Source organism: Anser anser (assembly GCF_964211835.1).
Source record: "Anser anser genome assembly, chromosome: 2".
Lineage (NCBI taxonomy): Eukaryota > Metazoa > Chordata > Aves > Anseriformes > Anatidae > Anser > Anser anser.
Window position 1 is genome coordinate 114,944,409 of NC_139721.1, and position 144,179 is coordinate 115,088,587.

General features: G+C 38.5%; 3 protein-coding genes across 8 annotated transcripts in view; all 3 read right to left on the reverse strand.

Moving 5' to 3' along the window:
• Positions 1-847: 847 nt before the first annotated feature.
• Positions 848-60,891, reverse strand: RECK (reversion inducing cysteine rich protein with kazal motifs). 3 transcript variants are annotated; one of them, XM_083825872.1, is made up of 23 exons: positions 60,636-60,687; positions 57,475-57,533; positions 56,945-57,089; positions 50,671-50,745; positions 47,738-47,774; positions 41,875-41,960; positions 36,240-36,287; positions 35,175-35,216; positions 27,956-27,989; positions 26,870-27,067; positions 24,070-24,337; positions 22,461-22,640; positions 21,293-21,505; positions 20,392-20,528; positions 18,626-18,766; positions 17,557-17,745; positions 15,638-15,760; positions 14,967-15,138; positions 12,728-12,920; positions 10,387-10,597; positions 8,943-9,016; positions 4,382-4,537; positions 848-2,126 (listed from the first exon to the last, which is right to left on the reverse strand). In XM_083825872.1, the coding sequence occupies exons 4-23, from the start codon at positions 50,671-50,673 to the stop codon at positions 1,911-1,913; spliced, it is 2,721 nt and encodes a 906-aa protein (XP_083681998.1). In that variant the 5' UTR covers positions 50,674-50,745; positions 56,945-57,089; positions 57,475-57,533; positions 60,636-60,687; the 3' UTR covers positions 848-1,910. The 3 variants fall into 3 exon arrangements, with proteins under 3 accessions (XP_083681998.1, XP_083681996.1, XP_083681997.1); XM_083825870.1 differs by lacking the exon at positions 56,945-57,089 and having other exon boundaries at positions 60,636-60,891; XM_083825871.1 differs by lacking the exons at positions 35,175-35,216; positions 56,945-57,089 and having other exon boundaries at positions 60,636-60,891.
• Positions 60,892-77,061: 16,170 nt separating this feature from the next.
• Positions 77,062-113,328, reverse strand: TGFBR1 (transforming growth factor beta receptor 1). 4 transcript variants are annotated; one of them, XM_083825873.1, is made up of 9 exons: positions 113,111-113,328; positions 106,879-107,130; positions 106,242-106,484; positions 100,997-101,227; positions 94,285-94,452; positions 93,112-93,268; positions 86,603-86,727; positions 85,826-85,956; positions 77,062-83,503 (listed from the first exon to the last, which is right to left on the reverse strand). In XM_083825873.1, exons 1-9 carry the CDS (start codon positions 113,187-113,189, stop codon positions 83,378-83,380), a joined length of 1,512 nt encoding a protein of 503 aa, XP_083681999.1. In that variant the 5' UTR covers positions 113,190-113,328; the 3' UTR covers positions 77,062-83,377. The 4 variants fall into 4 exon arrangements, with proteins under 4 accessions (XP_083681999.1, XP_083682002.1, XP_083682001.1 ...); XM_083825876.1 differs by lacking the exon at positions 113,111-113,328 and adding an exon at positions 112,657-112,946; XM_083825875.1 differs by lacking the exon at positions 113,111-113,328 and adding an exon at positions 112,653-112,946.
• Positions 113,329-124,351: 11,023 nt separating this feature from the next.
• The window catches only part of COL15A1 (collagen type XV alpha 1 chain), a 126,838-nt gene continuing 107,010 nt past the window's right edge, over positions 124,352-144,179 (reverse strand). Inside the window, exons 28-37 of the mRNA XM_083825865.1 lie at positions 140,835-140,884; positions 138,738-138,848; positions 138,076-138,220; positions 134,381-134,445; positions 132,230-132,358; positions 131,995-132,054; positions 130,601-130,660; positions 129,514-129,699; positions 126,302-126,417; positions 124,352-125,953 (exon numbers count right to left, since the gene is read on the reverse strand). Coding sequence (XP_083681991.1) covers positions 125,737-125,953; positions 126,302-126,417; positions 129,514-129,699; positions 130,601-130,660; positions 131,995-132,054; positions 132,230-132,358; positions 134,381-134,445; positions 138,076-138,220; positions 138,738-138,848; positions 140,835-140,884 — 1,139 coding nt within the window. The 3' untranslated portion in view covers positions 124,352-125,736. The remainder of the gene's footprint in view (positions 125,954-126,301; positions 126,418-129,513; positions 129,700-130,600; positions 130,661-131,994; positions 132,055-132,229; positions 132,359-134,380; positions 134,446-138,075; positions 138,221-138,737; positions 138,849-140,834; positions 140,885-144,179) is intronic.

Below are 144,179 nucleotides of genomic sequence, written 5' to 3' on the forward strand. Positions count from 1 at the left end.
GAATTCAATAAATCTGAATTGCTTGCAGTTTCTGGTGAGATCATCTCAGCCACTCCAGTTAGAAAAAAAAAATAATCTCTTCAAATGTATTCATTACACTTGTGTCCAATTTTTTCATACACAAAAGAATCTTAGAAGCAGGTGAAGATACTCGACAAGTTCTTTCTGTCAGGACTGATGATTATGTGCATCAGTCTTCCTGGAGATACTTGGTGAGAACAGTTCCCAAGAACAGCTGCATTTGTACTAACCTATTGTAAGAATTCAGAAACTATAGAGAGAGCGCAACAGCACTTAAAATATAAAACTACTCTCCACTTATTCACAGACCACAACAACAACAGATAATACATAGACAAGTAGTTGATGGAGGTTTCAAATAAATTCTCTCTGTGGACTTGCAAGAATTCACATCTAGTCACCAGACTAGTTTGCTTTGGAGGAGGTTGAGCCTTAAAGTTTAGGTACAAATAAGGTATTAATTATGTCCTTAATATTTGTGCAGATTTCCAGCTGCACGGGGTGAGGGAAGTGTCTTCCAAATCAAAACTGGATGACAATAACTGTACAAAGAGGGCCCCATAAACATATTTATATATGTCTTCTGTCATCAGTCAAGTCTGACACTCATTGCATTGATTTGCATGCATGTGACATTACAAAGAAACGTGGTAAGAAAAAAAAACACAAGAAACAAAGACTTGAAATTTACTTCCTTTGGAAAGATTAAGCTATGTAAGACAAATGTATGTAATTGCAGTTAGTTCTAAGCATTGATTTGAGAAAGAAGAAAAGAAAGAAGCACTGTAATGCAGACTTCTATAAAATTACATGCTTTCACATATAAGGACACACAACAGTTTTATTAAAATAAAAAAGCTTTAATACTTTTGTGTTTAAAAGATTTAGCAGAAAATAATTGATACAGACATGCTACAGTAACATACATGTTTGAAAAGTTTTCAGTGCTTTCTTTCGACGTTCAGCATTTTGGCAAAAATAAGTTTTTCTGTATATACTTCAAAAGTTGGCTATCATAATACTGATATAAAATACTTCATGTAGACTAAGGTCATGTGCATAAAATAAGTAATAAAACATACTGTTTGTATAATCATTTAAACATATTTAAAGTATAAATTTCATTAGATAACATGCAAATACTGCAATATTTTAAATGGCACTTAAATATAGATACTGAGATTCTTTATAATTTTGCATCCAATATGAGATTCTGAAATGTACAAAATTATAAAAAGAACATATTTCTTCATTGAAGTCAGGTACTAGTATAGAGCTTGATTGTCATTTCACAAGCATTGAGCCCAATGTCCTGCAAATCTTCACTAGTCCAAGCAAAGATGTCTGTTGAAATAGGCCCAGGGCTAGTTTTCTTCATAATAAAATATGAAAGTGTATTTACATGAGAATAAACTCTCATATTTTTGGTAAGGTAATTAAGTAGCAGCATTTTTTTTTCTTCCAAAAATGATGTTTAGAATAGGTGCATACTTTTTGTTGTCACTGGTATTCATCTTAATAATATAAAATTAAAATTTTTCAATAAACTCAAAACACTATTTGTTCATTTCTGAAAAAAACCACCTGTAAGATCCCTTCTTTCAAAAATCATAAATCTATAATGTCAGAACCTTCCAGAGTACTTTTATGATTGCAAAATCAGTGGAAAATGATCTAATTGTGCTGAAACAAACATCTGACTAGTAATGAATAAAAGAATCATGTTTCACATTCCAAATTTCATATTCCAAATATTCTTCATTCTTCAGTGAAAAATATTAGTACACCAAGTGTTCTGGAATTTTTGTTTTCTGGTTCAGTGATCAACAATTCTCAATGTCCTTCACAATACAAAACACCCTCAATACTCATGCATATTTTCTAAGCAGCTATATATAACACGTTAATGTTAACAAAGTAAATAAAAGGCTTACGAACAGGGAGTGCAGAACAGACAACACTTTAACAGAAGTAGAAGAAATGCTAAACGATACTTGTACTTGGGATGCAATTAGAGCTGACAGCGGCACATGTGATGCTAATGTTGGACTGTCTGAATTTATCAGTGATTCTATCTTTTCTGCTTCTTTATTGCAGGCTTCAATCTAGGAAGAAAAGTGTTATTATTTCTCTTCTTGTCACGTAAAATGCCAATGCAAAACTATTTCTAGATAGCAAAATTTAGAAAGAAAAATCTGAATTATTCCAATCGACATGTAAAATTTACATTGATGATTTGGAGTAGTCATTAAACAACCTATTGGAGCTCATAGACTTTGGTACTAGGAAAACTTCTGCAGAAGCCCTGCAGAAGCCCTGAGTAGCAGCAACAGAGAAATAAGGAAGCTCGATACAATGGATGATGTTTCTGAATGTTGACTCCAAAAAGCTCACAGTAAATTATTAGTTAATACCTATAAATTGAGGAGTTCCTTTCTGATCAACCAAGATATAGTACCTTGAAGTCTGCAACAGTGGAAAATTGGGATTTTCTAGTTACTGGGCTTTTGCTTTCCAATCAGGGAAATCTGATTTCTTTTATGGGAAAGGAATAGAAGAATGGAAATAATAGGAAAACCTGAGAAAATCAAGATAACGTCATTCACTTTTCATTCTCCCACTGACATAATGATAATCATAAATTTATTTATAAAATCAATTTTTTCCACCTTAGCTTCTAATGTATCCCAGGAATAAATCTAGTATTAAGCCTCTTTAGCAGCTTCGGAAGCTGTTGCTGATAAAGTTTTAACTTGACAAACTTAACATCTGAGGTCCCAAAGCTTTGAAAGTTGAGGATCTTCTAGCTCAGTAACGTGTCAGCAGTGAGCAGAGCAGCTATTCCCTGGTTTCAGACTGCCCTCCTCTCCCCAAGGGTCTGACAGCATCTGCTGCAGACTGGGTGAGAGCTGATCAGATTGGTTAAGGCTCAAGACCTTGTTTCCTAAGTTCTGGCAAAATTCTGAGCTATTTCTGTTCAAGGAATAATATTCCTGTTAAAAGTTGAGCAGACTTGGACGTAACAGGTTTGCTCCAGTAGCAAAGTAACAACTGCCCTATTTGATACTGCAGCTTGCAAAATTTTTGCCAGCAAATCTACCCACTCACACTATACCTGAACTTTAGCCCATCCCAGAAGCAATACCGAAAATGCAAAATTAGACCATAGAAATAAAAGGGAAATGGAAGCAGACATGAATATAAAACAAACAGCAAAGAAGCGAACCCGCCTAAACTGTAAAAGATGAGATTGTTTTCCCGTCTCTTTTTTGTTCTCAAAGCTAAATCTTCCATTTTAAAGTAGTGCACATCAATGTATAAGGTGACAGAATGAACCAGTCAGAGCACCCCAAAGGGACTTCATTATAATGTGCTGTCAGCAGGGCCAAGCAAGACTATTAGAAACAACTATAAGAAGGCATTAAAAATGGCATTAAAATGTTGCTTTTAATAGGAAGAAGATATCCTCACTGGTCTTGCACAGGTTAATGATCAGAAAGTAAAAATGAAGCGAGAGCTCCAAGACAATAAAAATGCAATATATAGCCAAAGCCCTACTTCTACTGTTCTAAAGCATTCCTAAGAAAATACCGTAAGAATGTTGACCTGCATTTGTTGGTTTACATTTAGAATTTAGTACTGTGAGCTTTTGGTGCTTATTTGCTAGCATGAATTAGTTATGACACGGCATGCTGGACAACTTATTGGACTTGCATTTCCCTTTTAAGATCGTAACAGGATTTTGGGATCTCTCTGAACTTTTTACCTTGAGTTGGAAAGGATTATCAAAACCGGGCTGGTCTCAGAATATAGGGTTAGCAGATTCCCTTTGGAATGAACTGCTGCTTAACATCAAGACAAACACAATGTAGCAATATGTATGATGTGCTTCAGTCTAATATCCCATGTACTTCAACCTACTTTTAAGCCTAATACTAGAGACAGAAGAGCCCCATTTCATACACAAGTATCCATTTATTTTACAATTAATATAATTTATGATATTCAGTAATGAATATATTTTCATCAGTTTATATTTTCTACTATTTTAGCCGTAAAATGTTGGAGGTTCTGCATGTATTCATTTTAAAATAAAAAATATGTAACTCCATCATTCACCTTGCCCCTTTAATTACCCATACTCAAAAGCCTCTTACCAAGACAGCAGGATTCTCAAGACACCTTTTACCATTAATAAGACTTACTATTTGGATTCAAGTAATTAGAAAAATCCCCATGTATTCAGCACACAAGAAAATGAACAACTTTAAAACTGCTATATTGAAAGTAATAAAGTGTATACATTAAAAAAAAAAAAAAGTAAATCCATACAGGTAAACAAAATAAGAATATAGCCTACCTGCAATGGTTTGGGGTTCTGATCCACAGGAATGATGAGAATCACAATTTCAGATTCTATGCTTAAGTATCCAAACACATCACACTGTGGCACAGAGACATGCAGGCGGATTTTTTCAAGTATGTCAAGTACAGTTATAGGCTTTTTATTTGTTACCTGGAAGAAAACAAAGAACTTCCTGGATGATGTGATATTATGCAAAATTACATTTCTACTTTTCAGTTTTAAAAAACTTGATATCATGCTAGAAAATCTTTTAGCCATTAAACTACTCAGCACTAATCTATAGCAAAAAGGGTAAGAAAAGGGGCTGGGAATAAATGACTTCTTAAATTAACCATGGTTTTGATATACGTTGTCCTCCACCTTCATAGTTGGTATGTCTGTGTATCACATCCCTCAAAATAACATAAACAGTCATCTGTCACAGTTGCTTGTACTCAAAACAACAGGCAGAGAAGACCTATCAACTGGCACTCCTTTACCCATCACAGAATCTAGGTGTTCCAAGAGCCACCAGAAATGAGGAGAACGATGATGGGAATTTCTCTGCAAGATGGAACAGATTGCTTTGGGAGATCTAAACAGACTAATACCAAGGTGTCACAAGAGGGATGTGATCTGTTTGTCCAAGCTGCATTTGCAATCATCTGAAAATAAAAACTGACTTTGCTTCCGAAAGGCTGAGTGGGACTGGCAAGGATGAATAGAATCATAGAATATCCCGAGTTGGAAGGGACCCATAAGGATCATCGAGTCCAACTCCTGGCACTGCACAGGTCTACCCAAAAATTCAGACCATGTGACTAAGTGGACAGTCCAAACGCTTCTTAAACTCTGACAGGCTTGGTGCCGTGACTACTTCCCTGGGGAGCCTGTTCCAGTGTGCGACCACCCTCTCAGTGAAGAACCTCTTCCTGATATCCAGCCTGAATCTCCCCTGCTGCAGCTTGACTCCATTCCTTCAGGTCCTATCGCTGGTCACTAAAAAGAATAGATTGGTGCCTGCCCCTCTGCTCCCCCTCGTGAGGAAACTGTAGGCCGTGATGAGGTTTTCCCTCAGCCTTCTCTTTTCCAGGCTGAACAGGCCCAGTGACCTCAGCCGCTTCTCATACGTCTTCCCCTCTAGGCCCTTCACCATCTTAGTAGCCCTTCTCTGGACACTCTCCAATAGTTTCATGTCCTTTTTGTACTGTGGTGCCCAGAACGGCACACAGTTCACACTTGAGGTGAGGCTGCAGCAGCGCAGAGTAGAGCGGGACAATCACTTCCCTCGACCGACTAGCAATGCCGTGCTTGATGCATCCCAGGGTACGGTTGGCCCTCCTGGCTGCCAAGGCACACTGCTGGCTCATATTCAACTTGCTGTCAACCACAACCCCCAGATCCCTCTCTGTGGGGCTGCTCTCCAGCGTCTCATCGCCCAGTCTGTACGTATAGCCAGGGTTGCCCTGTCCCAGGTGCAAGACCCGGCACTTGCTCTTGTTAGACTTCATGCGGTTGGTGATCGCCCAGCTCTCCAATCTGTCCAGATCTCTGTGCAAGGCCTTTCCACCTTCATCAGAGTCCACAACTCCTCCAAGTTCTGTGTCATCAGCAAATTTGCTCAAAACACCTTCTAGTCCTACATCCAAATCATTTATAAAGACATTGAAGAGGACTGTCCCTAAAATGGAGCCTTGAGGGACCCCACTAGTGACCATCTGCCAGCCAGGTGTGGCCCCATTTACCACAAACCTTTGAACCCTGCCTGTCAGCCAATTGCTCACCCATCGTATGATGTTTTTGTCCATCTGTACGCTGGACATTTTGTCCAGTAGGATCCTATGGGAAACTGTGTCAAAAGCTTTACTGAAATCCAGAAAGATCACATCAGCTGGTTTCCCTTGATCGACTAGATGGGTGATCTTATCATAAAAGGAAATCAAATTTGTTAGGCAGGACCTACCCCTCATGAACCCATGTTGGCTGGGACCAATGACTGCGTTGTCCCCCAGGTGTGCTTCAATAACTTCAGGGATAATCTTCTCCATAATTTTACCAGGCACTGATGTGAGACTGACAGGCCTGTAGTTATCAGAGTTTTCTTTCCTGCCCTTCTTGAAAATTGGTACAACATTTGCCAGCTGCCAGTCTACTAGGACCTCTCCAGATTCCCAGGACCATTGAAAAATAATTGAGAGAGATCCTGCGATGATGTCAGCCAGCTCTCTGAGCACCCTGGGATAAACCCCATCTGGTTCCATGGAATTGTATGGATCCAGGTGGATCAGCAAATCCCACACATGTTCAGGATCGGTTGGGAGTTTATCATTCCCACCATCACAGTCCCCCAGCTCAGGGCACCCAGGGTCCCGAAGCCCATCAGCAGCGTTGAAGACAGGCAAAATAGGCATAAACATCTCTGCTTTACCTATGTCCCTGTTTGTGAGGAGACCATCCCCATCAAGTAGTGGACCTATGTTTTCTCTGGTCCTCCATTTTCTATTCACATATATAAAAAGGCCCTTTTTATTGTCTGCCACAGACCTGGCCAGCTTCAACTCTAATTGGGCTTTGGCCACATGAATTTTCTCCCTACAAAAGCGAACAGCACCCTCGTAGTCCTTCCACGTTGCCTGACCCTGCTTCCAGCAGCCATACACTTTCTTTGTATGCCTAAACTCCAGAAGAAGATCCCTGGTCAGCCCTGCCCTGCCTGCTTGAGTTCCAATATTTTGGAATTGCCTGATCCTGTGCTTTTAGGAGGCAGTGCTTAAAGACTGACAAGCACTGATGGACGCCAATGCCTTCAAAAGCAGTTTCCCAGGGGACCTTGCTAACTAGTTCCCTGAGCAGCCTGAAGTCTGCTCTCCCCATACCCAGGGCTGAAGTTCTGGTGGCAGTTTTCCTCCTGTCACCAAAAATTTTAAACTCAACTGCTTCATGGTCACTATGACCAAGACAGCTGCCAATTGCCACGTCCCCCACAATACCCTTTCTGTTTTCCAGTAACAGATCTAGGGGGCACCTTTCCTTGTTGGCTACCTTAGCACCTGCACCAAGAGGTTATCATTGAGGTACTTTAGGAAGCTCCTAAAAAAGAAAAAAGCAACTAATATATATCCTAAATCCAGGTATTCTTTAAATGAGAGGAGATTAGTTATCACCAACTACTTGAATAACTACTTAGTAAGTCCAGTAACTTTCTCTAACTAAAAAGACAGTAATTCTTTTTCATATCCACATCATAAGGTAGGAACAAAGAAGCTGCAGTGGTCACCATGTTCCCACTAGTGTTAAGACAACTACAAGGTATTCCAGGATGCAGTCATGACCTAACGGACACTGTTACTCAACAAAAACACCCAACATGCAAGCACACAAACATAATCTTAGAGAAAATCATTAGTACAACATGAATTGGCAGCGCACCCTTGAGATGAAGGCCAACCACATAACTGGGCTGCAAACGCAAGAACAGAGCCAGTGGGAAGGGATCACCTCCCCATACTTAAATCCCCCAAGGCCATTCTGATGAACTGGAGAGAGTCCAGTGGAGTTCAGCTTGTGGAATCTCCATTCCTGTAAGTTTTCAAAACTCAACTGGCCAAACTAATCTAGCTGGAGTTAACTTTCCATTGAGAAGGAGATTGGACTAGACAATCTCCAGAGGTCCTGTTCAATCTAAATTTTTTTCTGTGTTTTTATAATAGCTAACTATCTCTACATCTAAGTGTTTAAATAGTCTAATGAACTTTTGTAACGTTTGAGGAAATTCTTTCTTCTTGATTTTTTAAATGAAAGTCACATGTAGATGCAAACATTAATTATTTTGCTTCAATATGCATGACTGTCATAAACTCTATTTTGTTGCAACGTAGTGCTGAAAATCAAGTGTTGTGCTCTGTTCCATTTACCAAAGCATGAAAGCAAGGACCAACAGAGAAGTGTAATCCTTTTACACACCCCACAGTGGGGTTGGGTGTAGAATGTTTTGTTCAGTAATGAACAATCAACATCGTAAGATTCAGACTAAACTGGAGGTTTTCAAATAGCAGCAATGAAGAATGTATCTACTTTGCAGAGATGTTAAATTTAAAACCAACATTGTAGCTGAAGAGCAGCAAAATCAGTGGTAACTATCTAGCTGATCCTGAAGAATGTAAAAACAATCCAATATAAACATCAGACAATGTCAGAACTAAGTTGCTTATATTAGTAAATAGTGAGCCAGCAGAATAATCTTAACGAAAAGGCCATAAATAACAAATATACACTGTATTGCTACCATGAAATAGATGCAGTTCCCTTAGCATGTCTTTACTGTAACAAATCACTTACACAGCAAGGTTAAAAGGCTTGTTTGTGTCTACACTGATTTTATTTTGCTTTGCATTGTCATTCAATTTCTGTATCTGAATGTTAAGAAATAAAGGGAAGTATAAACAGTGTAAAGAAAACAACAAATCAAATACTATCTACTGAAAGGTAATTGATTGTATAATGCATTATACAGAAAAGTATAAAGTAACTTGACTTTTCCGTGTACCATTTAACATAAGGAATGATTGAACTTTACCCTTGCAAAATTGTCCAGCTTGTCTTTGTCATATAATATTCTCAGCATTCCAGCACACAGTGGACAGCAGGCTCCTGTGTGATAAAAAACAAATAAACTACAAAACAAAACAAAACCCCCACACCATAAAATCGCAGAAATAAAAGCAAACTGTCTTTTCACTTTACAGTGGGTAGAGCTCAAAAATTGAATACTGACAATAAAAATATCAAAACTACCAAAGCAAAGCAAGTCTTTCAACTTGATAGCAAAATTGCACTTTTTTTTTTAAATATTGAAAACATTTGCAATGCAAAACCAGTCACTTTTCAACACAGACACTTACTACTACTAAAGTGAAGCAGCAAGATTAACTTTTATTTGTTTAAATACGATATTGTATGCTAAAAACACAGGTACATTAAGTATTGCAAGCCAAGGTTCTGTATGGATACATGCATGCATATGCAACTATAGCAGTGATGAATTTCAAAAGCTGAAATAGCTAGGATATAACAGAAGCGAAACTGCACATTGCAAACATCAATTTATGTGGTTGTACCATATTAGAACTCAGAATCTTTATATAGCAAGGGGGAAAGAAAACCCAGCTTTTCTATCAGATCTGTGTTTAACATGCAAGCATGTCATATTTCCCTTACTACTTTCCCTCACTATCTTAGAAACAAAAGGGCTAATACTTCAGCTTTCCGCCTACCCATAGTTTTATGTTTAATTCATACCCTCGACTACATAATTCACATTCCTAGAATGACTTTCACAATATTAGAATAATACTAAAAGCACATAGTCCCTTTTTCAAACAACTGATTGAGAAAAAAACACATGAAACTTTTTGAAAACTGACCTTTCCTTGCTGTGTGATCAGTTACTGACCGTTTTGTTGAGAAGTATTTGTAAAGACAATGAAAAAAACATTTCAAAATAGCAAAACTGCAAAAACTATTCCTACTGTCTTCCTTTTTCACAGTACTGTAAATACAACTATATCTTACTCTGTCTTCTAATTAAATAAAAGTTTTTTTATTCTGGGAACTTTACTTTGAAGACAATTTGGCTTTCCAATGTGGTATCTGCACTGCCAATTCTGAAAAATTACTCATCCAATTCCCGCTGACATTCTACCCTAGACACCACAGACCTCATTCATTTCTCCAAAACAGGTCCTATGAGGACAGCTGCACACATTTCTAAAGACTGAAGGAGAGTGATTCCTAAAACCAAAAGCCTTTCCACTTTGGAATTACTCTGCTGAGTCCTGACACTGCCTTGTTCTAGCCTTAACTAAAGACCTCCACTTCATCCTTTCTCTTAGATGTCTCAAGGACGTAATGGAATACAGTATTTTACAGCATAAGTTTAGTTCCAAATATACACCTATTAATACATGTAGCCTGGAGACTCTCTCCTATCTGCAGTAAACTTCAACAATGAATTAACATACCTGGTGCAATGACTGGTTTGCAGGCAGTAGCAGAAAGCTGGGGACACTTCACAAAGGCACACTCTGTATGAAAGCTATAGTCTGAGAGCACACCTACAGCCTGACAATGTCCATGGTAGTCAACAGCCACACGGTCAGAATAGGCAGCACAGACACTGCTGTAGGTTTCCCCATTATGTCCACATACAGGTTCTACCAATTTGCAAAATGGCTGAAACACACAGAAATGTTTTAAAGATCAGTTTGTTCATGCTACAAGCAAAAATAAAGAGCATTTTATAACATTAGGAAGAACAACGTTCATGGCAAAGTTCATTTGCTGATAATACTGTTAGTAAATCTGGAGTAAATTAACTGCCAGTTTATGTACAAGTAATAAATACAGAGAATAAATACTTAAAGAATAATCTAAGCTGGAATCTGAGAAATGTACAGTAAGACATGTTTTGGGGAAGACAAATTGTAGGTCTGTTCTAATGCTTAAATAATACAACTAATTTCATTTAACTTATTAAATTATTTATTCATCTCAATGTGTTCTTGGAATTTAGTGTGTGCGCATGCATTTCTTACACATTATTTGAGAAGCTACATGTCTACATTTATTTCAAAAGAATAGAATTTATTACTAGATACCTCTGGCAAAAGTATTTATTATTGAGACCTTTACAACTATAAAAATACATTTATTTATTGTATCCATTTTCTTTCCCAAAAGCATATCTAGTGTGCCATTTGATTCAAATACACATAAAAATCATAGAAAAATGTATTTTTCTTCCTATCTTGCCTATACAGATATATTTGTCCAACACATTCAAGAAGTCAAATGCCAACGAACTTATGCTTCTGAACATAGACAGAAGTAAATGGAACTGATGATTCTTCACAGACAAGGTATGAATATACTTTTGTTCAATTATTGTGAAATTACACAGTTCATTCCATAATTTCTTGCTAATATCTAAATATTTTATTAAACTAACGTTTCAAGCAAATCACCATACCTCTATCATCACTGTGCATGCTCTAAAGTAGCAAGACAATTACAGTTTCTATGTTACATGCTGAAGTTAATAACAGAAATAATAGAAGACAAGTAAATGTGAACACCACAAGCAGTTTCATGTCTTGCAGTCTACTTCCCCATTAAAGGAAAATTGTAAGAGCAAAAACTTAAAGCTACCAGTGTTAAAGACTTTTTGAGCACAGATGCAACTGGACATGTAAGTGCTGTAGAAAAAAAAACAGCTGTGCAATATCCTTCAGTTCTTACTGTTCAAGAGCAGTATCTCGTGAGGTATCTGATATGCTATGAGAAGAATTATATGTACGTAATGAGGTTGCTGAAAAAGGGCAAAAAAAAAAAAAGATGACAGAAAGGCAGAAACCTGAAGTGGATAAAAAGAGCATTTATTACACAGAAAAACCCTCAACAAGGGTTCTGTATTTCTACAAACATTCATCAGTTGAGACCAAGAAAATGTCTCAAATTCATCTTCATCATTTGAGAAAAATCTGGAAATGACCAGCCTATCAATGGTAAAGCCAGTGACTTTGAAAACAGTAGCTCCTAGCTTGTCTGTAGAGTGACAGAAACAGCCTGTCTACCAATACTGTAGGGAATGGTGGGATGGAAGAACTAACCTAATCCTAATACTTCTGAGGGATTAATATGAAGACCAATTCAATCCAGACTACCTAAAGAAAATACTACAGTCTGCTTAGTCTCAAAAAAGCTTAGGAGTATTGTGAACAATGAAATTGCTAAAGGAAGAACGCAATCAAACAAAATGCTAAAGACTTGCTAGAGAAAGCCTATTGCTGCCAAGACAGCAGTGACTCCGAGCCTCTAACTCCACTATTTAAGCAGATAAAAGGGGAATTTAACATGCAAGTCAAATTGTCCTGACATTTTCTGAATAAATTAGATTTACTGTAATGGAGAAATAAACAAGCATTAATTTTCATTTACAGAAAGTTCAAATTGATGAAAATTGGTGTTACTAGCCAAGGAACTGCTTTAATTAAAGCTTACATTGAGGTATGCTTGCAGTAGTAGTGAAAAATATAGGAAGACTTAATACAAATATCAGAGTATTTCCCCCAAGAAAGCAGAAGCAAAGGTTTTGTTTGATTTTGAGACATTTGTTAACTAAAGGAAAGAAACAGTTGACAAAATCCTGAAAACCATTTTGTGCAGAGTATTTTTTATTCTAGTTGAAATTACAGTTCTAAAGGACTACAATCTATGAATATTTTTGGTAAACTATAAAAACAGAATATTGCAAAGTGGAACACTGAAGAACAAAGATTTAATATTGCTAGAACCACTTCCTACCTGGCACGGTCCTCGATATGCTAAATTTTTTCCTTTTTGGTACAAAGTACACAAGTTACTGTATTCCACGTTGTCTGTGTCGCAAACAGGATCCCGTGTCTGGTCACAATTTAATTGCCTTGGCACACATTCATGCTGGCTACATTTGAACTTTCCAAAACTAGTCAAGCAAACTTGTTTCTTTGGTATGCACCTGCATAAAGTCATAATAATTTCATGTCATCATAAAAAAAAACACAACCAACCAACCAACCAACCAACCAAAAAACCCTCTCAAAATAGTCAGAAAAAAAAAAACCAACAGTGAAATCTTTTCCAGTGCTTTATAGAGCACTGGTTCAGCAGAACTGAAGGAAATGCATGTGACAAAACATTTTGATTAGACAATTTAGACAATTACAAGTTCATTACAAACCTAGAACTTGTTCACACCACATTTAGTCAATGTATGTGCACACAGCTATAGGTTCCATAAAAATTAATCTTTTACCAAGTATTTTACTGAGTATGGATTTCTCAGAAAGTCTTGAATAAACTTCTTACCTACTCCCAAGCTTCACTTTTAAAATGTGTATTTAAGGAAAACTAGATAAAACACCAAAACTTGCAATGAATTGCAAGTGAAAATGATTACATTATAGAGGTATAGCCCAACCCCCTCTTGAGAGGGTAATGAAAACAAGACTTAAAAGATTATGAGGATTCAATTACAAATATCTAATTGTATTTTAGCTTTGTAGGTTCAGTACATTATATCACATCTGATCTTGGGGATGACTTAAAAGAAACAGAAAAATCCAGTACTAATATAGTTTCCTTTTTGGCCTGTCACCTCTCTCAAGCATTCATAGAAGTGAAGATAAAAACCATCAGATCTTTATATCAAATGTGTACTTCCCATGGTGTTATCTCCAAAACGTTTGCCGTATGTCCTGCAAGACATCCCTCTACTAAAGAGATGACAGCCAACAGAATTTGAAGAATAGACTGATGAAAGGTCAGATGACTTTCTAACAATCTCTTTTTTTCCTACAAATTACAATAATCATGTAAAATATGTCCTTAATCTGAGTGTTGCTGTTTTATGCATTACACATTTTCATTTTATATGAGGAAAGACTCAGAAATTCTGAGATTTAAATGCTTTAAAAATAGAAGTGGAATGTAAGATTTTAAACATATTCTAAGCACTTCAATTTTAAAATGAGCTTTTACACATTTAGTTTATGTTACAATATCAAACTGACCCAGAATACATGTACAGTCTTTAATGAAACAAGTTGAGGTTCTAAGCATAACGATTATTCCGTAAATCTGGAAAACCTTTCAATACTTTCAAAATTAAAAATATAGAAGTCAAAGAATGTATACCAACAATGCAGCTTTAAAATTGATAGTTTTCAATGCCTCAGCTACAATTACAGCTGCAGAATTATTTTGTTTTCTCTGCAGTTTTCTGCATCAAGGCATTTAAATGGGCAGGAAAAAAAAAACAAAATACTGTAATTAGTTTTCAGGAAAGCACAGTATTACACAATTTCTTACGGTGGCTTTCTTTCCAAACAGAACATGTACAAATTCAAAGAGACTGAAAGATTACACAACACTAAGAAAACTGAAAACAGAGACCAATATTAAAAGCCGCAGACACTGATTTCTGTAAGAAAGGTCTGACTTTCTTGTGTCAGTAGTATAAACCAAAGTTTTGTTTTAATGTTTCACTGTACAGACATGGCTTTAACAAGATATCAATATAATTACGTAAGAGAAACTTAAGTCTTCCACAGTGCTAAATATTTTCCCATTTCAGAAATAAAAAGCACAGATTACTGACAGAATAAGCAAGAATGAATCCAAATATTCAATTCAAGTGATTTTGTTTTTTTGGTAAATACTGGAAGAAAAGTATGAAACAAAGTAGTAAAATGTCCAATTATTTATTGCTTTTTCAACAAAATTTGATTCTCCCATTTTTGAAATTATACATCATTTCTGTTTTCTTGCTAGAACTGAGATCTGCATAATGAACTTAAATGATATAGTGCTACATAAACAGAACCAAAAATTGGCAGTTATTACAGTCCATTACTGTGACAAATAAAAAGTAGCTACTTCAAACAGTTCTTCTTATTGGAGTATTCAAAGGTACAATGGACTATACAATATATTCACCAAGAAAAAGGTATATTTGCTTTATGAGTAAATGTCAAAGAAAAGCTTAAAAACATTCTGCTTTTACCTTTGATTTTTATTACAAGGATTAGGGTTACAAGGATCCTTGGAAATACATGATCCAAATTCAAATTGATTGTCTTGGAGACCAACGCATCGAGCTATACATGCACTTGGATATGTGCGCCCATTTTGACCACATACTGGTACAAACTGATCTACACAGTTACATGGTAAACCTGCAAAAGTAACACATAAAACAGGAATTTGGTGCACACTTATTTTCTCTGACAGAAGATAAACAAAAGGTCACTAAGCCATCTTAGTCATCCAGCAAATGTGAAGATATACCATATCTTGAACCTGGTACCTCCCTCCTGTAAATAAGCAATACTGTAGCACATAAACATTTATAGGTAGTAGGAAGGGAAGTCTGTGCCCTGCCTCCTTGCTGATTCTACTCAGCTGTTTTTTTTTTTTTTTTTTTCCCCCAAACTCCTTGTCTCTCATTCCCAGTGGCATTACCTTTTCTCTACTTATTTCCACGGATTACCTGAGGTTTAATTTTCCAGTACTGATTTTTTTCAAAGGCATGCAATTTTTCTTACGTGCAGGATGAACATTAGAAAAGAACATCTTCACAACAAATTATTTCCATGAATACTGTAGAAAGAATTTAGAAGCTAAACTTCACTCTAAGAATAATAACCTTACAGTTTTTGTAGTTTGGAAAGTTACCTGTAAACTTCCGACGTTCATCTTCTGAACTATGCTCAGTTAGGCACTGACGAGTAGAACATATCAGATTTCCAGCAAAACATGAACAGACATTACAATCTATATTAAAGGATGTTCCATGACCTTAAAATAAATAAGTAAACATGTACAGTTACTACAAATATACCGGAAGACTACATAGTCTTCTGTATAATACATACTCAGATGTATTATACAAATACTACCATTTTCATTATTGTTCCCTTAATTTCCCTTATTCTATCTTTTGTGTGTACTTCTATCCTTGGTGTGTACTTTCTGTCAAGAAGTAGAAAGTGTTAATGCTTCATTATTTTTGTCATTCATTACGTCTTTGTTGTTTTGCAAATGTCCATTACAGCCTTAATTTCAGTCTCAGCAAACAGTTTAAGTTTTAGTTTAGTTCAAGTTTAAGCTTTGTCCAAAGCATGGAACAAGAAAGGTTCTAGCAAAGCCAAACAGAAACCCAGTAGAAGCATTCAGTACAAGAATACAAAAATACAGAGGTGTATGCTGACCCACTGGCTTTCAGAAAGGAGCCTTTAACAATGCAACTAACACCATCACAGCTGCTTTTTAAGGATAGAGCACTCTGCCTGATTTCTGCATCTTTAGAAAAAATAAGTGCATCTTTTAAGTCACTAACTTTCTAACGTCTGAATCTGAGAATCAAACACTAAATGTAGGGATTTTTTCTTCAGTTTAGAAATTCCAGTTTGGTTTTGTGAACTCTACATATGGCTGCCCTTCACTGCATCGTTTGTCTTATATAAAATCAATTCATATTAATGACTGCCAGTTTATCCATAACTAGGTCAGTTATTAAAGACTACTAGCAAACACACAGCTCTTCAGGAAAGCACAAAAGTAACCGTGCCCTACAAAATAAGACATTTTGCTCTAATCTCTACACTGAAGGTTCAGTTGAAGGATTATATATGGCAATCTGTATATATGTATCTGGTGGATGATATGTGGTTAATTATGAAATCACTTGCTGTGACCTCTTTGTGAAGCTGGGAAACTCCAAACATTTGTTTCAATAAATAATCTCTTCAGAAGTTCCAAAGAAGCAATTCAGCTGACTTACTAGTTTAGTAGGGTGATGGTTGGACCAGATGATCTTGAAGGTCTTTTCCAACCTTAATGTTTCTATGATTCTGTGATTAGAATTTTTGTAAAATACTAAAGGGACACAAGTAAAATCCTCAGCATTGAGCAATGTGGAAGAGGTACTCCCAGACAAATGGCAGCTGACCAAATGAGGATGGAAGAGGAAAGCCTCTGTAGCACAAAAAGCTGTTTAAATCACAGAACTACCCAAGAAAGAAGGAATTTGTCAGCAGTTTGCAAAAAAAGTTTCCAAGATATTTTTCAGTTGATTTACACACAAAATACCACTGATTTTGCAACTGAGGAGCGACTTACACTGTGCTTAAATCTCAGAAATACAGCACGTTTAGAATAAACACTGTTGTTTCACTGTTCTTGCTTCATCCCAAATGCCTACTGGCTCCCCTCAAACCTTTGTCTTCCTCAGTCCCCAGAGTTCTCAAAAGTTAACTTCTGCTCTCAGAAAAGAAGCTAGGTATTATCAAATACCATAAAACACAGGGCATGTGAGGCAAGTCAGTGACCTTTTTGTTGAAAAATGGCATAATAAGAACAAGCTTTACAAAGGACTTTCATTGGTTTAGACAGACGTTGTTAGGTATTGATTTAAATAATGCAACCCTCCAGCATATAAAAGAATTAAGCAAGTATTATAGGGATGCAGACATTAACTTTTGTATTTTCTGATAAACTCTGCATTCAGATTCTCTGGATCATCGTATGCACCCCAGATTTCATTGCTTAAAGAACAAGACCTGTATAGATATAATCATTGTTCTGAAACTTACTTTTTCTTTGTCCTCCAACAATGCACGATTTTTGGAGGTCAACACAATGCATTTCCATGCAGTTTTCTAGCAATCCACTGTGTCCACAGGTGCAAATCTTGTAACAACCAGCATCACCAGCTGACGATGGAACCTGAATAAGCGTACCTTGACGGACAATAAAATCCGAGGCTTCTCCCAGTTTGCAGCCTACGTACAAAGAGAAATTTAAGTTCATATTTAGTAAATATTTCGTCAAGTGCCACTTGAAAAAAGGAGAGGCAGTTATAAATTATATGCCATGTCACTTGCTTCTCAAGCCCTGAGCCTGGGCATTCCGAATCCAGTGAAGTAAGAGGTTGTAGTAACAGTGAAGAGCTCATAATAGAAAGTTTGGGTGTTAATTTATTTAGTTACTGAATTGGTTACTTGTGAGCTACCAGACAGAGTTTGAGAAGTCGTTCTGGCCTATGAAGAGTGATTTGGAACAACTGCACCTACGAAACCATATCCTGAACTTTTAATACAATACCAGAATTGCTGCCAATGCAAACACACATCCTTGATCTCCCTGTGTTTGATCAGACTCTCAGAGCTCTCAGAATGTCCTCCCAAGACTGACATCCTAATTTTCATTAATTTCAAGGCAGGCAATTCAGGGAGATTGTGTCCATTATTTTCACCAATAAGAAAAATTATGCAGATATGGCTAATAAGATGTGGAAATACAGGGCAATACATGCCACTGTGCTCTGAGAAGCAGCAAGCTGCACTGTGTTTTCAGTACTTCATGCCTGTAATTTTAAATAGCAGGTAGGATGCTTAGAGACCTTGTCTGGACATTTATTTCTTCTGAAGTAAAATAAGTAATATATCTTCCAATGAGACATTATGTTTCAGTCAACAATAAAAATAAGAACATATGAATAAATGAAAGGAGCTACAAGGCAGGCTACAGGTTTTGAAAAGACAAGATAATATTGATAATAGCTTTTTGGGAATATCGGCAATTTATTCTAAAGCTTTCATCAAAATTTCAGTAACATTTTTATTACCAAAATTCAGGCAAACAGAAATTCAAATCCCTTACCTGGTACACACAGATATGGAAGACACAATTCTCCAGACTGACATCCTTTTCTGTTTACTTCACATAACTGGTTAGCTGCACATGGATTTGGATTACATGGATGTGTAACATCTTCTACAACGTTTCCTAAGGAACTTGGGCCTGAAAACAGAATATACAATATATATGATTTAAATGAGGTTTGTTTCTCCTCAGGAAAGCAAGGCATTTTTTATGTTCAGTAAAATCCTATTTTTGAAAACTCTGTGAAATCTTTTTTATTTTTAATTATACTTTTAAAAACTTGACAGGACAAGTTAGTTTGTAGACTTACTTTAAAAGCTTAGTACTCAATCCTGGAAACACTGACCCAAGTGTTTCTTCATAAGAAAAATTTATTTCCCTATCTTGTTTTCCCAAGAAATTTTTATACATGACAAAAATACAAACTGACAATGACCCGTAATCTAACAAGAAAAGTGTTACAGTCAATAATCAAGAAATTGTAGGTCTGAAGTAGACTTGATGTTTAACCAACTTTGGTATCATTGACAGAGTTTGGTTCTGTTTTCCCTTTAACTCAGTAGCAATATTCTCCTGTTACAAGATTAAAGAAAGGAAAGACAACATGGAAATGAAGCAGCTAAATGGAAAGAACCACCCAAAACTTTAATACATTGTCTCTCTGGGAACAATATGCACATGTTGAGGCACACTTTCAGTTGAAGCTTTAAACAAAATTTTATTATTTTAAAAGTTTGTGGGATTCTAAGACGGAAATAACAAAATTTAATTTGGAAGGTCTAAAACTGATAGATACTGTAACAATAAAAAAGTTTAAGTCCTACAGATATAAGTATGTAATATGAATCAGTAAAAGGGAAGAGCAGATTTGGAAAAGAATGTAAAAAAGATGCATTTAATAAAATCTAGAACTAAGATAAAATTTTACTAATACATTTGTATTCCACATTGAGGGCTAACATGCCTACTAAGCTCACATTCTATTACCCCAGTAGCTAATATATTTTTTGGTTATTCTAATTGCACAGTTAAAGAACATTAACACAGTTTATATATCAGAAAGAAAAAGCATCATTTTGTACATCAACAATTTATGTTCAAAATTCTGCTATTGTGTAAGTGATATTTATTTGATATCAGTCCTCCCAAGCATTGTCCACCTTTTCTTCTGTAAATAAATTGTGCTGGTGGTTTTATTATTGCTCAGTACCTTTTTGTCAGGCGAGATCATAGAATGGCTTGGGTTGGACAGGACCTTAAATATCATCCAGTTCCAACTCCCTCGCCATAGGCAGAGACGCCACCCACTAGATCGGGTTGCCCTGGGCCCCATCCAACCTGGTCTTGAACACCTCCAGGGATGGAGCATCCACAGCTTCTCTGGGCAACCTGTGCCAGTGCCTCACCACCTTCTGAGTGAAGAATTTCCACCTAACATCTAACCTAAATCTCCCCTCTTTTAGTTTAAGCTTTGTTTTGCGCCAGCTGTGGCTGGCACAGAGCAGTCCCTGACTTCCTCACATGCAGCCCCTGCAGCCTCCACTGCTACTAAAAACCTCGCCGCATATATCCAGTACAAGAAGGAATAAATGTAATGAGCTATGGCAATTTGAACAACACAATTTTCTCTAATATACTAAATAAACAATGTTTCACATTTAATACAATTTTATTTGAAATATAACAAAAATTATTAAAACTAACAATAAGTGTTCAACGTATCTTGGTTTCTAGTTTTGTTGCCTACGTATGTTGATACTTACTCAGGTATGTATCCAAAGGGATACAGTTCTCCAAGTCATCTGTTGGAGATAAGAGCTCACAAATACTTTCAGCTGAGTGGCCTTCAGGGAATTTATTATGATCTCCACATTTCTTCAGTATTTCCACGCAATCTGATCTTCAGATAAATAAACAAACAGAACTTCATGAACATCACTTGAAAAAAAAAAAGGTCTTGTATTAATATTCTTCCCTTTCTCAAATCCACACCTTTCCTCTACTGCCTCATAAGACATGGATATATATATATATATATATGCACGTATATGTGTATATATAAAAATCACACACATATCCATGCATGTAAAGAGTAGCAGAGGTAGGAACAAAATTGCAATACAAAGACAGGAACTATTTATTATACTAAACTTTACTTACTTTGGGTTTGGTGATTTTTGTTTCTATGGCTTCTTATGCATGTATCTTTCAAGCATTTCCTTGATTTAACATTTAATACAGATTAAACGCGTATCTCTCTACCCGTACCTATTAACTGGTCTCTTTTCTATCCAATCATCTATTTCAAAAATTATTTTTTCTTTAAAGCAAACTTTGTGATTTTCAGAGCCTTCTGTCAGTTAAAATCACTGATGGGTCCAAAAGCCGAAAAAGAAAAGAGAGTTTTATAGACAACACAGAGTCAAAAAATATAAAAATAAACTTCACAATGGAAGCGCATACATCCATGTCATTAGCAGGCAAGCATCTTCCCTTTACAGTGATGGAAATTCAAGCAACAGCAACTATGCAAGCTCACGTTCTTCCCACGCTTGCTTTGCCATGTCTTCCTAATATAAGTCATACACAGTCCTACAGCAGCTTTTCAGTTCTCGTTAAAATCCTTAGCAGAACCTCTCAACTGCTTTTTTCCATGGTACTTACTTGCAGATAATACTTCCTCTAGATTTGCTGTGGCAAGGTTTAATCTGAAGTGAGCAGGCAATTGCCTTCCACATTTCTGGTTGGCATTTTTTAATATCAAGAACAGGAATATTTATAAATGGCATCTTAATACTCCCTTTTTCCCAAAGCTTCATGTCATTCATGGCTCCCTGGTCTGACTGTGTATTGCAGCTCCTAAAAAGTTCTGTTGGTCTTAAAACAAGAAGTTAAAATATAGCATGTATATAAGAGGAAAAAAAACCAAACAAACAACACATATTTTAGCTTTCACCATATGAATTCTACAACCTTGATATGGCTTCCCTTTTGTGTCAAAAAAGACATGAATCCCTTCCACAGTTAAGCATGACCAAAATCTGTTTCAATTTTATCTTTAAGGAAAGTAAGCTCTTTAAGGCTCAAGGCTGAAATACCATTTTCAACTCTCTCTTAGATCAAATATCATTTAAGCTTTTCATACCTGAAGGAAGTTGACTTAAAAGCAAGTATTTTGAACGTTCTGAAAATCTGTATGAATGTTTCTCGGTGAATCACTAATGCAAGTTGATTTGTCATTTATTTTTGCCCAGGCTGCATCTATCACACATATACTTTACTATTGAGAATACAGTGGCATGTCTGTTAGGTATTTCAAAGAAATCCAGAGATCCCTAAAAGCTAACTGATAAAATACTAAATGTACTTTTGAAACTCAAACACTATTTAGCTCGTAACCTTGCAATTACAAATTCAGACAACACTTTTAAATTACGCATTTTCCCCCAGAGTATAGGAAAACAAAAGGAAGACATATGAACCCTCTTAGGAAAATGTTAGCAAGTAACATGTAAATTCAACAAGCATTTTTACCTTATTTATAATATATAATATTGCAGCAATTATGACTTATTAATATGTTAAGACAGAGGAATGTACTAGTAATATATGACATTTTACAATTTCATGAGTTAGCTTTTATTCTAATAAGTTCTGTAATGTTGACTAACTATAATTCCAAAAGTTTATTCTAAAGAAAAATGATTTATTTTGTAAATTATCTGAAAAAATATCAGAAAGACAGCTATATACAATCTCAAAACAAGACTGAAAAATTTTTAATTGAAGCACAGAAATTCCTTTTATAAAATATTCAGTGTCTCTCTCTTACCTGTTATTAAAATTGGTGCAGTAAGTAAGATTTCTACATCCCAGCTGGCAAGGTTCACGTACATCTGCTAAACAGGTCAGCATGGAAACTTCAACTGCGTTATACTCGCAAAAGCGATCAAATTCTTGCCAACTCTGTGAATTGCCCCAACTTGTGCTATAAAGTTTTGTGCAGAGCTCTCTGAAAAAAATATATAAGAAAAAAATCAAATGAAAAAAGCAGTTGTTGTTCAGCTATAGCAGAGACTATAGTCTCTTTCAGATCCCAACAGTCTACACTCACTGTAGAAACATGTTAGCGCCCACACAGTCTGCAGGAGTATCCAAATGTTGTGCTCAAAGTAAGTAACTACTCTCCACTGTTTTCTAAATTTTCCAGTTTTGCTTAAGAATGCTAGCAAATCTTTGAACTAGTAAGACTGAAAGACTTCTGAATATAAAACTGTAATACCCAACATAAATATGCTGCTGCAGTTTTCAGAAAACCTGAACTAATGCCGTATAATAAATCACGTTGACACAACAACGAACAGCTAATCCCATCCTTCAACTTCAGATCACACCTAATCCTGCTACAAAAAAGACTGACAAGCAAAACACTTCTTCCTTTGCCCTGATATTTGAATAAGGCGTACTGTTTGTTTGAGATGTTTTCTGGTGTCAACAATACCCAGGTCCACTTTGTTCACAGCAATAACCCACAAACTACAATTGTCCCCAACCCAACTGAAGTTGTGGAACCTCATTGTATTATTAAAATTAATTGCATATTGAAAACGTGAGGGAAGGAACAATTAAAAAAAGATGATCAATATAAGCAAAAGATACTGTATCAACTGTCTGATGCTACAATGTTCTATGTAATATAATTCTAGAGCTCTACAACGAAGCTGACTGTAAGATCCTGTTGCAGTCCGGTCTGCTGCTTTGTTAATGAAAACTTCAATACAAACAGTAGTAACTGCTCAAAAAAATCAATGTTAAATTGATGAATTTAAAATGTGATAATCATCTTTTTAAAGCAGACAGATGACCACTCTAAACTAAAAAGGCCCCAATAACACTTATTTGCAAGTATATACCTATTTTCTTCTTTTTTTTTTTTTAAATGTAGGAATAGTTACTTTCATTACTTAATTAACAGATACCCTGCGTTATCTTTTATTGATAAAAATCTAAACAGTATATAGTACAGAATACTACTAGGGTTATAACATGCTGTGAACAGAAGACAGTTTGTACTGTTCATTGTCCCCTTGGCTCTCATTAGCATTTGGTTAAGGCTTCTTCAGCTTGTTGCAATATTGGATATTACCAGGAGTAAGATAAGGTACAGGTTTTATTAAACTTAGTGTGTCTGCTAAATTAAACCAGTTCTAAAAACGAGAAAAGTGTGATTCCTCTGATAGAACAGTATTTTTTTTTTTAGACAAGTAGTAAGTATTGGACATAATGTTACACCCATTGGATTACCTAAACCTGCTTCCTTTCTAAGAATTCACATAACTCATTTCACACATACTCACACAGTAGGATTTGGGTAAAGGACTGACATGAAACAACTTCAGAAGCATTTTCACAATTGGAAAGAAAGGTAGAGAGATACTGACCTACATGTCGAAGAGTTTGCTTTAGAACAGCAATGGAGCTTAGCTCCATCAAGACCTGTTGAAGGTGGAGGGTGCACAGTGACTCCTGGGTGAACAGATCTTGAACTCTCAAGAAAACATTGCCAAAGTGGATCCTGAGGAAGAGGCATTGTTTTGCAGCCTTCTATAAGTCCATCAACAATTTCAAGCTCTGTTTTCATTGACATTAGAATTCTTTTACAAGCCGTCTGACAAGCGTAGTCTTCTGCTCTATCACAGCAATACAAACCTGTTGAAGAATTAAAAACTGTTATTTCTCGAGCATATAAAAACCACCAGGATATGCTATATAATAGCCTTCAGAGAAAAATGTTATAGGACTTTTTTTCCTTTCTTTTTAAATAATTAAGTTTTTGGTGAAATAAGGAAAATGGTCAGCAGAGTTCTTAGCCCGGATTTTAAGAGAGCAAACTTCAAACCACTCAGAAAGTTAGGTAGCAGGGTCCCCTGGGAACCTGCTTCTCAGGGCTTAGGGGAGAGACCATGAGAGCTGGTCACTTTCTAAGAACCACCTTCTAAAAACGCAGGAGCAGGCAATTCCAGTGCATTGCAAGTGAAGCAAGTGGGGCATTAGACAAGCTGAACGGGGAACTCATAGAACTTGAGCAGAAAAAGAATATGACCTTTCTAAGCAAGGTCAGGCCACACAGGAAGGTTACAAAGCTGCAGTTCACACTTGCAGGAAGAAAACACAAACAAACAAAGCTCAACTAGAGTTAAAATTGGCCAGTGATATTTCAGATAACAAAAAAGGCTGTTTAAGTATGCTAATAGCAAGAGGTTGTCTATGGAAAACACTGGACCATTACTCGATGAAGATACTCACTTGACAAATAGGGATGATGAAAAAGCAGGGGCATTTAATGCCTTCTTTGCTTCAGTCTTTAATATTAATGATAGGCCCTTGGGTTGCCCAGTCCTCTGAGTTGGAAGACTGTAACTGAGGGAGCATAAACTTTCCATTTGTGGACACCAAAATTGTAAGGAACCAGTTGTACCAGTTGAATATTTTTAAGTCCACTGGGCCTAATGGGATTCATCCTGTAGTACTGAGGAAGTTAGTGGATGTTATAGCTGGACCCCTCTCAACAATTTACCAAAGGTCTTGGGATTCTGAAGAAGTCCTCACTGACTGGAAAATAGCCAACCTTATCCCAGTTTACAAGAAGGGCTTGAGAAAAGATCCTGGAAATTATAGACCTGTTAGTTTGACTTCAGTACCTGGAAAAGTTATGGAGAAGATTATCCTGGGCGTCACTGAAAAGTACTTAAAGGATAGATAACGGAATCAGCAGGCCCAGTCAACATGAACAGAAAGTTCTGCCTCACTAATTTGTTATTCTTCAATAATAAGATCATCCACACAGTAGACAAAGGTAAGATGGTAGATAATAATTTTAGTAGGGCTTTTGATATTGTCCCTCACCGTATCCTTCTGGAGGAATCGTCCAATTGTGAGATCAACAGGCTCATGCTACACTGGGTGATGAACTGGCTGAATGGTAGAGCTCAGACTGAATGGGGCTGTATCTGGTTGGCAGCCAGTCACTAGTGGTGTTCCCAAGGGTCAGTCTTGGGGCCAGTTCTGTTCAGTGCTTTCTATCAATCATATAGATGCAGGAGTTGAATTTTTGCTGGTGATACTAAACTGGGAGGTGCTGTTGAAACTCTTGAGGGAGGAGAGGCTTTGCAAAGGCACCTAGATAGATTGGAGCAATGTCATGAAATTTAACAAGAACAAATGTCAGATTCCGCAGCCGGGACAGAGTAATGCCAGACACGGGTACAGACTGGGAGATGAGTGGCTGGATAGCAGCCACGTACAAATGGATCATGGAGTGCTGGTTGACAGTAAGCTCGAAATGAGTCGGCAGTGTGTTCTGGCAGCCAAGAGGGCAAACTGCATTTTGGGGTGCATTAAACACAGCACAGCCAGCTGGTCAAAACAGGTGATCTGTATTTAGCATTGGTGTGGCTTCACCCTGTATACTGTGTGCAGTTCTGAGCTCCACAATATAAAAGCGTATCAAGGTACTTTAAAGTGGCCAGAGAAGGGCAAAAAGCTGGTAAAAGAGCTGGAAGGCATGTCCTATGAAGAGCGTCTGAGGACACTGGGTTTAAGCTTGGAGAAAAGTAGGTTGGGGGTGACCTCACTGCTCTCTACACCTTCCTGAGGAGGGGAAATAGAAAGGGAGGTGCTTATCTTTTCTCCCTGGTATCGAGTGACAAAATCTGTGGTAATGGCTCAACTCTGCAGCTTGAGAGGTTCAGACTACACATTAGGAAAAACTTATTTACTGAGAGGGTAGTCAGACACTGACACTGGAACAGGCTTCCTACAGAAATGTTTGATGACCTCTGCCTGTCCGTGTTGAAGAGGCATTTAGAGAATGCTCATAATGGTAGTCTTCAATTTTGGGTCAGCCCCACAGTAGTCTAATGATCTTTGTAGGTGCCTTTGAACTGAAACTATTTTATATTCTATTCTATTTCAAATAACATCACTTCTTTGAAATGCAAACAGAATCAACTCTGAATGGAACTGACATGTAGAATTAAAAAAAAAACAAAAATGAAACAGAAAAATTAGTAATGTACCTAAAAACAAAAGTTATTGCATACATTTATATATTTACATTACATAGAAATGTATCAATACAGTTTATATAATAAACTTATACAATAACAATTTATATAAAAATTATACAATCCTCAAACTTTTAAAGAAAATTTTCAGAAAAGAAAAAAAATTTATACTTACTATCTGTAGGATTTCTCATTGGATATGACTGGGTATAGTTGTTCACACAGTGTATTAGCTGAGGGCTAATAGTTGCACAATAATTTTCAACTGCTTTTATTTGTGAAGGACCAGGAGATGAGTCTGTCCGAAAAATTGCTTGACAATATTCCCGACAGTTTGTATGATGACCTGCATAACTGCAACAGACTGACCCCACTGGGGAAACAAACAAACAAACAAAAATCTATGGTTTCCTACACAGAGGAATAAATTAGTGAGCATGTCTGTAACCCACACAATGATGCTCAAGATATTACTGGAGGAGAAAACAAACAAAAAAAAAACAAAACACAAAAGACCAAACTCTCCTAAACTCCATTAAAATAATCTGCCTACAGAATGAGTGGAAATATCTGTAACTAGCCAAAGCATCTTTTTCTGGTTTAGCTGGAGAAAAAAGTCCCTAAATACATCTCGAATTCAAGTTCAAGTCACAAACAAGACAGCTGAATTTTATCTTCAGATGTTTTTTTTTCTTATTTAAAGTAACTAGTTTTGTCTTATAATTGAATTAGTAGACAAATACCAATGGTAAGCAAATAAATATGAAAGCAATATCCCAAAATTTGTTTCAAGAAAAAAAAAGAGATTAAATCATTGTGATTCATATATTTTTTCCCTGTTATTAAATACACTGTTCTTGAGAAATACTACTACTGAAATTAATTCTGAGACACTGAGTTCTTTATGTCCTGCTATTTCATTTTCTGTAGACAGACATCAGGCAACAGGACACTTGTATGGTGCAAGATTTCACCTATATCTAACTCAATTTTGTTACTTAACAGTCATCAAGTGAATAAAGCAGGAGAAATGATCTTCTAAGCAATCTTCAAAATACGACAGAAAAAACAAATACAGATACATAAATTAAAAATTTACAGCAATTATATAAACAGTCCTATCCTCTTATCACTTGAACAAAAATAATTATGCATGTGGCTAGCCGTTCTATGGAACCGAATCCATGTGATTTGTTATATGTACACCTCCAGAAGTTCTTACATTTTAAAGAAAAAAAGAAACTATTCATTACATACTTACTTTCATTTCTGTTAATACAACTAAAGAGAGCATTCTGAAATCAAAACAAAAATAGCATTACAAGCCTGAAAACTTCAAATAAACATTTAGGTGCCCAGTTATTTCTTATCATGAACTAACATTTATTTTTTGTTCATCTAATACAATTTAATTGGAACAAATAACACTATACAGAAACACTAAATGAAAGAAAAGATCAGGTGTCACCTAAGTACTGTGTACACTGTTACTGAAATATATTCAAGTAATAGGAAGATTCTGCTAGATCACCTTAGAAAAAACAGAACTGGATGTAACAAAATGTTTTTGTATGATAATTTTAAAGGATCTATGTGGAGAAAAAAGAACTCTGCACATGCACACATGCAAACAGAAAATCTCAAAAAACTAAACAGCAATTAAAATCTAATGCATGCTATCAACACCCAAACTAGACCCAAACACAAACTATAGCACCCAAATGGTACAGTTGGGAGTTATACAAAATGTTAAAATACAGAAGGGGGAAGACATATACCCAATCGCTTGGTTTCAGAAGACTGTAATGCACAGGACAATAAACTGAAAAACTACATATCGAACTCCTGCCCAGAACAACCATCATCTTCCCCACATGAAAAACTGATCTCTTCTTGAGAAAACAGGTAGCACTTATACACTTTCTGGAACTCAGTGGAAAGATGAAGCCATGAGGCTGAAATTCTAAAATTGCATCTACCAGTTATGAAATATTTTAAAATTACATGATTGTGAAAAAGAGAAATTTGAAACACTCTCCACGCTTGTTCAAACATGATTATCAACTGATCAAACCCATTAACATAGTGACAAAACACAATCCACATCTTCATAAAGTTCCTGATCACCTTCGTTTCCCCTGTCACCAATATTATATAAATTTGTATTTTACACATCTAGACAATAAAACAAACACTGTAATATTGATCCTCACACAGTGTGGGATTAAAATCTGATGTTTTGCTGTACTAAACCAAGATGTGCTACAATCTTTAAAGAAAAGACCTCAAAATGCAGACCTAACATCAGCTTGGTAGCTCACCAGCTAGCAAAAACACCCAGCCTCACTCAAGTCTGAAAACAAAATGGTTGTCTCAAGCTGAACAGCTTGTAGAACTTGATCTTACAAAAGTACCAGATATTTTGCTTCACTTGAAACAAGTTAAACACTGCTACTTAAGTATAATAAAATATTCAAAGAGTTCATCAGATTAATACTGAAAAAAGTGTAGGTCTAAAATAAGAAAGGAAAAGTGAACAGTATTTTTATTATGAGAAACCGTCATGAAAATTCTCGAGAATTTTCATCTGTGTTAGTTACTTATATTTACTACATTGCTGGGAAGTGGGTTATCCCCAATAATCTTCGTGATATTTTTGTGAAAATTTGTATTGCTACAAACAGATGGACATGTTAAATTTTTTAAAGTGAAGATGTATTAAGAATCATATTTCCTATTTTTCGTTTTTTTTTTTTCTTTCCCTCCCCCCCAATTCAAATTCTTTATTTGCATTGTTTTTGGAGATCATCTGGGTCAATCTGATTTGGCAGCATCCTTATTTTCTCCCCTGAAGTCTAATCTAGGTAGGATTACTAGGTAGGATTACAGAGCAAAGCAAAGTCAATATCAAAGTAATCTCCCCATGGCTAACTCATTTTTATGAGTTAACCATAACCAGTAATTGCAACATCTGAATGCTGAGGACTTCCTTTGAAGCAGCTTGCTCGTATTTGGTTACACTGAGCTGGGAACTCACGTAAACACAACACGTTTCCTTTCACGGAGGGTTAGAACTAGGTGATCTTTATGGTTCCTTCCAACTCAAACCATTTTATGATTGTGTGTACACAAAATCATCATCCTACATCTGTAAAGAACTGATGTATACTATTGCCTACAGGGTCATGTCATTTTTATAGCACCGTACTTTCTTCTTTGGGACCTTTGGTGTATTAAAGAAGAAAAAAACTGTCAAGATAGGAACTGCTGCCACACACCACATCAGTCTGATCCAAGACTGACTGTCCTCAGAAGCTTCTGAAATTAGATTCCGCACCCATCCTGTACCAAGCACTGGAACACGGTGAACAAAACAGCCTGGCAGAAAGCAACACTAACTGTGTATGAATTAATGCACAAAAACAGTAGAGGCTGCTGAAAAGATATAACCATGACAGACAGACCTCAGCCTAAGTACTGAACATACTATCATTTAGCACTAACAATGTGTAGAATGACGATGTAAAGTTGCTATAAACTCAGGTAAGATTTGTCACATTATTAAAAGTAGAATATTATAAAATAAGTTATTAAAAAGCTGTTTGGAATAACAGGATCACTGACCCTTTTTTGCTCAGCTTATAACCACAGACAAAAATAGAGAAGAATGTTGAGAAGATTATGGAGTACCAGTATTTCTCTTATGAAAAAGGGCTCAAGTTGAGACAAAATTATCCTCTTCTACCTATTTTAAAAACCTTTCTGTTCTTCTAAGACAGACACGATCCCCATACCAGGTAATCAATCCTCCTTCTGTACTTGGAAACTGCCATTCCACAGACTGCTGAATCACTGTAATAATACTAATACTGCAATTAAAAGGAGGTTGTCTTACTTCCCTTTTCCATTTTGTTTTCAACTCTTCTCTCCATGCTTCTGGTTGTATAATTTGTGTATGCCTTCACACCAGCTCTGACTCTACTCTTCTTTTCATGACCTGATTTTTCCCAGTAACCCTGCAGAAAGCATTTTTCTCTTGTGCTAGCAATTTAAATAATCTTCTAGAACGACCTGCAAGATGCCAGATTCAGAATAAGGTACGCAAAAGTGTATTCGTATAACTAGAACTTCAGCTGCACTGAGTTGTTGAAGCAACTCACCATATTGTGAAACTGTAACCTGTAGCCACCACAGGTTACAGTGATAATTAAGATGCTGAATTTGCTCTTCATGTAGCTCTGGACAACTGTTCAGTTTCCCAGAAAATACAGGTACATGTGCGAGAAGCATAGCTATACAGACATGAGAAAATCTTAGAAAAATTAATGTATATATGTATATATGTCCTCTGTTTGTAAATAAAACTAATAACAGCTTTAGACCATCATAGTCTGTCTTGAGTTACTAACTGTAACTTCATTATAGAATACAGGGTTAATCCCCATCTCTTTTATAAAACAGCAATCATATTTAAGATATCAGCAACTTTTCTGCCCATTCAAGCTTCCTTCTGAATTGCCTACCAAAATCTCTTGAAACAGTGAACTGTGAGAAAAGACAGAGAAAAAACGAGCAAAAGATAAAACAAAGACATATTTAAAGTCAAACAAACAAACAAACAAACAAACTAACTAACTAACAAACAAAAAGAGCAGAAAAGGATATTTGCCTTAAAGGAAAAACTACGTCACCAAGATCTGTGAAAATGAGGATAAAAAGCCAATAGTATAATCTCTCTACCCCCAAAACTCCATTTTCAACTCATGAATAAAATATTAAGTGAACAAAGATGGTAATATTGAAATTTAAAGAACAAATGCAGAATTATTTATTCTACTTGTAAAATGATCTCATCTGAGAAGTCTTAAAGATACTTCAGTTGGTTGTTCAAAAAAAAAACACACAACTGCTGAAATTGGTCATCAAAACAAATGAGACTAAAGACAGAAGGAATGGAAAGTAACAGGCAGACTCAGCCAACACAAGTGTGTATGCCTTAAGAAAACAGTTGCATTATGGAAATTGAAAAAGGCAATTTAAGTTTATCTAGCAGAGAACACTTTCCAGTCTTCCTCACCATAGCCAGTACTGCAGGACCTAACTGGTTTCGCTCTTTTTGGAGCTCATCAGCTGCAGGTAACGGCTCAAAAACCAAAACACACAAATACAAATAGAGCTAAAAAGAAAGAATTCTTTTGCATCATAAGGCATGCTTTCATATCACATGCCCATTTTTTCCAAATGTCTGCCTCTTGAATGAAAAATAACAGTGAAGCTGTTCTTTTGCACAAGAAAATATAGAGAATTCCCCCAGCAGCCTCCCCACAACAATTATTATTTTTCTTCCTGAAAATCATAATGGTATCTGTATTCTATTAACTCTGGTGGACATATACATTTAGTACTGTTGTTTTGGGAAAACTAACCACATTAAGTATCTCAATACAGATCGTATTCAAATAAGGACATCTTAATTTAGAAATATTACTTTCAGTTAAAAATATAGCAGGAAACTCATTGCTACTCTCACACAGCAAAGCACTTTAAATTCTGTTAATCTTTTCTCAACTTCATTTAAACTTAGAATTTATCAATACAAGTTAAAGTCAGAAGCTAACATACTAAGGTTTAGTGGATGCAGCTGAAGTTTCAGATGATGGTGGACATCTGTTTAGATTTTTTTTAAAACCTGCAAAAATTAACAATTAAGGCTAAGATTTTCCTCGATTATGTTAAACAGTAAAAAAATGAAAACACTAGCACGGTAAATTTGAACTTAATCACTGGAACTTCATTTTTGGCAAGATCATTGTTTTTAATCAACTTTCTTTGAACTGTACGGAACAGAAACAAAATGCAATAGAAGATCACAATATTATTAGCTATAATGTGTGGTATACAGAGTCAAAGTCTGCCCAGAATTCCTAAGCAGTACTTCCAGAAGCCACAAATAAGCTGTGTGCTTTAGGGGTTCATTAAAACCATTTTGGAACCTTTCACCGAACTATGTTCTAAACAGAACCTTGAGTTATAATCTGTTGTCTGTGAGTAATCCCTACAATTATATAAGGGTTAAAAACTTCTCGCAGCATATTTTCAGAAGGGCTAATCGGTAGCCAAAATTCACTAAAACCTCAGCATAAAGCAGGATCATATGATCCTGGAGGATTAAACCTGCCAGTAGTGTAGCACAATTAATACATTTCTGAATACTTACTGCAGCAACTGAAGCTGCAGGCTTTGCATTTGAAGTTTCTGTATTTAAAAATTGTTGGAAAACCACAAGCCAAATTAAACTAAACACTGCTCAAATCTGTGAGAGCAAAAATACCTTTTTACAGTCCAGGGACATCAAAAGTGTTCACCACTGTGTCCAAAAAAAAAAAAAAAAGGCTTGAAGAAGAGAAGTGAAATAACATAGAACATTTGAATAATGCCTTATTTAAGACAAAAAAAGAAAAGTAAGAACTGAAGTCCTTAATGTGCAGAGAGGAGAACTCAGGGGAACTTGGTATGCAGTGTAAAGACTCAAGAGTTGCAATCTAATAAAAATTTTAGCTTTCCTGTTTCCATGCACAATAGAAATAAATGTGATTTTAAACTCAGTAATAAACTTATCACAGTTTATTTCAAGCATTATGAATTATTTTCAGTTACTCCTCCAAGTGCATACTCTGTTTGTTTTATTCAAAAAAGAACCTTAACTTTACACAAAACTTTTAAAAGTGAAAAATCAGAAAATCCTACATACAATCCGTACAGCTTCCACTTCTTTCTTCTTCTTTGACTATTACCTACCTTCTTTTTAGAGCAAGATAGTAGAAAGCTGGAAGAAGTAGTGAAAGATAAAGGTGATGAGATGCACAGAACTAGAGAGAAAAGGAACATGACAAAAATGAGTATCTGAGAAGCAGAAGATGGGAAAAAGAATAACAGGATAACATCTTTCAAAGGAAGCTAAATAATGTCTAATAACATCCAAAAAATACTCAAGGATGTTGTGCTGTTTTTTAAAAATTTCTGTATGCAGTGCTACTTGAAATTAAAAGACACTTAATAGGGCTTGCTTAAAATCCTCAATGTACTGATCAAAAATGAACAGATAATTACACCATGATCCATTTCTAAAATGTGTAAAATCTCCAAATGACAAGAATCACAAGCTACATTAACATTTACAGTAAAAGTAATCCAGAAAATTATGATCAGCAGAAAAAGCATATTTAATTAATCTTGTGAAAAGCTGGCACATCAGCGTTCAAGTGATTCTGTTATTGCACAGTCTGAGACACTGCTTAGCAACTTCTTTGTGACAACTATCTGGAGGTTTGTGGTTTTCTTCCTTCACTGCTCTGAACCCTGTGCCTTACCCTTGAAGACTTACCACATTCTTTGTTCTCACTGACTTAGTGGGAAGCTAAAGTGTATGTCATGAAGTTGCTTCCCTGATCTCTAAAGACCACGGAAAAGTACTATGGACAGTTCAGTCAACTATTGCAAGAAGATTTTGTAAATTCTCTGTGAAATCCTTAAGTGATTGTATAAGATTAAAGAGTTAGTATGCTATCACAGTGTTTGCAAAAAGCGATTTACACCTTTATATTTCTTAATTCAGCTAGCTTTTACTTACAAGTTATATCTTTATTATATTCAATACCTCAATAATTTATTAATAAACTAATTCTCAAATTGGATCCTCATGTTAAGTGACTCAAATATGGATTCTTAAGCAAAAGGCAACGCAGCATGTATAACATTGCATTTATGTGATTCACAAGCAGTTTCTGATCTTATTTGTCATTTAGTGTTTTAACTTGGCACTCCCTTCCCAGTTCTTCATTTTTTCCCTAACCAACCCAACTGAAAACAAAGTATGGCACTAGTCACAGATATAGAAGCTACTCAGAAGACTACATAAGGAGCAGGCCACATTCACCAAGACATCAACTAAAAAAAAAAAAAAAAAAAAAGGAGGAAAAATGAAAAATGGCTAGGATGCAAAAAAAAGTGCAGATTCCTTCCAGAAGCAGCTTTTCAAATCTCATACCTTCGGCAAAACTTCCCTGAATTTTATACTTGCAATAGGTATCTTCAGAGCATAGCAAGTACTATTTTTTATGTGTACCTATAAGCCTAGATACATAGGAAGTTCTATTTTTGTACAAAAATATATAATAACTGAAGATCTACCATTGCACATACTTCATTTCTCTCCTTAACACAGAATCGGTATCTACTGCTCCTAGTGCTCATTTAAAAAGTTCTCTTTGTTTCTTCACCAATCGGAAAACTGATATCTACTTCCATAATTTTTCTGCCTTTCCTTCTTCTGGTGTTGCACAGGTAGAAAGAGCTAAGGTCTTCTGTGCAATAACAGCAAGATCCCACTTTCCAAAATTCCAGATAAAAAACTGGAAAAAGGCCTAGGAAAGTAAATAAGATGACTATCACCATTTTGTAGGTGTTCTTTAATCTCTTACCTTTCCTTTCCCGTTCTCCTTCAACACATATTGGCCAACCTCCTACAGCAATGCAGAAATCCAGAAAAAAAAGAAGGAAACAGACCAGCATAATAGAGGAGAAGTTTACAGATGTTGACAGTATAGCATATCACAGCATGAGAGAAGACAGAACTACTTAAAATTCATTTTTAAGAGAACAAACTATACTAATTTCAACAGTGAAGAATCTAGGAAAATACTCTCTAGATTTAGACAGAAATATGAAAGGGAAAAAAAAAAACACGGAATTTATTGTTTCTTGGAAAACAGGAAAACTGCTGTATTTCTGCCCAAATCAAGAAAACAGAGAATTGTCTGATAACCTGGACTGTTTATTAAGAGCTGAATTTACATAGGACTAACTAATTCAGGGCAGTAGGCAGGAGGAAAGGGGATGGATGAGTGTGCAGGAGGAGGAGGAATCTGGCTTTTAATTAAGAAATATTGAAAGTGAAAAAGTCCTAGCAAAATAACTTTTCTACAAAATGTGTTAAAAAGAATACAGATGAAGGCAGAGTTCTGAAAATATCCTAACAATTATTTTTAAGAGTAAAACAATAGAAATAACTGCTACCATTTGCAGTTTCACTGATGTTAACAAAAATTATTCATTTTGAATTATATATATTAGGATAGACTACTTAAAGGATTACTCTTTCCTGCGTTTATTTCTTTAAGGTCGTTTTTAAGCTGAATCTCCCATTACAGAACTCAAAATGTTCCTGACAATGAATGCTACTTTCATCAGAACTCCTATTAAACAAAGTATTTAGAATCCATGTCTCCCTTTTGAAAGCTACATCTTTATCAATCAAATTAAGATATATGCAAGTCTAAAAAAAAGGCAAGCCCCTTTTCACAGAAAGTGATTGTACTTCACAAAAAATGCAGAGAGGCAATTTACATCTGGTTGAAAGTGAGTATATACAGACATACTACTACATGAGAAGACTAGACTTTCCCTCTTCTACATGACACTTGTCACAGAATTTATAAAACAGATGACTTTTAATAAGATATATGCACACACACACACATACATACCTCATATTCCTTTCTGCAGACTTTTAAAACATCATTCTTTGAAGAAGCCTGAAAAACAGAAAATTTCCCCATTTCAGGCAGAAAATAATAAAAACATGTTGCAAAATAAAAATTGTTCTACCCTTATGTTAACTATGGTAATCATGGATCCATGATCTATCTAAATGTTCCTTCTTAAGAACCTAAAGAATCCGTTTAAAGTTTCAAGAAAAAAAGCAGAAACCACAACTTTGTCAATACTACATATAATTAAAGACCCAATTTTCTTATTTTTGCACCAAGTTTGTTGGTACTGGATGCACACACAAAGCAAGTTAGTTATCATCAAATGTTTACCGGATAAGGTGGAATATTAGAAACATTTAGGAAATGGAAGACCTTGAGCACTAAGTTTCACCATTTTCCATGCTCAATGGCATTTGTGTCTTGTTCCCTTCTAAAACATGCAGTCCTACAGTTCCTATTGTAAAAATAATTTGCAGAAATTCTCCTTTCAAAGTGCACATCACTTTCTTCTGTAGAATAACTCCTGCTCCTTTTTCATGTCAGATATTAAAAATTACTATTATTACTTACATTAGACATCTCCCCCTCCAGTAATTTAAAATACCATGGTAAAATCTGACCTCGGACCTATAATAGCACCTTCTTCAAAATGCCTGTAAAACTCCCTCAAGTTTCAAGAATCAAAATTAGTATCCAAGCATTTCCCTATTATCCTTAATGTTTTGCCAAAGTATGTATTTTTTTTAGTCTAAATCAAAAACATGTGAAATGTATTAACCAGACTGCACTCAAGAACAAAATCCAGCCAAGATTCCAAGACAGCATAGTCTACAATCAACAATACAGCATTTGATTTTGAGAATAAAGAGAAATGATACAGCAATCATAAGATTAAATTAACAGAATTTCATAGGACATGATAAACGGAAGTGTTTTTTTTTTTTTTTTTTTTAAATCAGATCTGGAAAAGACGTAAATGTTAGGATAAATTTGAAAATTTTACTAACAAATACATTTGGAGTGATATATGCACATTCTTTCCAGAAGAACGAAAATATTTTTTGAACCACATTTATATTTCTGTCCCCATTTTTCCATTTATTTACTCCTCACCTTTTTTTCACACTACTGTTTGTGTACTCACTGCTCATCTCTTATCAAACAGGTTAAACTAACTATATGCTCTTTGATGGAGGTAGTCTTTTTTTTTTGTATTTTGACAACAATTTGCAGTAGGCTGCTGGTTCGAGACTAAGTTTACACAGGTAATGTGCAAGATACTATAGTGAATGCATCTTAATACATCTGTGCTCCAGAACTGAGTTATAAGAATGACAACAAAGAGCTGCACACTTTTTGTTTCTGAAAATATATTTATAGTCCTATATAGTCATAAGCATATGCTGAAAAATATAAAATCAGAAAATGCTTCCCAGATTTTTGTTGAAAAGGTAATTGCTAATTTATGTGTTATGCTTAAAAGTGTCACCCGACCAAAACAGTGATATAGTAACACCAAAGACTGAGTAAACATACTTTATTCCATCTGATAAATTAAAATCTCTTTGAAGAAGCACAAAAATCTATTTGGGGCTGTAACTCCAATGTTGCATCACTAAATACAGCACTGCAAAAAAAAAAAAAAGAGAACTTTGAAAAAGTCACATTGCCTTCCAGTAGCATGGTTTTAGAATAAGAACTTTCATGCAGATTGTAAATATATGTATATATATATATCAAGAAATTATGTTTATCATTGTAGTGGATTTACGTGGCAAGGTTTTGGTAGCAGGGGGCCATAGGGGTGGCTTCTGTGAGAAGAATCTAGAAGCTGCCCCATGTTAGGTAAGGGCCCCACTGCCGACCAGAGCCGAGCCAATAAGTGATGTTGTTTGCTTCTCTGTAAGAGCATATTTAAGATGGAAAAAACCGCTGCACCACCCAGCAGCTGGGCGAGTGAGAGGAGTGAGAAACAGCCTTGCAGGCGCCAAGGTCAGTGAAGAAGGAGGGGAAGAGGTGCTCCAGGTGCCAGAGCAGAAGTCCCCTGGGGCCTGTGGTGAGGACCATGGTGAAGCAGGCTGTCCCCCTGCAGCCCATGGAGTACCACGGTGGAGCAGGGTTCCACGCCGCAGCCCGTGGAGAGGAGCCCACGCAGGAGCAGGTGACCTGGCAGGAGCTGCTGCATGTGAGGGACCCGTGCTGGAGCAGTTTGCTCCTGGGGGATGGACCCCGTGGTACGGACCCATATCTGGAGCAGTTCTTGAAGAGCTGCTGCCTGTGGGCAGCCCACGCCGGATCAGTTCAGCAAGGACTGCATCCCATGGGAGGGACCCCACAGCACAGGGGACGAGAGTGACCGAGAAGGAGTGGCAGAGAAGCGCTATAGACTGATCATAACCCCCGTTCCCCCGTGCCACTCTTGGGGAGGAGGTGGAAGAGGGTGGATGGGGGGGAAGGTGCATTTAGTTTCTTTCCTTTGTTTCTCGCTTCTCTAGCTTGTTAGTAATAGGTAATAAATCTTACTGTCTCCCTGTGCTGAGTCTGTTTTGCCCATCACCATAATTACTGCACGATCTCCCTGTCCTTATCTCAACCCTCGAGCCCTTTTCATCGTATTTTCTCCCCATTCCTCTCTGAGGAGGGGAAGTGAGAGAGCAGTTGTGGTGGAGCTCAGCCGCCCACCCGAGTAAAACCACCACAATCATAACCAAAGCAAAGATACCTTTGGAACCGCTATAGATGTAGTTAATAAATTACTACTACAAAGCAACAAAATAGAGCATAGCAGCAGCAATCACACACCAAATGTTTGCAAACCAAAACTAGAGTGGATTAGCTCCATTTCCCAAGTGACATGTTAGGACATGGCTGGAATAGTGTTGCACCCAAAGTTCAGGACACATTTGAAGAAATGGCAGCCTCCAGGGCTGCCAGGAGGGCCATGGCAGCCAGGAGGGCCAACCGTACCCTGGGGTGCATCAAGCACGGCATTGCTAGTCAGTCGAAGGAAGTGATTGTCCCACTCTACACTGCGCTGGTGCGGCCTCACCTCAAGTACTGTGTGCAGTTCTGGGCACCACAGTACAAAAAGGATGTAAAGCTGCTGGAGAGCGTCCAGAGGAGGGCTACAAAGAAGGTGAAGGGCCTAGAGAGGAAGACACATGAGGAGCGGCTGAGGTCACTGGGCCTGTTCAGCCTGAAAAAGAGAAGGCTGAGGGGAGACCTCATCATGGTCTACAGTTTCCTCATGAGGGGGAGTAGAGGGGCAGGCACCAATCTATTCTCTTTAGTGACCAGCGATAGGACCTGAGGGAATGGAGTCAAGCTGTGGCAGGGGAGGTTTAGGCTAGACATCAGGAAGAGGTTCTTCACTGAGAGGGTTGTCGCACACTGGAACAGGCTCCCCAGGGATGTAGTCACAGCACCAAGCCTGTCAGAGTTTAAGAAGCGTTTGGACTGTGCTCTTAGTCACATGGTCTAAAATTCTGGGTAGACCTGTGTGGTGCCAGGAGTTGGACTCGATGATCCTTATGGGTCCCTTCCAACTCGGGATATTCTATGATTCTATGACTCAAGTACATAATTGGCACCAACTCGGAAGGACATACAGTTCTCTCCCTGGTAGAACAATAGAACCGTATCTGAAATGTTTTATGAACAGATAGGCCAAACCTATTGTGTTTAGTTAAATAGATGGAAGTTTAGAAACTTTGTAAATCTGGTGCTACCTTACTCACTTATTAATTAGCCTTATCTGTAAGACCATACATAATTGCATCCCAGGACATGGAAGAAGGGCAAGATAACCCAGGCTTGGTTTCTGAAAAGAACAGGTGAGAAACTCATGGTATGCCCATGTCCTTGGACATGTAAATGACTTTTCTTAGTATGCATGTCTAAGTTGAAATAATAAGATAAGAAAGAAGCAGATGACCTGAGCATGTGCAAGAATTGAGTCCAACCAGCAAACATAGCGAGGAAGGCTACCGACAACCACCAGAAACCCCCGAAAGACCAGTGGAAACAAACACACACACATCAGGGACATTTACATACTTTTATGAGTTCCAGGAAATAGTATGAATATACTGATTATTTATCAGATATCTAATAAATACGTATAATAAATATGTATGTTTTGATTGTATGTTACTCCTGTAGCTTGAATAATTCAGTGCACACACTGGGTGAAGTGATCCCCTGTGCGTCCGGTGCTGCAATTAAAGAATGCCTGCTTTCTAAAACTCCAAATTGAGTCTTAGAGAGTTTCTTTGACTGACTTTTACAGTAACATACTAACACAGGACAGGTCAGACAGAAGCTTCCTTAAGTATTCTAATAGTGAGAGAGTGTTCGGGCAGCATCTTCCCCTCTAATCCCTCGCTCTCTGCCAAGCGATTGCAGAGCACTGACTAAGAGGTGAGGAAAAAACACTAATGTTAACAAAGCCAGGTGTCTACCCAAACAATCATTTATGTTTTCATAGAATACCCAAGCTGGAAGGGTCCCACAAGGATCATCAAGTCCAACCCCTGGGTCCACCAAAAAAAAATAATCTGCCAGATCAGATGTCTGAGAGCATCATCCAAACGTGTCTTGAACTCCGCCAGGCTCAGTGCTGAGACCACTGCCCTGGGGAGCCTGTCCGTGTGCCTGACAACACTCTCAGTGAAGAACCTTTTCCTGATACCCAGCCTGAACCTTATGTTTATAAGGTCAAGTACCCTTGGATGGTTGGACTCCAGACAACCATTTGAATGTCAACAAAGTAAGTACCCATGCTCGTAAGAGAGACTGACTCCTTCATTAGCTTGTTAACTGCCATGTTTGGCACTATGGAGAGATTGCTCTTGGTGGAGTCTAGGAACATCACATACAGCATTATCTAAGCTCAGAAGCAGGGGGTTCGAAACAATCACAGACTGTGCTTTTAGTCAAAAGGCACGTTCTTTTAGTTAGGATGAACTTCCTAGTCATACCTCCCAAATCTTAAATGTTAATTTTACCACCACACGGCAGCATCACAGTTGGTAACGTTTACAAGGTTCTAATGTTTAGTATTTTACACTAATAGAGAGCCAGTCAAATCTGCTGACCCTGATGAAATCTCACTGGAGTAGAAAGACACTCAAGAATCTCATGTGCTTCTTACATATCTGAAGTAAAAACCAGGCAGACTCTATTTGACTTCAGTACTCTTACAGAACAGGAATCACATTTAATTACATTAAGCTTTTCCCCCTACTTCTATTGCTTTGTTCGGGCTTTTCTTTGTACCCTGGCTTGCCCATCTTGTAAAAGTTTTTCAGTATTTTCAGGATGGCTAAAACCTCCTTTGTGGAGCTACAGTAGACTTCAGCTTTTACTTTTTTTATTGAAAACTGACTCTAACCATGTAAATTCTCTTTTGGTTCTTGAAACTTTGTGGCTGACATCTATCACCAGTAGTACTTCCTGGGAAGTTTCTTGTATTTTGCAATTTTAAAAAAAGAGTTTGTGTGATAATCTAATTTTGAAAGAGTTTGTGTGATAATCTAATTTTGATGTTAAAAATGCCTGAAGATCACACACAGGGTGAATTCAGAGTTATTTGACATTAACCATGGAGAAAACAATTAGAAAGCCTTACCTGTTTACATGCTTGCCGACATTCCACAGCAATAGCTAGCTCACAGCAACCTAAACCAACCCAACCATCAGACTTCTTCAGAACTCCTTTAAAAATAAAATTACAGTACATATTACAGTAGTAAAAGATCCTGTGCCATCATTTTTCCTTCCCTATCCATGACTATGTTACTTTTCAAATATGATACTCATGTTCTTGTTTAAAAAGCCAAGTTATATATTACATTTTATTAGAATTTATTAAGTCATTACAAACCAACTTTAAGCAAGACAAGAAAAATAAGTCCGTGCCTTAATAAATGTAGAACTTGACAATTAAGTACCTTCTATACACCGAATTTAAAGGTGTTTTATCCAAACCATTTTATATGCTCACTGAAAATATCACAGTTTGATAATTTTACTTATGCAATGTGAAGTGTAAGCTAACAGAAACCAATAGGAAAAAAAAAGTTAAAAACAACATTGTCTCAGACACATCCTTTTACTGGCTTCAATAGCACTATAGTTTTTATTAATAAACATAACATGACACACATACATTGTATCCTTTATGTAGAAATAAGAAGTAGGAGGTAAAAGAATCAGCTGCTTAATTAAAAAAAAAAAAGTTCCTAAGCCCAGTAGAAATGCCTTCTTAGAAAAGTCAAATGGGATGTCCAGCTTTGAAAAGAAGAGACAGAGCTGGGTGTAATAAACCATTGAGCTTAAATTTAAATGCTAAGAAAATATTGGGAAAAGGAGTCATCAAAAATCATTGCAAGCAATGGAAAACAATCACCAGTAGGTATGTATTGTGAACAAAATTGCTTTAACAAAAAACACGGCTGGCTCTGCAAACACAGCTGGCATAGAAATGGATTTGTCTTTTGCTTTACCAGTATCAGTCTCATGACATTCTGATAAATTAAGAAAATACATTAATATTAAATTTATAAAGAAGCAGCAAAATCCTCAGCTAAATGAGCATATTTTCCAGCAAATTGAAATATCAACTTTTTTAAAATGCAAATTAACACATTAATGCTTGACATAGTAGGTGGAAGGTACAGAGAGGCAAAGGTGAAGAACAACTTTTGGATGAAGCCTGCTTGAAGTGCAGCTTGACTACAGTCAGCCTGAAGTAGCGCTGTATCATCTGAATAGGCCAGACCTTCTGGAAGCACTGTAGACCAGTGACACAATGATCTTTTTGAAGATTGTCCAAATCCTCTTTACCTCTGCTCAGAGTCTTGGCTCACCTTTCCAATTCAACCTAGTTGAAAGCAGCAGGGAAGGCCATTAACAACCGCAAATTCAGCTCACCTTCCACTTCCACAAGCAGGGTAAGGAATTTGTTTTTCAGAGATCGAGCATCTTTCTGAAAGTGTTTAAAAACTGTTGTTGTAGATACATCAACAGCTTGTAAACAAAGCTAAAAAATTCTGAGTTGATGAACTGTTTTAAACTAATTCCAAGTCACACAAATATATTTAACTACACATCTACAGGTAATTGCCAAAACAGGTACTCACTACGTTCTATTTTAGGCCTAAAAATTGCACTTGTTTCTGCACAACTTTTGTAAGTCGAGCTACACATAAACTCCGTTTGGTGAAAACTGTAATAGTCAGTAGCATATTTATTAGTAATATTGACATTTTAAGTTTATTTCTAAAGATTCTTTTAAGGTAAAAGAAAACTAAGAAACGTTAAATATCATGTGCAATCAATATGAGAACAAGATTTCCAGAAATCTGTTCCAATAACCAGCTATATCCAGGTGAAACATGATATCCATCTGTATAGCTTTATTGAAGCCTCCACAAGGGTACTGAAGTCAGAAACAGTTGAAGAAGGCTGCACAAAAGTGACAAATTGGAATGCAATCTCTGATATACATTTTGTAATGAGATAATCAAGAAACAGGATCACAGTGGTCCCCAAGAAACAGAAAAGGAGAACAAAAGAGCTGGAAAAAGAAGAAACCGAGGAACAAGTATGCTTATTTGCATGTGTCAAGAAGTGTACAAGAAAGCCCAAGTCAGAATTTTGATTCCTCTGATGAAGTCTTCTACAGTCTGCTTACAGAAAGTGATAAAACTTAAAAGCAGAACACAGTTAACATCTAGAATTATAGGTTCCTGGTCTCCCCCCACCCTCTCAACTGGAGCCTCTCAATCACCCTTTCTAAGTAGCTTCTTCAATAACATAATGTGTGCATGGTGGCAAAGAACCTTTCATTTCCTAGACAAGTTCCAAAAAATAATTCACATAGTGTAGGCCTACTAGTTTTAATAAACAAACATCGACAGACTCGTGGTTTTTAAAAAGAATTTCTCCATTAAATCACTGATTAGTATTCACCTTCTTTTTGTATCACAGAATACTTAAATTCCTTAATATCTAATCTTAAGTATTTAGAGATTTATAGGAGGCTTATAGCACAGCATTGACGAGGACAATAAAACATGACTTAACAATACTGTTTTGTGAGGATGAGCCATACAAGAAAGTTTATAAACCACTATCACAATCAGTTTAAGGATGCAGGAAAAAAAAATGTGAAAAGGAATGATAGCTCAAGTGGTAGCTGTAAGAATATTAACATTTTAAGGTAACTATCACGATGAAGTTTCTGGTAAATCATACAATTTCAAAATGTTAACAGAAATCAGTAACATCAAGCAGAAAAGAACGGGAAGAGGAGAAAAGACAATCTATGAGAATACACTAAGGGTATCTCAAGCAGCAAATTATAAGGCAGAGTCCCAAACTATCTATATACTGTGGTATGACAGGATGCCGTTTAAACCCATATGTAAAACAGGTTTTCATCTACATTGTTAGCTAAACAGCTAAGCATTTCATACAGAAAGAAAATAACTATTGAAGTCATTCGTTTATCTGGTCAATTTTCCACAATTGTGTGGTAACAGCAACATTGAGATAGCTGTATCATCACTGTGCATGTGCATGCATCTGTGCGTAAAAACATATTGTGGATGCTGTATTATGAAATAATCAGAGATGACGATCCAGTCAAAACTCAGTTCGTGGCTGTGCTGTAAACTTTATCATGAAATATTTTCTGTATTGAAAGTAGTCAAACAGCAGAAAAATCATAGAGAAAACCACAGAATTATTGAGGTTGGAAGGGATCTCTGACGATTGCTTAGTCTAACTACCTTGCTAATAGCAAGCTCAGTAAGAGCAAACTGCCCAAGACCATGTCCAATAAGGTTTTGAATACCTCCACAGCTGGAGACTCTACAACCTCTCTGGGCATCCTCTTCCACTGTTTAATCTTCCTTACAGCAAAGTTTTTTCTTATGTTTATTTGGAAGTTACCATTGTTCAATCTGTCCTCACTGACTCTTGTCCTGTCACTGAGATACCTGGTAACAGTGAGATGAGTAGATTTCCACCTTCTTTACACCCTACGATCCGGTAATTGTACATATTGATAAGATCTGCCCTCAACTTACTCTTCTCGAGAAGGATAAACAATCCCAGCTCTCAGCCTGTCCTCGTATCATGTTCCAATCCCAGTAATGTTCCAGTCCTTTAATCATCTTACATGGACACCTTGAAGGAGCTTTTTGCTGGACTTGTTCCAGTCTATTCTTGTCTTTCTTGTATGAAGATGCCCAGAACGGGACACAGAATTCCCAGTGTGGTCTCATCAATACTGAAAAGGGGACAAGAAATCACTTTCTTTCATCTGTTGGCAACGTTCTTCCTAATGCAGCCCAGGTGCTGTTGGTCTTCTTTGCTACAAGAGCAGATCACTGGCGCGTGTTCTACCTGTTGTCCACTATGACCCCGAGGCACTTTTCTACAAAGCTGCTTTCTACCTGGTCAGCTCCCAGTGTGCTGTGGAGCATGGGGGTCTTCCCCAGCTGCAGGACTTCACACTTTTTCCCCCATGATGTTCCTGTTTGCCAGCTTTCTCTGGTTTGTCAACATCTCTCTGAATGACAGCATAAATAACTGGCTTATCAACCACTCCTCCCAGTTTTGTATCATCTGCAAACATGTGCAGGTTGCATTCTGTCCCACCATTAGTGAAAACATTAATAATAGGACTAGAACCAGCACTGACCCCTAGGGTACTGGCCTCCAACTGGACTTGGTGCCACTGATCACAAACCTTTGAGCCCAGCAGTTCAGCCAGTTTTCAATCTACCTCCACTGTCCACTTACCTAGTACATGCCTCAACAGTTTGCCTATGAAAACGTTATAAAAAAAAAAAAAAAAGATTTACATCACCATTGAAGTAGTTTTCTTTCATAAATGAGAAGATAATAAAATCCTACCACAAAGACACTGAGAGGCCTCACACCAATTCAGAAAGCTCAGGAAGACAATTTGGGAGTGGTTCATTAACAAAGACTCCCAATGCTTTTTTGCTTGCTTACACAAACCTAAATTTCAAACCAAAATGTGCATTGCTCAGTTACAGTAAATCCATTACCACTCATTTGTGTGTGGCTATTAAGCTTCAGTGAAGAATGGGTTTTATAGAAGCACAGAATCATCGAATATCCTGAGTTGGAAGGGACCCACGAGGATCACTGAGCCCAACTCCTGGCTCCACTCAGGACCACCCAAAAAATCAGACCATATGTCTGAAAGCATTGGCCGAACACTTCTTGAACTCTGTCAGACTCGGTGCTGTGACCACTACCCTGGGGAGCCTGTCCCAGTGCCTGACCACCCTCTCAGTGAAGAACCTTTTCTCAATATCCAGTCTGAGCTTCCCGTCACAACTTCATGCTGTTCTCTTGGGTCCTATTGCTGGTCACCAGGAAGAAGAGATGAGTGCCTGCCCCTCTACTCCCCTCATGAGGAAGATGTAGGCCATAATGAGGTCTTTCCTCATCTTTCTCTAAGCTGAACAAACCAAGTGATTTCAGCCACTCCTCATACATCTTTCCCTCTAGATCCTTCACCGTCTTTGTTGCCCTTCTTTGGGCACTCTGTAATAGTTTTATATCCTTCTTGTATCGTGGTGCCCAAAACTCCAAGTACTCAAGGTAAGGCCACAGCAGCAGCAGCTCAAAATTTATCTGATTTTAGGTGAGATAAAATTACCATAACTCCAAAAGATATTACAGATTTTACTAGTTTTACTTACACCTAAGAAAGCAAATGTCTCTTAATGCAGTAGAATCAAGTTTGCCTTTGAAATAGTGGCAGAAATCTGAGTAGATGTAAAATTACTACATTCTCCTCTTTACTCACTGCCACTTCAACCCATAGCATGCTCATTTCACTCAGTCTTCTAGAAATGACACATGATACAAGAATACTAGTTAAGACCAAGTTCATCTGGTTTTGGTCTCTCCTTTTAACATAACAGTCCTGTCTCAAAACTTATTCTTTAACCTTATAAATCTGCCTGCACCAAGCATTCTGGTTCTTGTTCTTAGCCTCCACATTTCTTAAATTATGTTTGTCTGGTTTTCACTTTTTCTCCCCATTACTCAGTTTTTTTCTACATGATACCGCAGCTAGAACAAAGTTGCAACAATCCATGATTTTATAAATCAGGTTAAGGTATACTGAAACTAAAAATAATAAAAAGCCTTTAAAGGAAAGAAACTCTGATATTTCTTGGATACATCACAGAAACACACACATTTAATCATACAAAACATATTCAATGTTTTCTAACTAGGAAAAGAAAAGAAGTGTTAGAACAAAAAGATGCAGAGGTAACCCAGTGTACATTAGAAGAAACTAGAACCAAAATACAGTTTATAATGGAAACATAATGAAAGTTAAATTATCATAACATCTATGGATGCAGGTGGTAGACACTGAAACATACATTTGGTGAAAAAACAACACAATCCAATGGTAAACTAGTATTTCTTACCTGGCAGTGAAGAATTTATACAACCCCACACTTCTCCCTGAAAAGTGAAATGCAAATAAACAAAAGTAAGTCTACAAAATAAAAAAGTTTCTAACTGACAAAAAAAAAATAGTATTTTCAGTTTTAAGAGTTCTTCCAACCTACGTACCATTTGCTTTGACAAGAAGATTGCCATGTCCAGAACATATAATCAATAGCAGCATTTTTGTAGGTGTAGACCATACTGTGCTTACCTCACCTATGCTAGGTAGTCAACTTTTTCCACCAGTATTCCAGTATTTACAGTATCAAGTAGCAACTGTTTAGACAAAGAGAAAGATTTATCTTGAACCAAGACCTGTTGAGAAGCTTGTTACCCTATCACTCCTTTCCACCATTTATTTTAAACAACAAGACCAAGCCATACGCAAAATTAAACAAAGAGGTTTTAAGGTTCCCCAGAGATAGACAGCTTCAGGGAAAGTTGGATCTGCTGGGTTTCTCCTCACCCCGAAGCATTTCTGGTCCTGCTAAATGACCTAAGTGGCTGATGGTATCAAGCATAAGAATTATGTAAATACATATTTTTTTTTTGGTGGGGTGGGGAGAGGGCAGGAAAAAATCAGATGGTGAAGAGCTTACCAAAGAGTTCTTGCCCCATCTCCCTCATTACTGGTATTACCAAGACTACTCAGCTAAAATAATGACTGTGGGGGATTATTTTTATTTTATTTTTTTTTTTACAGTGGGGTTAGTATAAAGAACTCAGGTCAGATGCTGGTGTGCCACAGGTTGTTCTGTTATCTACCCAATAAAACTTAAAAATGTCCTGGAAGATGGAGGTTTAGGCAGCAGAGGAAGGATTCAATCCAAGTTAAGAATTTTAGTTCCCATGTCAAAAACAACTACGTGTTACAATGGGTGTGCTGTGTTAGAAGGCTGACAGAACTAAAAGCTATGTTAGATGGTCAGTGTCCTATAACTGGAGTCTTACAACATGATTGTTAATATCGTAGTTAAAAAAGATGAGTACAAACAACTCTTCAAGGATTACATGTATTTCAGTATAGTCTAACTGAATTCAACTTTTTTGAGCAAGCACTTGGAGAACCTTAATTAGACGAAATTAGAGGAAAATTATTCAGTCAAAGAAGACAAGAGACAGGTCTTAAGGGGCTTTAAATGAACTAATGTTAAACATGTTCTTCAAGAGAAAAGGAAAAATTCAATTCAACCATACGAACAGCAAGCTCTGTTGTCACGCAATGACTCTGTCACCACAGGAATCACTGACTTTCCAAAGTTAAAATTGATCTGTATCTAATCACCTAAAACTGTCCTCCTCTGTATTTCTGGGAGCTTCCCACCTAAGAGTAGAGTCAAAGTCAGCTCAAAAGAAGAAGGTAACGATCTGCCACTTCTACTAGTTATACTCTATTGGTTCAATTGATTTCCTTTATTTCATGAGAAGATGGTCTTCTCTTGTTTTGGCAATCAGTGCGCTACTTAATACCCGGCAAAACCCCTTCTATCATATTAACTGAAAGAACAATGTCAATGCTCTATAAAACAGACCAACTGATTAAATTCATAGCCTATCCACTCTTCGGTGGATTGTCACTACAACACCCTTCCAAAAAAGTGGGGTGGTATCTGAAAAGAGCAAACTGTTAACTTAATGTAATATTTAACTATTTTATATCTAGATGTTTTTAAAAATGTTAAAAAATATTATCAGTGCAGCAATATGAAGATACACACTAAACAGCAAACTTGCCATTTATAAAGACGGTATTGTTAGTTGAAAAAAATTGTATCAATCATTTTCCCCCTTTCAGATACTCTCCAGTGCTGTCTCCTAAAAATCTATTAAACAGATAAATCCTACTCTTCCTATCAGGGGATAAACAATGAAGAAAAACAGTACCAAAACAAATTCTATACACTACTTTAATATGCTTTCCTGCCACAAGTTTTACTCATACCGTCAGCTGTCTATAACTTACCAAGACCTTACAGCTGATGATCCACAGAAAGCAAACCTTTAAAAAAATACTTTTGACACACAGGAGGAAAGGATCTATAAGCAAACATTCTTGCAAAGTAGCCTGCAAAATGCTACGCACAGATTTACTACTACACATTGCCCAGTTGGGCTGGGTATATGCTTCTAACTAGATGGATTTTTCTCACAGTCAACAATCTATCCATCTGATCTTTTTTAGAAAGGTCTGATTTCTTTCTTGCAATTTTTGTTACTTCCAAACAAAAACAAACACGTTGACACGTTTAAGTTACCAAGAGGGAAGAATTAAGAATTAACTATTCCAGAATTAAGAATATAAATGCTAGTGTTTGTCTAATCCTCAATTAGATCATCACCAATATAGGGAACAAATTATTTTTCATTCCTTTTTTGGGAATATATTAGGATATATATCACTTCTACGAAACTGTAATCTTCCTTATTCAACAAGAGCATTACTTCAGCTTGTCAAAAATGCCCATAAACCATTCAGAGCAGCTATAAAGGTATTCCATGCGTTAGTCCACCTGCCAGCTTTGTCTCATACGCAAGCTGGAACACACAATCCAATTTAAGTAACTACTATTAACTTCCAAGTGACAGTCACTCAGCACAAATTTTTACACTATAAATCAGATTTTCACTGGATTTCACAGCTTACATGACCACCAAGTAGTGTAACATTTAAGAGCTTTATAAAGAAATCCTACTTTGAGGATATAACTGCAGTTCAAGAAAATTTCTAGCCCTTAAAACAAGGAAGAAAACATTTGAAGACACACACACAGGCTATATCAGCTCAAAACTCAGAAAGTAACAAAATAACTCTACAAGTTAAATTCGAAATTTAGCTTTTGTAATCAAAACTTTGTTAATATAAGATTAATGTTTTGTTTGTTGTTTTAAATTAAAAACTAGCAAGCCTTACCATTGATTCTGGACAATACTCAGGTGCTCGCTGCAGTAAATGCTTCAAACGGGAATCACTCTTAGAAGATAATATCTGTTAGAAAAAACACATAGAAAGATATAATCACATATTGAACAGTTATTTCAATTGACTTCTTCCTTTTTAGTTTCATTACTGTCTACTTGTTGACAACTTCTGCTAACAGTTAACAAATAAACAATGTAAAGTGAAGATTTTTTATTTATATATATATTTATAGTCTTCCAAATATGTTGCACTTTTTGCAAAGGAAGGACTTTTATTTTTTGGAAGTGATTGAGAATTTTGTCCTCAAACTCTTCTCTCCAGAAGTTTCTATTGAATAGGCAGTGTGAAAAACAACTTCTGTTCCACGTATCAAAATATTACACAGCTCTATTTACTTAACTAATCTTCTGCTAAATACTATATGACCTCAGGCAATTAAACTCCTTCCAGGAAAAAATAAATTGTTATGGAATACAAAAAGTAAAATTAACAGGAGGAATGAATAGTTGAGCAAGATCAAGTTAAGCAGCACTTAAGCAAATGGATCATCTAGAAGTTCATGGAACTGGACGAGATGCCAATGAAGATGCTGAAAAGCTGGCCACTATAATTGCAAAGCAGCCTGCTATCATTTTTGAACAATTGTGGTGGTTGGACAAGGCTCACAATTATTGAAAAAAGGCGAACGATGTATCCATTAGAAAAGTAAGGGCAATCCAGGGAATTACAGACTGCTAGCCTATCCCCACCTCTCAAGACGACTACGGAACAAATTCTCCTGAAAGCCATGTCAGAGCACCTGAAGAACAAGAAGGTGACTGAGAATAGTCAGCAAAGGCACACCAAGTGCAAATTTAGCCTGAGAGCTTCCTCTAAGAAAAAGATTGAATCAGTAGGAAAAAAAAAAAGTGGAGAACAATGAATGTTGTTTACCCTGACATTAACAAGGCTTTTGCGTGGTCTCCCATAGTATTTTTAGAGCCAAATTAGCGAAACATGGATGAGATAGGTGAACTATAAGGTGGGCGGCAAACTGTCTGCACAATAGGTCTCAAAGATTGGCGGTCTGCTGTTCAACACCTAAGTGAACTCTTTATACCACTTTCAAGTGGTAATAAAACAGGATTCACACCAATACTGTTTAATAGCTTTACCAGTGTCAGAAAGAATCCTCAGCAAGTACACAAATAGTCCTGAACTGGGAACTGTCAACTGCAGGGTGGAGCTGCTACTGAGATGGGCTGATAAGAAACACAAGCATCTTTCCTTGCTGAATTTCATAGAGTTCCTGCTGGTCAATTCCTTCCACCAGTCCAGGTCACACTGGATATTAGGTAGTACTGCCTTTGAGATCATCAGTTCTTCTTCCCAGTTTGGTATAACCTGAAAACTCAACAAGAGTCAATCTGTCGCTTCCTCCAGGTCATTAATAAAGATGTTAAACAGGACAAGTCCTAGCATAGACCCCCTTTGGTCTTATTGGCCTGCAGGTAAAATATGACCCATTTAAACTTCTATCATCTTAGCCCAATCATCTAAACAATTTTTTACTCAACTACCTTTTCATCATCAAAGCCATCATATCCAAAAACGGATGGAAATATACTGAGGGAGAAAGTGTTGAAAGCCTGAAAGTCATTGTAAATGACATCCACTTCTTTCCTCTCATCCAGAAATCCAGCTATTTTATTATCAATAGCAAGCAAGTTTGACAGGCATGACTTACCCTTCACATGCCCAAAAATGGGTTTCAGGAGGACTCTGTCCATGATCTTCCCAGAGATTTAAGAGAAGATTACTAGTTTCCTGGACTGCAAACAGTCCTTTGGCTTTTTCTTTTTCCTTTTTTTCCTTCCATATTTTTTTTCCTTCTGGAGTGAGGGCAGTGGAGAAGATGGGAACATTGTTTGCCTTTCTCCAGTCACCAGGGTCATCTCCTGTTCCACAACCTTTCAAATATGATAGAGTGTACATAACCTTGCTGTGACACCAGCCAGCTCTCATGACACTCTCAGATGTAATCCATCTTGTCCCACGGACTAGTATGGGTCAAATTTTCCCTCAAGCAATTCCTGATTCAACCCTTACTCAATCCTGGCAGTACTCCACCTTGAATCCCCTCCCTAACGCATAGGGGACTCAGATCTTATTGACAAACTCAGGAAAGATGACATTCAGTACTTCTGCCTTACCTGTGTTTGCTGACACTAAATTGCCCTAAATAAGCTGTATTCAATAAGTCACATTTTACTTTGTTCAGCCTTTAACTACTGCCATAGCAGGTAGGACTTTTCTTGCACTTGGTATCTTTTGCAAATCTCAATTCCAACTGAGCTTTCCTAATATCGCCCTGACGTGCCTGGGCAAAGTTTCTCAGTTCCTCCTTTATAACCTTTCCCTGCTTCCACATTACTTCTACATTTTGTATACTACCTTTCTGTATTGCAGCTCTGTCTTGACTTTACTGTTTAGCCAAGCCAGCCTCCTGAAACATTTATTTGTTTTCCTGAGGACTGAGATGGACTGCTCTTATGCCTGAAGGAGGATAAAACCTCTGGACTGGTACATAGATGAATGCTGCCAGGAACTGTATCATCATGAAACTTCCCAGAAATAAGCTTAGGAAAAAAAGTTAATTAAATAAAGACAGGCCCACTTATTCCTTGATACAACATCCAAAAGACTGAATCAAATAATCACCAAATGAAGGGATACTAAAACTAAGTTTTTAATAATATTTTTCAAGAATTTAATATATTTTTTTAAGAATTGAAAAAATACATGTTTGAATCATGTTAGTTTTAGAAAAGTCAAGCAAATCTGTAACCGCCATAATGAGAAAAATGCTTACAGAAAATGTCTGCTAAAACACTCACAGAAGAAAATGCCTGCCAGTCTGGGAACTGCTAGCTTGGGAACAAGGCATGTAAATCAAGAACGTTCTTAAGAAACACAGGTGGCCTCTTTGAAGTACAGCTGGGTACCTAAAAACTTGAAACATCCTGAAGATATCTACAATCAATAAGGGCAAAGACAAGGAACTGTAATGACAACTTATTTGGAAAGGAGAAAAACAGTCCAGAAAACTACAAAAAAATAAGTAGGAATTAGCAACAGTTATTGACTTTGTTAGCTGAAGGAACCGAAAAATTGCCTGGGAAAAGTTAAATTTTGTCTGAGAGGAAAGGAAACATCATCTCAGGTGAAGACCTGAAATTAGCAGCATCTCTTGGCTGCTCTAAGTGGCATCATCCTACTCCCTCGTAGGTCTCTGAGATATAGAAGTGACTTGCTTCCAACTGAAAACAAAGCTTGTCTTTGACAACTTCCTGCGCATGAACTTTTACTACAGGACTTAGACAGATTTCTCCTTTGCTGGAGACACTTGGCTGACTCCAAACTCAGTGACACTGACCATTTCTGAAGCAAAACTTGTCCATTTTCAATTGGCTCCACTTTTGGGAATGGTCTGACAAATGCTTGGTACAGGTAACATAACACAAAATAGTATACATAATTGCATATACCATATATATATATATACACATACTTATATGCATATTTGCTACTTTACTAGTGATAAGTTTGTAGTAGCTTGTAATATTAAAATGTATTTGCTGCTACTAACAATTACTGCTACTACTGAATATAAAACACGCTTTCTGGTAACAATTTTGTAATAACTTGATATATACTTGCTTTATTAATCATAAGGATACTTGCTATTGATGATTTGTAGCAATGATCCGTAATGAAGTAATGAAATTTAGGAAATAGTCTCCATGTCCTTGTGTATTACGGAATCCTGTGAACCCACTATTACCTCTTACACGCCCACAGGCAAGGTAACCTTTTAGGCTGTGACACTCAAAGCAGTTGAACTAGTAGTAGTTCGCAGGATTCCTTAGTCTTACCCAAGTCTTTTTTCTTAGCAGGCAGGAAAGTGTCTGTAGTTGCCCTTTATCCACGTGAGGCCTCTCTCAATAGTACCACTGGCATCCATGCAAACAAACATCCAACGGATAACAGCCCAAGGACCAAACAAACCTGGAAGTTTTTTCCCTTAAAAACAAACCTCCTGCGACAGCATGCCTAGTCAGGGGATGATTGCCTCTATCCCCTGCAGAAGGGAGTCTTTCTCTTAATGGCACTGTTATCAACCAGTGGGTTAGGCCCAGATGGCTCCCTGATGGAGCTTGTTCCTTCTCACACATACCAAGGCCTCATATCTATTCTCTAAGCACAAATCCAAAGCCAGGCAAAGAAACTTCTTCCTGTCAGTAGCCACAAACTTTCAGTATCCAATAAGCATACCCTCTGGCCATCTTTCTTTCCATTCAATGCATGATTCGGGCTATTGCTCTTGCAGGGTCTCTATGAAGAGCTTGTTTTACTCACATTTATCCACTTTGAGGCAATGCTTTTATCCTCAGCTCCTTCACCTGACAGTTCAGGAAGCGGACCAGAGGATGACTTCGACAGCTTAAGTGCTGTAGACTCAAAGCAAGCCACCGGACTTTCCCTGTAGTCCAAGGCTTGCACAGCCACGTTCCTCCTCAAGAGTTCCATCTGTGTCAAGGCCTCTAACACGTCTCGAGTGTTTGGTCCACACAGTACCAGAGATTGTACTGCTGGACATAACCGATACACAGTCTCAAGCGTTACAACTGAACCTCCAGCCGGACCTTCTCCACAAGAAATGTATTAACTCCCAGACTCCTGTCACTGCACCTATAGTTGCTGGCATTTCCTAAGCATTAGTTAAAAATAAAAGTAATGAATACAGGCCTGCCCTGCCCTCCCTGGCAAGCAACTTCAGTATTTTATGACTCAAACTCTCAAACTAGCATGTCCAAGAGGAAAGCTTTTTTTTTTTTTTTTTAAATGCATTATCATGTAATGGTGGTACAGTGCAGTGGCACACAAAGTGCAACAACTCCATAAAAATATTTTAGAAAAGGGGTTTGGATGGATGAAAGTAAGGCAAATCACTCAGCCAACCCTGTACCTTTAGAGTCACCACCCCATGTACATAAGCCTTCATCCCACAAATTTTATGTTTAAGACAAGCAAGTAAGTATCAAACCGTAGAATGGTTTGGGGTGAAAGGGACCTTAAAGATCATCTAGTTCCAACGCCCCAGCCATGGGCCGGGACACTTCCCACTAGAACAGGTTGCTCAAAGCCCCATCCAACCTGGCCTTAAACACTTCCAGGGATGGGGCATCCACAACTTCTCTGGGCAACCTGTTCCAAATAACACATTCCAAGATTGATTCAACAAAGACAAAATAGATAAAAGTTACAGAACATGAAAAACATCAGAAAAATAGTAGACAGCCCCTTCAGCTAGTTTGTTAGCCTACATCAAAGGGTCGTTCAGAGTAAGCATACCACCAACCTGATCTAAGACAGCTCTTTATGGAATGAGGGGATGACCCTGCTTTAGACTTGTTATAGGCCTCTCATCACAAAGACTCTGAACATGGTGATCATCTGCATAGACAGATACCATCTGGATAAGCCAAAATCAGAATAACTTAGAAACAATAAAACAAAACAAACAAACAACCACAAAGAAAACCCTACATACTAATTAGAACTGTTATAGCAGAATTGGGATGAAATTTGACAGTGAAAAACTCAAGGCCTTTCATGAAGAGCTAACAGGAATTCACGTGATAAACTGGGAACTTAAGTCAGTGGAACAAAAAAAGAATTCGACAGATTATTCCAAATGCTTTCTCAATGCAGCTGCTAAACCTGCCAACTGGAAACAGCTGCAAGAAGAGTGTTAAACATGTGATAGGCTTTTGCTTATGATACCATCTACAGTTTTGTTTACCTGTATTCAAAGAAAGAAATTTATTCCTGAAGGGCTGCAAGAATAATTACAGGACTTGAGAGTATATTTTATGCAAAGAGACTCAAGACCCCCTTGTTTGGCCTAGATGGTTTTACTCTATAAATATATCAGGAAGAAAGAAGAGCAATGTAACCTAAAAGTTTTGTTAATATCATCACAAATAAATAGCATCTTAACCATAATCAGGTTCAGTGCTTGAATAGCCTCAAAACATGTAATTAAGAAAGGGGGGCAGGTACAATGCAATGGCACAATTTTAATATAAAAAATATTTATGTATGTTATTTATGTAATATTTATGTATAAAAATATGTATATGTATGCTTTATTTATAGAAAATGTCTATGTACACAAATATATACGCATACGCACACAAAGTTGTATAACATATATTTATACCTTTGGATAATAAGTCGTGGAAAAATACTTCCCAAGCTTGGATTTAACATAAATGGCTCTTTGTTATTACCATACGAACAGAGTATGAATAGTTTTTTGTGGATTCACAAAGCCTTATATCATAATGAATATCTCAGATGGTTAGCTAAAAAACAACAAGGAAGAAGAAAGAGCAGTACCAACATTTTGTTCTTCATTTTCAATTCTCCAAAACTTGGAAACACACATGATCCAGAAATTTAGTACCTACACCCCTCTCATTTCATAACGTGCTTATCCATTCTTGACAAAATCCTGACCTCAAATTTGTATCTGTCTCCTCAACTTCAACAGAACTTGCTGAAGAACACATGACAAAAAGGAAGAGGACTATAGTATTAAACACTTATGCTCTCATTTAAATAACAATAATGTTACATTTCATAATCCACACATAGATAATCATTCACTTAAAATGCTAATCTTGCTACAGAATTGGCTAAAGGCATGATTTTAACTCTGAGATAAAACAAATTTTAAAAGAAGCTTACCTGTTCACAAACATCACGGCACATTAGGTTGTCCTTTGCATGGTAACAACAAGACAATCCTGTGGAAAAGTAGGGAAGGGAATAAGGTGTTTAAAAGATTTGAAGCACTTAACTATCACTTCTGAACAGAATTACCCAGTTGATGGCCTATCGGGTCAATGTATCTGATCCAAAGATAATATGAGGAATTTTCCTTAAAAATAACAAACAAACCAAGCAAACAAACAAACAGCCATGAGAAATTTTTGTTCCCAAGTTGACATTCATTAGCAGGTTTCACCATGTTTAAACTTCGCTTACTGTTTCACTGAAGTGAAAAGCTTTGGTTTACACTTTCATATTCCTGTTACAAAGTCATGGTGTTAGAAACATATGACTAGCATACAACAACTGGATTGCAAGCACATTAACAAAGTGATGGAGAAAACATCTTAGACTCATAATGAAAAAATATCCAGCAAATGAATTGTCAAAAAAAAAAATCCAGAACACCTAACCAGATGTACATAAATGAAAGCTGTACTTAAAAACAGAAATAATGGTCAAAATACTCAATCAAGTTCGTGCTGCTTTGTTTCACTATACATCTCAGAAAATTTTCATCACATAAATTCACCTTGAGAGTAAATGCTACATCAAAGAACTAAGAATTCAGTTTCCAATCTATGAAGAGAATTCACGTTGGCTTAGGTGCCAACGAATATATTCAACTGTATGTGCCAGTATGATTTGAGTTCATGAATATCCTGGACAACATTCAATTATTTAGTATTTTCTGACCTTTTATCCATTAGTTTGTGGTGGCTGGTAACCCTTCCATTATGAATTAACATACATTAAGGCTAGTCCTTCTGAATCACTTCCACTGCTGAGTTTCAAGTCTTATCAATTATACCAAAGAGCATCACAATGAAATATCAGTATACTAAACCTTATGATCATTTAATTCCTTTTATACAACCCTAATCATGTATACATAGAATCATAGAATGGCTTGGGTTAGAAGGGACCTTAAAGATCATCCAGTTCCAACCCCCCTGCCATGGGCAGGGACACCTCCCACCAGACCAGGCTGCCCAGGGCCTCGTCCAACTTGGTCTTGAACACTTCCAGGGATGGGGCATCCACAATTTCTCTGGGCAACCTGTGCCACTGCCTCACCACCCTCTGAGTGAAGAATTTCCCCCTAACTTCTAATCTAAACCTCCCCTCTTTTAGATTAAAACCATTCCCCCTTGTCCTGTCATTATCTGACAGAGCAAAGAGTTGTTCTCAGTCTTTTTATAAGCCCCCTTTAAGTACTGAAAAGCCACAGTGAGGTCACCCTGGAGCCACCTCTTCTCCAGGCTGAACATCCCCAGCTCTCTCAGCCCTTCATAGCAGAGGTGCTCCAGCCCTCTGAGCATCTTTGCGGCCTTCCTCTGGACCCGCTCTAACAGCTCCACGTCCTTCTTGTGCTGGAAGCCCCAGACCTAGACACAGTACTCAAAGTGGGAGGGCAGACTAGAGGGAAACAATCACCACCCTCAGCCTGCTGGCCACCCCTCTGTTCATGCATCCCAGCACGCAGTTGGCCTTCTGGACTGCAAGTGTGCACTGATGGCTCCTGTCGAGCTTTTGTCCACCAGAACTCCCAAGTCCTTCTCTGCAGGGCTGCTTTCAGTGAGCTCTTCTCCCATTCTGTACTCCTGTTTGGCACTGCCCCAACCCAGGTGCAGCACCTTGCACTTGGACTCCGTTGAACCTCATTAGGTTCACGTGGGCCCACTTCTCAAGCTTGTCCAGGTCCCTTTGGATGGCATCCCTTCCTTCTGGTGTATCAGCTGCACGACTCAGCTTGGTATCATCTGGAAAGCTGAAGGGGGTGCCCTCCATCTCACTGTCTATGTTGTTGATAAAGATATTAAGCAGTACGGGTCCCAGGACAGACCCCTGAGGGATGCCATTCATCATGGGCCTCCACCTGGACATAGAGCCATTGACCACTATTCTCCGAGTGCAACCTTCAAGACAATTCCTTATCCATTGAATGGCCCACCCATCAAATCCATATCTCTCTAATTTGGAGAGCACGATGTCTTGTGGGACTGTGTCAAAGGCCTTACAGAAGTCCAGATAGATGACATTGGTCGGTCTTCCCTTGTCAACTAACGCAGTCACTCCATCATAGAAGGCCACTAGATTGGCCAGGCGCAATTTGCCCTTGGTGAAGCCATGCTGGCTGTCTTGGATCATCTAATCAAGCAACGGTATCTTAAATAAGTAGTAAATTTAACTGGCTAAAAGTGATGTGCTTAAGTCAGAAATTTAAGTTATGAGCAATACTAATTCCAAACACAATTCCTGAGCTCTGTCTTTCTGCCTCTAGTTAATCTCTTCTGAAATATCTTACAACTTCTCTCTCTCAGTCAGCCTTTTTCTGTCTCATTCCAACTTTCCCCGATTTTACTAAAAAATCCCCAAGGTTTAAATTCAAGATTTTATTCACATCCAACTACCGTGAACATGAATACACCTCTTTCTTTGATAACTCTGCTACCTCAGCCATCTGAGCAGGTCCATCAAGGAAAAGTTGACTTTTTTCCTAAGAGCGGAAATCGAACCTATAGAGCAACGATACGATACACCCACAAATGCCTTGGCAATTGCGGTTTTCTGCATTCGGCTATTACATTTTTCATATTTTCCACTGGTGTGACAGCACTGCCAATGTGATCTATTTATTAAAATAGATCTATATATGAGTATATATGCTTGTGCTGCCTTATTAATTCCTCTTTTTTTTCGGTGATACTAGTTTTAGTACAAGGAACTATTTTTTTTACCGCTATCCTTCGCCATATCCGATGCCTTTTAAAAACATGTAGTACTTCGCTCAACACCACGCTTTCACTCGGCGAGGAGAGAGAGGGCCGACACCGCGGAGGCGGCGCTGCCCCTTCCTGCCGACCCTCGCCCACCTGCTGCTGCTCCACGCCCGCCGGCGACAGCGGGCACCGGCGATGCCACCCCCCCCCCCTCGCCCGGGGCTCCCGGCAGCCCAACCCCGGCGGCGACCCCGCCGTGCCTGCCCCGCCGCACAGCCTCGCCCCTGCGCCATGTTGTCGAACGGGGTCCCGCGGAGCCGCCTCCCTCCCCGCCCTCCGCGCCTCGGTACTCACCGGCCGCCCCGGGGGCGAGCAGCGGTGCCGCCGCCAGGCAGAGCAAGGCCCAGGGCCACGGGGCAGCGGCCGCCGCCTCCATGGCCCGGCCGCGAACGCGCCCCGCAGCGACGCGCCGAGCTCCCGCCCGCTCGGCTCTGACGCCGGCAGCTCCCCCTTCCCCCCGCGCCCGCTGCCGGCCTCCATTGGCTGCGGCTCCCCCGGCCGACCCCGCCCCGCTCCGCCCGGCCGCCACGGACATTCCGGCGGGCGAGGGCCGCCGCCGCCGCCGCGGGGAGATGCGTCCTGCCCCGCCCCGTGAGGCGGCCGGCTGCTGAGGGAGCGGCTCCTTGGTGCCCCTGTCGTCCCTCGCCGTGCAGCTATTCGAATTGTTGATACGTTTCTGCACGTGATTTTAAAATTACTGATTGTAAGCCTACCGCATAACATTACGCACCTATACCACGTAGCCGTAGGTACTTGAAATTATCACAGGTATCCAGTTACCTGGTGGGAGAAGTGAAACGAGCAGCACAAAACACGTCACCCAACACGAGAAGAAACAAACTGAGAGGACATCCCGCTCACAGCCCACCACAAACTGACAGGTTAGGGCATTGTTGCTCGAACCGGCTGACCCATAATCAATCTGCTTCTGACCACCCGCTCTATGCCAGGCGTCTGCTCCGAGTCAAGCCAAAAGCACTCAGGCCGGTGTTTGCACAGCTCAAACCCGCTGCTGGCTGAGGGTGGCTCATGCCCGGGTGAACAGTCACAGACAGGCGAGTTCCCTCAGCCAGCCCAGTGGGCAGCCAGCCTTCCCGCTACCCACGCAGCAGCCACACACCTCTCTTCAGATTGTCGCATACTATAGATTTCACTTTGGGAAAAGAACCTGAAGCGCTCTGTTGGACTGCATTTTTTTTCCCCTCTTCTTTTTATCCTTTCATTCAGACTGTGTTGCTCATCAGTATGTGCTGCAGCCCAAAGTCCAGTATACCTCAGTTGTGAGAAGCTCCTATACCTGGCAGCAGGAAGGCAGTATAACCCGCTGAGATTCAGTCCTCAGTGGAGACAAGTTGGAAGCAAGGCTTTGCAACTGTATTTTCTTTTCTACAGAGATCACATTAACCCATTTTTTTTTAGAATTCAAGAGAAATTAAATCTCTTATGCAATGAATTGAAAGCAGATTTAAATTACTGCTCATTTCATAGCTGGAAACTATTTTTGCCTCAAAGAAAACTGACCATTTCAAAGCAAATGGGCCAACTTCTGACAGTTCAGACTTTTTGGCTAAGTACCTTATCCATCCCATTATCAGATTCTCTGCCAATAGTAATACAGGAAAAATTAACTCCTTCCTCTGAAGACAGTCTGAACAGTCACCAACCTACTAATGTCTCCATGTTTTTTTTACAGCCTGGAGAATCTGTAGTAACTGAGTGCTCTTTAGTTCCAGTATCAAATTCATAAGAGGTACAGAAAACAAAACAAAACAAAATAACAAAATAAAACAAAACAAAAACAACAACAAGATAATAGTGGAGAACACTACAATGAAAGAAGAAGTTTTGTATCTTATCCATCTTCTTATACACCAGTATAGAATAAGTAAATCATACTACATTATGGAACAAAGCCATAAGAAATAAAACCACACTTAACTGTATTTTAATTTGAAGTTAAAGTTGTTGCTGTAGATGTCAATTCAAGAAACTGAAAAGCAGCCAATATAATCTGATTATAAAAAATAATGGTCTTTTTCTAACGTTGATGTATAAGTGGGCCTACATGTATGTTAAACAGGTAGGATTTTCCCCGTAAACCCATATGCCAAACCTAAGGCATATTCTGCTAGTTTTCAGCTGCGTTATTTGAGCTCTTATAATTCACCATAGGGCCACTAGATGGCAGCAGATCCAATACCAGAAAACAAAACAAAACAAAACAAAACAAAACAAAACAAAACAACAACAAAAAAACTCGGCCATTGCACACTGGTTTAGTTTCACTGAATTACAAGGAGGTCTGAACGAGTTAGATGATTTTTCCCCAGTTATGCTAAATGGTTTTATTGGGCTCAGCTTCAGATGTGGGGGATTGCTGTGCATTCTGTTTCCTCTGAATGCTTTTTAAGTGCAAAATTATCATCAGTAATAATAATTAACTATTCCACAATCAAACAGGCAGAGGAAAGACATGCTGCTATGTCTGGTAATTTAAAGGCTCTGGATTTTCACACCAAGACACATCTGCAGGTCCAGAAGAAGTAACTGAGACCACTGAAAGTATTACTTCTCTTTAAAAAAGCATACTGAACTTTGAAATAATACAAGATTTTATAATTTGGATTTCAGTTATGGCAGCACAAGTTCTTCTTAAAACGGGTTATTGTTTAACCCAGTTGTTCCAGAAAGCAAGAACTTTTGTTCCTTGGAGCTTGGATATTAATCTACAGACTACTGTTTTCCAGTTAAACTATGCATATGGACCTTATTAAAATAGAACACATTTCAAAATAATTCCTACCCAATGTCTAACAGTGAAAAGTGGAATCTTGGGGCTTGAAATAAATGCCTTTGTGTAAACCAGCTTGTTAGAATTATATTGACAGCATACTTGCATACTTTCTAAGTCTAGTGATAAGACAAACCCTGCTCATTCAGCTACTTTTTTCTGTAGTATCTTGGTTAGATCATTATATTTTGTTCTATGTAGTGTTTAATCATGCTTTGTTATCCTAAAAAAATTACTGAAAAATTTAGAACTTTGAATGTCAAATTTTATATTGAAGCCTCCATCAGCACTAAGTGAAGATTCTGATGCGGTCATGATCTGAATTACTAGTCAAAACATACATTTTTATTGTAAAATATTTGACCTGATCAGGATCACCTCAAAAAGTAAAGTGATGCCACATTTTTCTTATATCCCGAGAGAGATCATACTGTCAATAAGGCATATCATATATCAATACATTTCAGCAGAGCACTCTTTGTACTGGAAATATACTGTTCTATATTTTAATTTAACATATCTACTTTGGGAAGATACACAAATTGGCTTCCAAACCTTTTAAGAACTTCAGAGCCACCCCTCTCAAGACAGTACTTTACCAGATGAAATTTATTTTCACCTTGGATTCCTTCTGTTTCTCTTTTTAATCTCATTACTAGAAGACAGTAGCATTTTTACTCGTGATAATTTTTAAAACCATTGTATTTTAGCTATGAATATTTTAAAAAATTGCTTTGCTGTAATTCTTAGGATAGCTGCACCTTAAAATTGGAAAGGTGCTTGCAACATTTGTAGACTTATCCTAGTTAGCATTAATTTGCCTAATCTATGTATCAACAACTAGATAGCTGCACAATAGCGCAGAGCCAGAGTTTTATCACTTGTTAAATGCCTTTCCTATACTAAAGCTTGTTCTGTACCATCTGTCTGTTGGAACTAGGTAGGACTATAGAGCTACCTCAGATGTATCCATGCACAAACTGCCATTGTTACGAGTTGTGGGACCAGCATAACCAAGACAATCTGTAACAATGCTCTCTAGCTGGTAAAGGAGGATGTTGTCTGTTTTTTTTTGTTTGTTTGTTTTTTTTTTTTTTGTTTGTTTTTTTTTTTTTTTCAGGCTAGGTTCAAATTGCAATAGCAAAGACTCTTTCAGAGAGATTTTGTTCTCAAACAGGTAAACCTTTTTGTTCAGGCAAACCTTAGCTACTTTATTATTTTTTCTCTTTTAATTCTCAGTCAGCATTTAATAGTTGGCTTTCCAAATAATGGATAAGAACGTTCAGTTTATTTTCAAATTACCTTTTTTTTTTTTCTTTCATAGTAATTATATTAAAATAAAAACACAAAAATTGCAAAATACAAAAGCAAAGTTTGGTGACTGGTATCACACACATCACATGAATTGCTGTTACACTGATAAAGTTGCGTATTTGAAATTAAACCCAACAAAGATGTATATTAATGCTAAATAAAATGTCTGCAATTAATCTTAAGCAAGTTAAGCATGTGGTGCATGTCGGAGTTCACGAAGTCTTGCTATAGACAAATAATGTTGCATACATCAAGTATATCCCTGGAAGGACAGACAATTTAAAGTTATAAAATAAGTGTGGAGTATATAGTTAATTACAATTTACTCTGATAGTAATAAAGAAGTAAATAAGATTATCTCAATCAGTGCGTATAAGGAAATAAACTACTCTAAGTTTTGAAAAGGAATTTGAAATAAATGTCATGTTTATTGAAGAAGGTAGTTTTGATGTTCATAGAAGGTACCATCAAAAATCTGTCTGCTTTATATTGTGAAGTTTTCTCAACAGAGAAAGTGATCTGAAACTAAAGTCATCTGACGGTTTAAATTTTAAAACCTTGAAATCAGTAATGGAGTTAGAGACGTATCTGCTTTTCTACAAATAAGAATGCTGAGGGAAGAAAAATGCACTTCTTGGTAAGAGAGTTTATGAAATGGATAATTTAAAAAACAGATTGTGGACTGATGAAGGCATCAACAGTATTCATTCTCTTTGATGTAGAAAAACTGCATCAGTAAAGCCTGATTACCATGTCAAAGAAGGTGATACGAAAAATAATGCCTAAAAAATGTCACCAAGATACATTTACATTCATGTTATGTGGTCAGATGCTTTTTATTCTCTGTATCACTTTGTACACTGTATAGAGTGTAAAGGGTATAATGGAGTTATGTATTAATGTAACTATATCAATTTGATACCTTCAGGACTGCTACATGTAGGTCAGGGTTGCTAGCGATGGTTTATATGTAGGTACCTACACATAAATGGCTTCTCTAATGGGATGGAATTTTAATTTGATTTCTCGAATAACATTCAGGCATTGATTTAAAAAAAAAAAAAGTCAGTTTGAGAGACTGGAAATGAGGGAAACTATACCGGACGACTAAAGTTTAGGGAGCAGAAAACTGACCCCTTCAAAATGTCAAAAAAATATTTTAAATGGAATTCTGTTCAGTCCAACCTAATCCTTCAACCATTCTAATTGTCTAAATCTGAATCTAAACTCAAGTTTCTAAATATAAAGTCTGGTACAGCAGTGAGGCCAATACTCATGTCAACAGAAATCTATCTTTATGGCCCTGAATTACTATGCAAGAGGACAAATGACAGATGTGTTACCACTTGCTAAATGCTACGTCCTTGAATATAAATAAAATGAATATTCATTTTTCTTTTGGACTCAGTCTTCAGGATCAGCAGTGCATATGCCAGCGTATTATAATCGTGGTTTGGAGACAGAAAAGGATGTTGAAGAACATTTTGGATGCCATATGGAAATTCTTCTGTGGATTATACCAGTAAGTCATCTAGTCATATACAGGATTAGTTACTTCTCCATATGGTGTTTAAGGACAAAATTGTTGCTGGAATATTTTCCAAGAGCTATTTTTATGTCTTGTTGTACTATGCAACTGTGGTATAATCACATCATGACCTGCATCTACAGTGTGATATTTTAATGCATCCGTAGAGCATTATACAATTTCCTCCATATTTTAGCAACTGCAATACTCTCATTTAGTCATCTCTGAAGAACCATATGTAATCCATTCACTGCTATACATACATTTCTGTATTAACACAGTCTGTAAGACTGCAAAAATGGGTGTGGGTGGTATGAAATCACTTATGCTGCTAATTGACAACTATCCAGTTGCTTCCAGTTGTAAGCAGAAAAAGTCAACATGGAGTGGCAGATTAAAATAAAATAAAGGGGAAGGCATAAAATTATATTTTTTTCAGCCTGTTTGTTTAATGCTATTTTAAATTAGTTTTAGTTGAAAAAGTTAAAATATTTAGCTACAATAAGATTATTTTATTCTTTCTGTTCCATACATTAGCTAGCAAACTCTGTCAAGATGGCATAATTGTAAGAATTACAGACCAATGCCTATTCCCATTTGCACCAACACTTGAGTAAGCTAGGGTAGAAATTTTTTAGTGTGCATTAATCTCCAATATTTCTCAAAATACCTTTATAAAATAACAATACAAAACAAAACTTTATTCTAATTCTGTAACTTTCTGTAATAAAATTACATATGCGTAGTTTACATATTAAGCTTAGTAGTGAATGAGATTACTAGAGAACTCTGATTTCTATACTAGGAAAGGAAAAGATACGTCTGAGAAATGGAGAGGGAGTCTCAGATCACATCTGCCATGAGAATGAGTTCAGATATGACAACACCAACACGTATTAAGTTATCAATATTCCCATTTCACAGCTGTACTCTTAGTGGAGAGATCTTTTTCCACAGTAGCATAGTAATTATAAAGCAGTGATGCAGAAAATACCTATCTTGGTTCAAGTACTTCCTCAGCCCTGCAGCTTTCAAGCTTTCAGGGTAAAAGTGAATTAACCAATATGTTGTAGGCTACTGAAGAGGTGTGAAGCCATGGGGTACTTTTCCACCCATGCCGTGAAACTGAGTTAATGCATGCTGTGGATGACAAGAACGGACAGAGGGAAGATGGAAAACCAGTGCTGAAGTGTAGGGGTTTAGGCCCTTTCCAAGGGGAAAGGGAGTCCTATTTTGAGTCATTCTTCTCTAAGTTGCTTATATCTTTCACTGTCCTAGGTGTAGAGGGCTTGTTCATTTGTCTGGTGCAGTGAGGCCCTCTTTATGAGAGAGGACATGCCCACAAGGGTGCAATGCTAGGCTCTGCTCCACTTGGGAATCTGGGCTGGCATGTAAGCTTTGGCAAAATTTTAATACTAAAAGAGAAAAGTTTCTGCAGTTTTGCACTGGCTACCTCCTGGCAATGCTCATTTGGCCGTTACCGACCATCTCAGGCTCCACTGTCCTTCCCTTTTCCAGTGGAAGAAGGGACAGACAACTTGGGGAGAGTACAAGGAAGTTGCCAGCATATGCAGAGAAAAAATCAGGAAGGCTAAAGCCCAACACGAGCTCAGCCTGGCCACTATAGTTAAGGATAACAAAAAATGTTAATATTAACAGCAAGAGGAGGGCCAAGCAGAATCTCCATCTTTTATTGGATGCAGGGGGGAACATGACTACTGAGAGTAAAGAAAAGGCTGAGGTCCTTTATGCCTTTACATCTGTCTTTACTAGTCAGACCATTTATCCTTGGGGTACTCAGTCTCATGACATGGAAGTCTGGGATGGAGAGAAGATGAAATCCCCCACAGTTCAGGTGGAAACAGTTAAGAGACCTGCTGCTCCACTTGTCACAAGTCCATGGGGCCAGATGGGATCCACCCAAGGGTGCTGAGGGAGTTAGTGAATGTGATTGATGGGCCGCTTTCCATCATCTATTAGTGGTCATGGTCATCCGGAGAGGTGCCAGATGACTTGAGACTTGCTAAAGTGATGCCCATCTATAAGGAAGGTCATAAGGAGGATGTGGGGAACTACAGGCCTGTCAGCCTGATCTTGGTGCTGGGAAAGGTGATGGAACAGGTCAAAACTGAAAAAAAACACAAAAAATGGAAAAAATACCAGCTGAAAAGAGATCATGTTTAGAGCTACTACAGTACTGCAGAAATTTTACATTCCTTGCCCTTCCTCTTACATTCCCTGAATTTTTCCTGGAGGATCATATTATCATCATTCATGTATCCATGTAAATCATGCTGCAGCTTCTGAATACCTTACATATTGGCAAAACATGTCATTTTAAACAACAACTTGCAATTCTAAAAGTATCTTTTCTACAAAATACCTAATGGCTCCATCTTGCTCCTAAAAAGATGGTATGCAACTAAGAGATTTTTTTTTCTTTTTCCCTCTAGAAAACATTGAGGGCATGTTTCCAAATGCAATGCAGGCAACTGAAAAGAGCATTCTGGCATATTGATTTTCTAGCTGGCTCAGTTAATTTGTGTGTGTGCATGTTTATTGTTGCTACAGAACAGATTTTATGCTAGTAATACAATTCTAATATTAACTAGCCCCTATAAAAACTAATTAATTGACACAAGATCCCTAATTCTACTTAAAGGACTAGAAAAACTCCATTTAAAAGTTTTCTTTTTCTTTTGTTTCTTTTGCTTCTTTTAGGATTTAACATTTTCAATGTTCTTTTTGTTATCGTCCATAAAACAAGATCAAATGCCCACATGCCAATATGCTAATAGACAAAGTCAACAACAAAAATTGAGTCATCAAGAAGTTCTAGTGGCAGGTACTGTGTTGTGCCAACTCCAGGACTGTTTCCAACATCTGATGAGTTGTTTGTCAGGGAATGTGTTACTGCAAGGCCTAAATTTAACATAAAAAGTACTTCAAAATGGAAGTTTAATTCATACAGATTTGAAGTTAACATTATCACATTTAATTAATATTATCTTTTTAATATCAAATCAACTATGTAGAATGGCTGAAGTGCTACAGCAAATCAGAAATGCTCTAACAGGAAGCATCACATTATTTCATCTATGCTAATTAAACACTGAGATTATCGAAAGCTGCTAGCTAGCTGATTCTATCCTTTAGTGACAGAAAGTGAGAACAGGTCAGATTAGTGTTAGATTGCCTTCAAATTTGTTCAAGGTGATTTGCTCATTACAGGATTTTAAGGAAATAGCTGAAGCAATGTTGGGACTTGCTATTATTTTGACAGGTTGTGAAGGTTTGGGAATGTACCAAAAAGTTGGGGTAGGAAAAATGCAATGATTCATTTTTAAGGACAAAGGAAAGAGACAAGAAATTATGTATTGGTCAACTTTGTCTTGATTCTTTAAAAAAGAACTAGAATGAGTCATTTGACATATTATTTTTGAGTACCACCAAGGCACCAGGCAAGAGTCAACATGTATTTTGTCACAAGCTTTGGCAACATATCTTTTTCCCTTCACAACAACTGAAGCAAGGAAAATTCAGCTTGGACATCAAAAAAATCTTTCTAAAGATAAGGGTGGTGAAATAATGAAATGTATTGCGTAGGAAAGTTGTAGCATATCCACCAATGGAGACTTTCAGAAGTAGTCTAGGCAAATATTTGCCAAGAACATGGTTGATCTTACTTTGGATGAGTGTGAGAGGTTTGATGATTTCTGGAATCTTGCAGATCAGATCAAATTCTTAATAAGCAGCACACAATACAATAGTCAAACCTAGACTCAGACTTAAAATAAAATGGAATCACTCAGTCCTCATAGGAAGCTGTCGTGGTTTTGGCTGTAATAGAGTTATTTTCTGTGTAGAGCTCATATGAAGCTGTGTTTTGGATTTTTAATGCAAATAGTGGTGATAACACACCAATGTTTTTAGCTGTTGCAGAGCAATGCTTACACAGAGCCAAAGACTTTTCTACTTCTTGTGCTGCCCTGCCAGTGGGAGTGCACAAGAAGCTGGAAGGGGACACAGCCAGGACAGAGGACAGCAGTCACAAACTGACCAATTATATAAGACCCATACTTACTAGAATTTTGTGGTAAAATGGCAGTGCTGAGTCACTTCCTGAGGTGCAAGAATAATCAAGAAAATCACGAATATGCAAGAGATTGTTTTGTTTTGTTTTAAACAAAGAATCATTGAAATAAACATTATCAAGTAGGTATATTCCAGGATTTCCCTGAAATTCAGGAATTAGAAGCAGCGGAAAATTGAAAGAATCCAGATACTCTCTTGTCATAGTGAAACACCATAATTAGGTATTGAAGATAGCTTCAGTAGCAAACTTGAATACATTAAGAAGGCAAGAACAAAAATGTGCAAGAAGTATGAGGCATGCCTGCAGCTGAACCTAGGTGACTGAGTAAAACAAAACAGTTTCTGAAAAATAAACAAACTTCCATTTCTCAATGTGTCATCATTCCTGGACTCTTTGAAAAATATGAGAGTACTGTGCTGTAAACCTTGTGCAAATAGTAGTAGCCGTGGAACTTTTGGTGGTAAAAGGTCCTGTTCCCAAGAGATCCAAGGGTAGCTTTGTGGATGGCTGCAGCATGACATGAACGCACATGCACAGAGACACGCACGACTGGAAAACCTACATTTTCCAATGAGAAATGTACAACCACTGGAGGTTTTGAAGCTCCTCACCCCAGACAGTATCTATGAAAATCAAACTGCTTTGGGGTAAGACGGTCAACAGTGGGCTCTAGCATGGTAAAGATGGCATTAAGAAATGTTATTACACATTATAAGGCTGTTAATCAGATACCTACACCTTCTCAGTCAATAAAGACTATAACTGCACTGCTCTGCAAATATGGGATTAGTTTAAACTGTTATGAAACTGAGATTCCTTTTTTTGTACCTCCTAAGCCAAACTTGCAAGCTGATAGACCACAGAAAGACTTGGTGATAAACTTGTCTCTGACATTTGTGACAAGCATGCCACTGTTACTGTGGTGCAGTCTGGAAACATTATCAGTGCTGGAATTTTCCTGACTGTAATCACTGTCCTACTTTCAGACATGGTCTTCACATTTCCTGATATGCTACTTGTCAATGGCTTTGCAATACATGTATTGATAACGGTCCTTTTCTGAGTAACTGCACGGTGAATCAGAGCATGCAGTGGGAAACTAAAACATGGACTGCATCTGTTAACAGAAAGGTTAGAACTGTCATGTAGTACTTGCTACAGGATAAAGCTATCAGTTACTTTTCTGTGAAAGCAAGGAAGCGTCATCATCACAGCCTTGGAAGCCAAAGCTCACCACTTCTTCTGGCTTCCTTAAGCCAACAGCAACATGTCCTTTGCAGAATGGAATAATCAAGGAAAACTTGTCCCCTACATTCACAATAGAAACATAATTTATTACATCAGTATTTTCCAGTTTGTTTTATGTTCTTTTACTATACTGGAGATGGCTGATATACAAAAAGACTCGTGGTTTTCCTCCTACCTAGAAAGTGTGTTTTCCTTAGGTGGTTATAATTTCATGCCTCTTTTCTGTTCTGAGGAGCTGTGTTTTCTTACTCTCTTGGTGTTCTAGCTAGATTACACAATCCATGTCTTGGGGTCACTTTTTTTTTTTTTTTTCCAAAGTGCATTTGAAAACAAACTAATCGTTTGTTGAAATTCTGTATAAAAGAACAAAAATAACAATGCAGACAACGCTTGCATTATCTTCACCACCACCTTCAAAACAGGATGCATCAGCAAAATTCTGTCTAGCGCCTCATCGTATGCACAGATGGCATGAAAACTGCTAGTAAAACAGCTTGGTTTCTTTCTTTCTCACTTTCCTATCCTTGATTTTTCATTCTTGATTTAATTTATCGTTTTCAAATCTTTTGAATTTTTATTACATCAGATCATTTTTGTAGCCTTGCACAGACATTTCTTTACTGAGAGCTTAAAAGATAGCTGCATTATGTTCCTTGCAATAATGCTTTTCTTTTTATAATTATTTCTAGCTTGACAGATGACTCTGAAGCCTTCCTCAAGGAAGATGACTTCGTTTCTCAGTGTGTGTGTCACTGTTGCAGTGCTGTTTTGAATACAGTACTGGAGATATTTGTCTGGGTAAAAAGCCATCAATCTATACTAAGTTGTGCCTAAGCAACACCCAGCGCCCTCCCTTTTCCCAATTGAGCGAAACACTTTTTCTAAGAAAGCTTCACTCAGCTGTTTTCAAGCCCATTCGTCCCTCTCAGCCCCAGCGGGCTCCCAGTGAGCTCCGCCAGGACCCTGCAAAGGGACTCTGCAGAGTGTACCCCTGCAAAATCTGCTTACACTTGTGAGATTTCAGACCATTAATACCAATTAAAACATCACAGCTCAATAGGTAAAGAAAACTAGAAAGAACGTTGAATAAAACCTTTGATTTTTTCATTTCCTGGTAACCATTTGTATTTTCTACCAGGACCACAGTTACTTTATAATTTCCTGTTACATTACTGTATATCAGTTACCTATTTAATAAAACTTGATAAAAAGAAAATCACAATATGTATTTGGAACTACATGCTTCATCTATAAACTCTTTATTCACGCTGCACCTACATAAAATATTCATTACTTCAGTGCAGTGGTTATTAGAAAGAAGCTGTTTCAACTGCCCCACACTGTTAAAAAACAAACAAACAAGCAAACAAACAAAAAAAGGCAGGAATTTATGTAAAGCACAAAACCAAAACCCAGCCTGAAAATTTGCCACTTTTTAGGCTGACATGTAACTTTTAAAGTATTTATCCATCTGAAATCTCATATGAAATCACTCATAAATAGATAAAAAGGCATTCCTAGTGTGTTTTTATCTTCCAAATTTCTAATTTTAACATTTGCTAGACAAAATGCATAAATGAATGCAGGCCTTTAGAGATGCATGAGGTAGCACATGCTCCCCCTTCCTGGTGTTCGTCAGTATCACACAGGGAGAGAATTTATACAAGCAGATCATCAAGCCTGTAGTTGGATGAGACTGTTGAATAAAAGGTCCTTTACCTGTAAAAAGAGCCACAAAATAGTGCCCGTTGGGTGTCTCTACTGCGTTTTTATACCTGGCTGAATTAAAGACATTCAGTAGCATTATTTTCTTACTCATGAGTGGGGCACTGGCTCCCAAAGAACACAGAGGCCTAAGTTACAGCCATATGTAATGTAGGGTGTGTGAAAGCAGACTCCGTCCTGTTTTCCTCTTCTTCCAAGCCTTTTCATTATGATTTAACCCAGTGACCACTCTTCACTGCTAACATATGAACAAGAATACTGTGCAAGCGGTTTGTGTTGGCCAACATCATACTTTCACTCCCTGCCTCAATATTAACTTTTTAATTGCTCTAGCAACAATTAAGACCAACAGCATCAACAATCAATACCATACGAGCTTGCTTTTTGTACGACCTATGTGAGAGGGACCTTTACAGAAGGTGCTTTGTCCCTACTAATACCAGAGTGGAGCAGAATGATGGTCAAGATCTCATCTTTGCCTTTGTGGGTGGGAAAGGAAGCTCGTATTTATTTAGACTACTGCATTTATTTAGATTAGAATACTGAACCATAACTGTAAGGATAAAACCTATATGTTAACCTAAGTGTAAGGTTCCTCTGCTTTAAGAAAGGAGTTTTTTTTTTTTTTCCCAAGAGAAGGTCTTAACTGGCAACAAACACAAGGGAGACAAATATTCAATTCCCTGGGACATAAATTGCTAAAATAAGTACTTACTGATATATAACAAAAGCTCTTCTACGACAAATCAGTGTGCAAGGAGTAGAGCAGTCCTTGGCTGGTGTTTGGACAGGTTAGGCACAAAAGCTACATCTAGCAGTGAGCTTGCACCTGGTATCCATTATGGTCCATTTAAACCCATGCTAAATCCCATGTAAACGTGGGTTTACGTGGCAAGGTTTTGGTAGTAGGGGGCTGCAGGGTGGCCTCTGTGAGTAGAGTCCAGAAGCTGCCCCATGGCAGATAAGGGCCAGTTTGTCAGCTCCAAAGGGACCCACCAGTGGCCAGAGCTGAGGCAATGAGCAATACTGTTTGTGCCTCTGTGAGGGCAAATTTAAGAAAGGGAAACTGCTATGCTGCAGCAGCTGGGAGAGCAAGGAGTGAGAAGCAGCCCTGCGTCCCCCAGGTCAGTGCAGCAGGAGGGCAGGACGTGCTCCAGGCAGGCAGCAGCAGTTCCCCTGCGGCCTGTGGAGAGGCCCCTGGTGGAGCAGGCTGTCCCCCTGCAGCCCACGGGTCCCACACGGAGCAGATCTCCACGCTGCAGCCCGTGGAGGAGCCCCCGGTGGAGCAGGTGGATGTGGCCTGGAGGAGGCTGCGGCCCATGGAGAGCCCCCGCAGGAGCAGGCCCCGGGCCGGAGCTGCAGCCCGTGGAGAGGAGCCCACGCAGGAGCAGGGGGTCTGGGGGGAGCTGCCGCCCGTGGGGGACCCGTGCTGGAGCAGTTTGCTCCTGGGGGATGGACCCCGTGGTACGGAGCCGTGTGGGAGCAGGTCTTGAAGAGCTGCTGCCTGTGGGCAGCCCCCGCAGGCTCAGTTCGGGCAGGACGGCATCCCGTGGGAGGGACCCCGCGTGGAGCAGGGGCAGGGAGTGACCGTGAGGGAGCGGCAGAGACGAAGCGTTAGGGACTGACCGCAGCCCCCATTCCCCGTTCCCCTGTGCCACTTGGGGGAGGTAGAAGAGGGTGGATGGGGGGAAGGCGGTTTTAGTTTTAGTTTCTCACTGCTATAACTTATTAGTAATAGGTAATAAATTACATTAATCTCCCTGTGCTGAGTCTGTTTTACCCATGGTGATAATTACTGAGTGATCTCTCTGTCCTCATCTCAACCCTTGCACCATTTTCATTATTTTCTCCTTTTCCTTTGAGGAGGTGAGGTGAGAGAGCAGTTGTAGTGGAACCCAGCTGCCCTGCTGAGTAAAACCACAACCCTGTGCAGGCGTTACTATGTTATACGTATCATGGTGTGTATAGCCTGCTGTGGACAGACATGTTATGCTAGCCGCCTTCTGTTCCTAGCCGATGTCTGGTAACACACACAAACATCTCTTTCATGAAGTCATATATCAAGCAGATGTTCCCGATGAGCATCTAATATGATAAAAAGCTAGTTTTTATATGACCATATTACATAGTTCTTGCAGCTAGCAATTTAGCAATCCAAGAATAAAATTGTGGACTGAGATCAAGAAAGGAACATGCTTAGAAAAACTCAAAGATTCTGTGATACCTGTACCATTTTCATGTTTTTTATACATAAGAGGGCTGGTAGACGTCAGAGCTCTTCCCTTTCCTAAAATAACATTATTTATTATGAGATTCACAACACTAGTTTGGTTTTTAAGTTACATCTCCATTGCCTTCAGCTCTTGTACTTTTTCATGAATGTAGATTTTCCATGTAGCATGACAGCATTTTGAGAGATTTATGGTATTTGCCTTCTTTAGGCAAGTATCTTATGGATTTCTCCTAAAGGAATTTAAATCCATGACATCCCTTTCTGATTTCATCATTTTTTTAGTTTTCAAAATAGCTGTTCAAGCTCTGCAGCTAGTGCCCAGGTAATATGAATAGAAACACAGAATAACAAGCAGCTTTCGCCACATCTGTGCCTTGAAATCTTTCACTATCCTAAATTGAACAAATTTATGGAAGAATTGACAACTTTCTTACTGTTTTTGACTAAGCTAGTCCTTTGAGGGGGAACTGCCTGCACATCTTAAACAGCCACAAACCACCAAAGGCATTAAAAGCTAACGGTATCCTGAGAAACACGTTAATACTTCAACTAAAGAAGCTCAGGTCTGCTGGGCAAGCTAGAATAAAAATGAAAAGGTTTGAAATCTCTGCCCTCATCCAGCATATTTTTTGAAGCTTTCTGAGTGGTGCTGGGTCTGGCTGGGACGGAGTTAACTTTCCCTGCAGCAGCCCATACAGTGCTGTGCTCTGCACGTGTAGCTAGAACAGCAGTGGTATCACACCAGTGTTGTGTCTATAGCTGAGCAGTGCTGGCACCGCATCAGGACTCCCTCCAGACCCACCAAGAGCCAGCAGGCTGGGGGCGGGCAAGAGGTGAGGAAGGAACATCACCAGGGCAGCTGACCTAAACCGACCAAAGGGATATTCCATGCCATGGGGTGTCACACTCAGCATAAAAGGTGGAAAAAGGAAAGAGAGGAGAGGGGTGGGCTCTTGTTATGAAAAACGCCTGTCCTCCTAAACAACGGGGCTAAGCGTATTGAGGCTCTGCTTCAAGGATGTGGTCAAGCATCGTTAGTTGGTGGCAAGTAATTTCTTTCCCCTCTCTCTCTGTGCTTTAACACAGCCTTTGCTTTTTATTCCCCCCTTCTTCCCCCCTTTCCTCTTCACCTTTAAATTATTTAATTTTCCCTTAATATTTTTCCCTTAATAATTATTTTTCCTTTAATTAAATTATCCTTATTTCAACCTGTGAGTTTTTTTTTCCTTTTCTTCTTCTCCTTTTCTGACGAAGAGGAGCGAGAGAGCACTTGTGTTCAGCTGCCTAGCAAGGTAAAACCTTTTTTTTTTTTTTTTCCCTATCACACCTCTTCCTGCCTCCTGCTCCCCCATTTTGCAGGCCCTGACTATGTCTGTCCTTTTCTGCCTACTCCCCTTTGCACTCCAGAACCTTCACAGACGAGTGTGCTCCCCAGTAAAGTGTCAGTTCCAGCTTACTTCTTTTTCAGTGGTTTGGACCCATCAGGACTGGACTGACAGCCACAACTCCTTTAAACAAAATGTAACATACACTAGCAGGCAATGATCCACAATTACCACCTGTCAACATTTTATCTGGCCACATAATGCATTCTATAGCATAGAAAATAATAATAAATATATATTTTTTTCAGTTAAGAAAAAGTTGTCTGTAACATGGCTTGCTCTTTATGGATTTTCTAAGCCTTCACTTTTCTTAGCTAGTAGTAGGCATTTATCTTGGGTCCTACATGTTTTATTTTGCTATAGAAGTTTCTTTGCAGTAAGTATTAGACCATATATAAGATTTTTGAGGGAGGTAAGTTTATTGACTCTTCCAAAGAAGTGTGAAAAATTACAATAAAAATACTAGCTTTAAAACAAAGGATGAGGCTTTTTTTTTTAAAAAAAAAAAAAGAAAAAACTTTTGGGATCTTTACCACAGTGATTAAAATGACACCCTGCACCTAGCCTGCATTAATCAAGTAAGTAACTTTCTCTGCTGGGCTCATCAGTTTGATTCATTTTGAAATGCTGGGAACTTTATTTGTTTAGGATAAGATGACCATAAAGAGGTAGAAATGTCTGATTTGCAGCATTTCTAATAGTGTAATTTCACATTTTTTGGGCCTCTCAGTGAATAAATCTGTAACAAAACAGTAAAGGAACTAAAGTTCACAATTTCATTATACTACCTTGCCGTAGAAGGGTGGTGGGAGGTTTTGATTTTTAAAGCAGAAAATACACCTTGGTTTTCCTGAGACACTTTCTCCTTGAACAGCTCGAATTTTGATAGCAAACACAAATTATGCTGAATGAACAGTGTAAGGTAGCATGCAAACCCTGAATTCAGCAGCTCTTCTAAAATAATCTATGATTCTAAAACTGCAAAACAGTCTCACTTATAAGTAACTTGGTTAAGTGTTTGATATTTTCAAACCGCAGATTTTCAGCTTTTAGGTTTTTAATTAGGCACACCTCAGAGCAAGTCACATGAAAGATGACCACATACACTTTGTCAACTCCTTGTAGCAATGTAAAAATATCATGCAAGACTGTATTGCACCCAGATCAAAAACCACCTGACAAGAACATCTGATTGCTATCAGATGTATTTTAGTAACCTAACTCCAACCTGAATCTTATCCTGAAAGCATGAAACAGAAATCCACATTCAATAGAAATTAAGCTTGATAGATGTCAATACTACTATGCTATTTTGAGGCCATACATTTTCTCTGACAGATTTACAAAAGGAACATAGGATTTGATTTTACTGAATTTTTTACTGAATTTTACTGATCTTTTTGTGGTTTGTAGTGTTGTGGGAGGCCTTTCTTTAGTCACTCATGGGAGAAGCACGAGCATGTTTTCAGCCAAATAATCATACCTTCTGTGAAAGATGAACACATTTTGATACAGCTTTTGGCTTTCTCTGGATACCTTAAGGATTCCCAGTTTGGAGAGTTTACTAGAAGCTATGCTGGTGATTTCTGAATGCCCTGACAGCTAAGAGGACAAACCATATTTTGGGATGCATTAAACGCAGAACAGCCACCTGGTCAAAAGAGGTGATTAGAGGTGCCATTGTGCACAGGAATAGCACAAAGCTGAGGCAGGGGAGGTTTACATTAGATATCTGGAAAGATTTCTTCATTGCAACAGGCATCCTAGCAAGGTAGTTGAAGCCCCATGCCTGTCAGTGTTCTAGGAGCATCCTGGACAATGCCCTTAATAATATGCTCTAACTTTTGCTTAGCCCTGAAGTGGTCAGGGAGTTGGACTTGATGATCTTTTGTAGGTCTATCCCAACTGAACTATTCTAATTTGAATTAAAATGGGTGCACATAAGGCCAAGACATCTTATTTTTGTTGCTGTGTCTGTATCTCAATTATTTCAGAAATATAACATCAGTTTATAACTGAGTTTTGCACAGAAGCGATCCAGTTCAACACAAGCAGACTTTACTTGCTGTTCTGCAACACACTGAGGTCAGCTGCTGAAGTCTTTTGAAATTCTCACTAGTTCTTATAAGTAAATGTAAGTGGTAGCTCTTACTTCTATATAAATGTATATAAACGTAAAACAGAAAGAAGACTTTCTAGCCTGTCATTAATTATCATAGACACCAGCAATGTACCTATCCTATTCAAACATTATAGGACACAAGGAAGATCAGGCACATTATTATTATTTGTATTGCATACATGAGATGGATTGCCTCAGCATTAGCAAACCCCTTTATCATTTTTACGGTGGCAGAAATTCCTTCAGCGGGAAGAAATTCACAGGTACCTCACTGTAAATCCGCATTTTGCCAGTTAAGAACATCACGTCCAGAACATACCTGTAACTTCTTCCTCTGAAGGACAACTCATGTATTTTGGAAAGGAAAAAAAAAAAGTAATTTATTTTCACTGCTTTAATCTCTCTACTGTAGTGTTACCACTTATGCATAAGCATCCACTCTTCTACTGTCCTGTTTACAATCCACTGAGGTGTATACTCTACAAATACAATACATATTTTCAGAAATTTAAGGGGAAATGCACAATTTTTTAAGGGGAAATGCACAATTTTGTGAGGTTTAAAGAAGTGACACTCATCTGTACAGGATCCTCAAATTTATCGTCTAAAAAGTAAAATTTACAAGGCAGTATACACACAGCTACATAAAGGGCAGGTGTTACATTGACAAAGCAGCAAACTTGCTAATACAATACAGAAAATGAAAGTGTTTGGGGGCATGAGATAATACATTTAGTACCGCTGAATTTACTGTTGTAAATTTAGTAACACCCATATTTCTAGAAATATGTAACTGCAAATCTGGAGAATATTCTGAAAAATATTAAGCATTATATACACATGAGGTAAATGTACCTTGATCTTTTAAGAGGTATTTTGAGTTTAAAGCAACTGATATAGTGATATATATATATTTTTTAATGTAAAATGATTAACACCTTGCAATCATTTCAATGGAATGATACAAACAAGGAACCAACTAAACAGTGAATTTCATGGCAGTCACACTCAGAACCATTACTGAAAACTATAATATAGCCTCTTAATCATTTGACACCTTCATGTCCCGATACAGTCAAACCCAATGTCTTTACCCTATATACAAAAGTCTTTCTCAGGATTACAAGTGAAACCATTGGAGGGTGACAGGGTGACATGCTTGGAAAGTCAGCTTGAGAAACAATCCAGAAATCCAGCTTTTAAAGTTGGAAGGTCGCTGAAGAATTCCAGCATTCCAAAAGCAACTTTTCAGGCTTTTCAGCATCAGACCATTTCCAATGCTCCTTATTCTCCATGTCCTTATGTGTCCACTTAGTCACTGAGGCTTCAATGCTACTAAAATATCAAATTGACTGAAGTGATTAAACTTAAGTGAATGTTTAATGTACAATAAACATTTGTATCAATATTCATCAAAATGTTTTGGCATATACTTGAAATTATACAAAATTAGTATTTTGAATGCTAAAATATTTTGGTCCCCCTGGATTTCCAAGAGCAGATCTAGTGATATTACAATCTTAATTTAAAAAATACTTATGTGTACCTGTGTCCATATATATAAGATATGATCTTACACAGGTAACATTTAAAGTTACATAATATATACAGACACAGCCTTTGTAAAAGGTGTTCAGTTTATATAACGTAAAAAACAACAAAACAAAACAAAACCACAGGTTGAAGTTGTGGTATCAGAACTGAGGATACATACAACTCTATTCAGAATTTTCCTGTTCTGCATTCCAATGTGAATAATATGGTTGGTTGTTCAAAATAATGTTCATAAGGTCACACACTGCATCAAGTGTCCTTCCTGTGCTTTGTTTTTGCAAGCTTCTATTACAAAGTTGAAAATTAGAACAACACAGGAATCGCTAAGCAATTCAGGAGAATGAAGAATAGTAGGTGGTTAGATGAGTACAACTGATTGAATAATCTGCATGCCATTACGCTCTTTAGGCACCACATATTCTCTTTTAAGTGCTATAGAACTGCTCCTTACATTTTAGGAAACTAAATGTTACAGTGACAGGATTTTGTATGTGGTAATTCCCACCTCTCTCCTCCCCAAATTAAGTTATCTGATGAATTAGACTGGAAACTCTCACACAATACCATCAAGATTATTACAAAGATCAGAAGCATGCTGGTAGCTTGATGTTTCGGAAGTATGAGCTATACCATTTGTATCTAAATGTATTTGGTAAAGAACCAGGTAAAAAAAGGTATGGCAAACTAAAATTAAAAAAAGTGTTTAAATAGGAAGCCTTTGAAATAAGTACGGAGCTAATAGTAAGTCCTCCTTCAATGCTGACCTGTTTCTTTAAATATATGTTTAGATATATAGAACTTGTTAGGGAAGCATGCCAAGTAGGTAGAATGGGGAGTTTAGTTATTCATTTTTTTTAAACAGTCATAATTGGAAAACTCTGTGGTGCACAGCTGACCATTTGCATAGAAGCAGAATTTATTTAAAATCCTTACGTGAAGTCACTTTTTATTCAACTTTGCTTGATATAGGCCAGAAAGCACGACTGGGAGGTTAATGCCAAAAAAACTAAGTGTGGCAGTTGTATATACGTTTAAACACTGTTGTTTTCTGCTAAGAACTTCCCTTTTATTTTTTCCCTGTTCTCCCAGATGAGTGAACTCATCCATAACGGTGGCCGAAGAAAGTATTTCATTGTTTGCAGTTCAACCTCTGCATTTTTTGTAATTCCCACATCAATTAAGCTAGCTCCTCTCCAAACAAGAATTTGGAAATACACGAGTTAATGAAGTGCTAATGCTAGGCAAAGTCTTTTGCTACCTACATAGCCTCTTTTTACTGCTTTAACTATCACAGACAAAGGAAAACAATCTCAACTGTGCTTTTTGCAACCACCTTGCCGAATAAAAAGGCAGCAGAATTAAGGGTTCCCTGTATATGTTGCATACCAAGGATATCAATGCGCTCTGGAGGATAAGAGGTTAACTGTTAGGTTGCATACTGATTACCAGGCACATTTATATACAGAAATCCTGACAGACATTAATGATACCAAAGGTCAGCCAGATTCTTCCTAATATTGCAATTAAAATGATATCCTGGAGACAATAGTTTTAAAGGTTTCTACATGGATTCCCCCCTCATTCCCCTCCAGAAGTTATAAATTTGGGTAGAGAAAACAATTCAATTTCTAAAGAAGTTTGTCAAAATCTTGTGATATCCTTACAATTTCAGGCAAAACTTGACTAAAGCCATGCATACCATTCTGTCTTCTTATGATGACACAAGCCATCATCAACATTGTTCCTGTAACTATGAAGACAACTGATGGAGCCCCCTGGTATTTGTACCCAGAGACCTTCAGCTCATCACTTCCTGTGTACACGGCACACACAAAAAATACGTACGTAGAATGTGTAAGGAGCTTTTAACTTTCTTGTTCAAAAGCCCAGATAAATTCTCCACAGTTAAAGGTGCACTTAATCCTCATTTAATTGAAAATGGTGTTGGTTTTTTTTAGCCTAAAGACTGTAGAACTGCACAGCAAGCAGGCTGTTCTTATTTAATTTAAAGGACGAAAATCTCCCTTAAAAACATCTTAGTCCTCTTCCTACTTTTCTTAAGTAGATGGGTACTTCAAGCATTTTAAAAGTACCACTTGATAGAAAAAAAAATTAACATGTAATTATGACTTATGACTTGATAATTACAAAATATGACAGTGAATTATTAGCTTACACAGTGACTAGCTTACATGGTTTGAAACTCCTACAGTGGTTTAAAGAGTCAGGTTTTGGTAAAATTAAAGATATTCCACAAAACATATACTCGCTGAAATGGGTGTGAATTAAATCTTAGGGAAAGGAACAGTTGAGTTTTTAACTTGTATTTTTGAAACCAAAAGTACCATAGCTTTGTACACTCCTACTGTTTTGCATTAAAAGACTCAAAAGTAGCACTTACTGGTATAATACAATCTATTTTGAAGGCAATGTAGTGTTCTGAAAAAATGGAAAATGTAACAGCAATCATGTATACAGTTGCATAAATTATGTTCCTCACAACCAAATGAGGTCAATTTGCAAATCTAGGTAAAAGTCCGAAAGACATACAACCTTAATAGCTAGCAAAGTATACTGCAACGGTACATTCAAAATCTGAATCTAAGAACCGTCATGGTGGTTCAGAATAGTCAATGTACCAGCCAGGAATAATGTTGCTTAAAAAGCCATCAATGCACTCTAGAACACTATAGTGAACCAGTTCCATTTTAAAAGTGATCTCATATTTTTAGCACAGTTAACTAGAAGTTAAGACCAGCTATGAACTTTCCAAATAAAAAAAATATAGGTTAATAAAAATAAAACTAGACTACATGATGTTTTGTAAGTAACCTTGAGAAGAGGTTCATAGTGCACAGACAGGACCCAAAACAACTGTTTAGCATGTCCACAAAAATCCTAGTAAGTGACGTTCCTATGAAGTATTAAAAGGCAGCAATATCCTTCTGTTCCCCCAATGAGGTAGAACAATTAATGTTCTTAACATGCCACTCCGGTGCAGATATGGATTTTTACAGTATTTTCGGTAGCAAATCCAGGATTACATCTTTATCCCCTCCTGTTGACTAAGCTGTGATAATGTTTTCTTAATGCGCAAAGCTGTTAGCCTAGCAGCTCCGTTGGCATACCAGCATTCCCGCATGATTTTCGCCATTACTCGCAATGCCTGCAAAGGAAAGACAAGTAATTACATGCAGTTCTGGTCCTATGTAACCTCTGTTCTGCCTTAGTCTCTTACAGTACATATTTCTGAAGTCTATTATGTTACTAATACTAAAGCTGCATATTGCAGAAGAAAACTCAAATTCTTAAAGTTTTTTTCTGTAAATAAAACAAAATAAGGAGAACACTAGTATTCTTCAGTGCAATTTTGGCTCACACAAAAATATTTTAATGAAGAACTAGTAGATTTTCTGTGACAATTTTCTAATTTTTTGCATTAGACAAAATATACTCATTTTAAGTCCAGTTGAAAAGCAGTAGCAAAATAATAGAAGGCACTCGGTATTAGCACAGAAATGGCACGTAGCTGGGAATATACTCAATCACTTCCTTCAATGATAAAGTGTTTTTCAGAAAGTTAATTATATGTATAGCTATTCAGCACTTTTTAATCACATCTTCCTCAAACTGAAGCTCTAAAATACTCTGAAAACTTCTGGAGCCTTTTTATCCTTCAAAGAGCCATTCTTTGAAATCCTTGAATGCTAATATCAAGTAATAATGCAAATAACAAAAACTAATGATGAAATAAAATAATAGGTATACATTCCAGATTTTATACTGTACGACAAGGAACTGCTAAGTGAATTTATAGGGTTGGAATAGCAGCATTTAAAAGTGATTCTATAGTCTGTGGGTGTATATTGGTTTTCTCTCCCAGCTGAATTCTCTTGCCCTATCTTTTCTCTTGCCCAGTCTTTTCTCTCAGGCCTTCACTTATGTATTGATTTCATACATTCCATAACCCAGTTCCTTCTCCCATCTGAAGTATATCACATCTCATCTGTCTCTTACTCCTGCTTTAGCCTCCTACAGATTTTTTGCTATGCTCTGAACCAGAAAGTATCAATTCTAGTCCTAACTGGTTTCCTAGAGCAAGCACTATGACCAAAATTGGCTGGAAAGGCAAGAGCTCACAATTGTGCATACTACTGCCTACGTCCTGGTAAGCAGTGACTACCAGTGCAATAAACTCACTCTAGAATCAGGCACAAGCACATCTACAGACAGGCATGGTCAGGAGCAGTTGCTACATGCATACCTCAATTCTATGTCTCTGGCTTACGTTAGACTCAGCTTCCTAATAATTGTGCTTGTATTTCAGTATGTGCATAAGTACAAATTCTGAGACAGATAAATTTTTAAGGCCACTACTGTCTTGGATGAAAATTCTTAAGGGCACTTACTATTTTGGTCAGTCTAAATTCTGCAGGATATGTGTCTACCACAACATGATAGGGAAAAGGTCCCTGAGATAATTCCACGGGGACATGAGGATTCACATGAGGATGGACAACACTGTTGAAGATATCATTTGTATTCCAACAAGCAGTACTACTACTGGGCTGGCAGAGTGCCAAGCTGAAACTAGCAAGTCCTGCTTTTGAAAAAGGTAACTAACCAACCTAGTCATAAACGAACTGGCACAGACCTAATAAGCAGCTATACATTTTTTCTGATTCATGTCTTTATTACCCTGGCTGCGGGTTGACCCTTATAGGCAGCTAACTCCCATACAGCTGCTTGTTCACTCCCCCCACAGTGGGATGAGGAAAGAAAATGAGAAGGGCAAAAGCAAGAAAACTTGTTGATTGAGATAAAGACGGTTCGATAAAGGAAAAAAAAAAAGTGATACAAAAGCAACTGCTCACCACCAGCTGACCAATCCCTAACTAGTCCCTGAGCAATAGCAGCCCCTGGAAAATTGTCCCCCTGCTCAGAGTTTCATTGCTGAGCATGACATTAAATGTCATGGATGTGTTCCCTCCTGATCTGTTGTCCATCTCCAACCTACATGCTGTGGGGACAGAGTGAAAAATGAAGAAAGCTTTGATGCTGTATAAGCACTGTTCAGCAACAGCTGAAGCATCAGTGTGCTGTCAACAGTTTTGGTCAAAAAAACAGCACTATACAGGCTGTTATGAAGAAAATTAACTCTGTACCAGCCAGATATAGTATGACCCACTGTTACACAATTAATTTACAATGACACTTCCTGGATAATATAACTCATACTAGCTTTAATTTATATTAGCTTCATAAGAAGGGATCCTAGAACATAAGCTATTCACTTTTGTGGGACTTTATTAAATATTTATATATAACCAAAGTTCGGCAGCATTTGATAAAGCCACAACGGTTAGAAAGAAATTATGTTTATGGAGGTGACCCTTCTCCCTTTAACAACAAGCACAATTCTTAAGCCACTGAAATCAATAAAAGCTCCAGCGTCCATTAAAACAGCTTTAGATAGGTTAGCCAATACCTCGCAGCTCTGCCATCTGTTTGGAATATTGGGCCTTAACTTCTGCTCACAAACAACTTTCCTCATTTCTTCAACAGAAGGATCTGAAGGAACTAGGTCATAGTATGGCAACTGGTAATCTTCATGGATTCCTGTAAAAGGTTGAAAATAACTTTATTTTAGTTAACACTAAATTATGTATTCTTTACTTCTAACTTATGCTCCTTATCAGTACCCACCATTTTCTTTTTCTGCTTTTATTTTTAAAAGCTAATTACAATGACTGACAAAATAAAAAAAAAAGAATCCGTAAACATATCTTTATGCTTATCATTATCCTTGAAAAGTCTTTAATTTATAAGTTTATATATTTGGAAAAGATGAAAGCTATGTCAAGTTTTTCCATATGATATGCTTTCAAGAAGTATGTCTTTAGTATATGATTAATAACAGTGTTTTATTTTAAATAAGCTATGCACATTATCTGAACACATTACATCTAGCCTTTACTTATGTGTTTATCCCTTGCTCTCAAGGGCATTTAACTTAACCCTTTTCTCCTCCTTATGTGAAAGGTTTTAGGGAAAAAAATAATACAGACAGGAATATTTCCTATTTTCTTTGACTGATATTTTTCATCATTTTAAGCAATGGTGGAATAAACCAGTCATCATTTACAAGATTAATGACTATGAAATCTGAGAGGTACTGCACTATTTTTAGAGAAAATTTTCTCAAACTCATGCAGGTTCTGTAAATTACTTATAATTCTGTCCAATTTTGTAGATTGCCACATACCACCAATTGAACATCGTCGAGCTATTTCCCAAAATACTAATCCCATTGCATAGATGTCTGCTCGTTTGAACGACTCAAAATGTTTCATATTTATGGAATCATCTAAAACTTCAGGTGCCATGTACCTATTTGCAATAAAAGAACAGAAAACATTTAATTTCATGAATACGTACTACAGAAAGTCAGTATTACTGTTCAACTCAAAAACAGTTATGTGGAAAAGGAGACAGAGAAATTATGCACTTTACAAAGACTAGGATATTCAAAGCTTTTCTGCTCTTGGCCTACACATTTCCAAAAATCAATGAAGTGTTCAAATAAACAACTGTATGATGTAACGTAGTCCTTAAACAGAATGTATGGACGATAGTTATGTCTGATTACTAACAATAAACGCTTCACTATTTAGAACACAGTAAGAAAAGAAAAATGAGTGCCAATTTAAGAGCAAGGGAATGGAGCGTAGAGGACTTGGAAAACCCTAAGCTTTCAAAAAAGACAGGGACAAAAAAAGGAAAGTAGTAATAGAATTCCCACATAAAAATACATGGGTTGCAGTTTACAGGAAAGCTAGATGTTCTTTGTATAGAAGAGAGCAGATCAGCATGAAAATGGATTTTTGGATACGAACACTTCCAAGACACAGAGGAAAAGACCTGCAGGAGATAATACTAAATTGCAGTTGTAAGGGTATATGGAAGATGAGAGCATCTGCCTCATTAAGGTTATCCAACCAAAGACCTTTCAGAACAAAGGACATAAATAAACATAAGGCAATATGCAAATAAATAATGGAGAAAAAGTAAAAGGTGAAATGATAAAAAGAGACAAACTTGTAGACACAGGGTAACAGACAACAGCAAGACCAAAAGTCTCCAGTCACTAATTGATGGGCTATTAAGAAACTCAAGGCATAGCTCTGGAAAAGGCCAGTCTGGACTCTGTAGCTGGGAAACTTCAAGTGGGAAATAAGAGGAACGTGAGGATTGTGGATATTCAAGGTGTACCGTGGGACTATGCAAAACTTATCAAGGAATGTTTGAGAGAAGGGAATCCAGGAGGAGCAAAACTGGGTGAATAGACAGAAAGGCCTATCAAAGGGGACAGGTAAATGTGAACAGTTGCTAGTCAGCCTGCTTTTCTGACCAAGCCCTGTATCTGCTCATTGCAGCGTATCCTATCTTCTTATTAAATCCTTTTTTTTTTTTTTAAACTATTATTCTATGTAATCTCACTCACCATGCCACCTGCATGTGTGCTTTAAGGACTACGTGTCAGCAGTTAGAGATAGGTGTGATTCAGGGCCAGCAACTGGAACCAGACCAGGAATGAATTTTCCACCGGGCCTAGGGAACCACCAACTAGTGTGTAGTGTCTCAGCAGCAGCAGAAGGGGGAACTAAAGATCCTAAAAGCGAGTATCCAAAGGTCTTAGGAGCAGATCTAGAGTGTCAGCTACTATAGGAGGACCACTGTGAATGAATTATGAAGCAGCAACTCCACTGCATTTAGACGGTGGGTGAAGCAATCTTTGGGACTGTGTTGCCAGCAACACAGCAAGCAGTAGTAGTCTCACTGCCAGTGCTAGTTACTGGAACAAATGAAGGTCTCTGCTTCAGCCACTGGAGTAGGACCACAGGTCACAGGGCCCACAGTCACATGCTCACAGGTACCAGCTACTGGGGGACTGGAATGAGAGAAGCAGAGTAAGGAGGGTTCTCAGTGCCAAAGACTGGAGCTAGAATCACAGGTCATGAAGCCTCTGTGCCTGGATGCCAGCTGCAGGGGAGTGCTGGAGGATTTGTATTTTCCCTAAACCTGATGTGCACAGCAAGGGTACACGTGTGTAATTTGCTAGCAAACTTCAAGCTCGACTATCCAGCAAGTAGGAGGCCCAGCATCCAGGCAGGGTTGTTAAGACATATGGCCTATGCTGGTATTCAAGGAAAACCACAAGTACAGGGGTGCTTGTGAGATGACTGGACAAATACATGCAACTGTTTGCTGGCATGCTCTAATCCCGTCCAGCTGGTTAGTAGGAGACCACTGGAGCCCATCAGAAGGCTTTAGAGAAAAGCAGTTGTACTAATATTTTAGAGACCCATAAGCGCGTGCTTATGAGGCTACAGAAGGATGTGGGTACATGTTTTCACTAGTGAAGTTCAATCCTGATTAGCTAAAGAGAAGGCCGGAGAGGTGACTGCTGCAAGTTCTGACAGTGTTTTATACAGGTGTTGTGAACAGCACATAGCAATCTGCATAGCCAGCTGAGTCACGACTGCATGAGTCTGTTGGAGTCTGTTCAGCTTCACTATGGCTTGAGCCTCAACTGAGAAAGCAGCACCCACGTCCACAGGCCAGAGATGGACAGGGCCCCAGGCCTTTGGGCACACTAAGTGGACCCAGGCAGGAAGAATCCCCAGTTCTTGGGAGTCTACTGGAGGTAGCAGTCACTTGTAACATCCCCCTAACAAGTCAAAGCCCTGAACACATAGGGCATCTAGTTAAAAAAAGGCAGCACTGTTAAGTATTCCTTGGAAACAAAGGCTTCCTACCTTGTAGTAATTGATTCTTCATAATACAATCAGTACGTCCTGTCATCAACCAACACACACTTCTTGAACATGCCGGCCTTTTTTTTTTTTGAGTAGTAAATCCAATTCAGGTTACATGCTCTAACAACTGTGCTGAGTTGACCTTCAACATTCCCTACAACAGAAAATCTATTGTAGCCTTCCGATTGAGAGAGACTGAAAACTAGTCATGATATCCAAATGAATTAAGTACTATGTCAGCACAGAACTCACTGAGTTAGTGACAGCAGCACGTCCACAGGCTGCTAGAAAGAATGTGAATGGTATTATTTATCAGTCAGAAGTTGCAGTATTGCTTTCTCAGTCTTGTACGTATAGCTCTTGCAGCTAAATACAATATGCAACATTAGCAGACTAGTGTGTTTTTCCACATCATTGCCTTGTCAATCTCAAGCTGGTGTTATTACTGAAGTAGGTAAACATATGACACCACAATTAATTGGCAAAGAAGCAACATGCATAGATTACTGTAGTGGAATACAACATCAGCCAATAGATCAACCTCTGAAACAATCACAGAAGCCTGTGCACAATTTTATCCAATCAATGTAGCACAGCAAAGTCCTAAATACTACTAAAAAAGTCTTACTACGACTTTTTTCCTCCTTCTAGCACCAGGCAGAATACAAGACTGACTGCTTAGAATAAACATCATGATTTCGTTAGGAATAAAGAGCTTATTGTCTCAGCATTACTGCATCCTATGGAAGTGACATACAAGGAAGCAAGGGCTATAAACAAGAGAGCAAAAATACTCATTAGAGTAGTCCAGAGTTTCAGTAAGGGTTGCTGCCGAGAGTTCTCCTAAGCACTGTGTAGGCATATGAATTGCCAACATGTGATAACAGCACAAGCTGAGGAGAACAATTGCCTGAAGAAGTACATATGGTTTACCTTGACAGTATTTACTGAAAGAAAGGCAGTCTTAATATGTGTCAGTCTTTGACATGGACAAGAGTCAAACTATTCTAGGCCACCCATATCAAAAACTTTTTAATCGAGAAGCATGCAAGACTGTTGTGGGTGTTTTCCTTATCTTAGCAAGGATTTTCCACACATGTATTGTAATTTGTTCTTATGCTACTTCATGTACTTGACAGTATGGTGATCAGCTTTGGCTCTAGAAGAAAGAATATCTCATCCATCTCAAGATCACACGGGGACAAGAAGAGTGATGGAGCCAGAAGCAGAAGGGGAAAAGCGTAAGCCAAAAACCCGAATCATGCTGCAAGTCTGTCAGCCATAATCACTTATATAAACAGTAAAGGAGACTGTCTCCATTTCTGTAAGTCATCCTAAGCACAAGGGTCTTAACAGAAAAAAAATAAGAGGCCTGACTGTAGTAATGAAGCTGAATTCAAACCCTCAGAGGAGGGCGGAAAAAAACACAAATGAACAAACAAAACAACAGCAACCAACCATCCAAAAAAACGCCGACCACCTCCCTCCCAAAAATGTGCCTTCCACTGAATTTATAGGCAAACTGACTTTGTATGACCTTCCACCAATGCAATTAGATTGGTTTTGGCTTCACTTGCAACTCAAAATGGTGACTGACTACTCGAAGTCTGAGAGATTATTGCTGGAGGCAGAAGGCAAGTAGATCACCTAGCTAGCGTTTCATGGCTATTAGACAAAACAGAGAAAAATGCATCTCCTGTGTACTCATATGTAAGCTGACAAACTTACATATTGTAAATGCGCTTTTCACTGAAACAGTATTTCAGGTTCTGAAGAGAACTACTCTACACGGACTAATTTTGACCTTCTGAACAAGGTCTGCAGGCCAATATCCTCCAAGAATGGAATGATTGGTCTACACAGGAGTTTACAAACAATGCTGAGCGTAGCCTCGCCAAGCTTTGGGAGCCTGCTGGATTTCCTCTTGTCAAACTCAGTCTGAAAGCTCTGTATTCATTTCCTCAAATTCTATTAAAGCTTACAGGGAGTGGAATAGGACCCAAAAACATGTTGAACATGACATTTCTCTTCACCACACCTGTTCTCAAGCACAGCTAGAATTCCACTCATGTTGGGGTTAGGTAAACTGCAGAAGATTGCCCATGCTAAGGTGTAATTTACAACTGAACTGCTTCTCCAGATTAAACAGCCAGTTTCAACTACCAGAAGTAACAGCTGGGTCACACTTCTTTAAAAGGGAGAGAGGGATTTTATTTCCTCCTCAGTTTAAAGCTCACATTCCCTGCTTTAGGCTAAACTGCAAAAGCACACATTTCACATCCCCTGATGAAGCTAAGCCTCTAAGCAGAAATAAAGATTCGTTCAGCCAGAGAGAAGAATCAGTCCAATCAGTAGCTACAGCACTCACCTGAAAATGAGTCTTGCTTGCTCCCTAGACCATGTTTTACTGTAGACAATCACTGGAAAAACACGAACTTAGTCAAGCCTCTCTGAACTTGCATACAGAACTTCCATGCGCAGAAGAGATACCAGCAGTGGTACCCATCAATGGGAACAAAATTGTCATTGAACAGATAAGAGCTGAGCTTCATTATGGAAAAATAAGCAAAGATGCAGAGTTACTTACCTAAGAATAAACAAGAGGAAGGAAGAAGGGACCAGCCTTTTATGAGAATGAACAATTTTCAGAGAAGTAAAAGTGACTAATGTCTAAAGTGGGCAGTGGACTTAGTACTGCTGCTGCCCACTGCAGTAAGAGAGTTGGTACACCTTCACCCTTGTGAAGAAGCATGAGGCAATGATTAGTGGAGACTTGAGAAGGAATAATGCCTAGTATTTTGTAATCTAGTAAAAATTCAGAAGGTAAGTCTCAACTATTTGTGTAGTTTTAAAAAAATTGGTAACAGAAGAAGAATAACAGAATTTTAGAACAAAGTAATCTCAGCAATATAATTGTCAGTAAAAAAAAGTTTCAATACAAATCCAAAAAGCCTTGTTCACTAAACCCCATTTTTCTCCCTCAAAAGCCACAACTAAAAGGTATATCCTAGTTCATTGTAACATCCCATTCACACATACACAGGTACAGTATCACTCAACTAAAGAGATATCAAAAGAAAAAAACCAACCATTCTTTAATGTAAGGATTGGGGAACAGGCAACAACATTAACACAGGATTTTCTCCAACACAGTTAGGGCATATGCATAAGTTACTCTTGCACAACCCTGTACCACAGGACTTCCACACATTTCTCAGCAACAGCAATTTTAGTACAAGTACTAATTGTACTAAACTGTACTACACTGACTTAACACAGAAGCTATAACGAAGTGCAGTTAAACAGCTCTCAGGAGTTCTTTTGAGAATGAGAAAAATTCTTATTTCCAAATTCAGAGGTAGGCCTTTAAAAATAAAAGGGAACATACTCATCCACTGATAACTATTTAGGCAGTAAATGACCGAGACAACTACTTTTTAAGCTCTTGTACTTCTCTAAAGAATATATTTTCACAAAAGCCCACATACGAAACTTTGTGCTTTGTTCTATCACATAGGCTTCAAACTAAACAAACAAAAAACCCCAGCTTCTTACTTTTACTATCAATATCCTGTCTTACATGTCACCAGACTGTGCTGCAAGCAATAATTCCATGCAACAAGGCATGAAAGAATAAGATACAGCAAGTGAAGTATCTACAATCGCTATTCATGAAGTCTCCTGACTGTTTTAACATATACTTGTGCCCTACTGCAATTTGCACATTTTCGACATTTTTCAAATTCTATTAATAAAACCCAACGTTCAGCATGCACTTTCAGTACAGTCTAACTAAATCACTAGCTGGAAGAAAGGGCTACAGAACTCTACCTGCCATTATTGACAGTTTTTGCTAATTATATTTGTAGCTAGAAAAATCTTCTAAATGAAAAAAAGAGAAAGCAAAGCATTTCATTCTAAAAATCACTTAATATATCACACTAATGATTTTTACCTTTTTGTTCCTACTCTGTGGTTGGGGGCAATATCAATTGTGTCCGTAGCGGAATCATGCCTAACTGCCAATCCTAGGTCTGCAATGCAGCATGTTCCATTCTTTTTTACCAATATGTTTTTTGATTTCAAATCTCTGTGGGCAATCGCTGGTTTGCCTGTAAATAAAAAAAATAGTAGTAACACATCTGTAAAAGACAATTGCTGGTATTCCAAATCTGATGCAGACTGAGATAAAGGAATCCTTTCCAGTTCCACCACTTTGGGCTCATCAAGGTAACTCTTGAAATCATTCATTGTGGACTAGCTGGTTACCCAGAAAAGTGCACTACATGCTTACCACATCAAGTCTTTGCTGCTCCCCTCCTTCGTTCCATGCATGTACACAGATACTACTTGCTGGCAAACAGACCCATAATGCTGTCATAAATCAAAGTTAGGGAGATATGACAGGCACTATAGACACCACATAGGTGTTTTGTATGAATGATTATTACATCATTTTGACCTGGATATACCACAGAAAGGAAGATAAAAGACCCAATCCCCCAGAATCCCTCAGCAGATTATCAGTTAGGCAGTTACAAAATATGTCAACACTACTAGAAACTTTATATACTTTTTAACTGTAGGGGAGTTTATGACTGTTTTGTTTTCAAGCTTTGGAAGAAAAGCAAGAAGTGTTCTGCTGTAATTACAGAAGAGCAACCATTTTAGCATGTAAAAGAATGGGGCTGGAGGTGAGGGTTGAGAGAAAGGGCATGGCAACTGAAGAGAAAGGGAGAAGCCTAACAGTATAAATCATATATTTTTGGAAGTTTACCATGCTTTTGTTTAGTAGTGGAAGAAAACTTTTATTTTCATATTGTCCTCAGTAGAAACTGATACTGAAACACAGTATCTATATCAAATTAAGAACTTGTATGAGTTCAGAAATTATCACAGACTTTTTTCAATTCACTCAGGTCCTCAAAAGATTAACCTTGCTATCAGTGTTGTGTTCAGATGCCTTCTCATCACAAAAACATGCAGCTGTGTGCAAAGCAGCTACACCCTAAAAGAGTTTGATATTCTAATTAAGAAGAGAATCACAGTAGGAAAAAAATACGTATGTGCTATTTAAAAAAAAAATCTAGTATTATCCACTGGACAAACTGAACAATTGTAAGATTACCTTGTGTGCCCACAATTTCCATGTGAAGATGAGCAAGGCCACTGGCAGTGGATAAAGCTAATTTTATCATTCCTTCCACAGTTACTGTATACCTGTTCAGGTAATCAAAGAGCGATCCATGTTCATGATAGTCTGACACCAACCACAGCTGAGTCCATGTACCATTGTCTGCAAAACAACATTGGCATGAATACCACACACCCCATATATACCAGTTTTATACAATGCTTATAAGTTACAAACTGTTTTGCAACCTCAGCCAATTGGACTTTAAGTCTTTACTTCTGTCCCTATAACACTTAAATGCCACTGTAAGGGCTGGGCCTACCAATGTGCAACCTCAACAGCTTAGGGAATATTCTTTCATTTAAACTAAAAGACAAACTGCAGAAAGCCAATGTCACTATTATTCATAGATGACATTATTAGTGAATAGTTATCCAGGTTATTTAGTCAGGCCCTGCCTTCCCCTAACTCTTCTGCTTGGGGAACAATGCTGAATACACAAACGGCACCAGTACCTGAACTGTGAGCCAGACAGGTTGTAATATGTTTGCAAATATCTCAAGACATACAAGTGACATGCAACAACTAAATTGTTTGAATTATTAAAACAATGTACACAGAATACCTTGAAGTTGAGGCCACTGAAAGATACAACATAGAAACAAAACAATCTGACAAGTGTTTTTACAGCTACTTTGTAGAAAAGCCTTTCATCTCTTTCTATGGGATAACTATTCTTTTAAAATTTCTGTTGGACTTCTATCCTAGATTATACAGGCATTATTCTCTAATAGCAAGTGAGAAAATTTAGCATAAGCTAAATATATGAAGAACTAAATCTGAAGAATAGGAAGAAGTGAATTCAGAAGTTAGTTCCTATCATAAACATACTGATGAGCAAACTGAAAAGCCTAGTTTCCAAGTTGGAGGTTCTTATATTTCCTTTCCTTTTCCTCCAATCCCCTCAAAAGTACGTTTAGCTCAGAAACGTTACATAGGCACAAAACGATCTACAGATCAAGAAATACTATATTTACTTAAGCACCTGTGATTGGCAGGGAAGACTTTAAAGCATCACTTCTACTTGGACATTTCTATGGAGGCCAGAGTTACCATTAAAGGAAAAAAAGCAATAAAAAAAGAAATAATAAAAATCACCAGAACACTTCAAAGTAGGAAAAAGTCTAATCTACATTCAACCAATTCTTACAATAGAAAGAATACTGACTCTGTACATTCACAGCTTAGCCTCAACTAGGTTTCATTTAAACAGGCGAAAGAAAGCAGACAAATGCTCTGACCATAAAAGACTGTTGTAAAGCTGCTACTGAAGTGGGAAGACTCTTACAACATATCCACAGAAGCAATTCCTGAGCTTCGTTTTTTAAAAAGCAACAAAAAAAGGAAAACATTTTTTCTTTTTAAAGTCTTCACCTACTTTTAAGTTAGGACTGCTTCATCTTTTGCTATTTTGCATAGACAAGCACATGAACTGGTAGAACTCAATACACTATTAAGTATCACTTTTTCCACCAGAGAAAATATGGTCTCTGAAGAGTCAGTTCAACAGTTGTAGCTTTGCTGAGCCAGTTTTACAGAACCATTAGAAAAGGGTATGTGTTTACAGGCACATAAAAGGCTCTCTAAAATACATTATTCAAAGAGCTCCAAAAGCTGTAGTTCAAAAAGAAATAATTCATTGAGAAGTCAGAACATTCTCTTCACTACCTTTATTCCAATGCTTCATCAGTTATATCCCCACATTGCTAGCTTCTCTATTTATTGTTGTCTAGTTTTAACATACAATGAGAAGCCCCATTCATAAGAAACATGAGAAGTCAAATAAAGGACCAAACAACAGGTATGTGTATAGTGTTAATGCCCAGGCACTGTTTCAGGCAGAGATATCTAAATGCAATTTATTTTAAGCTGTGTACTGACCTACTGCATTTAAATAGATCTTTCAAAGACACTAGATAGTTTCTGAAGAATTAGCACTGCTTTGAAACAAGATTATATTGTCTATGCATAAAATTTTTACTTCTGAACCCTAAGTTTCTAAGAAGAGAATATGCTACTAATTATAGACACCTCTATTTTCTTATGTACAACTTTATTACTACCTGCAAGTCTTAATATTTAGTCTGTTTTTTTCTTTTTTTCAAAGAAGAAAAAATAAAGCTTGGATCATTATCCTTTCCAAAAGACGACCTTTTTTTTATTATGTATTGTTTATGGATGCCTAACAAGAATTTAAACAAGCCATGGTCTTACATCCAAGCTTACACAAATGTTATCACAAATGTTATTATTTACAAACAAGCTGAAATGCAGCAATGACTAAATCACTGTTCAGCTTTTAGGTGGAACTTATTACAATATATCCACTAAATTTGTCCAGCTATACACGTATTTATTCAGTGATACAAGCAGAACACAAGCTATGAACTTAAGCCTTCTTACACTGTTGATAGTGTGGTTAATTACTAGTCATCTGAATATTTTGGCTCCACAGTAAACAGCATCTGCCATGAAGTTTTTAACCACTGCATTTGCATCATCAGGTATGAAAAAGTAATTATACCCAGTCATAGTTACATGCAGTAGCACGGCTTTCCAAGACAAGGTAAACTAATTTAGGTAATACAGACAGTTTAATCAAGAGCCTCATGCAATTTCAAAACATTCAAAAATATTACAAAGTCTAGGTATCTTCAAAAAAAAATTTAAAGTGCTTAATTATGGTTATTTCAACGATCTGTAATAAACCTTCTGAAAATATTTTCAGACCTTCAAAATAACTCTAAAGCAGAAAGTTTATTTCTCTCTTCAGAATTTCTTACTTTGTTAGACTTGTGAAACTTTCAGATTTATTGTTAGAGCACTGGTTACAGTATGTGAAAAAAACATTAGTGAATTCCAAGCAACATTCATTTTAGACAAGCTCCCTCTGGAGAGCAGAATTCATTACAATTACCTTAGCAAACCCACGTAATCAAGTTTCAACTAAAATTGAATTCACTTAGGTGAAAAAAGTATTTTTCACATCATTACTAAATTATTTTTCAAGTTGTTACTCTTAGAACAAAAATTTGGACATGTGCATGCTTGTCTTAAAGCTAAACACTAGGTTTTGAAGTCCAACAGTATTGTTTGGTAATTTTGAACCCAAGATTTATGCTCCAAGTTGAATATTTAAATGAAGCTTAAAGTTTAAAAACTGCCTAATTGCATATGTTCTCTAGTATCACATAGTAAAATGTATCCTACTCTGTACTTTGAAACTAACTTTTCTTGGCATGCAGATAATTTAAGAAAAAGTCGGAGGAAAATGAATAGCGATAAGATCAGTTACACTGGAATCCTTAACTGTAAGACTCCTAGAAATGAGAGATTCAGGCAGTTGCTGGGATAAGACAGTTGGGGCTGGAAGGGGACTTCAACTTTTTTTTTTTTTTGAAAGTGAAACAGCTTGACTATCATATTAAGATAATCATCTGATTAAATTAATGTAAAAACACTTGAGTTATGTAGATTAGCAAGACCTTCCTGTCGAATGCCTTCTTCTCAGGCTAATACCACAGCTCAAAAAGAATAAACACAAACGTTATTTCTCTCAAGAGGATGCAACGCTACTCATTCTTCTGTAGTATATTGCCTAACATTCTTAGGGATTTACTTAACATGTAAGTTAGTCTGACTGAACAAAGGGGAAGGAACAGAAAAGTCGAAGTATTTTAATGCATAATGTTATGTGAAAGTATGCAGTATAAGATTTCGCCTTACTCAAAATGTGACTACAGAGGGTTATGGACAGTTGAACCCAGGGAAGTAATTAGTACTGTGAACAGAGGTTGCTGCCATTGCTTGTAAAATACTGTAGGTACTTAACACACTTTAGCATTGGGTATCAAGCAAAACAAACAAAAAACACCCAAGCCCCAAACTACCTGCTTAGGTAGTTCAAAACAAGGCAACACATAGCCCAGAAAGCAATTTCTTTGATCTAGCAGTATTTGAAAGTTAGCACGTAACTCCTGGCTAAGTAAAGAGCTAACCAGAACACAAATGTTCTAGCCAGACAGAACAAGACTGCAGATAAAAACATTTATTTTAAGCCTTCAAGTTGGCTTAACAGCAGCACATAATTCCCAGTAAATCTTCAGATGGGAAAGCAGATAACAAATAGGACCAGGTCCTGCAGCCTTCTGAACACATGTAGGAAAACAGGAGGAGGAACATTATGGCACGTGGAATGCCTAAACAGTGTAAAATGAGGAGTGATGGTTGATGAGTTGATGGTCAAACTGACTCAACCATCTGAGCTGAATTCCACTGACTTAGCTGATCTATCTGTGCTTGTATACATTACAATTTTACAGATACAATGGTCAGCCAAAGACTTCCCAAAAGTTGTGAAAGATACGTTTGGTGTTAAGATGAGAGACCTTATTAATGCTTTTACTAGCAGAGAAAATTGCAGCATCAAACTGGCCAACGTTTACACCACAACATACAACGAAGGAGAAATGAATCTTCAACACTCGCAATGGACGCAGGAAAACCTACTCCTGAGAATTCATCTCCATGCATTACTGAAACTTTAAGCAAGCAATGAACAAGGCAATTAAGCAAGCAATTGAACAATTGCACAAGGAATTCCCTGTACTGCTGTATCTTTTTTGTTACCTTTGCAAGGTCTGAGACATATCATCAGGTTCCTGCAGCATGACTTCATGCATTCCGGCTAGGCTGTACTAAATCCTGAACGCATTCAGCATTTCTCCTGCCCTATGGGGAAATGGATGCAAATCCTTCACAGCTATTAGCACTGCAAAGTAGTATTTCATCTTGCTTCTGGCACCTAATAAGCACTTAGCAGGAAGCACTAGCATCTATAACGAAAGACTGTTAATAGGCGTTTTTAAGCCTACTGTATCTCTTGTTCCTTTAAAAGTACGATGACAGCACACCTGGGAAACTGAAAGAACTACCTCCTTAATGGTCCCTATGTGCTACCCCATTTAATGGTACACAGGGGGCTCTGACTATTCTAAAGTACAGTTGACATATTAGCCTCCTTTTGATACTCAGGACTTCTGAATCCTTAATCTAGAGAGATAATAGTGTGTACAGATATCCTTGCTATGAGGATGCAAAAGGCTATCCTGAGAATTCTGCACTGATAGGTGAAATAAACCAGCAGTAAGGTCCTATGAAAACAGCTTTTCTCACTTGATTAGATAGTAATACTATTGGAAAAATAGACAGAGTAAAGAGTAACAGCATTTTCAAAACGTCTTCATCCTTTTCTTGTAAACTGTTTACAAACTAGTTCTCAAGAGAACAAGAGAGCCTTGTCCTAAAGCCACAAAGCCTCAAATAACAGCATGAACTATTAACAAAGGGTTTCTTCCCCCATTTTAAGTCCAGCATATTAACAAAAGAAACAAACAAACAAACCCCCTGGTTTTTACATCACATTATAGTGTATTACAGGGAACTAAAAGATGTTCAAGTTAAATGGAAATCCACTGTTTTGAACCTGAGCCAGCAATTACAGAATTATTTTATGAGCCCACTAGTTTAGGGTAACTTCCTCATACCCCCTGTGCACAGTAATCAAGTGTAGTTTTGGGACAAACTATCTATGGGTTTGAGGCAAAATGGGAGACCGCTATGCTTAACCACAGACTGATTTTCTTGAAAGTTACAGCTAAGATATTGTGATACATTCATGGCACTTCTAACTGAAATAGTGCCTGTAACTTCTGCGGAGGGGCATTTTCATTAGCATCTTTAACACAACGAATGTATTCATTTAAGGTGCAGATTCTAGATATTCCAGTAGGTCCATCACAACAAACTCATGCTTTCACAGGTGTTCTTACAGTCACGTCTAAAGTTGTATTGGATATTAAGACAGTTTCTAATGGTAAGCATACTACATGGCTGGAACAAGTTGCTTAGTATGCTGTGGATATCCAAGCTCTTGGAGACAAACATGTTAAACAAACACGTTCGGAACGATTTAACTGTAGCTAACCCTTCCTTGAAGAAGGTGAGCGTTTCGCACAAACTTTTGGGTTCTGTTCCAATTCGACGTGTTCACAGAGATACAGACACTTGAAATCAGTCTACTGATAATTAAAGAGAATTCTACTTACTTGTATACTCCAACAACAGGAGATAGGTACAGGTTTTTAATACTAGGAACAAACTATTAATTGCTTTTTTACAGCTTCTTTTCTAATTGAACTACTAAATGTAAAACTTCTCATATCTCAGACTTAAAAATGAATTCTCTACCTCCTTCATTATATTAGGATTACCAGATTAGACATTATTTCTCTTGGTTCCACATGTCTGTCTTATTAGGCTATTAGGAAGGTAAAGGTATTCAGCAAACTTGCAGGCTGATTGGATAGTGCAGCTACTTTTATGAAGTTTAGCTAATATTTTAACTTGCTTGTGGAAATTACACCTCATTAAATACACAATCTTTTTTTTATTATTATTTAAAAGATTTAAACATGTTTTCCAGAAAAAAGTACTTTTTAATTAAACTTGTCGAAATACCAAATGTTCAAATAACAACATTATTTTTTTCCTGTCCTTAACTGGATGTTTGCAAAATAGATTTTAAAATTACCATCTATTCTGACACAGAATATGAACAGCGAGATTAATTCATAGTATTACTAACCTTTATTGTCTGCAGCTATAAATCCGAGAATGTTTTCATGTCGTAGCATAACTGTTTGATAAATTTCTGCCTCTCGAAACCACGAGCGTTCTTCTCTTGAAGAGAAGATCTTCACAGCAACTTCTTCTCCTCTCCATTTCCCTCGCCATACTTCTCCAAAGCGACCCTTACCAATACTTTCTTGAAGTACTATAGTTCTTGCAATTGTTCTTTGCACAAGTAAAGGTAAACCTGAAAAGAAGATTTAATATTAACCTTAAAACAAAATATGCACTTAGCATCTATTTTCCATTAAGATGTTTCTCTTAGAATGCACACTCATAAGATTTTGACAGCTTGTTGGAGACTGCTAATAAGTACATCAGTAAGATGCTGCCTACAATCTTAAATGCCAACAATACAAGTATTGAAATATATTATGCTGCAAACTACTTCTACAGTTTTTAAAAGGAATGTACAAACTTCCTTTCTGTTTAAACCTGGGGGGCGAGGGGGGGATGGAGGGGACAACACCTCAAAAACTAACCAAACATAAGAAACACAAACAATGGAACCATCAGGATTGTTTTTTTGTTGTTGTTAAAAGATCGTAACTCTCTTGACAAAGCAGATCAAGAGCACCTTTTCTACTAGTCCATTTACTTGACTTCTCGCTAGGTGAGACTTGGTCCTTTTCTAAGTTAAAGTTAAATCATGCTTATCAGCAACACTGTCAAACATTCATGCTGATACCCAAGTACATGAGCAGCCTGTTAGTACTCTCAAGCCACTGTAACACAGGAAAACATCCTTTTAACACTATCTTCCTGTTTCACAGGCAACACTTGTGCACTTCACTAGCATTATACAAGAGAAAAATGCTCACATTCATGCAGGTTTCACAGCTTCAGAACATCTACATGCATTCAAATCACAGCACCTCGTAACATGCTTCCATAAACTTACACAACAAACAAGAAGCACTGGTATCCCCCAAGGGTAGGTTTTTGTTGTAACTAAAAGGCTTGTTGGATTCTGCAGTGATACTACATTACAGGATGAATGTATCAGCCAAGTTATCTGCTCACAGTAAAGTCTTTTGATATTGGATTATTTCACTTAAATCAAACACTTAACAATCTATTGCTCTGTGATCGCTGTTCCAACAGCTGATAGAACATCTGCATTTCCTTAAGCTACAGAAAATGTATCACAACTAAAAGCTTAAGTAACTAGTTCCTGTCCATTTCTGGACATTTTTTGCGAATAACAGCACTAGGACGTGTGATCTGCTCCACAGCATTGACAGTCTTTGAGAAATGTAAGTTAAAACACTGCAGTGTTCAGAGGAGCTCATTGATAGTTTCAGATTTAGAGGAATTATCTGCATGTTCTGTGCTGAAAATGTGTAATTCTACATGAAGAAATGAAGGGGAAAATGTATATACTAGAGATTTAAAACACAAAGCTTCTGTTGTAATAGCTGTCCTCAGGTCAACTGTGTTGTCTGCTCAAACTATATATGCTTATCTGTGAAGCCTGATTTGTATTCTTTATGGACAGATTTTCGAAATGCAGAAAAAGCCAACCTAGAATAACCACAGGACCAAACTAATTTCTAAAAATGTGAAATTTGACTCTGTTGACCAGAAGAAGTTTCTTTCTCAGCACTTAAGTGCTACTGCAAAATCCTTACACAAACTTCAAATAGAAGTTGATTTTCTATACTTGAAAGTCGTGATGTTCCTACTATTTTTTCTATAGCTGCTTCCAAAAATTGTTTATCTACAGTTTGAGGCACACTGCTTTCAACATGGTGAGCCATTTATGGATGACACTTCTTGTATAAAAAAAGATGTCCAATGATATTGGCTAACCTCAAAACAGATACAAAGCTTAATCCACCTTGCTCCTATACTTGTTTTTACAATATTTACACAATTCATTTACTCCTATTTTTTTTTGCAACTGTGCTTTCTTTTACTACTGCTGCTGTCAGAAACAGTATTGGAAGGCTGGAATCCATAATTATCTTAAGTCAGTAAGAATTCTTCACCTCACAGACACTGTTTCAACTGAGCACTCTCCACTCTTTGCTATAGATGAAATTCAGCTGTGTATCACCAGGAGTTTGGGCAACTGTATTACTGTAAACCAGAATGCCTGAAAAGTAACTTGCTGCACATGGCTACAATGTTAGTCTTTGTGACATACACACTGGACACAAGTGTCCTTCAAGCTCTTTTTTTTTTTTAAGCTCAAGTACAGCTCCTTTTCAACTGTGCATGAAGATCACAGTCAGTTAGCTAATCATAAGAACGAGAGAAAAATCAAGCTCACGTTAAATTCAACAACAGGTCATCTTATATTCAAGCATGGTCATCCAATTTATCCATGAAGCATCCATCATCTTCATACTTTATATCCAAGTATCCTCAAGCCTTCTTAGAGCTTAAGAGAAGAGTTTTTTTTCCTTCCCACATCTTAACTATGCTCTGATTAATTAGGACCAATGATTTTCCAATGTATAACAGGTTTTTACCTGATTTGGATTAGTAAATTCTGCATTCAGGAATTAAGTTTTAAGGCACTGAAGGCAGCCAACAAAATCAGCTGCTATAACTTGGTTTCTGAATCACAGAACGGTTTGAGTTGAAAGGAATCTTAAAGATCACCCAGTCCTAACGCCCCTGTCATGGGCAGGGGCACCTCCCACCAGACCAGGTTGCCCAAAGCCCCATCCAGCCTGGCCTTGAGCACTTCCAGGGATGGGGCATCCACAGCTTCTCTAGGCGACCTCTTCTAGTGCCTGACCACATGCACAGCAAAGAACTTCTTCCTTATATCTAGTCTAAATCTACCCTCTTTGAGTTTAAAAAAAATTATCTATTGCTACGCTCCCTGATAAAGTCTCTCCCCATCTTTCCTGCAGGCTCATGTTAAGTACTTGCTCTATCAGGTTTTTGTTCATATTCTCAAACATTTGATCTACAGTGCAGAATTTACCTGGATAAGTCTCTCCGCAAAAGACTTTCCCTGAAAGGCAACCCAAAAAACTATGAACTGGGAAAATTTAATTCTCTTCAAACCTCTATGAGTCACAGGTAACTTATAGTAGTTTTACATCTAGTTGAACTGACTCAGCTGAACATTGATTTTATGATCCTCTGGTCTTCAAATGCTTTAAGTACCTGCTTGAACTCACCTATCAATGACAAATTCCTCTCCCATTTCATATGACTCTTCCTGTTTCCTTGCAACAAAGTTGCTTTGTCACTTGCAAGTTATAGAGTTACAGTGGGGCATCCCAATCCATCTATACAATATGTAGTTATTTCTGAGATTTGCATCATGATCTGAAAATCATTCTCAGCTCCAAGAGACTCTGAAATCCTTCTCTTAGAGCCCTCTGCTTAAGTCTCAGCTTCTACTTTAAATGTTTTATGAATTCCTTTCATCAAGCCTGTAATTGTTTCAGGTCTTGCTTTATTTTCTTTTGCTTCTCATGGAACAACAAGGAAATACTAACAGAAGTCAACTAATTAACAGCAGTTTAATATTTATCACCACAGAAAATGAATCCTAATTCCCTTCTGATCTCAGCGGTAAGCTCATTTTTAGAATTCCATACACATCATTTGATATGCTTCTCTTCAAAGAATACCGTAATACAAGAACAGGTGAAACCCTTTTTTACTTGACAAGCTCAGGTTTTTTGGACCCTCTGCATGAATGTTTACCCTAGGCCAGCAGCCCAAACACTTTCTTAGCTGCAACTCTTACATAAGTGCTTTGTGCTGAATAACTATGGCTCTTATGACTAAATTTGGACTGTTGTCTATTCTGTACGTTTCCTGTTTCTTGCATCCTCTTTCCCCAGCAGCATACCGTTCATACAGTTCAGTGCTTAACCATGTCAGAAACCTTTCTCACTAGCAGCTCTGTTCCTATCACTGTTCCTACCCTCAGTTTATTCCATAACCGAGGAGTCCTCTCATTTTTAAATGTGCTGTACCAAAATCAGGATGCTGGAATTATCATTCAAATGCTAAGGCACAAAAGAATGAGAATTTATATAGTAAGCGATTGACTAATTTTGAGACAAAATGATACAAGTCATAGCAAATATAAACACTACCAACAGCACTGAAAATAAGTACTTGAAACACTTCCTATTCCACTCCCATGATAACCACATCACCCCCACAACAAAGAAGCAACAAAACTACCTGTCCAACCTCCAAACACCTCACTCCACCCCCCAACCCTAAAATACCCCATCCAACAACAAGCACCACCACCACCACCAAAAGAACAACCAACCAAAACCACCCAACATTTGCAAATAGAGAAGGATGCAAATGGTTCAGTAACTTTGAACCACTGTGGTGTAAGTTTCTTCTGTGATTCCCAGCTATCAAGAACTTATTTTGAAGGCATACTTCCAGAGAATATCTTCAAACATGAAAATTCTCAGAAGTACCAGAGGGAGGAAAGCCAGAATGCAAATGAAGGGATATTCCCAGTAACAACTGGAAAGGTCAATTGACAACTAAGCCTGAATTAACATGATCATAGGCCTGACTTCTGATCTAAAGTAGTGGGGGAAAGCAGCCACATAGAAAGTGTTAGAAGTGCTGTGATTATCTATAGAAGTTAGAAGGGAACTACTACTGTACACAATCTGGTGCCTCACTCCTGTAGAATATATGCAACTTAACACGGACCACAGATGAATTAATTTCTGCAATGTTTTGTGTGATGCATCATCCCCTATCAAAGCCTATTAAACCATATTTTTATGACAGACCACCACAACCCTATGTTAGCATTACAATAGCAAAGACTATAAGCAGTAAACAGACCATAACCTCTTCATCCCAGAGGATGACCTGTTGAAGTCAGAATTAATAAATACAAATTATGAAATCAAGGAATAGAAATTCTTCAGACATGGTCTGCAGCAATTTACAATTGACACACCATCTTCTCTAAGGAGAGAACTGGCTAAAGTATTAACTTGTACTTAGAATATTCTTTATACACCGATAGCTACAGGTGTATATGAATTTAGAGCTAAAAATCACTTATTTTCATATACTGCAATCTTTACCGATATCAAATAAATCTACATGAAAGCAGCATCTTTTCTACTTCCTTTTCCAATTATTTACAAGTTTAAGTAGATCCGACAATATTTAAAAAAAAAATCAATGCTTTACAAAGCTCTTTAACAGAGTAATTACTACTAGAAGTATGACATTACCTGACCCAGAGCCTGAAGTTGTCATATCATAAATTAAATCCTTTAAAGTAGTTCCTTCTGATATAAAGGGACGATCTAATGAGGGATCTTCTTCACTTGGCACACGATGATGAATCACAGTACGGTTATGACAAAGGTATAGAATCAACATTAGTGAAATGCAGACAAAGCAGACAGGTCCGGCAATAACAGCTGCCAGTTCCACAGGTCCTAGATTAGAAGCTGGTTTTCCTGGAGTAGGACCTGATGGTAAAAATAAAAGGAAATGGTAAAACTTCCTCCCTTGTTGTAACACTATGAAATACATTAAATTTAGTTATTTTGTGATGTTCAATTTACTTCAACGCATTCATTAATAACTTTTGCACAGTAAATTTTTGAAGACTAAGTATTACAGTGAACAAAAGCAACTATATGCTTACTCAGAGTTTTTATTTGACTTGCACATAAGTCTTCAAAACTGGCTCTACTGTTCCTACACAGGATATTAATGTCTTATATCAAAGCTCTTGAAATTTTATTTGCAAAATCTAAGGTGTACTTTAGGTCTTCAAGTTCACCTGCAACTTCAAAATTTGAATGCTTGCAGAATTTGTGAAGTTTAAAAAAAACAAACCAACATGCCAAAAACTCTTACCTGGTGTTGGAATCGGAAGTTCTATTTTATTGCAGTGGTCTTTGTCACAGCAATGAGGCAAAGTAATAACTCCATCTCTGGAGGATGGTGCACAAACAAATGGCCTGTCTCGGGGAATCAGGTCAATTTCTGCTATACACATGCTATTGTGTATGACTTTGTCTGCAGTCCGTGTTACTGAGGTAAAACAAAGCCCATCTGTCACACATGTAAAGTTGTCTTTTGTACATAGATGGCAATAACATTGTAATGCTGTATGGAGAAAAAAACACTAATGTTACTCTTGGCACACATTCTGGATTGTAAAAGAACTTGAATTACTGAAAAAATAAAAGTTTAAGAAACTGAGCCCTATATAATCTTTCTGGCTACATAAACACAGGACTGTAACACTAAAGAACAACACTACAATGCTTTTTATTGTGACAACAGAATTAGGAGATCTGCATATTTAAGAAAGTAAAACAAAGTTGAAGTCATCTTCCTTATACAGTTGTGTATTAAAAGAGAAAGGCTGCTATCTTAGATATTTCTGCAGGTAGAGAAGTTCTGTTACTGTCTTACATCCTAAAAAATTATATACGTTATAACACTACCCTCTAGAGCACTTACCATGCAGTTATCTTATTTTCAAAACCAATACAAGTAATGTCATTTTAAAACCATTTTAACGCCATTACTTGATGGTTTTACAATTACAATTTTTGCTGAGGAAGGGGCATATGAAGGCTTAATCCTCATTTAAAACAAAAACAAAAAGAATCTGAACCCTAAATAGAGCCCAAACAACCTGAGAACATACCTCCTTCCACACAAGCAGAATAGAGTTTAGACTTATTTTGAAGATACAGGAAAACATTTCCTTACGGCACTCAGGTTCCTGATTTACTAAACCTATCAATTGAACTAGTAATTTGAGGGCAGGAGGAATATAGCAGACTAATCACATGTAAGATCGGGTTTCATTCTTTAAATTGCTGAATTTCCTGGAGAAGGAAATCTGTTATTACAAACATTTATTCTTCAAGTTAACTCCTGCAGGCCTTTATCTGACTTGCTTCATCCAAGACTTTTTTTCTATTTAAGTCATCTCCTTGACTCATCATAACTGCACATGCATCTGTATGCCTACAGTAAGAGAGATAATATTTTTTTATGTACATTAAGTCATGGTACAGAGAATAAGTTACCTGAACTGAAAAATGACATTTAAGTAGACCTTGTTAAGCTTATTCATCTCCCTGATCATACAGAATTGCAAAGATACACAAATGTCACTCATACTAAATAAGGCATTTGGTAAGTGTCTTCCTTATTTTGTTCCCACTGTTCTTTTGCTACAGAGTTCTCAATGAGTGCAATTTTATAGAACAATTTATATTTTTGTCCCAGTTTGATGCAATTATCTTCTAGCCTCATATCAAGACAGCACACTGTTCACACTCGACTGAATGGTTTTCTCCACAAATACATCCCTACTTCCTTCTGAAGCTACACTCCCCCTCCCTTTATTTTAAAGTGGAAAATAATGCCTAATCAGCCAAACAGGCAAGCTTCTAGCAATACAGTTTTTTGCTGCTCTCTAGTGGACACACTCTTACAAAAAAAACATCCAAAAATGTCAGCCACCTTTCTACTTTTGCCATTTACAATTCTTAATGCCTTACAACTACAGTGTGTAATGGTAGAATGCCTGTAATTTTACTAACAGGAAAACTGAATCAGGCATCATTAACAACCACTAGCAGGAGGACAAGAGAGAGCCTTGCAATATTCTTGCCTATATCTCACTTCCCAGTTACCTATTCATAAAAGAACAAAGACTATGAATATATGAATATGTTATAGATGAGATTTAACACTAGCGGGATGAGAAGGAGAAGCCAATTACTAACATGCAATTAAATCATTTTGATAAGCAAGTGTTTTCACAACTTCAACCTCAAGGAAAAAAATAATCACACTGCTATTGTCTCGGAGAGAAGTTTTTGCTTCATCTCCATTTTTTCTTCAGGGAAGCATTATAATTAAGAACAGACACAGAACCCAGTCAGTTCTCCAAGCCCACTTAAATATTCATATATTTTCAACTACAGTTGGTTGATAAGATCATGCTGTAAGATACAGCAGTCATTCTCTAATCTTCCAGAGCTAGTAATACCTTTCAGGTATAATGCATTCCAATAAATTTTGAACCCTCATCTCCGTGCTCCCTCTCTCCCCCCAGTAAAGTTTGTAACACAAAAAGCTCCTTCAAAACTACTAAACCTGAAGAGGAGGAAAAAGAAAAAAAAGTTTTAATTCAAGTTTTAGTCCATGTTTTAATTAGCACAGAACACTTCTTTTAAAAAATTTACAACAGTGTGTGGATGCAACCACTGGCATTAAGTGAGGGTATAACAAGCTGGCAACGTAAATAAGATGCAGCTTGACAAGAAGCTGGTTCTCCAGAGCTCAGTTATAAATACTATATACAAAAAGTGAACAGAACAGGATTAAGTACAGCCTATTCACTTAGTTTTTAAGAGTCTATGCTCTATCTACAGAAACGATATCTTAAATATATTTCTTGCATTCCCAAATTAACAAAAGTACAGAAAGACTTTTTTTTTTTTTAAGTAACACAAAAACCTATGAATTACTATATACTATTTGTTCACATCCTGCAACACTATTTCATCCAGACAGTTTACTATAGAACACCACCTTTGATGAAAGAATTTTTGGCTGTAAATCATATGTTGAAAAGCATCTTTCAAGGGATGCTAACAAAGGGTATTGAAGCAGTTAGAACACCCTGGGGGGTGTTTCTCAAAAGCAAAACCACATCTCAATATAAATATAATTTTCTATTTTTAATTCTTTTATCAAAATCTTTGTTTTAAACATTTTAAAATAAGTCATATCAAAAGTCAAGTGATTTCAGGCCCCAAAAGCAGTATTATGCTGAACAAGAAGCTCCAGGTCCTTCTCTTGTGATATACATTAAAACTCTTCTTCCATGGGAAATGCACGTGACAGCTGGGGGGAAGGTACCACCAGAGGAACAGTCAGGACTTTGGTTCCACAAGACATAATGCTTGAGGTGAGAAAGGAGCAAGGCTGTGATATATAGAAGAGACAGTGAGAGATCCTGGGGAGATGACCAACAGGGCTGTAGTGTTTACTGTCACTTTCTTCCTTGTCCAATAATTTTTTTTTTCCACAAGCAAAAAGGTAATACATAGAGGTGCTGTCAGCTTCCTACATTATTTGTACATTCCCCTCAAACAACACACCTGACTCACCTCTGAACTCTTCTAGCTCAAGATGCAAAAGCGTTTAGGTACGGTATTCCAGATACTCTGTGACATTTTTAACCGTGATATTTCAGGACATTCACTAAGTCATTCTTTGCACAAAGGCACTAATTCAGTTTAAGTATTGTAAGGTAACAGTTTCCAGGACAGCATTCACATACATTTCATCCTTTTTTGTTGAGCACAACTTTAAAGGAAAACAGCAATTTTAGCAACCAAAACGATACACTCAAGACAGCAGACAAAATACTTTGAGGCCCTATCTATATCTTGCAGGTAATGATAAAGCCTTGTGAAAAATCTCAGCTTCCAAGAAGCCATGTTATGTCCTCTGTAGTGCAGGTGGCAAATGCTGCTACATATTTTTTGCAACTCATCCATAACGCTACTCATAGGTGTGTTCTTGTCTCTTACAGCAAAATACATCAAAATTGGTTTGGGTAACTTTCATAGAAAAGTATGCTAAAAAAAAAAAGAAAAGTAGAATTAAAAACCTTGGTCTTTATCTTTGTTTTAGCTTTGCTACCTTTATGAAAAAAAAAAACTCTTTAATTTATATGTTTAAATATACTTCAGCATACAAAAGAGATTTCTACCCTTATTTGCGATAAGGACTAGTTGTGTGAATGCAACTGTTTCCAAGAGGTAATGCCCCTGAATTCCTGAAAGATTAAAGACTATTCATGGCTTACACAGTTACGAAATAAAAAATAAATAAATCATGACTGCTTTCAAATTAAGGCTAGTAGTAGGGCTTAAAAAGCAGAGCTTGACAGGAAGTCAACTAGCCGCCGTGATTCACGACATGTCTGATTTTCATATAAACCCTATCATAAGAGGATTCATTCACACATTAAACTAGCATACTGCTTCTGATGCTGTTGTTTTGCAATCAGAAAATGCCTAACTTTTGCAAAGAACACTAAGTAACTGTAGACAAATCATATGTCGTGCTTCTTTGTCAACTTACACCACAGTATTTAGACAATTTAATCCCTTTACCAGTAAGGGAGGACTTGTCTATGAGCTACGGATCAATAGCCCTAGATCCCCGCCTATTACTCTGGACAAGGTAGACTTCTTTCCCCTCCTGCCCCACTTAAAACAAACAAAACAAAGAAACACACACAAAAGAAGAACACTTCTATTTCCAACCTTAAGCTTTTGCATAGAAATCTATTACCTTGTTTTCACATAAAGCTTTCAGACCTTTCTTTCCTGAAAGAGATTAAATGAGAATTCTTGACTGACTAGAAGCATTAAAAGGGAAAAGAAAGTTTCAAAGCTGAAATCAAGTTAAAGTTTCCCTCAACATCTAGATTGGATATAGTACATAAGAAAGCTTCAAATTATTAAAGCCTGCTACACCTGTTCAAGAACGCAAGAAAAAACAACTTAGGCTTACTTCACTGTTTCCACAACAAAAGATTCTCCATCTTCTTCAGTAAGAATACTGACAAGTAATAGAGCATTTTAGTTTAGCTACTTGCTGTTTTGCTTTAAGCAGTACTTTCTTTGCAGTGTAAGTACCACCTTAAAGTGAATAGTGAACAGCATGGTGAAACCCCAGATGTCTTATAGCTGGAATAAGTTGTGGTGCTTCTCCGTTTCCTCTTTAAAACCCAAAGCAATATACGACCCACCTGCAGAATAATTTAGGAACCGGAATTCATTATAAGACACATTTTGTATATGTTATTAACCTCTCAATACAGATGAAGCTGGAACCTAAAGCAATTAGAACCAGGCATCTATAACATTTGTATAACAAACACATTAGGACATGTACAGAACTGCTATCCAAAGAACAAAACATTTTTCCCACTTCCTTTTTTTATAAAAGAAAGTTTACTTCTTTCATTTCTGAATGCCATTAAAAACTCCCGTTTCACGCATTAGCTCTGCCACAGCACAGCTCTGCTACCATCCCTCCCTTACAAGACACCGTTAAGTACAGAGAGGCCAAAAGAACAAAGCCATTTCACTGTACAACATTCACTAAAGACTTCACCTCCTCACGGTTTGGTCCTCGCAAAGCAAACGTAGCCGTCTGACTGTAACTGGAAGATCGCCTACCTAAATCGTCACAACTTTTCCGAAGACACTGTAAACACGCTACAACGTGGCGCGTAACCGACTTAAAGCGCCCGACATGGCAGTCAGGGGATCTTTTACCTTCACCCCGTGGAGCACTCAACACGTAACCACACAACCTCATGCCTCCTCTCTCTCCCTCCCCCGTCGTACTGTTTGTAAGCGCCCTTTAACACGCTGAGAGGAGACCGCAAGACATAGCGGGATTTCCCTAGCCCGATGACGAACCCAGCACGTCTAGGGAGCAGACACAAGTTCTCCAAAGAAAAAGGGAGGCTCGTTCCTACAGGCTGCTTCGCTCCAACCACCCAGGCGCCAGACAACAGCGACCCGGGCGAGGAGCAGCGCTCTGCCACCCACAGCCACGTTACCTCCGTGTACCTGCCTGACGGGGGCGGGCGTACAATCAAGTCACCCTCCGCAGACACCGCTGGAGAGGGTTAACGCGCGCCCCGGCGGGGTGGCCGGGGGCTACCGAGGGAGACCCGCTGCGGGTACCTCGTCCACCTCTCACCACACCCTCCGCGCGAGCCGCCGCCGCCGCCGCCCCTCGTCGCCTTGCAGCATCACGTCTGCCCTGCAGCCGCGGCCCCTCCCTCGGGGCAGCCGCTGCGCTCGGCCAACAAAGGGACGAGCCGTCCCCAGGCTCTGCCAGGCTCGGACACCAGGGGGGTGAGGGGGTGGCGACTCCGCCCCAGCCAGCCCCTCCGCCATGTTGTTGAAAGGAACCGCCGCGGACCTGCAGCCCGCCGCCGCTCTCCTACCCCCCCGCCCCCCCCACCGCACCACGCACTACCCCGCTCGCTCCCGCTCCCCCCCCCTTCCCCTCAGACACTCACCGGCCGCCCCGGGGAAGAGCAGCACAGCCGCCGCCAGGCACAGCGGGGCCCAGCTCCGCCGGGTGGCCGTTACCGCCATGGTCCGGTCTCGAACCCGCAAAGCCAGCGCGCGCGCGCACCCGCACGCCGCCGGAGTTCCGCCTCGCGACCCTCTCCCCGCCCCGCCCCTCCCCTCCCCTCGGCTCGCTCCTGCCGCGGCTGCGACGGGCGCGGAGGCGCCGCCTGATTGGCCGCTCCCCCCCCGTCCCGTCCCGTCCCGTCCCGTCCCGTCCCACCCCCGCGGCAGCTGCCGGGAGCCCCAGCGACGGGGCTCCGGACAGCGCGGCCGAGGGGCGGGGTGGGCCCGGCGGGGTGGTGGCGGTGCGCGCTGCCTGGCTGCGGCTCGCCGCTGGGGCGGCGGGGCCGAGCATCCGCTTTCGTCCGTCCGCCGGAGAGGGCTTCCGGCAGGAACCGAGCTGCCCCCCCCCCCCCGCCCCTTGCAGCGAGGCTCCGTGAGGCGCTGGGTAGCGGCGGGGAGCGGTCTCCGTGCGCGCAGAGCCCCGGGCAGCCTCCTGCCTCAGGCGCCGTGGTATATCTGTGAAAAGGAGCACCCAGGAATGTGGCTGGGGCGCTGTCACGGCTCTCGCTAGGAGCAGGGATTGTCCTGGCGAGTGCTCCGCGCCTTGACCGGCTAACTGAAGGGTGAAGAGCGGCTCCATCGAAGAGAGATACGGGCAGGAGCTGGACACCTCTCAGGCTGTCTTGAGAGAGGAGAAGAAGCCCCAGTAGCTGAGGAATTCCTCTTTGGAAACTGTGTGGGTGGGACATGAAGTAGGAGAAGCAAGCAGAGCCCTTCCGTGTTCTCACTGTGATGCTTTTCTCTCACGCGTTGTTCGGCTGGGTGTAGATGTAACGCACGAACACTGACAGCTTACTCACTACTCACAGACCAGCTGGCATACATATGAGAAAGCTCAGCCTTCGTGATGCTAGTCCTGCAGCCTGCCTGCAATTCAGGAGCAAAGGATTTGTCTTCCTGTAGCATGAAAGGTCATAGGATAGAGCCTACATGCATTAGTACTGTATGAGAACAGAACATTGCTAGACCCTGTTTGCTGCTCCTGTGTTATTTCACAGATTCATTAAAGCAGGTTATTATACAAGGATTATCTGCAGTTTAAACATGGGTTTGTTTCATACCTCTACTAGAACATGGTGGCATTTAGACACATTGCGTAAAATTTGCAGGACCCAGAGGGACAGAGAATGGAATATTTGATCTCTACTTAGTGGTAGTCTTATTTCTTGCAAGAATTATAGACAGTTTTTGAATGGTCTTTTACTTCCACCTTCCAGAAGGAAATCAAATACTTGAGAATGTATGGAAGGCTCAAACAGAACTCTGTAATGCAAGAAAAACACATGCTAAGGAGCTACATAAAGCATTAAAATATAACCAGTTTTGAAAAGGGACAAGTGATGACAGGAAATTATACAAAACAAATTGTTCTATGGATTAGCTTTTAACTAAGATCAAATATACAAATATCCTTATAAGTAGATTTACTTAAGCAAATGGGCACTAATAAAAATCTTTCAGTTTTTGAAGTAAAAGTGTATGGAAATGTGGTACTAACAGTGACTGCTATGTGGTCTAACAGCTGTGGTTACACCACTATGTGGTCTAACAGAAATGTGGCACTAACAGCTCTATCAGTCTTCTAGGGTAAGAGGTACTGTATCAGGCTAACAAAAATTTTTAGTTAATCTGTGTTTCAACAAGAAAATATGCATGGTTAGTGCTAGCGCAAGAGGAAATAAAGATGTTGCAAAACTTCATCTGCAGTTTTTAAAGTATTCATACAACTAGCTGAATTTTATGTTTTTTAAACTATTTGGTGCATTGTGATATTTACAAATTATGGTCAGTAAGAGGAAAAATACTGAATGTGTAATATTTTCCAAGTCAACAGAATAAGCTGTTTTTCATCAAAAAAAGCCAAAAAAGCCCCCAACACAACAAAAAACCAGATCCCTGATTTTCTCAAGCAACCTTTATAACCTTTATAGATATTGCCAGTTTTACCTCATCAGTCCCTCCAAAACTAAATACGGGGAGTTCTTAGGTAAACAAACTCAGTTCATTATCCCCATTATCAGGAGGTCAGTTAAAGGGTGTCATATGTCTTGAAATTTTCCTTTTAATTCACTATCTGTGAAACATGACAGATCCGTATCTCAGAATTACGAATCAGGCAGCACTGCTTCATACTGCTTCAGTATACAGTTGCTTGGTCCCTACAGCTTACACTAGTTATCCTACAGCTAGTAGGTTTACAAGTATATTGCAATGTTGTAAGTTCTTAGTTTGCACTTAAGCAGATTGCAGTGACGGCAGTTTTAATGGTGCTGCTATTAAACCCCTTGAACTTTGTTTCCTACACATACAATGTCCAGCTTAATTTGAAATCAGGTATGGGTGTATTCACAGAGGGCAGTGTTGACTGTAAGTCTCATAGAATCATTAAGGCTGGAAAAGACCTCCAAGATCATCTGGCCCAACCATCACCCTACTACCAATATCACCCGCTAAACCATGTCCCTGTGCACCAGGTCGAGCCTTTCCTTGAACATCCCCAGGGACGGGGACTACACCAACCCCCTGGGCAACGTTTCAATGCCTGACTACTCTTTATGAGAAGAAATGTCTCCTAATTTCCAATCTAAACTTCCCCTGGCACAACTTGATTTCCCTCTAGTCCTATCACTAGATATCTGCGAGAAAAGGCTGGCCCCCAGCTCCTCACACCTTCTTTTCAGGTAGTTGTAGAGAGCAATAAGGTCTCCCCTGAGCCTCCTCTTCCCCAGACTAAACAAACCCAGTTTCCTCAGCCACTCCTCATAAGACTTGTGTTCTAGGCCCTTCACCAGCTTTGTAGTCCTTCTCTGGGCATGTTCCAGGGCCTCAATGTCCCTTCTTGTACTGAGGGGCCCAAAGCTGAACACAGGACTTGAGGTGCGGCCTCACCAGAGCAGAGTACAGGAGGATAACCACCTCCCTGGTCCTGCTGGCTACACTATTCCTGAGACCAGCCAGGATGCAATGCAAGGCAGCATGACTTTGTGAAGAGAAGAAACCCACTTGGGTCAGGCAAAATGCAGAGGTTTCTGCAGCCAGTCTTCCGCCAGCTGACAGGAAGCTGGCTTGGAGCCCTTGGGCCAGGATCCGGATGAGGGCCCCTCTGCGGGGGCAGCTCATCGGGGACAGGACACCAAGGGGCTGCCTGATGTGTTCAGGCCCAGCATCACGGGGACCGGGCCCAGCACTGCAGGGGCCAGCACCTCCACCAGGCCCACCGCCACCGCTGTGGCTAAGCCACAGCCCGCAGCGACCCGTCCCCCCGCCCTGGGGCCGCACTCACAAAAGAGTGGTCTAATTTATGCTAAAAGCAGTGAGGAAATATGTAGTCTGAGGCATGTTACTAAACACAGAAGTGACTAAGAAGACTGGTTAGACTGGGGGTGGGTAGCCAGAAGTAAAGAGGCTGACATCAATGAGGTCTGGAAATGACTTTGGACTGTATGTCATGATCTATCCAAAGGCTTTATGTTGCTGTAGCAACCCTGAAATTATATGATTATCTCACCAATGACTCTACAGTGAAGGATAGATACATTATAGTAGCTTGCCTTTAATTAAGAAAGCATAGTTTTTTTTTTTTTTGGTAAAAGCACAGCTTTTACCTGCTTGAGCTCTACTTCTTGTACCGAGTTGATAGTAATAATAAGGTAATAATGTATATCATTTTTCCTACAGCACATCCCATCTTGCTACTTACTCACCATCCACTCTCATTCTTCAGAGCTCATGACTGCTTGTGACCTGGAGTGATGGTGTCCTTCATATCTTTTCTCTGGCAGTGACAACCTCAATTGGCAAGATCCTCAGGTAATGCTCACAACAAATATCCTTGAAAGTACGTGGCTTTTGCACCACATAATTAAATAAATAATCTCAAGCCAGGGAGAAAAAAGGTCTTTTTGATGAGAAGTCCTCATAGAGTACTGCTGGTATTCATTTCTTGTAATTTTTTATTTTTGCTGGTATTTAACCTCAAAGGAATATTGTCTAAAAACTTTACAGAATTTCTTAGTGCATAAGGATAACAGTTGACTCACACCTCTAATTTTGTCTACTAATAAAGCTCTAAATTTTTCTTGAAGTCATGATCCATTTCTGCTTTCACTTTAAAAATTCAGCACTGCAACAGCACAGCACAGTCACAGAGTAGTAAGCATCATAAAGGTCACCTGGCACTCAGTTATTTGTTTGCTTACATCTGGTAAAATATTTCTGATATATTTGAAGGGAAACGGCTTTTTCATATATCTTTAAAAGTAGGAGCTGAGAGATATGAGATTCCAGTCTTACCCTCTGATGCTTGTTTCTGTTAATATTTCTGTACAGTTCACAGATCCCTTCTGGTATTCCACAGGATTGTGAAATTGTGTTATGCCACTTTAAGCATGGCTGTGAGTAGAACCCTGAGTCTGGGTGCTTACTACTGAACTAGTGATGCCAAATCAATGTACTCAGCAGTCCTTGCTGTAAAGAACTCTTTTTGCTACTAGCGTAGATGCCAGAATCTGGACATCAAACAGTCTCCATTCACAAATAATTCTGCATTCCTCCAGCAAAATTAACAGTGCGCTATTTTGGCGACATAGTATACAGATCGCCAGCCTTTTTCATCCCAGTTACTTCCACTCATCTCTGAATAGGTTAGGTTCAAATGTCTGTGATTACAAGAAGGAAGATGTAAATAAATGATCAATCCCATTCCAGTATGCACAATTCCTCAGTACAGTTGTGAGGAACCCAATTCTGCCAAATGGGAGCTCTGTATAAGACTGGTGTCTTGGCTTATTAACACTGAAAGGAAAGGCAAGTGATGTGAGCAGAAAATAACAAAGAGTGTAAAAAAAACACTGTCCTGAAGCAGAAAATAGATTTGTTGTGAATGTTGATGGGCAAATGTGTATTCTATTACCATAAACATGAGACCATGAGACCTCTTTGGCCACACCATGCCTTAGCCACTGTAGCATTTGTAACACAGGAAGCTAGGGTTCTCTGGGCAGTCTTAGCCTTAATAAATAATCTCAGTTTGTGCTCTGGACATTGCTTTCCTGTTTACAAAATAAGGAAGAAGAAGAGTTGCGAAAATAAAACCATAAACCACTTTGGTCTTAAGTGCAGTGTACATTTGAACATTGCTACCAAAACCTTTAGAGGCATATTTTAATCTCCGCAGATTTCTGTCCTGGTCTGTGCTATTACAGCTTTGTCCTATGCGTACAAAGTCTGCACAAGTCTGTCTGCTCTTGTATTTTTCTTGTATTCTGTATTTTACTTGGGGCTAAAACAGATTTAGTCTTCTCTTGCACATGAACTAGGACTAACTGTTCCAGAGGGTTGTGATTTTTTATACCAATAAGTTGCTGCTCTACTTCTTATCTTTACCTCCCTTTGATTAAAATAGGTTTCAGTAGTTCAGAAGTAACTTACCATTTTATACTTAGGCAGCTCAAGTCTTATCAATGTAGTACTTTTTTTTTTTTTTTTTTACTGTTGGGTGCTTACAGCTGCACACTGTACAGAGATATCAACCTAAAAATAAACTGAACAGAAAGTTGTGGTCAGGGCACCAAGGATTGCCTAGACTTTTTCACTTTCTTCACATAGTTTAGTTGCTATGTAGAACCAAAGCTTTTATGCAAAAGTATACCTTAGAGCTGGTACCTTTTGGCTCACTTTTCTAGTGGCTAATATGGGAAATGTACTTTCAATGCCCAAGGGATTTGTGCTTACAGACCTTACTTGCAAGACTATGGATGTTTGGCTTGATACTTTCAGTCCTTCCTGTTGGAGCTATTTCCATGTCTTCGGATTCTTCCTGCCACAGAAAGGGATTTTTGCTCTTTAAATGCCCAAAGTGTCAATGGAAGCATAGTTGCCTATGGATATTTACCAGTGGCTGAGGGGGCATTAGAGGATCATTAAGTTTGTATGTGGATACATTAAGTCCTTTTCATCACTGTGTTTAACCTCTGTTAGATTTAAATGGGTTGCGTTTTGCAAACATCTCATCTGAGTTCACTGTCCCTTCTGTAGCTCCAACCTGTAGACTAGCCCGTTTACTGCCTACTGAGTTTCTGTAATGGATCCTACATAGGATTTTCTTCTAACTTGTCATTTACAGAGTTCACTACAACTTCAGTGCTTTGTTCTTCCTCCTCCAATATTTTTGACTCGCCTTACCCTTCTTCCTTCCCACCTTATGTCCTAGTGATTGTACCTGTAAAAGATGATACAGCTCTAAGTGACTATTTTGATCCGCCCTCTAGGCTACTCACCAGTATTCCCTACCTTTTCTCATGGTGGTGAGCAATCAGTTTTTTGTAAGAGAGATCCCGTGACTCAGTGCCTTTGACAGAATGAATAGCTTATCTGTTGTTATGTGACACTCAATTGAGAGCAGGAGTTTGAAATGCTGATATGTACCTAAGCCTTGACGTGTCTTCTGTTATATCATCAATAGTTAGGTTGACTTCACTTCCCCCCCCCCCCCCCCCCCCCCCAAGGAAAAAACATGGACATTAGAAAGTAACTGAGTTTGGTGCAACTAATTTCTTTAGCTTTTCTCCCCCAAGCTTTTCTTTGTAAGAGCAGAAGCCTTTTTGTAGGAGACATATTTTGAGAGGCCTCATCTACAAATCCATTCACTTGTCACTTTGGTGACAATTACCTCTGTACATCATCCAGGTACTTTCCTGCCCAAATGGAAAAGTATCATGGCACATGCAGAGATACCTGCTTCTTGCCTTCCAAGGCAACCTGTTGACAGATGGACCACAGGGACTTCACAAGCCCTAGGAACTCATGAGGGTTCACAGCTCATGGGGTAATACCTTCTTGGAAGGAAATAACAATTTTAAAATAATATGATCAACAAGTTGGAAATTACTGCTAAGTTTTGATGGAGTTGATGAACAATTACCAATTCATCTGTAACAAAAAATCTAATATGGCTTTTGGTAATTGCAAAAGGGGCTTGGCTGTGGTCAGCATCACAATGAGAACTTAAAAAACTCATGAGTTCACACACACCACTCATCCTACCCTAATATGGTATAGGATCAAGGGATGCAGTCTCATATTTCAAGGTATCAGGAAGGTTTTTGATGGGCTGGTTGGAAGGGTGGTGGGATGATTCTGGGAACTCTAGACTCATAAAATGTCATGCAGAAGAGCTGCTGACTGTAGAATCTGAAGCTGTTACACTGTACACTGAGGTGGTTTTACCCTGCTGTGCAGCTGAACTCCACCACAACTGCTGTCCCACTCCCTCTCCTCAAAGAAAAAGGGAGAAAATACGATGGAAAGGGCTTAAGGGTTGCCATGGGCAAAACAGACTCAACATTGGGAGTATATAATATATAAGAATATAATTTGTTACCTGTTGCTAATAAGCTAGAGCAGTGAGAAACTAAAAACAAACTAAAAACACCTTTCCCCCATCCACCCTCATCTACGTCCTATCCCTGAGTGGCACAGGGGAATGGGGAATGGGGGCTGCGGTCAGTCCGTAACACTTTGCCTCCGCCGCTCCCTCACGGTCACTCTCTGCCCCTGCTCCCCGTGGGGTCCCTCCCACGGGATGCCGTCCTTCCCGAACTGAGCCTGCGGGGGCTGCCCACAGGCAGCAGCTATTCAAGACCTGCTCCCACACGGCTCCGTACCACGGGGTCCATCCCCCAGGAGCAAACTGCTCCAGCACGGGTCCCCCACGGGCGGCAGCTCCCCCCAGACCCCCTGCTCCTGCGTGGGCTCCTCTCCACGGGCTGCAGCTCCGGCCCGGGGCCTGCTCCTGCGGGGGCTCTCCATGGGCCGCAGCCTCCTCCAGGCCACATCCACCTGCTCCACCGGGGGCTCCTCCACGGGGGGGCTGCAGCGTGGAGATCTGCTCCGTGTGGGACCCATGGGCTGCAGGGGGACAGCCTGCTTCACCAGGGGCCTCTCCACAGGCCGCAGGGGAACTGCTGCTGCGTGCCTGGAGCACCTCCTGCCCTCCTGCTGCACTGACCTGGGGGACTGCAGGGCTGCTTCTCACTCCTCTCTATCCCAGCAACAGCAGTTGCACAGCAGTTTTTTTCCTTTCTTAAATCCCAGAGGCATGACCAATGTCGATTATTGGCTCAGCTCTGGCCAGCGGCGGGTCCCTTTGGAGCAGGCTGAAACTGGCTTTGATCTGCCATGGGGCAGCTTCTGGACTCTTCTCACAGAGGCCATTCTTGAACCTCCCTGCTACCAGGCCCTTGCCATGTAAACCCAATACATACACACATGAACATGATAACTGATCCATCAGGTCCTGGAGTAAAGGACACAGGCAAATGTCTTATGTAGCCCTGTTTGCTAATGTAAAACTTCATGGTACTAGTCATCAGGTACAGAAGGATCATGCCAGTGCCCTTTTTTTCTCACAGATCTGAAACTTTACAGCTATGTGAACAGCTGCTCCATGCCCAAGCCAAGGTGCCTATCACTGCTGAATGAGGTGAGGATAACAGGATGGCACCATGTATCTGTAAATAGCATGAGAGCACTTGTGTAAGGCAGCGATGGCTTTAAGAGGGTTCTCCTTTGTTTCTTGAATGAATGCAGCCTGAACATGTAAGATTACATGAATGGATATTTGCAGGAGGGTTGTATAGTCAAACTGGCAAAACCATGAAGACATATTGCTGTGTCAGACAAACATGCCCTGCCTCACTACGGGCTTTCCGCTGAGTGAGGACTCCAGTTAGCCCTGAAACAAGGCACAGTGGTTAAATACCGGTTAGTACAATTAAACCTTTGTGTTCCCAAATAGAGTGGCTCCTTCAATCTACCCATGGAAGCAGTCATGGCACATGTTGTCCCCCAAAAACATGCCTCAAGCCAGGGGCTGGAAAGGTGACAGACCAGAACTGTGCCAGCGAATAATTCAGCAATCAGTCATACTGTTTGTGCTAATGCCTGTACTTTGGCTCTGATAATTCTCTACTGTAAATGTAGCCTCAGAGATGGAACTAGCCTCTGTTGAGAACTTGGTACCTGCAAAATTAAAATATGTAACTATAGCAGAGCTAAACATCAATTAACAGTTTTTCAGAGATTAACCCCAGCCTATCCTTTAACTGAGTGGGGAGTAGTTTTTGCAGTAGCAAACTATTACTGTAGCTAGGAGCTTGGTGGGGCTAAAGAAGGCCAAACAAAAGGACTGTGCGGTAGTAGTGGTACTGACCAGTGGAGAAACACAGCTGTCCACTGCTGCTGTTCATACAAACATATTTGTCTTGAAGTGCAGCATACAAAAATGCCTTTCCTATGCTATGATCACCATCCTGGCTGGAACTGAATTTGCTGGTGATCTCATGCGCCTCTTGTAAGGTCAGACAGGGCTAACAACCTCTTTTCTACTGAACCATCACTAGTATCCCTGAGACCAGTTTAGGACAGCAGGTTGTAATGTTACTCCTGATCAACACCAGGGCATGATGCTGAACTTCACACTTAAATATTCCCACAGCTTGTGCTGTCTATTATGTGCACTGAGCTTGAAAGAAATACGGTGTAGTACTTTGCAAGAGCATGCAGGAGGGTTAACAACTTTGTAAGGGAAGGAGTTATTGTTTCTTGTTTATTCCAAGGTGAAGAAGAACTTTGCACTTTTGGAGAAGTGCAAACCCAACTGTGGATTCCTCTTGATTTAAATCAAACTTTTATTGTGATAGCTTTAACCTACAATTTGTATAAAGGCAAATGTATAGAAATTCTCATTCCAATAGTTGAAATGTATCTGCTGTGTTTGATTCATCAACTGGCCCTGGAATTCTCATGGTTTATAGTATTTTCACCTCCTCTGTATTTGCAGTATATTAACTTATATTTTAAAGTGCACAAAAGCTTCAAGATAAATGGATGCTTTCAGCCAAAGCTTACCTCTTAAGGATGGAAGAATCTTGTTGGACTGATAGTCTGATTTCATTCATTCAGACTGCTACATCCGTTTCTAGTACAGTTATTCTTTTCAACTGTGCTCCGGTGTTACTCTTTGTGATTGATTCATTTGCTTTAAATGCAGTTACTTACTGGAATTAACAAATCTTCTTCCTGAAGTGCACCTGATTTTTGTGTTGAACTTCAAAAGTATTCAGCTTTGATAGGGAGAGCTAATTTATTTTTAAGTACTGGGCCAAATTTGTCTCTGTCATATCCTTGATAAACATGTGTTTCTCTGCAGTTATACCAGGGAATATAAAGAGCATCTTCGGCTCTGGTTACAATGACAGAAAACTTTATTGTTTTTTTTTTCAAGGGAAACCTCAGTTTTCTAACAGATCTCTCCTGTTGGTCTCAGCTCAGCTAGCTCCCTGGCAGGTGTATGAGCACAGTGAATGTACTCAGCACTGGAACAGCCAAATGATGCATTGTTTATGCTCTGTATTAAGATGAAGGATGTACAATAAATTCCTGTAGCGTGTGAATTAATGTTAGAGTTGGGAAGCAAATGTTAAGATTTCTCTAATGTATCACTGATCATGTTTAACTGTTTCAGTTTCCTCCTAAGCTCTAACAGCTATCCAGGATACAAAGAGAAGTTAGTCCTGTGCAATGATCAGCACAAACGGAATTCTGCACGCATTTCTGCTGGGCCTGACTTAATGCTCATTCACTATCTCCTAAAAACTGTATGTTTTTCTGCCTTCTCCCCTCCCCCTTTGAGCACTTGTTTTTGATCCCATCTCTTATCCCCAGCTTGTCATTGCAGTTCTAGCCAAGGAAATACCCAGCTCCCTGTGACTGATGGCTCTAGCTCTGGAGTGGAAGAGTAAGAATTGACTGTAATTACTGGCTGCAAGCATAAACCGAGGTTTAAATCTAGGTGGCTCCTGCTGGATGTACATAAAAAAACAATTTATTTTCCCCCTTGAAGCTTCTGTGACTCAGAGTGAAACCCCACCATACATACACAGCTCTTCCAGCTGTGCAAATTAAAGGAATACAGCATTTCACAGGTGCTCAACATTTTAGGGAAATGGATATACTAAAAATGAGTGCAGTGAATTGTTATGCATACATTTAAAATGTAATATAGAGGCTGTTTTTGCCTCATTAATGAGTCATGGCTTTTCCAAGAAAAAAAGAAGATACAATTCAGCTGACCCTGGGAAATATGCTTTTATAATAATTGAAAGAATAAAGCTGGATTTCACATTATTATGTAATAATTAAATCAGTTTAGTATAATAAATGTGATTTGGCTTGCTCTTGTCTTTTGAAAGTAGTCATCTAGTAATTTATTAATTTGCTGACAAATAAGAGTATTATGTACTTAAAACACAGACTTTAGATTAGATTTTTAAAAATGATAACATGGGTCTTGAATTCCATAGTTACCACCAGAAAAAATACAACAAAATACCTTTTTTAAAGTATGCAGTAGACAAATATGTAGGCAAAAGACTTAAGATATTATGGTGATACTGTTTGCCAAGAACATTAGCATTTACAGGTCATTTCCATCATTGCTGCTGTGATTATATATTAACAATTCCTTCATTATGTGAATGCCAGAAGGGTAAATTCACAAAAAAGGAAAATCACTTTTACATGTAACTTAGTGAGATAACAATATCTAGAACCTATTGTAAAGAAACGATGACAGATATTTTTCATTCAGCAATGCTTGCCACAACAGGAAATGACTTCCTCTAACATGCAATAAAATAAATAACGGTCAGATGGCTTGTTTGTCTGCATATACTTTGCAAAGTTCTGCCAGTTAAAACAGGATGTTTTCTATTAATGTTGTTCCAGATTTCCTGATAATGATAGCACCAAAATAAGGAGAAGATTTTGTCTATGTGAGATTCAGTTCTCCTGCATAAAGCCCTATGCCTAAAATCTGCAAATAGTGGAAGTAAGAAGTCAGGCTGCTAAATTCATGTATAAGAACAAGGGTGAAATCTGTAAAAGCTTATGGGAGGTAATTACTTAGCTTCCTCAGAGACTGAAAGGTGAGCACCTTCGTTCTTAAAAATTTTTGACAATTCCATCCCTGCAAGTTTTAACAGCATTCCCTTATTTACTTGGGGACAGCATGTATATAGACATATATTTAAATAGTGCCTTGAGTATTCAAAACCTATGCAAGTGAAAAGAACATGCATCTTCTCAACTATGAAGAAGCATCAGCCTTGCTGAGCCTTACTGCTTCTAAGATAAGCTACTGAATCTTTCCTGTAGACCACACTAGACTTTCACTGATCTTCAGACAGAAAGAAGAGGGGCTGTGAGTTAAGTGTTGGCAGACCTTGAACCATGTGGGGTTCAAGTGGAAAGAAGGGTTTAAGTCAGCTTCATGTGACATGGGATATTTCACCCAACTGGAATATGGTTTATGTTGAGGTACGTTTTTCTTGGCTATTTTTTCCTGAAAGGTGCAATTGCAAAAAATAAAATATTTACATCAGTACAAATAAAACTTCAGTGTCAGCTTTTTCTGTCATAAGATAGAATACTATGTGCAACAGGTGAATTATTTTCCTTGGGGATCAGATACAAAACTGTTTTCAATACAGAGAACAATAAACTGATTGCTACAGCTATATGCTTTCTGATCGAGAAGTTTTCCCTTCTTCAGTGGTGATGCTTGTCCCATAGCTGCCAAATCACTTGTGTGCCAGGCTTCACAGTAGTTGCTAACCATTCGGATCCCATTTGCAGTTGAACCATGCCATATTACTTTTTGAGGCCTGAAAAGTAATACTAACAGGTTATTTGCTGAAAGAGTCTATTTTGTTTCATTCACCCGCATGCCTATATGGTGACTTTGTTCTGTTCATACCATATGACCATTTTTTGTTGCTCTCCTGCTTTGAAGCAAACAGCATGTGGGAAAAGATGAAGATAGAAAGCAGAGGAAGAAAAGGAAAACACAGCCTGATATCTCAGTTGAAGGCTATCTGAAATGGAAAAGAAGAGAGCATAAGAAAATAGAGATTTTTTTTTATCATATTTCTAATAGCCCAAGGTATTGCCACTTGTACTATCTGGCAAAAATAAATGTCATGTAAAACTTTAAAATGACAATGTAAACTCACCAGGATGGGTCTGTCATGACATTTCTCCCATCAAAGGAGTATATTGGAACATTAATGTTGAATTCTCCACCATTGCCTTTAAATATAGATTCCCAGTTGTGGAAAAGCATTTCTCCCTGTTAAAATTTCAAAGCCATTTTTACAAACAAAATAATATGTCATACCTGACTTTTATAGACTTCTCAGTTAATCTAAAATCTTATCTTCATTTAAGAAAACTTGTGATTCCAGCTTTCACATCTTAGATTCTGCACAATGCTCCTGAATGAACCCAGCTATCATCTCTCTGCAAATAGCTCTCTGACCTTTGCCTCATAGTTGCATCTCTGCTCTATTGTCACTCTGAATATTCAGCTTGATCGTAGAACTATACAGTCATAGAATGATTTTGGTTGGAAGAGACCGACAAAGATGATCTAGTTACAACAGCCCTGAGATGGGCAGGGACACCTTCAGCTAGATCAGGTTTTTCAAGAGCCCACTGAACCTGGCCTTGAATGCTTCAAGGGATAGGGCATCCACAATTTCTCTCGGCACCCTGTTCCAGTGCCTCACCACCCTCATAACAAAGAATTTCTTCCTTATATTGAATTTAAATCTAACCTCTTTTAGTTTAAAGCAATTACCCCTTGTCCTATCACTACACTCTCTGACAAAGGGTTCCTCTCCAGTTTTCTTGTAGATACCCTTTAAGTGCTGGAAGGCTGCAATAAGGTTTCCCTGGAGCCTTCTCTTTAAGCTAAACAACCCCAACAGTCTTAGCCTCTATTCGTGGGAGAGGTGCTCCAGCCCTATCATTTCTGTAGCTCTCTTCTGGATCTGCTCTAGTAGGTCTGTGTAAAAGAGAGGGAGAATCACTTTCCTCAACCTGCTGGCCATGCTTCTTTTGATGCAGCCCAGGATATCACTGGCTATCTGGGCTGACAGTGCACATCGCTTGTGTCTAATTTTTCATCTACCAGTACCCCTGAGTCCTTCTCCACAGGGCTGCTCTCAATCCGTTAATCACACAGTCTGTACTGGTACTGGGGATTGCCCCAACCCATGTGCAGGAACTCACACCCAGGCTTGTTAAAATTCATGAGGTTTACGTGGGCCCACCTTTCAAGTCCTTCTGGATGACACTCCTTCATTTCTTATTACCACTGTCCTTCTCCTAACTGTCTAAGGGGTTGTTTAGACTTGACTAGAATAGACTACAATAGAATAGAATAGTTCAGTTGGAAAGGACCTACAAATATTATAATTATAATTAGACTTATACAAGTCTAACTGCTTGACCACTTCAGGGCCGACCGAAAGTTAAAGCGTATTATTAAGGGCATTGTCCAAATTGTCCAACACTGACATGATGCCCCATGCCTTGACATGGGGCATCAACCACCTGGCTGGGAAACCTGTTTCAGTGTTTGGCCACCTTCACGGTAAATAATTTTTTTCCTAATATTTAGTATGAGCCTCCCCTTGTGCAGCTTTTTGCCATTCCCAAGCATCCTACCATTGGCTACCAGGGAGAAGAGATCAGCACCTCCCTGTCCATTTTGCCTCCTTGGGAAGTTATAGAGAACAAAGAGGTCACCTCTCAGCCTCTTTTTGTCCAAACTGGACAAACCCTAGTGATCGCACGATCTCTGATGGGATTCATCCCAGGATACTCAGAGAGCCGGCTGATGTCATTGTGGGACCTCTCTCAATTATTTTTCGATGGTCTTGGGAATCTGGAGAGGTCGCAGTTGACTGGACCAGCTGGCAAATGTGGTCCCAATTTTCAAGAAGGGCAAGAAAGAAGATCCTGGCAATTACAGACCTGTCAGTCTCACTTCAGTGCCTGGTAAAATTATGGAGAAGATTATTCTGGGAGTTATTGAAAAGCACCTGAAGGACAATGCAGACATTGGCAACAGCCAACGTGGGTTCACAAGGGGAAGGTCATGTTTAACAAATTTAATTTTCTTATATGACAAGATCACCCATCTAGCTGACCAAAGGAAGACAGTTGATGTAATCTGTCTGGATTTCAGTAAAGCTTTCAATACTGTCTCTCACAGTATCCTTCTGGACAAAATGACCAGAATGCAGTTAGATAAAAGCATAATAAAATGGGTGAACAATTGGCTGATGGGTTGGGCCCAAAGGGCTCCTATAAATGGGGTTACATCAGGATGGTGATCTGACACTAGCGGGGTTCCCCAGGGCTTCGTTTTAGTACCAGTCCTATTCAATGTTTTCATAAAATGATTTGGATGTAGGTTTTTGGAGCAGGTTCACAGACAATACCAATTTGGGTGGAGCTGTTGACTCCATTGACGGTGGCAAGGCCTTGCAGAGAGATCTAGACAAATTAGAGAGCTGGGCAATCACCAATTGCATGAAGTTTAAAAAGAGCAAGTGCCAGATTCTGCACTTGGGAAGGGGCAACCCTGCTTATATGTACAGACTGTGGGATGAGATGCTGGAGATCAGCCTCACCGAGAAGAGGGATCTGGGGGTTTTGGTCAACAACAAACTGAATATGAGCCGACAGTGAATACTTTAGCTGTCTTCCCAGGGCCCAGAAATCTCTTTTGATAGACATCAGGTTTCTTGATCTGACATTTATTTATTTATTTTTCCTGTGAGCCACCCAATATCACAGAGACATGGTTTGTTTTCCTCAGTTTTAGAGTGTGTCTGTTTATGTGAGACTACAACTTGAACCGTGCTGCAGACTCTTGCTTAGACTCTCTGCCCAGGTTCAAGGGGGTAAATCCATCACTCCTAAGCACAGAATTTGCCTTTATCTTAAGAAATGAGAAAGGGCATTTTAGTCTACTGTGCTCTGTGTTCATAGTAGAAGGTAAAACATAACTACTATCTTTGAGAAATAAGTATGCATTTTCTTTGCTGATATAAAAAATATCCAGAACACTGAACATTATACTGTTGATTTGTCAGAAGTCTACTTGAAGTATGCCATTCTCACAGCTTTATTTCTACCATAAGCTTTAGGATATTGAAAGAAGTAACCCCTGAAAATATAAAGGAAATGAGAGTCTTTAACTTCCTGCTTTATCACTACCTTTTTCCTCCTGTAACCTGATTCCAAAATATGAAGGAAAACTTCTTTATAAAATGCAATTTGTGTTGGAATTTTTAAGCTTTTGGCATTTTGTAAGATTTTGGGGCACCTACAGCTTATCCTAATATAACAAATACTAAGCACTCACTCTTACCTTAAGATTGACTATTGGTAAATTGTATCGGTCTGTTTTTCTGACAACTGTGGCCAGATCTTGCAAATGTGATGAGAGAAAAGCTCTATAAGTAGCTGTCAAACCTGCTAGCTGGGCCTGTTGAAAACACTGAAAATCTGCTCTCATGTCACCAGAAAATGGCAAGTTTAAAGCCACCAGATGCAGCTGGAGAAAAGAAGGAAGAAAAGCCATTTTTTTTTAAAGTATATAACACGAGAAAGACATATATTTGAAAACAACTACCCTCTGTCCCCCGCCAGCACAAGACCTAGTACCTTCCATTCTTGGTATTAAAGTTTTTTGCCATAATAATAATATTAAATTCCTTAAATCTATGCAGCCCTGTAATATATTTCTTTAACAGTCAGGAAACCATGAATTATATACTCTTTAAAAACTTTTTAAAGTAGCTAATATCTTAAAACAACAGTCTCAAAAAGTTAACAACATAATCTGAAATCTTACAGGCATGGAAATAAGTAGTAAGATGTGACGTACACCATTTGAAATTTCACTATTACCAAATATTAGAACTAGCATACCTGAGTCAAACAGTACAAATGCAAGAACTATTCCACTTTTTTTTTTCTTCATGTAACTCCATTATTTTGCTTTCCTTGTCTGAATATTTTAAAGTACTTCAAATGAAGGCTTCTATTCTAAAGTGTCTATTTAAAAACAAGTAGCATCATGAAGATAGAAAAGATTCTAACTAATATTTTAGTGATTTAACTGTAACACAATTATTAGCTAAAAATTACTGTGTTGCAGATTTTTTGGCGCAATTACTGAGTTAAGAGGTATTCCTAACATAGAACCAGTTTTCGTTTGTTTGTTCATTTGTTTCTTTTTTGAGATATGAAAGGGGCTAGGGAGACTAAAATAGTCCTGGAGGAAACAATTTAATATTTTCTCTGAGATGTCTAAACTAGTTAAAAAAAATATTTGTAAATTTCTAAAGCAAAATCTGTTAATTTGAAGAGGAAATATTACACATCTCCCTCAACATGCAAATTGGAATATTTTGAAATGCAGCTATAAATTGCAATACAAATCTCATACTTACTACTGGCTTTCCATTGTTCATATTTGATATTGGACTTGGTGCCGGAAGAGACTGAAATCCCTGTTATTTTAACACATGCAGATGTGTATGTTAAACATGTTAGTTAGACCAGAATTTTAGACATTCAATAATATTGTACATAAAGTAGACATTGAATGTTGGAGAATCTAAAACTATATCGCATCAGAAAAATAAACCCGAACCATGTAGCCACAATACTTTATCTATGTATCTTCAATTTAGTTTGTCACATAAATACGTGTTTGAAAGCTGTCCTGGCCAAGTTGCTTTGCTAGATCCAAGTGTAACCATTCTGCAGTACTCTGCCATAGCTGGTGTCAGCACCAATATGCACCTGGAGTCCCACATGGAAGTGGCCTGCTCTTGGTAGGAGCAGAAGACCTCTTCAGGAAAAATAACATTGAAAGGACAGGAAGAATGTGGAAACAGAAAGTATAGTGGTTGGGAAGATTTCTTAAGGCCTTAGTAATTCCCTCTCCTAAACAAGTGGAATGGAGAGACCAAAAGGTGGATGAGCTTCAATAGCTCTCTCACGAACAGCAAAATTTTCTTCTATAGTCATGGAAAATATGAGTAACGAGCCAGTGAATGTAGCGGTTGGGAAAATAATGTGGTGTCAGCTGGAGGTTGTAGAAAATTTCTTATAAAACGAAGTCTAGACATCTTCCCAGTGTGATAAGTGCATTTCTGTCTGACCTATTCCAACTACTTTTATTTTCCCAGCCATTTTCCTTCTCATGAGCCTTCATAGCACTCTCTTGTCCTTTCATTATCAGTAAGATCAATTGACCAGTCATCAACAAGACTTCTCTATCCCCTTTGCCACTTCCTGGGTTTCATCCTCTTATGATTTTTTGGGACAGGCAGCATGTTCACATGCAAATTTGGACAATAACCCGCAGAATGGAGTCAGGTATAAATTAACATGTGATATTTTAGAATAGATCTCAGTACCCCACTTATCCCAATGTGGGATAAGCTATATGCAGGTGATGATGATATAGCATAAATAAAGCACTATAAACTTTTAAAGAAAACCTGCTTTTCAGAGACACTTTTCTGAGTTTCCTTGACAGAAGTGTTATGAAACAGAATACCGATTTCTTTTTAGTAGGCAGTCTGCTTTGTCCTGCATTTTGTGGAGACTGTTTTGTCTTTGTCATGTTTGAAATCTCAGAATATAATGGAAAAAGACTAATGGCTGGCCAGCTTGAACTAGTTTGCAAGCTTATGTAGTGGCAGGATACTTTGAACTGACAAGTCTCAGCAGAAAATCATGTTGTGCAGGGACCTCCCTGCAACTTTTGCCAAGCGTGTCGTCTCTTTTTGCACATTTAGACTCAGTTTTTCACAGTCTAGTATTTTGTACTTACATGGCTTGATATGGCTGGAGGAGGAAGGCTGTCAGCAGGGATGGGAATTAGCTCACCAAGCTGAAAGAACCCAAAAAGAGAAGCAAACAAAATCATATCAGTAGGAGCTTATGAGCTAAAAAAAAAAAAAAAAGGTATCTTTGCACCCATACTTCTCCACCCCTGTAAAAATATCTGCAACGATTCCATTTTGAGTAAGGGAGCTGGAAAGTATTAGGATGTAGTGCAATAATACCTGCAATTTTCTCCATCCATTCCGAACACGGATAAAAACCTCAGTGGTTTCACTCAGATAGATTAGCGTACCTTCTGCTACGAAATGAACCTTTTCCAACATACCCGCAATGTTTTGGAATGTTGTAATCTGTCAAGCAGCAAAACAAAAGATGCTTCATCAAACACACAAAACATTTTGCAAGTTAAATTTAAGTTTGATTTAAACACATAAATGTCAAGACTTCTTGCTCGGGAAATGCTCATAAAATCAGTTTTATGTCATTCCATACAAAAAACTTCAATAAAAAAGACATACTTTGGCATAACAGAATCATTACTCTGTTGATTTTAATAGAACTACACCAATAGTTAATTTTTCACAGAGTGAGATGATTGTGTCTCTAACATTTAGCATACAAGATTGAAATGGCAGAATTCAGAAGAGACTTGATAAGGTGTGTGATAAATATCACACACACTTCTAGATACATTTGTGTCTCTTTTTTTTTTTTTTAAATATTTTTGTGGTCTTGTTAATGTGACGTATTCAGATATTTATTCTATGGGTTTCATGGGATACAACTTTAAATCAGGCATCTGAGTGAGAAACAGCACTAATTGTGTATTGAGTTCAGATGTGGTAATAATACATTTTAGCTGAGCTGAAACCTTGTAGCAGGATTAATAGACAGTATTTTAGAATGGAACTATTTTCATAACCTTTTTAAAATTAAGAGATAAAAAGCAAAATACTTAATTTTCAAAAATGTCAGCTGTTGAAGAAAGACTGAATAAATCTTATGGAATCATTTGGGCTTGGTGAGCTGCAGATGACGTGCTCAATTAAATGTAAAAGTTGTTTTTACCAGATAATCTTTTTCGGAGACTCTGAAATGTGAGCCTCTAGATTTGGTAATCAATTGAGAAACAAATCCGTGGAAGACCGAAGATATGTTCGTTGCTGTGAGAAGTGATGTTGATGGAAAGGATAATTTTTTCTCTTTTCTTTGAGGGTGTTTTCTTCTAACTATTTTGTTATGTTTGCAGACCCTCTAGTTTACACAGCACATGATTTTCAATTTCTCTTTTATAGATCATCAGGAAGCTGAGACTGACATCTATCAGATAAGGACACTACCTCTGTCTTTGCCACCTGATGATAAGAACACAGTTATCTCTAAAGCCACAATTTGCTTGATAATTGCAGTTGGTGCAAGAGTGTCAGAAGGCATCCAAAAGCTTTATGGATCATGCAGACCCTACTATAGATTTGTATATTGATTTTTTAATGTTGGTTTTGACCTAATCAGGCTTGTATTTCCTATCTAATAAAGTAGCTCCTAGTCTGTAACCACAGTTCTCTACCTTGAGGGACCAGTCTTTGAACACCTGTTTCTCCCCTCATCTGTAATCATTGACAGGTCCTGAATTTCTGAATTTCTATGAGAAATGCAGTTAGCAGACATATGATACTGTGCTGGTAAGGCAATTACATTCTTGTTAGTTCATTTGATATGGAAAAGGTTAAAAAATGGTAGTGAAACACTTCTGCTAGCTTGAATCTTTTTTTTTTTAAATTAAATTAAGAATATTTAATTTAGAAATTAACAAGACAGAAGTCTTAGGTGCCATTTTCTCTGGATGGATACCTGGGATAAAATTCTCATTTGATTTATCCAGTAAGAAAAGGAAAGAGTATTGTATTCTCTGTCATAATAAATTTTAGATTTGTTAGGAAAGTTTGCAGTTCTCATCTTAGAATCAAGTGACCTGAATTAGTGTGTTTTAGTCTAGTGCGGATTTTTTTTTTTTAATGGAAACTAGTCATTCAGAGGTTATTCTAGTATCTTTGCAAGTCAAGTGCAGTTCTTTTAGAACTGTTGCTTTGGGTATGGAATACGCACACCTTTCCACTTCTTTAACATCCCATCAATACTTGCATTTGTTTGAATGTACTGTTAGTAACAAGGAAATGCACAGACTTCTCTCATCACTTTTCCCAGCTGCATGGATTCCATTCTGAAACATGATGAGGTTTAGTAAATAAGAAAAGATTCTAATAAATAAAAATGCAGGACTAAGCTTTCTGTCTTCTGTTACTGCTACCAATGACCATGAAAAGATTTGAAACAAGATTGCTATGGCAAACTTCCATCTTTTGTTGTCTTACCAGATTCCTGCTTACAGGTGACCCTGGCTCTCCAGGAGGACCTGGTGGCCCAGGCATTGCAGCTGCTAAAACAAAACAAGCATACAACACATTTTGAAGGTCATCTGTCTTGAGAGAGAAAGTGAGTGACATAAATAAAGGACTTGGTGGTGGTGTCCAGGAGTAGTGAGAGCTTAAAATGGCCATGGTCTTTACATAGCCAAACTATGAATAGCTGTGTTCAAGCCAACTATAGAAAATGCATTCTAAGGATTTTTTTTGTTTATTTTTTATTTTTTTTAAGCAATGGTGAAACAATCTTTTCTGTTATTTGGAAATTTAAAATCAGTATCTTGGAATTTGTTGTGGATATTCTGCAAACGAAGAATCAGATTGATTTAAATTGACCTGAATATTTCTTCTGCTAGCTGCTGCTGATGTGCACTTTGAAGAATTTTTAGCTCCCACCCATTTAGGCTTTGAGAGAGTCAATTTATCCTTTGTTCTAAAAGTAAACAAAAATAAACCTTTACTTAGATAAAAAAATCACAAGTGTAACCTCAGCTATTGTTTCAATGCCACAACGAGTTCTCTGGTGGTATGAACCTGAACCTCTAAGACTGTAGTCCACAACATATGTTACCCAGTACCTCTCTCTACTCCAGAACTGAATTTTTTCACCTTGAGCTGAAAGTCACTGTTTTTGGGAGTAAAAACTCCAGGAAGGAAAAAATATTTGGAAGACTGAAAGCAAAAATACTGTGTGAATGCATATGATAATGGCACTTTGAAGCTTCTTAGAAGACAGATCGTGCAGACCCTAGTGAGCATCATGATGCATCCCAGTGAGGCTTTGTAGCTAAAATCTGGGCAGATCTTGCATAAATCACAAGTAGAGATATTTCTGTGTATAAAAACAGAGACACAATGTAGGGGCAACAAAATAGATCCAGGGGTATCAACCAGAGTACGCTAGTATACTGCTGGGGGTGTATATAAAAGGCTCAGCAAGAAATACAATTATGAACAGAAAGGCATAATGTGAGCTGCTATGACATGGAAAAAAGAGAAAAAATGGTGGATCCCTGTCAAACTACCTGAAGCAGGGGGGAGTCTAGAATGTTCCAGCACACTGGTGAATCTGTGGCATAAAATATGCAGAAGTACCTGCAAGGTTCACCTCCTTGCCAATTCCCAGTTCCTACTTTACTGGGCACTTGAGAATAGTATCCAGTTGATCTTAGTCATGCAAATAGTCCCATAATCCCAAATGTGGACCAAATTGCTCTTCAAAGTTGAAGGAGAAATGTAATAATGTAGGAATATTCTCTGAAACCACCCTTTGGAGAAATTTAGTTGAGTACTTCTGGATAACCTCCCCACAATAATCTAAACTCCACTCATTCAGAGTTTACTGGATAGTTTGGAACTAGATGGGCTGAAGGAGAGTAAAAGAAGACAAGCTAAAGGAGTGTTTCTTCTGCCTTCGTAATTTTGAAGGGAATAAGGATCAGTGATCTTCAGTGAAAATGGAGCTACAGATTCCCCCCCCTTCAAATACAATCAGTGGAGCAAAAGTATTGAATATCTTCTGTTTTATTGTCTGTCTCCACTTTGAAGTAGTTTGATAATCTGAATAAAACATTGCAAGATAAAAATTTAAAATGTAGAATGGACCATTGAAGAGTCAGTAAAGCCTAACCCTGAAAGCAATGCTGCATTCCAGAACTTCATTTTTACCAATTTATAACTTCTGAATTGAGAGGCTGCAATTACATACCAATAAAGCAAGATCTACTGTTCAAAAACATTTTTGTGAAGCCATGAGAACCCTTGAAATCACCTTTTACAAGTTAAAGAATTTATGCTCTGAGGATTCTCCAGAGCAATTCTTTCATACCAATAGCAGGGAAAAGGGCCTTATTTCTCACAAGAATTCAAAGCTATTTATCTGCAGATAAGCCATTCTTCTTTCCTCATATTACACTATGTGAGCTCCATATTGCACTAAGAGCTTTAACAGAGATCACTTGGTGCCTTGAAGATACTAAATAAAGAAACAAACACCTGTCACCATAATGTTTAGTAAAATGGACGTCCATCAGTGTGCTGCCTAAAGAAACTACTTACAAATCAAAGAGGAAAATGTGTAGAAGGATGATGAAGACGAAGGGCAGAGTAGATAAGTGAAAGTATAGGGATGGAGTATTAATAATATATATGTATATATATATATATATATATTCATCTGACTAGGTCTCTTAGCTAATATTCAGAAGTACTTGATGTAAATTACATTGGAAAAGGCCTGACAGCCTTTATGGACTTTATGGATGCCATGGATCTGTCCATTTTATTGTGATCAGGGGCTAATTCATGTACAGACCCATGTTCCAATGTTGAATATAGTAAGGATACTCATTTCCCAAATATTCATCAGAGTATGAACACTTCTGGTAAACACTCCATTAATAATATTTGCCGGATGACAGATTGGAAGTATCACCTTGTCCCTGGGCAGCTGTATAAACCAGTCTGACTAGGTTCAAGAAATACCTGCAGACTACAAACTGGAGGTGGAGGGGTCTATTCCCCAAAGCAGCATGCTGGAAGCACAAGTGTTACAGGAAGCAGAACAATAGGTCTCAGAAACCGAGATCTGTATTAGCTAGGCCAACCCAAAGTTTAGGCAGAGTAGTTATGCATTATAACCTCTCTGTACGGTTAAAAATGCCCTTGCTGTTAGCATGTTGCCTTCCTTCAACTGAGATTAGGGAATGCTTTGTGTTGGAGGGCTGGTTTTACCTTACCGGATTCTTATGCTGGGCACAGATTCCTGACAGAGTCTCTCACTCAGTCATGACTGTTAAGTGATCCTCTGGCATCACACTCAGCAGTGATGTCAAGCGGAGCCCAGGACCCTTTCCATCAGAACCTAGTCTAAGGGCTGGACATTAGCAATAAGAGTCTTGTCACTAACAGACCTGCGAGCCAGAAGGAATCAAAATTGCAACTGACTTGAACGCTGACACTTGATTTAAAGCAATGCAAGATTGCAATAAGTCATCTGAACTTCTAGCACCACCTTGTTAACAAAGCTCCTCCCTCAGATGTGACTACCTGTGACACTTTTTACACCTTTTTCTAATCCAGTAAATTGAAAATGGTTAAAGTAACCAAAAGATACAGTAACCAATCCCAAAACAGATTTGCTCATATTCAGAATGTGCAATAACAACTAGTTTTTAGAAGCAATTCTATACCAGTTTCATTTTAGACCTAAAATCTACTGTGAGTACTGCCCTTATATCAAAGAAGAGCTTCCTGGCCCACATTAACAGCTTCCCAAATTTAGCCAGTCTGACAAACTTCACAAATATTTCAAGGCAACCTTGCTGTGTTATTCCTCTCCTCCTCTGTTACTTCCTCACAATCACAGTTAAAATAAGGTTTTCATGCATTAGTGCTCCCATGGCACTAGTCAATGAAAACTGATTGCAGAGAAATTGTCTCTTTTGTGCTCTCAGTTCCAATCCACACCCCTCAGGGAAGTAACATCAGTGTGCAGGAAAGAAGGGAGAAACCTGATTCAAACATGAAGAATGGATGGATGGCTGGAAGAGCAGGTACATAAAGGAAATGGTGACGAGAGAGGGTCATGTAAGTATGCATATGTGCTCACATACATAGTGAAAAACAAAATTACACCCTCTCACCTGAGCCATATATTGCAGGGGGTCCTGGTGGTCCTGGTGGGCCAGGTGGGCCAGGAGGTCCAGTTTTTCCATAACCTGGTAATCCAGGTAAGCCAGGTAACCCTGGAGGTCCTCTGGGTCCAACAACTGAGTCCCCTTTTGGTCCCTATGAACGATAAATAATACTACCTTGAATGTATCAGTTTCACAGCTGGAGGTCCTTCATCTCTGGTGGCAACATTTTCTGAAGGCAGGCCACGATGCCACTGTTCAGACATGAGTCATAAGCATTTTTTTTCAAAGAGCCATGGGAAATGAAAAAATACCTAAATATTAAACTAAATTAAAGAATTGAAGTTTCAGAAACCTTTCTGATAGGTTTTACATAGTTATATATATTGCATTGACTTGTAATGCTGTTGGCAGCATGAATCTACATACAGATTTAGTTTTATTAGCCAGCTGAGCACAACACTATATCAGTTTTTCAGAGCAAATGAATTCCAATAGCGAAGTGTCTGTGTTTATGCCTAATGCAAGTCTGTCTCGTTAACTTAATGGTTAGCATAGGAGTGTATATATTGTTCTTAACATCATCATGATGATTATTTCTCATTACAGCCTTCTAAGTTAAAACAATGTGTACCCACAAGTATTCCTGTTATACCCTTTATGTGACTTACAATTAATCCTGGTCTTCCAGGTGGTCCGGGAGGTCCTGTCAGGTAAAAACCTCTGTTTGGTTCTCCTTTTTCTCCTTTTACACCAGTGTTTCCATTGTCTCCTTTTTCACCCTTTAAACATAACATATTTGAAAGCATTCAGCTGAAGCAAGATCAGAACCCCATGCACTAGTCTTTTAAAGTTGCCTGAAATTTCTGAGCTTAATAAAGAAAACGATCCACTTAAAATCTTTTTGGCATCACTTCCTTCTTCAGTGATATGGAATAAAAAGGAATACCTCCTCTACTGAAGCTGCAAGAATTTCACAGGGAGGAGAGGATTTTCACAAGGATTTTCACAGAAGGATTTCACAGGCTGGGAAAGATGGAGGCTAGGTGGAGTCAGAAGCAAGTGCCTCTGTTGCTGTTTTCTAGTTTACCAAGGAAAAACACCTGATCTGTGCTGTAGCTGGAGGCAAAGAGGAAATTGGAGGAAGCGTAACAGCGTGCTGCTTTTCTCCCACATCAAGGAAAAAGCAAAGCAAGATTGATGTGAAATGGACAGATATTGAAAGATATGTTGCAAAGTGATGATTACCGCACATAGGTAATTAGCACACAAAAGGATGGGTATGTGTACCAGGATAATGGAAGAGATACCACACAAAATTGCAGGCACTTTGAACTGTATCTCTTCTCCTGTTCTACTTTGCTGATTAGCAGCTAGTTGGGGAACAGTGGCAGGTAAGAAGAAGCATTTAAATACTAGGTCATTATCTTTTGTACGAAGTAAGCCACTGCCATTGTAGGTTCTGCCCTCACATTATTTCCTTCTCTTTGTCTGCTGGTTTCTCTCCTCCCTCCCTCCCTCCCTCCCTCCCTCCCTCCCTCCCTTCCTTCCTTCCTTCCTTCCTTCCTTCCTTCCTTCCCCCCTTCATTTTTTTGGTCTATTTTGGTTCCCATTTTGAGAAATAAAGCTATGTATAGAGGCAGCAAAGGACAATGCAAGAGTGGCAGGTAGCTGGGGAAAGCCAATATAAATGGCTATGCATAGCTCCTCCTCTGACTCTTCTACTCTTCTTCTTCTTCTTTTTTTTTTTTTTTTCTTTCCCAGTAAACAAAACTATAAAGATTTCTTTATGGTATGCCATTTCGTAGAGCTGAAGGACTAGATGAAATTGTAGCTAAAGCTGTAAAGCTGCAAACACCGCTTTATTAGATCAAAGAAGCCACAATGGCTCTGCCATGCATGCATGGGACACTTCATGTTATTGAAATAACTTAAGTGCTCTCAGCCAAGCAGAAACAAAATCTGAAAAAAAAGACAGCAGTAGGAGTCCTTCAAGGAAACTGACAGTACCCCCACGAACCCCACCCCCATGAACCCTGTTTTCTATGGCATCATTAAACGATAACTTGATTCTACTTTTTTCAGATCTTGTTTTGATAAAGAGCAATAACAGCCTTGTTTACATAAAAGCATTTAAAATAGTATTGTGTAGGTATTCATTTTTGTCACTTAAAGCAGTCAGGAGAATAGTGGAACAGAGAGAGACCAAGCACATCATGGTATGGATAAGTTTTCTTTTACGAGATCTCAGTAAACGACCATGGGGAAGCAGAAACATGCTTTCCATCACTTTAATTTATTTTATTGATTGTGTTTAAAAGGTAAATAGTATTCATCAGAAGTGAATTTCTTTTCATGCATTGATTGTTGGTAATATTTTTTCTAGTCACCCTTTAGGAAATGGATGTCTCTTACCTGAGCTGGCATGGAACCAAAGGCATTAATTTACAGCAAATAGTTTATACCAACCTATGTTAGGTAGCAGTGAATAATGACTCACTTTAATACCACTGGGAAGGCAAAAAGCCTCACTAATATATATATTTTTTTTCCAGAAGTAGTCTTTATGTAGTACTGACAGCTATCTCTGTATTTGTAACAAACTTTTCTATGCAGCTGGAGTTTAAGGAATTAATATAATTTGTAATTGCTGATCCAATTATCTGTTTCATGTATTTCACTATTCTGTACTCTAGTATGCTTAATATATAGCAAAGATTGCTTTAAAAAAAGCTTAAAGAACTCAAACACAAATGGGATATAATTACCTTTATGCTATTAATAAAGTGGCTGAAATATGATGGAGGTAGAGGTGGACCTGAAAAATGAAGAAAATACAGTAAAGTACAATAATTATCTGTAATTTCCTTTTTAAAAGCACTGCTTTAGGTATTTTTGGTTTAGAGGTTTAAATGAAAATGATTTGCAATAGTAATATTAACCTTTAAATCTAACATTTTTAGTTTGGTTTCCTAATGAAACCAGGCTTACATGCCCTGTCTCACTCCTTCACCTTAATAATTTCTGAACCTTACTGTGGATTTTAGTGACATTTGAAAGCAAAGAAGTCTCAAAGACAACAAGTACTCAGTTTTCTGAAAAATGCTCATTATAATCTCATTATAATGTCAAAACACACCTCCATCCCAAAGGCTACCCATCTCAAAGGTGTGATCACCCCTCACTGAGCATGCACTCTTGAATTTCTCTGAGCCTATACCTTTAAACAAAAGCAAGAAAAATTTGTACCAATCACAAGGAAGACATGTATGACTAGAGTCACTCAAGCTCCACCTAAAAGTAAGAAAATAGTAAAAAAAATGGCTCAAGAGAGGAAAATGTCAGGGGAAGACACCATCATAGACAAGAATATTGCTGATTTCTGGGACCAGTCGATGGGCTGAATGTCTCTTCCCCTCCCGTAGGAACGCCTATTGGGTAAGATTCGAACTCTTGGTTGTACTGAGTGCTTCCCCGGGAAACCTAGCATTTTCTATAGAGTTGTTTCATAAGTTAGCATGTGTAGTTGGTTGTGTTTGTTATATTCTTGGTATTTGCACATGCTTTGCAGACAGTGTATTTATCACCAGCAATCCAAAAGAACCTGTACTCCTGTTGCTTCAAAAAACTACACCGGTCATTTACTAGACTGAAGATGTATTGTACTATTTGTGAATCTGTGATTGTAATTAATGTGACCGGACCTTATAGTGCTGATTGTGCTATCTGTGCATCTGTGATCATGATATATTGAATGCAACTGGACTTATAGCGCCAATTGGACATCACTCAGAACCTAAACCCAGCCCCTCGGATATCTGAGGACAAGCTGGAACACAAGGGGGTTTAGGTCCTGCCAAACATCCTTACCCTTTAACACAAGAACATTCCATATGTTTTGCAAGCAATGGGGTGGCAGTCAGTACCAGCCCACTTCTGAATGAATTACAGTTGTACTATCTTTTGTGCAAGGACACCTTCATAGCCAACAAGAGAAAGAATCAGGGTTACTGCCATTCTGCTGATCACAGAACAACTGTTCTTTGACGTTCTTCTGTGAGAAAAACCAGTACCAGTACCAATGGTTATAACAGCTGTGCTGTGTTTTTTGCCAATGGTGGTCAGCCAAAACTGTCGAGCCAGCACAGCAAGTCTAAAAAGTATTCAAATATTCTGTGTTTGGAATACACTTGGAAAGTGAATGTTTTACAGCTGCCAGTAACAGCTGGGGACATTTTCATAGAATCATAAAATATCCCGAGTTGGAAGGGACCCATAAGGATCATTGAGTCCAACTCCTGGCACCACACAGGTCTACCCAGAATTTCAGACCATGTGACTGAGTGCTCAGTCCAAACGCTTCTTAAACTCTGACAGGCTTGGTGCCATGACTGCTTCCCAGGGGAGTCTGTTCCAGTGCGTGACAACCCTCTCAGTGAAGAACCTCTTCCTGATATCCAGCCTGAACCTCCCCTGTTGCAGCTTGACACCATTCTCTCAGGTCCTATCGCTGGTCATTAAAGAGAATAGATTGGCGCCTGCCCTCCACTCCCCCTCATGAGGAAGCTGTAGACTGTGATGAGGTTTCCCCTCAGCCTCCTCTTCTCCGGGCTGAACAGGCCCAGTGACCTCAGCTGCTCTTCACACGTCTTCCCCTTTAGGCTCTTCACCATCTTAGTACTGGATCATGTGGACACTCTCCAACAGTTTCACATCCTTTTTGTACTGCGGTGCCCAGAACTGCACACAGTACTCGAGATGAGGCTGCACCAGCGCAGAGTAGAGCGGGACAATCACTTCCCTCGACCGACTAGCAATGCCGTGCTTGATGCACCCCAGGGTACGGTTGGCCCTCCTGGCTGCCATGGCCCTCCTGGCAGTCATGGGGGCTGCCATTTCTTCAAATGTGTTCTGAACTTTGGGTGCAGCACTGTTCCAGCCATAGATCTCAGATCTCAGTATATTATCTCAGATACAATTAGATCATGTAGACAGTGTATACATCTGTACTCTGGGACAGAAATGTATTGCCAGTGTGGCAGCTATTTTGATTTTATTTCAACCCTGACACCTATTGCTCAATCTATGAGAGGGAATGGAGAATAGACAGGTAGATTGGTAGGTATCCTTCTCAGATGTTGCTTAGTATTAATTTCTATGTTGGGTCATATTTTAGGTCTTCCTAGGAGACCTTTCAAGCAGACTAGGTCTATGCAAGGTATGTGAGGGATAGGGATGGCATCACTCTAAACAGAACCCAAAAACTCGTGGTAGGGAACCAGTGGAAAAACAGGAGTGGCTTCAGATAGGATAGAAGAGCTGTGATCTGGGAGCTTAAGGCTGGCTATACCTACACTGGTAGTTAAACTCCCATCTCTTTAGCCCGATGATCAAGTAGCATAGCTTTTATCCATACAGCTAAACTGTCTTCCTCTCTCCCAAAACAGGAGTAAGTTAACCATACAGCCTATTGTACCAATCCTTAGCTTAAGCTATCTCCCATGGTCTTGGAAAGTGTTATTTATTTTAGGCCAAATGTTGGCCAGGAAATATGCTAACATTTAAACTGCAGGACAACTGTCCCATGTCCTGGCCCTGTTTGGTTTACACAGCCAGGGAAGTTTGCCTGACATGACTTCTCAAGGGCTTACCTAGTCCAGTCCTATTCTCTAGACATTCAGTAGAGGGCTAGTAGGCAATTTTCTGTAGGACCTTTGGGAATCTTAACACCAGCCAGAGGGAAACATGCTCATTGCATAGCCTGTGCTGGCAGACCAGACATTTTCATTTTGGTTTGTTTTCTGATGTTGCTGAAACAGACTAATAGCACTTTGCATGGGCATTATCAATAGCAAAATCACACCCTCACAATGATCATAAAGCTACAGAACTTTGGTGCCCTTTCTTTTAGAGAAAGTTGTGCTGCTTTCTGATCTGGGATCTGATTTATAAATGAACTCAGTCCCTGGAGCAACAAAATTCATTACAGGAATTAATGCTTGCCCAGTGAGATGCTGTCTTGTTCCCCCTCTGCTTTTCCTTTAATTCCATTCCTTCCAGTATTCATGAAAAGGAGGGTGATACTTCTTCATAAAGAAAAGAAAGTCTCAGGA

Bases quoted from the DNA above. Each gene is read 5' to 3' on its own strand.
- RECK (XM_083825870.1), bottom strand. From the start codon at position 60,876: ATGTCCGTGGCGGCCGGGCGGAGCGGGGCGGGGTCGGCCGGGGGAGCC. The intron at 27,068-27,955 runs GTAAGTATGTAA...TTGTTTCCCCAG, and splicing joins TTGTATTAACAGAAATGAAA to TGGGGTCAGTCTGTTGCAGT. The intron at 2,127-4,381 runs GTAGGCTATATT...TTTTCTTCCTAG, and splicing joins AGAACCCCAAACCATTGCAG to ATTGAAGCCTGCAATAAAGA.
- TGFBR1 (XM_083825873.1), bottom strand. From the start codon at position 113,189: ATGGCGGTAACGGCCACCCGGCGGAGCTGGGCCCCGCTGTGCCTGGCG. The intron at 107,131-113,110 runs GTGAGTGTCTGA...TTCTCCATACAG, and splicing joins GCTCTTCCCCGGGGCGGCCG to CATTACAATGTTATTGCCAT. The intron at 106,485-106,878 runs GTAAGAGTTTTT...TTTTACCATCAG, and splicing joins ACTTCCGATTCCAACACCAG to GTCCTACTCCAGGAAAACCA.